Raw genomic sequence first — 112,352 nt, 5'->3', positions numbered from 1 at the left:
TAAACCCCTCCCGCCTTTCTGTGTAATTTGGCAGCTTGTGATGTTACATACTGCCCCAAAACCTAAGGCATTGGTTGTTAACCAAAGTGCCATGGCTCACCTGGGGTGACTTGGGGAACACTCAGGGGAGACACAGGGGCCTTTCATGAATTGCAGCCCATATCTTCTGCATTAGACCTTCTGCCATCAGTTGCATAGAGGTAAAGGGACCCCTGACCATTCGGTCTAGTTGTGACCAACTCTGGGGTTGCGGCGCACATCTCACGTTATTGGCCGAGGGAGCCGGCATACAGCTTCCAGGTCATGTGGCCAGCATGACCAAGCTGCTTCTGGTGAACCAGAGCAGCACACAGAAACGCTATTTATCTTCCCGCCGTAGCGGTACCTATTTATCTACTTGGAGTAGTGTGCTTTCGCACTGCTAGGTTGGCAGGAGCTGGGACTGAGCAACGGGAGCTCACCCCGTCGCGGGGATTCGAACCGCCAACCTTCTGATCATCAACCCCTAGGCTCTGTGGTTTAACCCACAGCACCACCCACATCCTTACATTAGTTGCATAGGCCTAAAATAAATGTTAATTGTTGTTGTTTAGTACAGAATCAGGAAATGTCCAGATTAATTTGCCCAAAATACAAAGGTACTGTATAGCTCATTTTATTTTTGATGTTATCTTTTTGGAATGTTTAATTGCTTCCATTTTTCAAAAGGCCATAAAAGACACCTGAAATAAAACAGCAGAAGGAATGGGGAAACGTGTTCACATGACTGTTTATCTTCTTTGAAATCTTCCCCCCACCCACAAACAAAAATCCTCCCCAGCTTCAGTAACTAATAGTTCCTTAGTTTTGCACAAAGGGCTTGCGAAATGCAAGAAAATAGCAAAGTAGTTTGATCTTAATATTATTTTGCCCTTTCTGCTTCTGATCTTAATCTTGTTTTGCCCTCTCCACCCCCATGTGCACACTAGTTTTGGGAAAGGCAGGCTGGAACTGCCATGTAGAGTGTGTCAGCTTGGCCCTACAGAGCAGGGCATTGCTTGGGTCGGCACATAAGCTACCACTTACATCAGGCATCCCCAAACTACGGCCCTCCAGATGTTTTGGACTACAATTCTCATCATCCCTGACCACTGGTCCTGTTAGCTAGGGATCATGGGAGTTGTAGGCCAAAACATCTGGAGGACCGCAGTTTGGGGATGCCTGACTTACATGCATACTGAAAATGGTGCCGAAAAGGAACAGGGCGGAATGGTGCAGGGCAGAACAGAGGAATCTCCACTTACGGACTGTAACGGAATGGAACCCCAGTGTAAGCGGCTCCCTCAGAGGAGCCACAGAAAGAATGTGGTTGGTCGAGTGAAGCATGGACTTGAAAAGGTTGGAAGCCACTGACCTAAATTATCAAGGTTAAAATATGTCTTTGTCCTGGGTTCTTTGCTGCCTACCTGTAGGAACCCAGTTGCAACTGAATAAACAGGATGCTCAGACCTAACCTGTCCAGCAGCTACCTCCTGCCACACTCCCACCCACTTTTGACCCCTTACCTAGCTGCCAGCTGCTGTGTGCAGCACTGCCAAAAAGTTGATCTGACCCAACTAAATGCTCCCTGCCACTTCCTCTTCTGAAGAAGTGTGCATGCACACGAAAGCTCATACCAAAATAAAAACTTAGTTGGTCTTTAAGGTGCTACTGAAGGAATTTTTTTATTTTGCTTTGACCCAACTAAAGTTTGCTCAGGGTGGAGCAGGAAAAATATCCAGCTTTGCAATGAATACAGAGGGGTGTGGGTGGGTGTGTGGGTGTAGTGAGATGAGGTGAGAATATTTTCCGGAGAATATTCTCCACAAACTGTAAATTCTAATGTAAGAACCAGTTTTACACCCCACATTTAAAAAATCTAGTAAATAATAAGCCAAGCTGTGATATTGCCAGTGTTGGTAATGAATAATGTTTTTGTTTGTTTGTTTTATCCAGTTACATTACTGGGCATTGTGTCATAACCATTGGCAGTTCTGAAATGTGAGCTCCAGAAAACTTTAAGTTTTAAAAATGCTAGTCATTTAATTTGATGAACATTTGAATTTGTATGTATTTCAACTACATGTAATAGCCTTTTTTTCTATTTTGGTATGACCTTATTCTTAGCAATTCTATACCCTTGGGCACACAGTGTGATTTATTCTTTTTACAGAAAGTAGCTTTAATGCTTTATACACTTAAAGTAATGCTTTATACACTTAAAGTACCTAAAGGTAAAGGGACCCCTGACCAGACTCTGAGGTTATCGGCTGAGGGAGTCGGCATACAGCTTCCAGCTCATGTGGCCAGCATGACAAAGCCGCTTCTGGCGAACCAGAGCAGCACACGGAAACGGCGTTTACCTTCCCACCTGAGTGGTACCTATTTATCTACTTGCACTTTGACGTGCTTTCGAACTGCTAGGTTGGCAGGAGCTGGGACTGAGCAACGGGTGCTCACCCTGTTGCAGGGATTCAAACCGCCTACCTTCTGATCAGCAAGCCCTAGGCCAGGCATCGGCAACCTCGTGCCCACAGGCCAGATACGGCCCATGGAGGCCGTTTATCATGGGCCACCCATGAACTGAACCGCCCACTCGGCAAGTCCCTTGCGTGCTGCGGTAAACCGGCGCAGCACGGCGCAGGGACTCGCCAAGCAGCTCTGGAAATTACATCTATGCAGCTGCAGAAGCAATTTCTGGCATAGATATTTTGGAAATGGGCAGCCAGCACCGGAAATCGCTTCTGCGCAGCCACGGACATGCGCAGAAGCCATTTCCGGTGTTTGGTACATGGGCAGCACAGCACCAGAAATCGCTTCTGCATCTATACGGCCCATGTCCAGCCCACGGAAAGAAAATGTTGCCGACGCCTGCCCTAGGCTCTATGGTTTAACCCACGGCGAATTATGTGTAACAGCATGTGAGGTGGCCTTGATTTAAACAGTTGACATTTCTATATTTTTATATAGTACCAGTAACTGGTTTTTGCAGTGCCATTCAATGGTGCAATGCATTATTTGCTTCCACAGTAAAGTACTTCTTTTCCTTGGGAGTTTTGTTTTTTTTAAAAAAAGCATATCCACCTCCCAACCTGCTTTCCCCACCACCCGTCAAAAATCAGGCTCTTTGCACTGCAGATACCTTTAAGCTTAAATTCTTCTAAGCATCTCCTCTATATAAATTGCCTTGATATTGTCTTCTAAACCACGTATGGTACTGTATCTACTTATATTGTCATGTCTTCACTTACTGTGGGCTTGCTGTAGTTCTCTAGGACCGAACACCGATTGTCAATTTGAATATTTCATTCTCCCTCCTTCCTTTGTCTCATTCATGACTTGTTAGGTACTCATTAAACATATCCTTAAGCACTGTTACTGGTCTACCTAGATCACCAGCCTTGTTGCTGTGTCTTTGGGGGCGATGTCGAACTGTGCAGTGCCTGCTGTGGCTGTAGAGACATCCACGCTGTAATGAAAACACATGGCTTGCCTTAATATTGGGAACTGTAGTCTGTTAAGGATGCTGGGAATTGTAGCTCCATGAAAGGGCAAACTACAGTTCTGATGGTTTTTAGGAAAAGCCACGCGCTTTAAATGTATGGAGTGGATGTGACCTTATTTTTTTACTAGCCGGGTTTCTGCAAGGTTTCAGGCAGACAGTGTTTCCCAGCCTCATCGGGAAAAGCTGGGGTTTGAACTTGGGGCCTTCTGAATGCAAAGTAGGTCCTCTGCTGCTTGTGTGGAAATTCCACACAAATTAGATTTTCTAACAGGACATGCCTTGGCTCGTGAGAAAGGGAAGAAATAGCACTCTGATCATTTTTTGATTTTCTGATGTAACTTCATATAGTGCAGGTAGCACTGCCCCCAAGTCTCATCCCTCCCCCCCACCGTCAAAATTTTCTACATGAATGGTGTTACAGTGACGCCTCGCTAGACGAATTTAATTCATTCCGACGGTCAATTCGTCCTACGAGGCACCGTTTCCCATAGGAATGCATTAAAAGTTAACTAATGTGTTCCTATGGGCTCCGGGGGACTGGCGGCAGTGGCGGCGCTTGGCTCGGGGAAGGCAGGCAGACAGGCGGCAACAGCCCTGGAGCTTCCCCAGGCTGTTGCCGCCTGCCTGCCTGCCTTCCCCAAGCAAGTGGCCGCTGCGCTTCGGCTCGGGGCAGGCAGGCAGCAACAGCCCGGGGAAGCTGTTGCCGCCTGTCTGCCTGCCTTCCCCGAGCCAAGCGGCCGCTGCGCTTCGGCTTGGGGAAGGCAGGCAGGCAGGCAGCAACAGCCTGGGGAAGCTGTTGCTGCCTGTCTGCCTGTCTTCCTGAGCAAGCACCCTTCCCCGAGCCAAGCGGCTGCTGCGCTTCGGCTCGGGGGAGGGCGCTTGCTTGGGGAAGGCAGGCAGGCGACAACAGCCCCGGAGCTTCCCTGGGCTGTTGCCGCCTGCCTGCCCTCCCCAAGCCAGGCAGGCGGCGAAAAGTCCCCGCACCGCCATGCTTCGGCTCCGGGGGACGGAGCCGAAGCGCGGCGGTGCGAAAGCGAAAAGCTCATTGCTGTTGGCGGTGGGGGGAGAGGAATGAAGGAAGAGAAAGGGCAGGTTTCTCTTCCTTCGTTCCTCTCCCCTTGCTGCTGAGCGTGCACAGATCACTCGGGTAGTCACATTTGACTTTGTGTCCAAATTTCAACGCTATTGGTCAAGCGGTTTTGTTGAACATTGGAGACGAAGGAACATACCCAGTTTACATTTTTATATACAGTGGTGCCTCGCTAGATGAATGCTCTGCTAGATGAATTTAGAAGCTTGCGCAGCGCTTCTCCGAACCCCGGGATCTGTCCTTGCTGTCGGCAGTGGAACAAAGGAAGAGAAAGGGCAGCTTTCTCTTCCTTCGTTCCTCTCCCCCTGCTGCTGAGCGTGCACAGATCACTCGGGTAGTCACATTTGACTTTGTGTCCAAATTTCAACGCTATTGGTCAAGCGGTTTTGTTGAACATTGGAGACGAAGGAACATACCCAGTTTACATTTTTATATACAGTGGTGCCTCGCTAGATGAATGCTCTGCTAGATGAATTTAGAAGCTTGCGCAGCGCTTCTCCGAACCCCGGGATCTGTCCTTGCTGTCGGCAGTGGAACAAAGGAAGAGAAAGGGCAGCTTTCTCTTCCTTCGTTCCTCTCCCCCTGCTGCTGAGCGTGCACAGATCACTCGGGTAGTCACATTTGACTTTGTGTCCAAATTTCAACGCTATTGGTCAAGCGGTTTTGTTGAACATTGGAGACGAAGGAACATACCCAGTTTACATTTTTATATACAGTGGTGCCTCGCTAGATGAATGCTCTGCTAGATGAATTTAGAAGCTTGCGCAGCGCTTCTCCGAACCCCGGGATCTGTCCTTGCTGTCGGCGGCAGGGGGAGAGGAACGAAGGAAGAGAAAGGGCAGCTTTCTCTTCCTTCGTTCCTCTCCCCCCCCCCGCCCGACAGAGCTGGCATCTGACGGGGGTTCAGAAGCCCTGTTAAATGCCGCTCTGTTGGGCAAGGCGGCTGGGGGAAAGCGGAGGAACAGATCGTTCCTCCGCTTCTCCCCCCCTTCTTCCCGTGCTAGTTCCCCTTTGTGTTCCGCTGGTCTCTGCCGGTTGCCCCTCACTGCTCGCGGCAACCGGCAGAGACCAGCGGAACACAAAGGGGAACCAGCTGCAGCGCGGAAAGAAGGCAAAGGAAGATCAGCTGACAGGCACTCACAGCTCATCTTCCTTTGACTTCTTCCCATGCTACAGCTGGCTCCCCTTTCGCTAGAGGAAAACCCTGTAGGTTTTGTGATCAGAGGTTTTTATAGCAACGCTTCGCAAGACAAAGCGGCGGCCATAGAAAACCTCGTCGTCTTGTGAGGCAACCTCCGATCGCAAAACTCATTCGTCTAGCGAAAAATTCATCCAGCAGGGCATTCACCTAGCGAGGCACCACTGTATCCTCAAAAACATATTTTTGAAATCTGACAATCTTTCAAAAAAAAACCCTGTTACCCTCCCAGAGCTGCAAGAAACTACATCAACGAGATGCAACTACAGCCAAAACACCTTTAATAGGAAAATGCTGGACAGAGGATCAGAATGCTGCACAGTTCGGGCTCATGCCTTCACAGCGTATTTCCGAGGCGGGTACAGGCGTTCTTTTCGCTGCTGCTTTTTTGTCTTCAGACCTTCTTCATGCTTGTTTAGCCTGCGCCGCATGGCACGTGTCTTCTTAGGCCGCAAGTCTAGAGGCTTGTATTTCTTGCCCTGTTTGCAGAACAGAGAAGCTAGGGTCAGAATGGAGGACTTTTAGAAGAGATACAGGAGACCTCATGAACAAAAACAGAGGCAGCTGCAGTTTGAAATTCTGGGTAGACAAGAATGTGGCCACTTTTGTGTCAGTAAGGCTTGGTGAAGGCTACTTGCCTGGCTGCCTGTGGCAAATACAAACACTACAAAAGGATTTTTGTACTACAAAACACTACAAAAGGGGAGCCAGGTGGCGCTGTGGGTTAAACCACAGAGTCTAGGGCTTGCTGATCAGAAGGTTGGCGGTTCGAATCCCTGCAGCGGGGTGAGCTCCCGTTGCTTGGTCCCAGCTCCTGTCCACCTATCAGTTCGAAAGCACATCAAAGTGCAAGTAGATAAATAGGGACCATGCACTGCTCTGGTTCGCCAGAAGCAGCTTTGTCATGCTGGCCACATGACCCGGAAGCTGTCTGCGGACAAATGCCGGCTCCCTTGGCCTATAGAGCGAGATGAGCGCCGCAACCCCAGAGTCAGACACTAGACCTGATGGTCAGGGGAACCTTTACCTTTACAAAAGAATTATATGCTCCCTCCAGGATCAGAGGCACTAAGCCTCTCGATACCAGTTGCTGGAGAACACTGATCCAGGGATGGGGAAGCTTGGGTCCTCCAGATGTTGCTTAACTACAACCCTCATCATACCTGAACACTGGCTGTGCCCGCTGGGAATGATGGGAGTTGTAGTTCAGCAGCACTTGGAGGGCCAAAAGTTCTTCATGTCTGGTCAACTCAAACTGGCACAGAGAGTTGCCTTATACTCAATCAGCTCAATGATACCTCCAGCTCAGCATTGTTTACACTGAGTGGATGTCCAGCGTTTCAAATGATAACATTGCCAGCCATACCTGGAGATGCAGGGGATTGAACCTGGGACCTTATGCAGGTAGAGTAGATGCTCTGCATGCATAATCTGAAGAGCTATGGCCTGAAAGTCTTCAGATACTCATACACAGTAAAATGACGCTTCTTGTCTAGTTTTTTAAAGAATTCTTACAAAAATCATATCTCCGCACCACCCAAAATGTGTTTTGATTAAAGATTTCCAGAAGAGCTACATCACTGGCCATTGGCCCATAGAAATGTTACCCAGAGGCCCAGACCATTGCTCAGAAGTACAACTCCCTCAGAGCATTGTGTACCTACTAGACAACTGCTTAGACCACATGGCCCAGCTAAAGTTATCCAGCAGGAGGCTGCTTTAGCAAGTACAGATTCACACTGCATCCATGGAGTTTCGAGCAGTGCTGGGTGTTAGCCTTGCAATCTCTGGCACTTTGGAAAGACGCACTACCCCCCCGCCCATATTGAGATTATCCAATTTGCCTTAATATTTAATCCACTTAAGGCTCTTCCCAGAGTTAATAGGTTGCATCCAACCAAGGTCTACTCATAACAGAACCACTGGAATTAATGGGCCTACTTAAGACATGTGCACTCATTTCAATGGGTGTACTCTTTTGAGTATGACCAACATTTGATGCAACGCATTATGAACATGCTGCCAACACTTTCACTGGGAGTCCCCCCCACCTTTGATCCACCAAAAGTAACTGCAAGAAAAAGGGTGGACCACAGAAAAATAAACTTTCAAAGGAAACTTCAGACTCACTTTGTAGAACTTCCTGAGGTTTTCCTTCTGGGTCTGGTTAATGACTGTCAGCACTCTGGCAATGGATTTGCGAACCACCCGGCTGCAAGGGGCAGAAAGAGACACTTATGGTTCAGTGCAAAACGCAGCCAAAAGCTGACATTCAGAAATTTTTCCAACACACTGGACACTTAAAATTCATTACTGCTGAAGGATAACACAGTCGGAAGAGTGTGGCTGCTTATTTTTCCTCTTACAGACCTCATCTATTTTTCTTTTGTGTTGTGTCTTTTAGACTGTAAGCCTGGGGCAGGAACTTCTATAAGCCCCTGTGTTAGCCTTGTCAGCTAAAAAGCTAAGTGGGTAAAATGGCTTCAAGTTATTCAAAATAGCTTCAAGTGAACAAAGTAGTGCTGTACTAATGAGCTGTGGTGTCAATTACTTGGGTGGGCAACCCAACCTATTCAGCTTAAGAAATGGGTGAATCAAATGGTCCATTTAGCAATCTCCTATATTCAGCAGTGACCAACCCAACTCCATAGGGAGAAATCAAAAGCAAGATGAGTGTTTGCCCTCAACGTCTGGTAATCAAAGGTGTACTGCTCCTGAATACAGAAGCTAAATTTAGCAGTCGGAGCTACTCACTGAGCAGAGGTTTGCCTCCATGGGTGCAGATACACCCACATATAATGCCACTTTAATGGTCATCACTTCCCTTTCCCCAAATAATCCTGGGAACAGTATTCTGTTATGGATTCTGAGAGTTGTTGGAAGAGCCTTAATAAACTACAGTTCCCATAATTCTTTGGAATGGTGTAAGAGTGCTTTATATGTATTGTGTGGATGTGACCCATCAATTTGTACCAGCCTGAAGCAGACATTCTCCCTGCTGCTCTGAGAGGCTTCCAGTTATGCATAGAAACATTAAAAGCTTGACAGTTAGGGTTTGGGGGGAGGCAGCAAATTTATTCTCTGCGTGAAAATGACAAAGGGAGGGCTACAAGCTTCCAACGCTGAAAGGCTCTGCCTACAAATATAAGGCACCCAGGTCCCAAAATGTTAGCGGTTGCAGCACAGCTGTGGTGGTTGAACTCACATCTTTGAAAGTTTGGAGGCTGCTCCACCGGTCACCTTGGCGACCCGCAGCTGAGAGAGTTCCACCTTGAGGTCATCTAGCTGCTTCAGCAGCTCTTCTTTCTTCTTCCCTCGTAGGTCACGGGCTTTGATTTTGGCCTAGGAACAAGATTAAACATGGAATCAGAGCAAGAGAAAGGAGTTCACTGGGTTGTACCCAGTTCTACTCAGAGCAGGATGTGATTAACTAAGGACCATTCATTTCAATGGTCAACTGTAAGTAGAATGCAGCTGGATAAAACCCAGTCAATTAAGGCTGCGCTCTGTTCTGTCCTTGAAATACCACTGTATGTATAAAATCTTCTTGAGGACCAAAGTTAAACTGCATACCACAATAAAATAAAGTTTTTGAAAAGCCCTTTCAAGTTTAAAAAACCCCTCAAGTTGTTGGGAATTATCTGAGATATGTGGTGCAATTTCCATGGAGTTGTAAGAAAATGCCTATTCCTATCACAGAGCTAAAACTCTCATTGCTCCCCAGGGCAAGAGGGCCTGACTGTTAAACCATTCTGGGAATTGTAGCTCCAAGATGAAACAGGCCTAACAACTCTCAGAACACTTAACATACTACAGCTTCCAGGGGTCTTTGGGGGAAGCAATGAATGTTTAAAGTGACTTTGAAAGTATACTGCAAGGGACCCAGGTGGCGGTGTGGGTTAAACCACAGAGTCTAGGGCTTGCTGATCAGAAGGTCAGCGGTTCGAATCCCTGTAACAGGGTGAGCTCCCGTTGCTCGGTCCTAGCTCCTGCCAACCTAGCAGTTCGAAAGCACGTCAAAATGCAAATAAATAGGAACCGCTAGAGCGGGAAGGTAAACGGTGTTTCCGTGTGCTGCTCTGGTTCGCCAGAAGTGGCTTTGTCATGCTGGCTACATGACCTGGAAGCTATACGCCGGCTCCCTCAGCCAATAATGCAAGATGAGCGCCGCAACCCCAGAGTCGGTCACGATTGGACCTAATGGTCAGGGGTCCCTTTACCTCTACCTTAAAAGTATACTGCATATAGGGCCAAACTACATACTACTTTATTATTACTGATCCCTGCCATCCAAATCAGTGAGGGGCTTTCAAGTCGCTCATTCTGCTGTCTCAGGCATACAGGACATGAGTTCTCTGGTCACCCCTGTACATGGGGTGGGGAAATATATGTGTTTCCAAAGGGAACATCCTGTGCTTCCAGTTACACATTGTGGTGCCCCCCAGATGTTCCACTACCACCAACCCTAGCAAACATGCCCAATGGCCTGGCATTACAGGAGTTGCCCCAGAATATCTTCAGGGCATCACTGTGGCTACATCTGCATTAGAAGGCCTAGTTTTGGATAACTGGCACAGCACACTCTTAGATACACCAGATAAGGTTTGGAACAATATTCTCTTAACATTGTTATAAGGGAAAAAAACTGCTGTATGGGCTCTTGGGTACCCCATAAGGGAAAAAGAGCAGGGTTTTTCTTACTTTCTTATAACATACATTAGTAACACTCAGTGAGGAACAAAGTTTGGATAAGAGATGTGCAAAAAACAGAAAGGCATTAACATTAAGAAAACAACAACTGCAGAACATGGATATACTCTAGGCCAGGCACCCCCAAACTTCGGCCCTCCAGATGTTTTGGACTACAATCTCCATCATCCCTGACCACTGGTCCTGTTAGTTAGGGATAATTGGAGTTGTAGGCCAAAACATCTGGAGGGCCGCAGTTTGGGGATGCCTGATCTAGGCCAGTGTTTCTCAACCAGTGTGCCTCCAGATGTTTTGGGACTACAACTCCCATCATCCCTAGCTAGCAAGACCAGTGGTCAGGAATGATGGGAGTTGTAGTCCCAAAACATCTGGAGGCACACTGGTTGAGAAACACTGCTCTAGGCTACCTATGACACAATACATCCTGCTCTTACATTTCAGCCCACAGGTGTAACAGACAACCTTTGAAAGTGATGGAATCTCTTTTGTTAGGGGTCTATACAGATACCAGGTAGCCACCAGAGACCCGGAAAAGCAGAAAATGTTGGGTAACTGAACCAGAGACCAGCTGCAAGCACCTCTGTTCCACCACTCAGCTTTGGGCCACACACGCTTTGAATTGATGCTGCAGACATCAGAAGTGCAAGGGCGGGTTAAGTTTCTTGGGGAGCCCCCAAGAAGGATGCTTGCCACAGCAAACCCAGATGTGCCACGCTGTAACGTGAGAAAAGGCCTTCACGTACCCAACTAGGAGCCCTCCAGCTTCCAAAAAAATAAAAATCCACTGGCATTTCACCCAGACTGTCAAGGAAACAAGCTGCGCAGTCCGATAGCCCTGTAAACTATTATCTTCCTCCCCACATCGGGGCTCTTTCTTCCCTTAAGCCTGACTCGGCACGGCCTACTCAAACCAGCCCTCCGTATAGCAATATCGACCCCGACGTCGCTCCCCATTTCGTAGAATCATAAATTGTAAAGGGAACCCAAGGGTCATCCAGTCCAACCCCCTGCAATGCAGCAATCCCAACTAAAGCATCCAAGCAAACGGCCATTCAACATCCGCTTAAAAGCCACCAAAAACCGGGCTCTTCGTGCCGCCTAAATCTTCAAGCTTTCCCTCGTCCCATCCCATCCAGCTCCGTTGCCCAAAACCTCATTCTAGAGCCTGATGAAAGCGGATTAAAACCGCCCCCCAGCCCCGCACTCACCATGGCGTCTACTACGATCCCAGGCTACCAAAGCGAAAAGAAAGAACGGAAGCCGGCAAGGGACAGGAAGCCAGTAAGGCGGACTCAACCAATGAACGCATAGCTCGCGGGGGGGGACTGGGAGGAGAGTAGAAGCTCTTATTCTCGTCTCCCCTTCTCGTAATGGTTTATCCCATGTAGCCAGATGAGTAGCTCAGCTGCAGAGTTTGTGAATTCTATGCCCCCACCACTCCCGCCCGCCTCTCCTGGGGCTTATGTTAAGCATTTATATTAAGAGCATTAAAGGGATGATCAATATAGTAATCGAATTATTTAGCAATTAGAAAGCAGCGCAATTCAATCAACTAATTGCAAATGAAATGAAATAAAAACCTCCTGATAACGGAGGCATATTAATAAAAATTGTTGGTTTTGATGGTGGTGGTTGGTTTTGTTACATTTGCTATCTGGTGATGTGGGCTTTTTTACATTTTTCATTATTGTGAATTATTATTTATAAAGAGAGCATACTGCTATCTTTTACCAGATAAGAGTAATCTCCACAATTAATGGATGCAACCAAGGATTTATTGTTTTCTTTACATTATTTATATACCAGCAATTCCACGAAAATGCTCAAGACTACTCACAAAAAAGAGAAACTAGTGCAATCCTGGGCGTATTTACTCAGAAGTAAGTCCCAGTGAGTTGAATGGAGTTTACTCCCAGGCAAGCAGGTACAGTATTTGGACTGCTACCAAATAGTGTTGTGGCACCTTAAAAAACTGGGCTTTGATATCATACTTTTCAGGGAGTAAGGCCCATTGAACTCAATGGGGCTTACATCTGAAAAGATATGTGTAGGGCTGCATTGTAAGGCATTTCTTACTGCATAAGCCAGTTTCCCCCAACCTGGTGCCCTCTGGATGTTTTGGACTACAACTTCAATCACGCTGATGGGAGTTGTAGTCCAACACCTCTGGAGGGCCCCTGTTTGGGGAAAGCTCTTGTAAGCTTCTGTGTACAGTGGTACCTCGGTTTAAGTACACAATTGGTTCCGGAAGTCTGTACTTAACCTGAAGCATACTTAACCTGAAGCAAACTTAACCTGAAGTGAACTTTCCCATTGAAAGTAATGGAAAGTGGATTAATCCGTTACAGACGGGTCTGCGGAGTACTCAACCTGAAGCATACTTAACCCAAAGTATGAGTGTAATTGGTTCTGGAAGTCCGTACTTAACCTGAAGCGTACTTAACCTAAAGCGAACTTTCCCATTGAAAGTAATGGAAAGTGGATTAATCCGTTCCAGACGGGTCCGCGGAGTACTTAAATTGAAAGTACTCAAGCCAAAGCGTACTTAAACCAAGGTATGACTGTATTGCACTCAAACTGTTGCTGTTCATCTTCTCTGCCCCGGGGCAGCAGCAGGGGTGACAAGTGGCAATGCTGCGCACCAGAACACCTTTGTCTCACCCGTGAGAGACGGGCATTCTGGTAGTGGCAGAAGTGGTGGGGCAGGCAGGACTCCACCTCTTGCGCTTCTGCTATCTGAGGCAGGTGCTTCACCTTACCTCATGGGTGGGCAGGTTCTTCATCCTGAGCTCCAAGGTACCAGAAGGCCCTGTTATTTTCACACTGCTACTGCTACTCTTCTGATGGTTTCAAAAATAAAACACAAACAATGATACAATGTAATCATGAACATTATCTTCAGAAATCAAGATTTAGTATTTTTTCAACTAGCAACTGTTGACTTGCATCTCGGGATCATTCTCTCCTTGGGAATTTGTCATGAATCTGTTATGATATACTTAGCAGGAACATCTAAAATGGCAATGCGCAGTCTGATGCTGTGTGTATGTTTTTCATTGGAATTGAGTTCTACTGAGCATTACAGTCATACCTCAGGTTACAGCCACTTTAGGTTGTGTTTTTTTGGATTGCACTCCGCGCTGAATCCAGAAGTACCGGAACAAGTTACTTTCAGGTTTCGGCATGCACGCATGTGCAGAAGCACTAAATCGTGCTTTGCGGATGTGCAGAAGTGCCAAATCGCAACCTGCGCATGTGCAGATGCACAGATGCGGGTTGTGAGCGCTGCAGGGTTGCAAACGTGCCTCCTGCATGGATCACATTCACAACCCGAGTGTCCACTGTACTCTTTACATGGGTATGGGGGGGACCTCAGGCATGGAGTGGGGAAATGTGGCCCTCTGGGCAGGGGCGTAGCCAGGATCAAAACTAGGGGGGGGGCAAGCCATGGTCGTTCAGGGGCGGGGCCAAGGCACAGAAGGGGAGGGGCCACAAAGTGGGCGGGGCTAAAGGGCCAACGGGCCTGATGACATCGTGGCGGTGGCAGCAGCGGCGACCTTGTGCTTCTGGGGCTGGTAGCGTTGGCGGCTACCCTGCTTGGCTGGAGAGGACGGGAGGGTCGGGCAGGTGAGAGGGGGTGGCAGGGCGGGCAAGGGCAAGGCAAGACACGGCCGCAGCCACGACGGCTCCGAGGCGTTGCTGCATATCAGCATAATATTTCAACCATGGTTTAAGCCCCACCTTAGGAAAAAAATCCTGCATTGCAGGGGGTTGGACTAGATGACCCTTGTGGTCCCTTCCGACTACAATTCTATTATTCTATTGATATATTACCATAGCATATGCATCATTCTGCTTTCTTGAATTGTCCTACTCCTAGGCATAGCATCCAACTCCTAGAGGCCTAGGTGCCCCCCCCCCAATTACTGGTAAATACCGTATTTGAAAGAGTCATCCCCCCATGTTGATGGGCTTTCTATGTGGGGCTTATCTGCCCCCCCCGTATTTTATTAAGGATGGAAGAGGGAGGGAAGGAAGGAAGAAATAGAGAGATAACTCATATTTGTGGGTGTCTCTGGATGACGCTGTGATGCTGGAACTCTGCAGCAAGAGGACAGGAGGGTCGGGCAGGCGAGAGGGGGTGGAAGGGCGGGCGAGGGCGGGGCAAGGCATGGCCGCAGCTACGACAGCTCCGAGGCGTTGCTGCATATCAGCATAATATTTCAACCATGGTTCAAGCCCCACCTTAGGAAAAAAATCCTGCATTGCAGCGGGTTGGACTAGATGACCCTTGTGGTCCCTTCCGACTACAATTCTACGATTCTATTGATATATTACCATACCATATGCATCGTTCTGCTTTCTTGAATTGTCCTACTCCTAGGCATAGCAGCCAACTCCTAGAGGCCTAGGTGCCTCTCCCCCCCCCCAATTACTGGTAAATACCGTATTTGAAAGAGTCATCCCCCCATGTTGATGGGCTTTCTATGTGGGGCTTATCTGCCCCCCCCTATTTTATTAAGGATGGAAGAGGGAGGGAAGGAAGGAAGAAATAGAGAGAGGGATAACTCATATTTGTGGGTGCCTCTGGGTGACGCTGTAACTCTGCATGTACAGGAGCCTTGTAAGCAGCTTTCTCTCTGCTTGATTTACAGCAGGCACGTCCAACAGGTAGATTGTGATCTACCAGTAGATCACTGGATGTCTGTGGTAGATCACTGGTAGGTCACTGGCACCCCTAAAAAAAGCTCACCCAAAATTTTCCTCCTCCCTCAAAAAAATTGAACTATGACCTGAAGCCCTAAACAAAAATGGGCCTCCCTCCCCCCTAAAAGAAGCTCAACAAGTTTGACCTAAACCCCCCAAAACAGGGCTTCCCTTCCTTTTAAAAAAAACTCAACAGCTTTGACCTGAACCCCCCAAAAGGGGGTAGATCACCCCCAGTTTTAAACTCTGAGTAGATCAGAGTCTCTTGGGAGGTGGCCACCCCTGATTTACAGTATACAGATGCAGGAGGAGGGGCAGACTGGAACACCAATGCTTTTTATAAACATCACTGTGTCTGTCAAAGCTACAGCCCCCCCTTTCTTATTCACTTCCTTTTAGCCTTGCAGAGCCACCTTAGTCAAATTGAATCCTCTGAGTCTGCACCCTCATTAAATCGCCAATAGAACTCTTAATGCTCCTGAATGCTCATTAACAAGTCCCACTTAAGAACAATAGGGTGAAATGGTCAGCTATCAAATCTTGCCTGGGGATATATGCTCCATTGTCTTAACTGCTTAACTTCTGGTAGCCACTTTGCTTTATTTATTTGATGTGTTTTTGTTACTGCTGTGTCCCCCCCCCCAGCAAGCGGAGACTTAGCTGCTCTTGCTAAAGCAAAGCCTTTTCCACTTCAGTTTTTGGAGGGGAAAAGTGCTGGTTATGGTCTGTAAAATACATTAATTTTTTTGCTTCTAGGGGGGGGCAGCTGCCCCCTCCTGCCCCCCCCTGCCTACGCCCATGCCTCTGGGCCTCTCTCACTGCTTCTCAGGCCTCTCAGACCACATGCCCTATTCAAAGCACAGCTCTCACCAGGCTGTACCTCTCACCAGCCTCATTGACTTATTTTGCCTGGCTGGAATGTGACCTTAATAACATAAAAACAGCCTGCTACCCCGAAATCTGTAACATTATGTATTTGTGTGTTTTTATATTGTAAACTGCCCTGTGATCCTTGGATGGCGGGCGGTCTAGAAATTTAATAATAAATAAATCCCACGCCTCTGCTTGAGCAGATTTGCTTAGCATTGAGGATTCTAACAGGAAGACCACATGAGCTTTTTCACAGCCCAGTCCTTGTGGATAACATCAGAAGTCATTTGTTCATTATTTTATTCGTTAGACAATACTGTGGCATGGATGCACACAAGATTTTTCACTGAGGCTGCATCTCTAGACTGCACACTAATGCAACACTGGTGTGCTCACTGTCAATGGGCAACTTCAAGGTGTTGTAGGAAAATTGGGGGGGGGGTTGGATTTTGCTGCCCAACTCCCCAAGGGACATACATCACAGGAGGCAGCCTGCAACAGAAATTTGAGTGTGGCTTCTCTCCTGGCTGCCAGGATACCTGATAATGTTTTGCTGATTGCATTACCTGGACAGCCTAGCCATTCTTTCGTGATTGTAAATACTTTAGTTCTTGAATCCAAGTCACAAATCCACCCTGATCATACACAAATATGCCTTTAAGACAGGATTTGAAAATAACTACTGGGAAAGGTTTCTCCAAGATATCTCCTTCTACATAGGGAATATTTGGAGTAATTAGAAAAGCAAAGATGGCTTTTGGGATTGTTCTGTGTGCTAAAATAATGTGAACTTTCCCTCAATTAATATTTCCTAAATTTAAAGGTTGAAGGATTGGTTTTCTGTGGTGTGTCTGCTATGTGTGTACCCAGATTTTTTAAAAAACAAAGGCCACCCCTGCTCTCCCTTCTTATGATCCTTTAAACTGGTCTTGCACTGGACAGCCTGGAAAAATAGAGAAATGTTCCTTGCCAGTCTTTCAAACAGAACTACCCTCTGTACAGGGTACTTTACAGAAAGGGCTGCAATTTGAATATACAGCATCAACTTTGCATGCAGAAGATTCCAGGTTAAATTCTGGTGACTGATTTGTTTTCAACAGTTTTAATTATTGTATTTTTCAATTGCTGTAACTTGCTTTGGGACCTTTTGGTGAAGGAAGGGTAAGAAATTGAATGAGTCATCATCATGCCTGGCAACTGCATTTAGGGTTAGGGTTTTATGTACTGTGGCTTGCCACTGTTTTATTGATTATAGTTTAGAAATTATTTATTGTAACTGTTGAGTGGATTTCTGTTTAACTTTTTTATGCTGATATTATTATTTTATACTATCCTCATGATTGTTGAATGTTACTTTTGTGATGTAGGTTGCTTATTTTAAAGTTATGTTTTTGTTGTTTTTATTATGTTAGCTGCTCTAAGCCCAGTCTCGGCTGGGGAGGGCAGGATACAAATAAAAAATGTATTATTGTTATTATTATTATTATTAGGAGCTAAACCTGTCTTAAACCCTGGACATCTGCTGCCAGTCAGGGTGAGTGGCATGTATTGTTTATTTATTTATAGCTCACCTTTCCTTCAAGAAGCTCCAGGTGTATACAAGGCTCTTCCACTCTCTAAGTCTAGGGCTTGCTGATCAGAAGGTCGGCGGTTCAAATCCCTGCAACGGGGTAAGCTCCCGTTGCTCGGTCCCAGCTCCTGCCAACCTAGCAGTTCGAAAGCACATCAAAGTGCAAGTAGATAAATAGGGACTGCTCTGGCGGGAAGGTAAACGGCGCTTCCGTGCGCTGCTCTGGTTCGCCAGAAGCGGCTTTGTCATGCTCGTCACATGACCTGGAAACTGTCTGTGGACAAACGCCGGCTCCCTCGGCCTATAGAGCGAGATGAGCACGCAACCCCAGAGTCGGACACGACTGGACCTGATGGTCAGGGGCCCCTTTACCCTTTACCTTTAACTTAAACATACAGTATCATGTACTTGTAACTTGACTCCTTACTTCTTCCAGTGGTTTCGGGGTCCCAGATACTTCCCCCTGGTTTTCCTCCCCCCACCAACATGAGCATGCCTCAGCATTCTCTGCCACCGAGCATGCTCACACCTCTTCCTGCTGTTTTGGGGTTTCTCTACCCTCCCTCCCAACCCCAGATAATTGTTTTATACTTCTGAAAAAATTGAGCCCCCCCCCCCTGGTCTTGTGCATTGTAGTTACGTTTTGGCTGCAAATGGACTCACACACTTGGGATAACGGAGTTCACTATATTAGCATATCATGATTATAAAGGTATCAGATTATACTGTATATGGAAAGTCCCACACCTATCCCAGGCAGCCATTCCTCCCTACTCCCTTACAGGAATGGTAATCACCACCACCACCACCACCAGCTTGGTCCCAGGGCGGGTTACAACATTTAAAAAAAAAATCAAAAGTTAGATGTCAAAATTGTGTGTGGGGGGGACCCCGTTAAAACAGATTAGCAGAGTATACGTTAAATCTGCCTCTCCTTTCAGAGCAACGCCTCGCTTTGCCCTCAAGGTGGCGCTCTATGACACCCCTCACCACCACCCCCTGTCCTCCCTCCCGCTTTTGCCTTCTGAGGGTGAGCGCCTGGAGACTCAGAGGCGAGAGCGGCGGCGAGCCCAGCCAATCGGACTCTTCCTTCTGGGCCGCGAGGCCAATGAGGGCGCCGGAGTGGCGCGGCGGGGGCGGGCCGAGCCAGGCCGTGCCCAGGTTAGGCTGAGGTGGAGGCATCGCTCCCTTCCAGCCGAGAGCGAGCGAGCGAGTGAGGGAGCGAGCCGCCGCCGCCGCCGCCGCTGCCGCAGCTCCATCCTCGCTCGGGAGCGCGGATGGTGAGAGGGGCGGCTCGCCAGCCCCGCACCGGCCCGGCCTCCAGGTAAGCGACGCGTGGGAGGGGCCGAAGGTGGAGCGTGTGTGGGGTTGGTTGTGCGAAGCGTCCCGTTCAGCGAGGTGGTTTTTTTTTTGGTGTGTAAGATGGGGGCGATGGTGAGGGGCAGTGGTATTTCTGGTGCATTGGGGGCGTCTAGGGCGTGTGGACGTGGTTGGGCTGAGGAGGGGAAAGGGTGGCGCGGGGGTTTGGGGAGGGAAAAGGGCTTCCCGGTGCCTTGAGGGTCTGCTGGGAGCTTCTGGGGCGCAGGGCGTGTGGAAGTTGGGGGGCTGAGAAAGGGAGATGGGCGAGGGGTCCGGGGCATGAGAAGGGTGAGCATGGAAGGGGCTTCCTGATGGACCTGGGAGCCGTCTGGGCAGGGAGGAGAGAGCGGGCATGGGGAGGGGTATTGTGGGTATGGGGAGGGCTTTGGGGGTATGGCAGGCTCATCTGATTTGAGGGGTGTTGCCTAGTGGGAGGGGGTTAGATACGTGAGAGTAAGGAGTGGAACATTATCATGGGCTGTGGACTATGTTAGAGGATTGTATGCTAACATGGGGGGCATGGGGAGGGGTCCAGGGTTACTGAAAGGAAGCTTGGGGGGGTCTATAGAGTGAATGGCAATTGAAGGCTGATATGTGAGGGGGTTGGGGCAAAAGGGGTATAGTGAGGAGTCTTGGGGTATGAGATGCGTGAGGGGTGAAGGGCTATTGGATGGATTGAGGGTTGTCTTGGGATGTGTGAATTAGGGGTTGAGTTGGTTTGTGGGCTGTGCTGAGGGTTTATATGCTGAAGTATGAAGGGGCTTGGCAATGAGAGGGGCCCTAACCTTGAGGGGCTGAGTTGTGGGGTGTCTGGAAAAATGTGGGTTGGGGGAGCATGACTTGGGGTGATGAGGTTCCTTTGAGGGGGGTTGTGTGCGAGTTAGAAGTAGAAGAGTGTGGTAGGTTGATGATTGCATTCCACTTTTTTCCTATCGCCCCAGGCATAACAGGAACGTGGCCCCAAAAAGGTGGCTTATGAGAGAATATAGCCCACACATTTGGGATCTGTCTGCAGAATTAGGAAGGGTTTGGGGTATGGATGGATGTTGGTAGAGAAGTGAAGGGTTGGAGCTTAGGGAGAATTGGGAGTTGAGGAGCCAGGGTACGAAGTGGGAGAAGGCACCAGAAGGGTTACAGTTGTTTCATGGGTTTGGGGTATAAAGGGTGAATAGAGGCTGAGTTGAAAGGAAAGGACATTTTTAAGGGGTTGAGGCTGCCTTGGAGGTTTGTTTGGGTTGTGTAATACTGTATTGGGGATTAGAGAAGCATGAGGGTGCTGGGAATAATAATACAGTAATAATAATAATAATAATAATAATAATAATAATAATAATAATAATAATATGATTTATACCCTGCCCATCTGACTGAGTTTCCCCAGCCACTCTGGGGTAGAAAGGTATGGGGGAGTGGGGCAATGTGGTTAGTTCAGAGATTTGTGGTATGAGAACTCTGGATATGGGGGAGTGGGGTTGGAAGTTGGGGGCAGAGGTTTTTGAGGTGTTGGAATAACTGTACTGTGAGGGATTTGGATTGAGAGTTTAATGTTTGGGGTGTTGTTTGTAGGTGTAAGTGACAGGTGGAATTTATGCAATGATTTATCCTGAATTTGGGGTGGAGAGGGTATAGACAGTTTGCTTTGTAGGATGTTGTGAGAACAGGAGGCTTGGGATGGGACCATTGAAGATAACAGCTTCTTGTGGATGCTGGTGGTGTTGGTAAGGTAATGATCAAGAGAAAGATTTGGGTCATAGGCATGGTTGGTGGGTGGTCGTTGACCTTGAATAGGTGTAGGATGGGTGCCAAGCTGTGGAGGATACTGCTTTAGGTGTCAGTCTCATTGGCCAAGGAACAGTCCATCTTTGGGTCAAAGGTGGGTGACATATATTGAGTGGAGGGAGATTGTTGCATTGGGTGCAAGGTGAAGTGACCTATGAATAGGTATGGACACTGATGGGTAAAGAGCTTGGAATCCTCAAGAGGGGGTGGCATGACTGTTACCCAGTGCCACCTGGAGCAAAGTCACTACAAAATAGGGGCAATGTTCTTGTGGGCTAGGAACGGTGTAAGTGATCCGTTCTTTGCTTCTGTGTGTATAGGGAAGAAAAGACTCCAAATAAGGGTGACACCTATCTCATGTGGGAGCCATAAGATCCCTTAAGGAGAGAAGCCTTTTGCTTTGCACCTATTGATCCTCATTGCTCTCCAGTGCTTAAGATGTCTTTGAGTGTAATGTTCTGTCAAACGCAGGCAAGTATGTAAGCTGTGATTGTGGAGGTGGCTGTTGATGTGTGCTCGTCTTGGGTGGAGTGGGGTTGTCGTCCTTGCTTGTCCCCGCAGCCCTCTGTCACTGCCTTTTCTCTCTCCCTGCCCCCCCCTGCTCCAGAACCACAGGCCTGGCGGAGAAGCCCCATCGCAGATGCAAAAGCAGGTAAGAGGATGGGCATCTCTTTCCTCCAGACCCTTCCCCAATTTAGTGCTGACAGGTTCAGTAGCCTCTATTGATCTTGCTTTCCCTCTTACTGTAGCAGTGCCTTTGTGTGTGTGTCTCCCTGTGTGTGTTTATTTGTTTGTGTGTGTGGTGGTTGGGGGGGGGAGGGGCACAGAAAAGATGTTTAGGATTGGTTTGAAAAATTGAGCTGATAGGTGAACAGGTTCTGTTTGTTTTCCTGTTGCCGTTGCCCTGGAGAAGATAAAGATGAAACTGCACCCCTTGACTGGCTCTTAATTCTAAACGGGGTTGTAACTGCAGAGAGATATTTTACTTAGTGCTAGTTACATGAAGGTAATTAATTGCCTCACCCCTCAAATCTTGAGGAGGAATCTCTAAGAGGGAACAATCCATCTTCTTGGATGTATGCTTCCCCACGGAAAAAAAAACAAACACTCAAGGGAGTGTGTTTCTCATTGCTTATGTACACTCATTTCTGCATCTCTCTTTGACTTAGAAGAGCCTTGTCTCGAAATGTACACTGCAGTCATATTGGCTGCACTTCCTGTTGGCTTCCCATTCTTCAGTCTAGGGTTTTAATTTCTGAACCAAAGCATCACTCCCTGGTGTGTAGCAATGGGCTTATTCCACAGGTTTTATCTGCCTCCCCCCACTTCTTTTAAAATATGTGTTGTAAACAGCCTCTGGCATGTAAGACTCTTGAGTGTTCTGGAGTCTCCCTCCCCCCCTTACTTACTGCTGGAAAAACATACCCTCCACCCCAGTTACCGAAATGACATCAGCTTCTTGCATGCATGCATGCATGTGAATCAACCCTTCCTATGTGAGCTCTCTACTGAGTGCTGGTCTGCTGGATGGCTGCACTCGCAGACTTGCCCTTTTTGTTGGTGTCTGGATTGCTTTGCAAAAGAAGAAGAAGAGGCAGCTATGGCAACGCTGAAAAATATTACCTGAAATTTTTTTTGCTTGTGATGCATGCTGATGTGAACTGGGGTAGGAAAGTCAGTGTATGCTGTGGAAAGGCTTGAGAAGTTTGCAATCCCCCTCCCCCCTAGTCTCTGCTATTTGTCAGGAGACCTTGCCTTGCATTCCTGGAGTGCTCTGCCATAGCTGAAGAGCTTTAGGTAGCTCTTTAGGTAGTTTGTGTTCCCTCCCACCCCACCGCCATTTGAGCAGGATGCTCTCTCTGTGTATCCACAAAGGTGTAGAAAGCAAAGGGAATCCTGAAGGGTTTGCAGGTGAGTTTGTGTGTGTGTGTGTGTGTGTGTGAGAGAGAGAGAGAGAGAGAGAGAGAGAGAGAGAGAGAGAGAGAAAGAAAGAAAGAGAGAAAGAAAGCACACACTGTGACTCCTCTGGAGGAGGAGGAGGAGGAGGAGGAGGAGGAGGAGGAGGAGGCAATGGGGTGGGGGAAAATTCATTAGATGCTTTTTGAAGGTTTTATTTGTTGCAATGGCCTGTAGGCCACGCAAATAAATAAAGTTTTACTTTTGAAGGTTTTATTATTAAGCAGATGTTTTGCATGGATTCCTAGGTGCCACTCTCCTTTTCTTGCTCCTTTGCCCACCTCTGCTTGATGGCATTGTTGATTCTACAAGTGGCTCAGGTTTCTGCATCTTATTTTCTCTCAAGTGTTTGCTGTGTAATGTTACTAGCAGTTTTCCAGCACTGTCAGGTTGAAAATTCTCTTTGGGCAAAATTGTTAAGATTATGACCATTGAGCGCTGTGCTGTGATGGTGCTCCAAGAACTGAGCTGAACCTCCTGTAGTTTTGCAGGTGCAATTTATAGTTTTGAGGTTTGGGCCCTTTTACATGTGGCCCAAGCAGAACTCCAAGAGGCCATCTTGTGAATTCTGTTGCGAAAAAATGGATTGCCCAGTGAATTACAGTGGTACATCTACTTACGAATTTAATGCGTTCCGAACACATATTTGTAAGTCGAAAAAAATTGTAAGTCGAATCCCATAGGAATGCATTGGGAGAAAAAATTTGTAAGTCGAAGCAACCCTATCTAAAAATTCGTAAGTAGAAAAAATCCTATCTAAACCGCATCCAAGATGGCGGACGGAGCTCCATTCGTAAGTAGAAAAATGTGTAAGTAGAGTTATTCGTAAGTAGAGGTACCACTGTACATGGGAATGCAGGCAGGTCTGTGTTCTGGAGTTTTCCTAACACACTGGGCTCTGTTTTTCTGTACCTGGTCAGGTTTCCCATTCTGAAATTTGTATATTGCCTGATGTGCAACTAATTGAGCTTTTGTACAGCCTAAAATCATAATCCTAAACCTCTGGCCATGTAGCTCACCTGCAGTGCATTGTAGGATATTGGTGGTGGGGAAAATTTCAATGGTAGATCAATAGTAATAGAATCATAGAGTTGGAAGTTACACCCAAGGGTCATCTAGTCCAACCCCCTTCAATTCAGGAATCTCAACTAAAGCTCAACTAAATCCCTGACAGATGACCATCCAACCTCTGCTTAAAAACCTCTAAGGAAGAGAGTCCACCATCTCCCGAGGGAGTCCATTCCATTGTCAGACTGTCAGAAAGGTATTCCTGATGTTTACTGTCAGAAAGGTATTCCTGATGTCAGAAAGGTATTCCTGATGTCTTACTGTCAGAAAGGTATTCCTGATGTTTAATCGGAATCTATTTTCTTGTAACTTGAAGCCATTTATTCTTGTCCTATCCTCTGGAGCTGGATAAAACAAGTTTGTTCCCTCTTCTATGTGACAACCCTTAAGATATTTGAAGATGGTTATCATATCTCCCCTCAGTCTCCTTTTATTCAGGCTAAACTTACCAATTCTTTCAACCATTCCTCATAAGGCTTTGTTTCCAGACCCTTGATCATCTGGTTGGGCTGACCAAAGCAGAACAGAGTGGTACTACGACTTGATCTGGACACTATACTTCTGTTGATGCAGCCTAGAATAGCATTAGGATTTTTTGCTGCTGCATTACTGTACACTGTTGACTCATGTTAAGCTTGTGGTCCATTAAGACCCCTAGATCTGATTCACATGTAGTAAGACAGCAGTGTTAGAAACTGAGATAGAAAAGCTAGGAGCCAAATGGCTCCTGGAACCTGGGTTACAGGTGTAAAAGCAGAATGGCTAGTCACCCCCCCTCCACCCATGAAGCAGCACTTTCTATTTATTTTTTTAAACACATGAACCAATACACAATTCACATCAGTGACACATTGTTAATAACCCATTTTAATAGCAGTTCTTAATTGGACACCACAAACATAAATGGGGCTCAGCCTCAGCAATAGTGGCTAACCCTAAGTATTTATAAATACGTGTGTGTGTGTGTGAGAGAGAGAGAGAGAGAGAGAGAGAGAGCACTCAATATGTTATGTTGTATCTTCAGCAAGTACTGCAGTCACAGTTAAATATTGTACCAAACTTCTTAGAAGAACAGGTCGAACAGCACAATCCTACACAATTTCTACACAGAAGTAGATCTTCCTGAAATAGATCCAAGCAAATGGGATTGGGATTGCAACCTAATTCATTATTGTTGAGCAAATAATCTCCATTCACAAGAAAACTTTTTTTTTGCAGGACTGTCTGTACACCTGAGCCTTCAAAATTCTGTTACATGAAAGGTTCTGGGTACCCGGGATGCCACATTTACTGTGGCAAACTAACTGTGTAAACATTAGTGCATTTTGCAGACCTTCCTTTTAATATCCAGAATCTGAGAATCTCTTAAAACATTAAAAGATTAATGTAAGTACCATCCCCCCCTCTCCCTTGATGGGTGCCCATCTTCTCTCAAGAGTGTTTTCTTGTCCCAGCCCATGGGACAACAAGGAAATGTCAGACTTTCCAAGTGGGTTTAAATGTGTTAAGTTTTAAAATGCCATAATATTTCTCCTAAATATTGGGGGAGGAAAGGAGGTCCCAAACCTCTCCAAAGGAGCCTTCCAGCACCTCATTATGTAAACAAGAAAGAAATGCCCACAAACAAACAAAGTAAACTTATTGTCAGATAACAAAGCAAGCCCCCCAACAAAAGCAGAAAGAGACAGAGGGAGCAATGGGGGTCGGTGGGCTGAATGGCAGTTTGCTTTGTCTTCTGCTTAGGATTTAAAATATTAAATCTCCCCTCCTCCTCCCTACCCCTAAGAGAGCTTTGCAGGTTGTTTGTTTACTTATGCAAACAGTGCCACATTGGAGTCTCTTTAGCACATAAAAAGTCTTCAGGAGAGTAGCATGGAAAGGGAATGCCAGAACCTCAATTGCTCTCCTGCAGGGGAAATTTATTTCACTGGCAAACAAGGACTGCAAATCTCAATTTGGTTGCTAGATGGCTCTCTTGAGTCACAAAAAACGACTGGCGACTGGTTAATTTCGAACAGTGTAAGCCGGGTGTCCCCTATTGTATATTTGTGCATCTGGTTCTTCCTGCCTAAGTATAGAACCTTACATTTGTCTCTAATGAAATTTATTTTGTCACTTTGGGCCTAGTTCTCCAATCTGTTAAAACCATTTTGAATCTTGATTCTGTCTTCTGGGGCATTCACTCCCCCCCCCCCAGTTTGTTGTCATATACAAATTTGATGAGCAGCCCCTCAATTCCAAGTCATTTATAAAGATGTTGAACAACAATGGCACCTAAAGGTGTATAATGAAGGTGCCAGGTGAACTTCGCTTGGGAGTGCATTCCACAGACGGGGAGCCACTGCAGAGAAGGCACCTTGTCTACCTCCTCGAGCCTTACCAACTAAAACTCATCCAACGCAACAGGACTAGACTGTGCTCCGGACAAAAGGCCCTGTACAACCTGGAAAAGCTCTGCTGGATGACATAATGAGGACGCAATGGAGGCAGCAATATATGCCTTCTTTGCTGCCTTCACTGCCACTAGGTAGGCTGCGACACCCCACTTGACACTTTTTTCCAGGATGACGAGGAACCATTAGGGAGCACTCATTGGATTTCGTCAGACAACCAGCTACAAATCCACCTAACAGTTACCTCGTCTAACCCTCATTTTACCAGCTTCATCCATTGTGAGAAGGGTAGCCAGCTGGTTAGATCTGGCCCTGTAGAACCAACTTATCTGGCACATGACAACATAGGAAGCTGCCTTTATAATGTGTCAAACCATAAGTCCATCTAGCTCAGTTTTGTCTACACTGACTGTCATTAGGTCTCCAGGGTTTTAGACTGAGTTCTCTCCTAGCCATACCCTGAGATACCAGGGATTGAATCTATGATCTTCTGTGTGCAAAGCATGTGCTCTGCTGCTGCAATTCATTTAAAAATAAATCAAGATTCTACTTCTCATTGTTCTGAATACAGAGGCTGAATTAAACAGGAACACTGGAAGCTGCCTTACACAGTCAGGTCTTTGGTCTATCCAGCTTAGCAGTCTACATTGACTGGAAATGGTTCTCAAAAGATTTAAAACTGGGATCTCTCCAAGCTCTAACTGGATATGTCAGGATTGAACCTATTTCCTTTTGCATGCCAAGCAAATGATCAACCGCTAAGCTGCAAACTCTTCTTTAAACTGGCAGCCTTACAGCATGTAAATCAATCTGTGGTTTAAAACGACAAACAACCATTCCCCGTGCTTTCACAGAGAGAGGGTTAGTGGTGGTGTGTGTTTACAAAACTTTGAGAAATTCCACACTTCAGTGATACATCACTTTTGGGATGTGTGGTATGTAATGCCTTGACTAGCCCTGAGTTCGTGTATTCTGAAACAGTGAAACCTTCCTTGCTATTTGGCACCCCCCCCTTTTTTTTACAGAGCCCAAGTACTCACTCTGGGCAAACATTTGGTGAGTAAAATATACTGTACTGTTGTCCTGGAAAATAAAGTGGCATCCAATAATAGAGCAGCCCACCATCTTTGCCTTGGGGTCAGCAAGGAAAAGAATATTGTTGTTGTGAGGGGACTTGAATACATATACACTTTGAGCTTCCACATTCTCAGGAAAATTGTATGTTTTGACTCCTGGAAGAAACAGCATTTGTTCTTCATTGGAATACTCGTAGCTTTCCATTCTCTAGACTGGGAAAGTTAACCTGCAAAACAGAGAGAGAGAGAGAGAGAGAGAGAGAGAGAGAGAATAAACTCTCATATTCTCATTTATTAGTAGGCAAACAGGGACATTATGGCAAGGGTATTTAGAGATTCTCTAAAGAATGTGCAAAATTGAAACCTGTGCATCTTTTGATTTTTTCTTCACTGTCTTCTTTTTGTACCTTTTGTACCATCTTGTTTCTCCAGCATATTACTATTGAGTGGTCTCCTCTTTTCTGTTTCCCTTTAGAAGAGGGGTGGGGGACCCTGTGTCCACCAGGGGTTCAAATATTGCTTGTAATTTCCTTCCCCAAACCATGCTTGATTGCCCCATACTTTGTGACATCAGGTATGAAGCAGGTGGAGCAACAGATTCCTATGTGCAACTGGGAGCCTTAAAGTGCAAAGTGCTTTGGCAAAAGAAAGCAGGCTTTTGCTGCCCAGTTCCCAGGTGCCTGTCAGCTGGGCTTGGTCCCTAGTGAAGGTCAACCAAATTTCAGTGGCATAGTAGGGAACCACCCAAAGTGCTGCATGAGCGGATCTCAATGGTTGAGGTGGAGCATAAGGCACCAGACTATCCTTAAGCTGCATTTGGGATGAGACAACTCAAGATATTGAAGGGGCCTGCATTTGACCCTGGGCCTTCCAGCTGCTGACTTCCAGTACCTTCTTACTGCTGATTTTAGCAGGCCAAATCCATGAGAGATGTTCTTAGCCATCGTACAGGCAGAAACTGTCACTGCTGGAGACCTTGAGTGCATTTTGTGACCCAATATAAACCTGATTGTGTAATGCTTGGATCTTCACATCTCTGACTGTGGCATGAATGACTGGAAATGCTCTATGTTGCACCTGCCTGCAGGACAGAGTAGTGGCAAGAGAAAACTTTTTTTGGAAGTGAGATAACTCTTCCTCCTTTATCCCCCACTGTCCCTCTGCTTGCCTTGGGTAAGTTGTTGCAAAGTAACTGACATTTGAACTGAAATATCAAGTTATTCTGCCATTTGGTTCCAACTCCTTCTATCAGCTTTGCCAGAATTACAAAGGGTGGGATCTGCTCTTGGCAGCAGCCAAGCAAAAAGGAGCCTTGTTTTGGCAACGAGGAATTGAAGTGTGGTGTGTGTTTGTGTGTTCTTATTCCAATAAACTAAAATCTGGAAGGAGAAGAGGTGGAAGCATCCAGACAAGGAGCTAGTGGGCCAATCCTGTCTGTGAGCACATTTTCTTCCATATGAATTTCCCATTTTAAAAAAGGTATGTGCTGCCTCCATCTCTTTCTGGAGTAAAACCTGCTGCGGCTTTTTCAGCAACAAGAGTGAAGCTTTGGAACTGTCTTATCAGGGTAATAGTGGTAGGGCAGCTGCTTTGCATCCAAAAGGTCCCAGGTTGAATTACCAGCATCTCTTGGTACGACTGGGAAAGAACTCTCTCTGAAATCCTTGAGAGCCACTACTAGTCAGGGCAGACAGTACTGAGCTAGATGGACCAAAGGCTTGACTCAGTGTAAGGCAGCATTCTGCAGAACTAGAGCAGTCTTGTTTTTTGAACCATTCACTGGTGATCAAAAATTACCAGGAATTCCATGTAGGCAAGTGAAATCAGCTGCTGGTGGAGGGACAAATTGCTCCATCCTTCCTTTGCCAGCCCACTTGAATTTCCTTTCTGGGGAGGAGGACAGCCATCTAAAACAATGACAACTAATGGCTCTTTGAAAGATTGAGGAGTTCATCTTGCAAGTCTTGGGGACTCTGGTCTTTGGCAGAGAGCTCTTGGCATCTACCTTTTGAAACTTCAAGTAGTGAAACTCTCCTTACGCCTCTTCACTTTCTGTCTACTAGTGTCCCAGACGGGTTGGATGCAAAAGAATGGTGGGAGGAACCAGCTGGGGAACCCTAAGGGAAGAAGGCTAAGAGCTCAGGGATTGGTGGTGGGACAATGATGAGAGGTCAGAGGGAGAAGAGAGCGAAAACTGCTGCTGGTCTCCCTGGCCTCTAAGGGCAGAGAGGGACTGGTGGCAAAGCTCTGCAGAATGCTTCCCTTCCTCCCAAGTTAACAAGAGGGAAGGTGTTCTTCTGCCACCCAGCTTTGCTGATGGGTGAGAGGAGAGCTGTTCTCTTGCCCAGCAGTGTGGTGCAGCTTTGCAGCAACTTCTCCTGAAGAGAGCAAAGCCCCACTGCTGGGTGTGTGTGTGGATCTGGCAGTGGGAAGTTTTGCCTCAGGTGCTGAAATGCCTTGGGCCACCTTGCTGTTTGGCCCTCTAGACTCTTTCTAAGCAACACCTGCTCCCTTCTCCTGTACATACCCCTCCCCAGTCTTGCTTTGTTACCTACTTTGCATGGCTAGAATGTTTCCCTGAACTCTGATAATGCTGCTTCCTTGCCTGGACAATGTAGAGGGGTGTGTGATATTGTTGGCATCTATATGTTTTGAGAGACAATGGAGAATGCCTCTGGGGGTGAAGTCAAACAACTGGAGAATCACAACGCCAGCTGTGACTGCAGAAACTGGTAACTCATAGCAGTTGCCTCCTGCATTGTTTCTGCAGTGTTACCAGCACCAACATGATCTCGCCGGAGTTCAAGCTTGGGCAGTGTGTATGGAGGTTTTGGGCTGCCCAGAGGACAAGACCCACCTCTTGGCCTCACTGATGTGGTCCACAAGGAAGCAGAGCCATACACTGGGTGCCTGCTGGGTGTGTGTAGAAATAAACCTGCTGTACAAAGGTGAAATCAGTGTTCATTGTTCCACCTACTTTATGCTTCTAGCCTTGCCCACCTCTCAGAGGGGTGCCTTCAAGGGAATGTGGGTTGAAAAGGGTTCCCTGTCTTAGAACTAGGGTCATTTATTGCTGCTTGTCTGGAAACCAGAAAACGACCAGGCCCCTCTGCCTTGCCTTGTTCTAAGGCAGACATCCCCAAACTCTGCCCTCCAGTTGTTTTGGGACAACAATTCCCATCATCCCTGACCACTGGTCCTGTTAGCTATGGATGATGGGAGCTGTAGTCCCAAAACATCTGGAAGACCGAGTTTGGGGGTGCCTGTTTTAAGGATAGGAATGAGGAACCTGTGGCCCTCCTGATGTTGATATAATGCTCGAGCTGGAGACTGGTGGGATTTGGAGTCCAGCAGTACTTGCAAGGTCACAGGCTTTTCCTCTCTACCTTAAAACATTCCATTTCTCCTTAACCTGCATTCTGCCCCCTTTGTGTTGAGCACTGTTCATTTGAGCAGTCAGAGGCGACTATGCGTGGGCAATAACAAGCAAACAAGGTCGAGTGGACGTATTTGTAACTAAAGTATGTGCTGCCAAAATAAATGCTACCTTGCCGTTTATGCCCGGTGAGGGAGTCCATTTGGGCTTCTACTGTAAGAGCAGACCACAGTACAGTTGTACCTTTGCTCCCGAATGCCTTGGGAGTCAAATGTTCTGACTCCCGAATGATCGAAAACCAGAAGTGAGTGTTTCAGTTTTCAAACGTTCTTTTGGAAGCCGTTCTTTTGGAGCTTCCTGCAGCCAATCAGAAGCCACAATTTGGAAGTCGAATGTTTCAGAAGTTGAACGGACTTCCGGAACGGATTCTGTGTGACTTCCGAGGTACGACTGTATTCTGCTTTCCTGAATACAGGAGAGTAGGACAGGGCAACAGGGTGGAACAGCAGGTATTGGATGTGTCTATAATTTATGGTGGGTGGTGGTGGCGGTCACCCCCAAAAGTCCCATGTTGTCCATGTTGTGCTTTCAGGATGGTGACAAAAACAAAAAACAAATAAGCAGTCCTAGTGGATCAGACTAAAGGTTTGCCAATGTTGCAGACTGGGATCAACCATCCAGGTGACTTCACGAAGTTCATGAGCAGGGTGATAAGATGATAGCTTTCCCCTGCTCTTATCTACCATCTGGTAGTCAAGGGAACACTGCCTCTAAGCACTTAGCCATGAAAATGAGAGAAAACAGTTATAATAGATTTGCACAGAAGATATGGAATAGGTTGCAAGGGAATATTTTTTTAGGCCTAACCCATGCTGGTTTAAATGTGCAAGAAAGCAAGTTTGAATTGCGACCTGAAAAACTATAGGTGGGATAATTTTATTTTTTACAAAACAACAACACCACTTTTACATTCATGTACTCCTTTCCTTGATTGTTTTGTGCTTTGGATCTGCTGCATTTGAAGCATTTGGTGAGGAGCATTGGTTTGCCATCATCATGGGAGAAAGAAGTGTTATGTTTCAAATGCATTAGCCACTGTTGCATGTTGTAGTAAGCCATGCAGCCATTGACAGATTAGAGGTGGTGTATTGCTTTGCAGCATGTGTGTGTGGGTGGAGGTGGGGAATGCATGGATTTGCCAAAATGACTACAAACTTCCTTGCATCTAGGTCAGATATTTGATCCTCAATATAGATTCTGAGATGTATAGCCATATGTATACAGCTTTCTTGTGCAAACCATGAAAGCTCATTTAATTTGCATAGTGGGAGGATTAGTTATATCGGTATCAAACCTGTATGTATTTGCATTATATCCTGCCTTTCCTCCATAGAACAGAGTGACTCTTACCTGTATGGAAGAGGTTTGGCAGAGAGGAATATACCCAAAACTATTTGGAGAGCTTTATAGCAGAGTAGATCTTGGAACCTCTGAAATCATATTTGCATGGCCTTATAATGCTCTGGTCTGGTACAGATGAAACCCTGGTTGATCTCTCTCTTAACCATGGTTGGACCAGACTGTCCAGAGCTAGTTTTAATTGTGTGTCTAGCTTGAGTGAGTTTGTTCCTCCCAGAGACTTCTGAAGAAGCAAGAATTAGCCCTGTCACTCCAATGCTCTCCAGGAACTTGGCTGTTCCTAGGGATGCATTTCCTGACTGTTCAGTGCAAGGGGGCAGGACTTGGCTCTGCTCTGAGTGAAACTGGCATATTGCCACCTCATGTGCAGCAAAAGGAGTTGGCTGCCTTCCTCTGTTCTGCAACTTGGAGACAATCTGGCACAGTAAACTGCTGGGGTTTCTACAGCCCTGGTCATTCAGTCTTGAGTACAAGCATAATTATTGGTTTCCATTACTATTTATTTATACAAATATTTATATATTGCCATATCATAAAACATGAAAGCAGTGTGCACTGTTAAAACAATATTTTTTTTAAAAAGTGCTGATAATCATTAAGGCAACTGTTTCCAGATGTTCTAGTGCCTAACGGGGGGTTACTGCTTTCTAGGGCTGGGCAATGACTGGTTTTCAACATTGTGATATATCTCCAGCTAAATATTATGATATACCGATGTATCACGGTGTCTGAAATAAGGATGGAGCTACAGTATGTAGAAGCATCGGCTGGCTTCACAGTTTTTCCTGCATGGTGAGTTTTGCCTGCACCTGCTCTTGTGATTCACTGCCCCCTGCAAGAGGCAGGGGAGAGCTGAGCTGGCTGAGTTAACAGGGGCTGCTGGAATCGAGAGATGCATTGGATGGCTTCACAGTGTTTTCCACAGTGTTTGCATTGCGCGCGCGCACACACACACACACCATGATTTGCAATATATTGCCAGGTCAAAAGTTATGAAACTGGTATCACAATATGGTCTTCAAATCAGTTTTGGACAATGTATGGCCCAGTCGTAACACGCATCATGATTCACAATATATTGCCAGGTCAAAAATTATGAAACTGATATCACAAATGGACTTCAAATCGACAATATATCAATATATGACCCAGCCCTACTGCTTGCTATTTATTTTATTTATTATTACCATTTATATCCCACCTTCCCTTCCATCTTTTGTCACTGGTCCCACTTATATTTCTTATTGAGCCGAAATAGCATTGTTTCTGAAGCTTTCCCCCTCTCCCCCTCCTCCTGCACGTCTTATTCAATATCTGTTTGCTTCCCTTGAAATTTCTCCAGTGCTTCACACAAGTGGCTGCTCTTCCATAGCAAAGTCCAGTGGCTTTACTACTCCCTGGGTCTCCCCCCCTCACACTTTTGCACCCTTCATACGTGCATTTGCACATGTACACACAGAGCTCTACCTCTGGCCTCTGTTTTTTTTACTTGAAATAACCCCTTGGCACAGGACAGGAGAAATGTTCACCTCTCATTTCTTGTTATGGAAAGTTGAATTGACTTCCAGCTGCCTGTCTGGGTAATTGGGAAGCTGATCACTCAGTGACTGAATCAATGGCAACTTCAGTTTAAAAGAAAACAAAAGAAAGAAGAACTGATTAAGTTGGCGTCAAGACTGCCATAGTGATGTTGGTAGCCTTTGGTTCTTGTGTGTGGACTGGACAAGAGGTCGTGATCTCTGGTGAAAGAGGAAGTACTGTGGGTGGTAGTTGGACAAATGCAGGATTAATTGATAGAGGCAGCAGCACCTCAAACATAAGTGGGAGAGGAGGTCCCATTGTCTATCTCCAATTTGTTGCTGTTCTCCTTCAGCTAGTAGGTTGGGAGATGAGTTGTGAGGTGGCCTTAAAAGTGAGCTGCAGCAGTTCTGTTGCCACTACCACTGCTGTCTCCTTTCTTTGGTTTAGGAGTGGAAGAGACTGAGGCTCCACCTGCACAATCATACCACTTTAAGCTGTCATGATTTCCCCCAAAGAAGCCTGGGAAGTGTAGTTTGTAAAGGATGCCAAGAGTTGTTAGGAGGCCCCTCTTCTCTTCACAGAGCTACAATTCCCAAGGTTTCTTTGGAAGAGGAATTGGTCATGTAACCTCTGAGAATTGTAACTGTGAGGGGAAGAGAGGTCTCCTAACAACTCTCCACATCCTTAACAAATTACACTTCCCAGGATTCTTTGGGGGAAACCATGACTGCTTAAAGTGGAATGCTGTGCTTCAGATTAATAGTGCAGAAGGGGCCAAAGAGAGTAACCAGATATCCAAGCAAAGTATGTGCATTACTGTAGAGGTGTGGTTCCTCACTAGAGGTTGTTTTTTTCCACAGTGATTGACCCCTTCCCTTTTACAGTCATTGCAACCACACTGATTACTGCACTGCATCATGAGTCCCAGATGGTTCACAAAAACACTTCTGCATGGACCTGAATGCATGCATTCTTATTCAGGTTGGGCCTCTGAGGAGGGGGACCATCATCTCACGTCGGTCAAGCTACCAATGTGAGTCTGGAGGTGCCCTGAAACTCTGTTTGGATCTAGGAATGGAGTTCCTCTTCTTTTCTCTATGCTAGTCCCGCCCAACTTTGGTTGTTGTGAGAGAGTAGCTAATTTTAAAAATACATTCTCCTGTACACATACAATTTTCCACGTGGGTGATTAGAGGAAAATAATTATTAGGATGTTGGATCTTTGTAATTATAACAACAGAGAGTCTCCATGACACTGTCGTGGTGGTAGCAACATCTTCGCTTCACCAAGGAGTTAAGTAGGAAAAAGAAAAATGCTGTGCCAGTGTGGAGCTGTCTGTTGCTGTTCTATCAATGGACTGAACTTGCTGCAGGATGGTGATGTGTTAAGAAGATGAAATGGGCTGTATGTTTGTTCCTTGAGTGACCAAATTTGAGGCCTCTTACAGTTGCTAAATCAGAAGGGGCAGTTGAAACAGCTACAACAACATCAGTAACCTCTGAAGAGAGTGGACTCCTTTTTTTCTTTTTACATCGCAGAGCATTCAACAGTTGCTCCTGCCACCAGGAACAGGCAAGAGATGCAGACTATCCAGGTGCCCAAGTGAGGAGAGAGTGCATCTTCTCGGGAACAAATACATATGGTGTCATTTGGGCATGGTATCTGAAGTTGTGCACCTGTGGTGTGAGTAGATAAGTATTTGCCACTGAGGATGCCATGGAATCTTCAAAAAAAAGCATTTGAAATAGCTGCAGCAACAGTAACAGTAACATCTATGCTGGTGGTGGGAATTTTAAGTCGAAGGAAATAAATGCAATGCCTCATGCTTTTCTGTATAGCCCTTGGAAGTCTCTCCAGGTTGCACTCGCCCTTCATTGCACCTTGTCTAGATAGAGGATATTGTTTGTTTGTTTGTTTGTTTGTTTGTTTGTTTGTTTTGTTTGTAGAAGCCACCCTACTATACAAAGAAAAAAAAATCTCTGCTCATCTTTGCCTCTGCCCCAACTCATGGCTAGCATGTGGCCCTTAGACGGTTCTCCGGAATCCCTCTTTAGGATTCCTCTTTAACATCTGGCTGAAGCATTCTACACTTGACTTTCTACTTGATTGCCCTCTTTCATCAATTGCTCTGTGGGTTACAGATGCAAACCAAATCCCAGGTAGACATGTCTGCACTTTTCACTGGTTCTGGTATTCTTGGTGCAGTCTTGCTCTGAAGGCAAGCAGCAGTATAACTAAATCTCCCTTGACCTGTTCTCGTTCCCCCTTGCCATTTAGACACTGGGGGTCTTAAGAGCTCTGTCAAGGACCCTTGTTAGGATTAGCCTCTCCTGTATGGTAATGTTGGGTCCAAATCATGTTGCTATACGCTGGAGCAATTTATGGGTGAGGGAGAGAGAAACCAGCTTGAAAGCAGATTGTGTAACATGGATATGGAATAAAAGGAATGGTGCCTGTAATTATATCCTTCCGCCCAACTGTCTTTCTCAGCATGTCAGGTTTGAAATGCTGGCAGTTTCAGTAAATGCAGCGAGACCTTCCCTTTGGCCACTTTGTCGTAGGTGAAATGTAAAATGTATTGAGGTTCAGTTAGGTTTATGGGGGTGAAGCAGTTTCTTTCTTTAAGAAGACCCAATGAAGCTTCATATATTTATTAGCTCACATCTGCACTGCAGTTTAATCCTGGTTGATCTCATTGCTTTGCCTGGTTTGTTTGTTTATTTATTAACACAACTGTATTGGTTTTTATACAAATATAAATATAAATACAGGAACCATTAAGCACCATCTAGCAGTACATCTAATGGTGTTTGTTTTATCCATTAACTAGACATAAGTGTTCGCATTCAGCATTCAAACATATTACTTTTTTATTTTATATTTTAGTCTGGTTCTTCTATCGTTGATCTATCGCTTGTCGTGCTGTGGTCAGTAAGAAGCCTACTACTTCTCTGTGGTGCAGGATGGAGTCGAATTCAATGTCCAAAGATACCGTGTTTTCCTGAAAATAAGACACTGTTCTTATATTTATTTTTCCTCAAGAAGACACACTATGGCTTATTTTCGGGGGGGGGGGTCCCTTATTCCAGTGGGAAGGGCTCCGCGCAGCATGGCTGAGGGCAGCAAGCTGTTGCCAGGAGGTGCCGCATCCATGTCTTATTTTCGGGGTATGGCTTATATTGCGGAAATGCGTAGGAATGCTGCTACGGCTTATTTTATGGGTATGTCTTATTTTCAGGGAAACAGGGTAGTAGGACTAAGGCAGGATTTGGAGAAAGGGGTTGGCTTGTAATTCCAGATATAAGTGACAATAATCTATTCCAAAAGTGGGGCATTCCCACCAACTAAGAAAAAATGACCCAAGATTTCCACAGCCCTTCCAGTATGAAAGGGAGGAATTTATTTTTGCCAGCCCGATTGGTGTCCAGTGCTAATGGAGGATGTCCTTGAGCAAGTCCTCCTGCAAGGAGCAGAGATTTTGGGGGGCGGGTTCCAAATACCTTTCCATTTGTGATCTTCAACTGGATGGCCTAAATCTGATTTTCATGCAGTTAGAAGGCCTCTATCACCCCCTGCTTCATGATCTAATACAGGGGTCGGCAAGGTTTACCTTGCCTGGGCCGGTTCACTCCAGCAGAGATCCCTCTGTGGGCCGGATCATGTGTGTGAGTGAGTGCATGCGCCCATGACTTCCTGCACAGACATAATTTCCTGCGCCTGCATCTGCACAGACATAATTACTGGCACCGGCGCCTGCGCAGACGTGATTTCCGGTGCCACGGAAGCGAGTCCCCACACCGTGCTGCACCAGTTTAGCGCAGCAGGCGGGGGCTCGCCAAGCGGGTGGCTAAGTTTGGGGGCGGCTTGTGGGCCGGTTAAATGACCCCCATGGGCCTTAGGTTGCCGACCCCTGATCTAATAGATTGCTGTATGTTAGGGAAGCAGCACACTTAGGTCATATGGTTGTTTGTGGTGCTTGAGATGGGGAGAGGTGCTGGGGAGGGTCATCTGCTACTTGGAGCTAGAGCTCGTTGAGCACGTTGTCAGCCTGGTGGTTATCACTCACAACCCAGGTTCTGCCTTTGTGCTGGACTATCAACTTAAAAGGGAAGCCTCAGTGATATGCTATGCCCACTTCTTTTAGTGCTGATGTTTAAGGCCAGAGAGCCCCCTACATTCCCTGTGTGGCCGGGCTGATCTCCTGGAATATTTCAGTGGTGGCTTCACTGTATTTTATGTTTTTAACATTCTTCTTGTGCTTTGTAAACTGAGTCTTTGTGCCTATAGTGTTCAAAGCAATTTGCCACATCTCTCGGGGCTTCCCCAGTTCTGCCTCTGCCTCCTGGAACCCAATGAGCTCTTTCTGTGTCATTGGGGGACAGTGGTATGTTTATATTCAGAGAGAGAGAGTATCCAATCAATAATGAATTGAACCATGTCCCCCACTTCCTGGTTCTCCAGTAGGTTTTTTCCTCAAATCTTTGTCCAATTGTCCAGCTTCATAGCTAAATCTTCAGTCATCATTTGTAAGAGCTGGATCTCAGAATGATTGGTTAGGGCAAGATTGTGTGCATCATTTGCTGTTTTAGAAATAGCTGGTTAGATAGCATATCAAATTTCTGCTCAAGCACAGCTAGGGCTGCTCTCCAGTCCAAGGTCAGTACCTACCTTTTTTTAAATGTACTCATCTGAATCTCTGTCCTCCTCTATTGTGGCAGATACGCTACTGTCTTTTGGAGTCCTCATATTGCCTTTGGTCATGTCAGTGTCTGATGCCTCCTCCGAAGCCTCAGACTATTTCTTCCATCTATTTCTTCCTGAAAATCTAACCTTGCAGATTTGTTTTTAGGTCCGTGTATTCATTGGATCATCACCTTGCTGGGGCTGTATAAAAGTTTTTGTTTAGATGTCAATAGGATGCACTCTGCTTCGATTTTGTCCTGGGGGGATTGGAGACACCAAATTATGCCCCCATTTAGCTTTCCAGCTAGCCACGCCCCCTAATTTATTTGTTGTTTTTTTTAAAAAAATAATAGACACTCACCTACCTATTTCTACCAAGGATTTCATTGCTGGGATTGTAGCAGTACCTGAATTGTACGTGTGCCCTATGAAGTATATGCATCTAGAATCCTGCATGAGTTTGGGCAGGTGCAACTGACATGGAGAAATGACTATGGTAGGAGGTGAAAACTTCCGTATGTCTCTTTCCTACCCCAGCTCCTCTCCAAAACTGCAACCTTACACACTCGTGCAACCCCTCGCAACGTGTTGTTTGCAGCTCTGCACACCAGTGCATTGCTCTGAAAGGGTATGTGCCTTATTTGTGGTATAATGCTGCAGAGTGGTTATCCCCGACTTAAAGGAATATAGATAGCTAATTCTGTTGCTGCAGATCTACCCTTTTCAAAATACAGCGGTGCCTCGCTAAACGAATTTAATTCGTTCCACGGGTCTTTTCTTATAATGAAAAATTCATCTAGCGAATCCCATAGGAATGCATTGAATTTTTTTTAAAAAAAAATTTTTTGCCCATAGGAACGCATTAATTGAATTTCAATGCATTCCTATGGGAAACCGCGATTCATCTAGTGAGGCAACCTAGGCTCGAAAAATCCTTTCGTTAAGCGGAAATTTCGTTAAGCATGGCATTCGTTAAGCGAGGCACCACTGTAAGTTGAATTTATTGTGTTTTAGTATTTAGAAATAGAAGTCTTGAAAGGAAGGAACTCACTGTATGAGGGGTTTTGTATATCAAATTGTAATGTCTCTACAGGTGTTTGGGGTACATAGAAGAGAGGGGGGGAGAGAAAGAAAAGAAAGAGATTGTCAAAGCAAATGACAAGTGGAAGGAATAACCTTCTAAGATGAATAGAGTTAATAGCTTCTTATTTCTTGGAATATATGCACAAAGGCTGACTGGGGCTCCGGTGAGGCCTAGTCTTGTTCTTGCTGTCTTAATTGGGCTCTTTTGTTTGCCTCTAACCACCAGCCATCAGCTGCTATTAAATGCTAAAAATAACAAGGCATTTCATTTACACCCCTTTATGGTTCTCTGATTTCTGGTGCCTTGCATGTATCTTCTTTTCACAATCTGGCATTGTGCTGCTCTTTGGTTGATGCTTTAGGATGGCCACACTTCATATTTTATTGATATTTGCTCATAGTGGTGGCATTCAGACTCTCTGGGTGGTATTCAGTGTAGTGTGAAGTAACTAGATCTGCACAAAGAAACATATTTGTGCAATTGAACCTCCCCCCCTCGCTTTCACCTATGTTTCTCTCCCATATCTGTTTTGTGTCTGGACCTAACCCTTTGGAGCAGGTTTAGTAAGGGTGGGGGGCACAGGGGGAGACGTTCTGTTGCACAAGCACAAATCTTTAGAGGACTATTTTCACGTCTGCTGTGGCGATCCTGTATTTTGCAGAGGATCCTGTAGTATCTCTATAGCAGGGGTGGAGCTTCTTTTTTGGCCTGAGGGCGGTACTGCCCAGTTCCTAAGGTGCACTAGGTACACATGCACACATGCTTCTAGCATCTTTGTAGCCGGCATTAACTTTTTCAGTTTTGTGCCTGATGGAGCAGTGGAAACACAAGCCTCTCCCCCAGGCTTATGTCCCTCATCTGGCGGTGTTCACATGCAACCTGAGACTTCTCCTGCATGGAGGTCATCTCAGCACTTCCCTCTTCAAGCCCATTCTGATCCTAGGACACAGCAGGGAACAGGGCAGTGGGGATTTGGCTGGCCTGCCCCTTACCTGAACACCCTATTTCTGCATCCCTACCTCTGTCTCTGACTGCTCAAACCCTTCCCCTTCCCCCCTTGCCGCCCATAAGTCACTGGACCTCTCTCATGGGTCAGCCTCCTGCCCCCTGCCTCCATCACACACTTGCCAAGGCCCTGCCAGTTGCCCTCCCACCATGATGTAAGATCTGTCTAATTTGCATATTCCTGCCTGTTGAGTAACTGGGAGGGACAGTCCATCCTCGGATTCCTCCATCCCCAATGAAGGTCCCATGAATGCCACTCTGGAAGGTTTGGTGGGCTGGATTAGATCGTTAGGCAGGGCAGGGGTTCCCTGCTTCTGGTTTAGGGCATTCTTTCAGTTCCTGTAGGTTGGATACTTGCACTTCTTGGGAATTGCCCTGCATGAATGGAGTGCAATCTAGGGCATGCTTCATGCGCCCCAGCAGGTGAGGAAGATCTGTAGGGGCAGGCAAGCTGTCTTTAGGGAAGTTTGTTTGCCGTTACTGATCCTCTTACTGAGGAGCTGATAAGATTCCCTGGAACACAGTTTGAAAAACGGTTGGCTTATATAAACGTTAAATGTGCATCCCCTGCAGATCTGCATTGCTTCGTGCCACAAAGGAACTTCAGAGCTCGGCAGAAAAATGTGAACCGCCTCATGCAGCAAAGCGACTATAACCAAAAATATAAAGAAGACACACTTTCCTTAAGTCCTCAGCTGACTTGCTGGCACCGAAGGTAGCTCACTGGGAGACAATCTGCCTTGCATGCAGAAGGTCCCAGGTTCAGGAAGAAAACAATATCTGAAATCCTGGAGGGCTACTGCCATTCTGCATAAACATAATGATGCTAAATGGTCTGACTTGATATAAGGCAGCTCCCCACATTGCTATATTGGGCCTAGAGATGGGAAGGCCTGGGGAAAAAACCGGAAAAAAATGAGGGGGGCACAGGGTCCCCGCCCGTTTTTTTGAAGCCGTTGGAAAAAAACCTGGTCTCTCCCCCCCCAAAAAAAATTTACCAGTTTTTTCCAGGCCTTCCTAAAATTTGGGTCTATAGCAGAGAGCCCCCATGAATTCAGAGCTGGATGGAGTGGCAGATATCGCTAGAGTAGCTCCTAGCCAAAGCAAGGGAGGTGGCACTCTTCAAGTGGGTGGCCAGAGACAGATGTATAGCCAGGTGTCCAGTTAAACTCAGTAGTGAAAAGAGGTGTGTCCATGAGGCTAATAGCTGAAACCACAGATAGGAAGGCAGATAGGATCAGGTACTCCCAAGGAATAGCAGATTGCACTCTAGAAAGCCTGGAGACCTGTATGCAAGGTTGAGGCAAAGGTGCTGTTTATGCGCTTAAGAGTTGTCAGCCCTCTCTTTCGCTAAGTCATAGAATCATAGAATTGCGGTTGGAAGGAACCCCAAGGTTCCTCATCTAGTCCAACCCCCTGCAATGCACGTATCTTTTTTTAAAAAAAAATAATGCACGTATCTCAACTAGATCATACATGACAAATGGCCATCCAACCCAGGGTTGGCCCCTGTCAACGGCGCAGGCCCAGTGGGGGTGTGTGTGTCCAAAAATCATCCCTCTCCACTGTGGTTCAGAGTGGCTAGAAGTCTGACCATGCATTCCTTTTGTGCTGCTCTTCCATAGCTGTGGGAAGCTGGGTGAGGCATGCAGGCTCCTCTTGAGTGCCTTGGCGGAGGAATCTGGTCACTGGCATGGGTCGTTGCAACAACCCTGCAGGGCCCCCTCTCCAGTTGACTGGCAGTGCTATTAGAAGCAGGGAGAGTTGCAGGAGGAGGGAAAACGAAGGGAGGGAGGGAGGAGACCGAAGAGAAAGCAGTGAAAGGAGGGAGAGAGGGAGAGGGAGAGGGAGAGGGAGAGAGAGAGAGAGAGAGAGAGAGGCAGGAACAGTCAGATAGACCGATAGAGATGGAGGAGAGCAGACCCAACCTTGATAGCCACAGAGGAAATCACTGGGTAAGTGGGAAAGGTGTGTGTGTGGGGGAGACTTTTTAAAAAAAGGTTCTGGTACATTGTCTCTTCCAACTTCAAAGGTGCCGATACATCTCCTTTCCGAGCAGGCCGTCTTAAGCGGGTTGGGCGCCGTGGTGCATGGATCGCTCCGGCGCCCCCGGCCTGTTTCTTCCCGCGGCTGGTGGGCGGGCGCAGCTTTGCCGTGCAGCGCCCTCCTGCCGACCTGGCGCCCCCGCGCCACCCAGCCTACCCCTAGAGCCGGCTCTGTTTCCGAGGGTACAAGGGAGCCTAGGTACACCTCTGATCCAACCTCTGCTTAAAAACCTCCAAAGATAGAGATTCTACCATCTCTTGTGGGTATCTCCTTAAAATAGATTTTCCTGGGATGGAGGAACAAATTGTCCGGCCGCCCTGTATCCTACTTGGAATCTCTTTTGAGTTGTGGTAGAGGCCTGGTTCTCTTAAGCCTAATGTACCATCCAGGTCCCCCTCTCACCCCCTTCCATTCCTGCAGTTCTGCCTGACTGCCTAGCTAAACTGCTTCAATCTGCAGCATTATCTATCACTAGATTTCTCCCTCCTCCATCTCCAGTGCTAAACAATGTACCTGCAAAAAGCAGATCTGACTGCTAGATCATGTCTATGAGGGAGATGAGTAGCTGGCACCACAGCCATTTGAAAAACAGTGACAGTCCACAGCAGGAAGGAAGTCCATTCATCTGTAGAACCTAGCTCTTTGCTGTTACCTATCCTTTGTCCTACTTAGCAGTGCAGAGAGCTTGGCTATGAGTAGCAACCAGTGTTGCTAACAGGAAGGCACCTGGTACACCCAAAAGGAAGTTTAGAAAGTTGCTTCTGCCATGCCTGGTCCACTGTTCTCCATGGGTATCTGCTTCCAGCGGAATGGGTAATCTACCTTCCACGGGACACAGTGATGGCCACCAACCTGAATGGTTTTAAAAGAGAAATAGCCCGATTAACTGAGGAGGCCCAGTGGCTACTAACCCTGATGGTTCTGCTCTAATTCCACTGTTGAAGGCAGAAGTGATTCTGATTGCCAGTTGCTGGAAACTGCAAGAAAGGAGAGTGCTATTGTGCTAAGGTCCTGCTTGGGGACTTCCCATGGTCATCTGTTTGGCAATTGTGAGAACAGGATGTTGGATTAAGTGGGCCATCAGCTGTATGGAATCATGACCCATCTAGCTCAGTCCTTCCAAAATTGGGATCCTCTACATGTTGTTGGACTACAAGTCCGGTTATCTCTGATCATTAGTCTCACTGGCTGAGGCTGATGGGAGTTCTAGTCCCAAACATCTGACAGGTACTACATTGGGGGAGGCTGATGAGGCCCAGTACTATCTACTCCCAAGTGGCAGTGACTTTCCCAAGCTCTCAGGCAGAGAAAGACTCTTTCCCAGCCCTGCTGGCTGATGCCTTTTCCCAAACTAGATAAGAATGACTATTATTGGAACCTTTTAAGCCAGCATGCACCTGTTCCATATGTTAATACTTTCCAGATGCAAATTTGCTTGCCCTACATATAACATCAGGTGTAGGGCAGTGTTTTGGGGGTGGGGATATATCTTAGGATATGTGCCATGCCCAGAGTTTGGAGGTTGCCTACCACTCCCACCATTATGGTGTATAAAGCAAAAAAACAACCAACATTTTTGTATTCTTTATCATATTCATTGTCCATCAGTATTACCAAACTCTTTGCTGTCCTTTCCTCCTCTGTTCTGTCTTGCAGAGATGCTGGCAGGTTATTAAGGGACAGAGCCGGAAGCAAAAGTAATTGAAACTACTGGAGCCTGAAATAAAATAAAGGAACCCCCCCATCTTTTCCCCCATCTTTCTTCTAATTTTAGCTTAAGGAGCTTCACTGGGTCACATCGATCAGTTCCCTGGGTCATGAGAAGTTTATCGCTGTCCAGAGCTTGGCTGATAACTCGGGGGAAATAATCTGGTGTCTAATTAAACTGGCATTTAAAATGCGCCAAGTCTAGTAAGTGGCATATTGAATACCACTCTCCTCCCTCCCCAAGCTGAGTAGTTCTTTAAAAAAAAAGAAAAAGGGAAGCTGCTTTGACATAACCATTCAGGCTAAAGAGAGAAGCAGCAAGACTTTGGTGGGCCAAAAATACCCAACTGTAGTGTGCTGTTCTCTGACTTTCCTTTTGACAGCTTTTATAGCCTGTAGAGAGATAGGGAGAGAGAGATTTTGCACACATGAATTGTTGAGTTTCTTTTTGCCTTGGGTGTGGGAGAGGTGGGTTTGCCACCTGTCCCTAGAAAAACAGAATCATCCCTTTTTTTTTGAAGGAAAGTGTCCCCTGTCTGGTTTGGACTTCAAGCGGGATGCCATCCCCCCCTTTTTAAGGTCCTCATCACCACCCTCAAAACTCTGTGGGTGGGTCTGACAGCTCTTGCCCTTCTCAAGGTGTCTCCAAGTTGACTGAAAACCCCCCAAACCCTATACTCTACAGCAGGCATGTCAAACCTGCGGCCCTCCAGATGTTTTGGCCTATAACTCCCATGATCCCTAGCTAGCAGGACCAATGGTTGGGGAAGATGGGAATTGTAGTCCAAAACATCTGGAGGGCCACAGGTTTGACATGCCTGCTCTACAGCACCACTTCTCTTCCTCCCACCCTTGCAATGACTTCAACCTTCCAAGCATAATGGATGCCTCCCTCACTCCTTTATAGGTGGGCCATCAGGAGCCCCAAGGGAGGCGAAGAGGGAGAGGGAGAGATTTATGGGGCTAGCCAGCAGCAGTGCTCAGAAGAATGACTTATGGTTTCAGTATTCTCTACAGGAACACACAGGGTATGGGAAACAAGGAAGAAGAACTTGAACTCTTAAAACAGGCTGGCAAATATGACCCCAATAGGCCTAATTACTGAAACCTGGTGGGATGAGACTAGTGGAATGTTGAAATTGAGGGGTACAACCTGCTGATAAGAAATAGATCAAACAGGAAGGGAAAAATATAAGCAACAAGGGAGTCATCTTTATTGGGTCTGGTCCTCACCAATGGGGAGAAACTGATTGACGACGTGAAAGTATAGGGAAACTTGAGGGGAAGTTTTCAGTTGGCAGTGGTGCAGCAATAAAACAGCTAGCACATTCACAAAGCTAAGCAGGATCCAGTATGGTTTCAAATTGAATGGGACATGCATGTTGAGGTTCCTGCATTACAAGGAGTTGGACTAGATGTCCTTAGGGTCCTTTCCAACTCTACAATTCTGTCATTCAATGATTCTATGTCCTCATTGATTTCATTATACACCAAGGGAAAGTTGAATGTAGTCAGACATATACACTGGGCTTTAAGAAGGCTGATTTCAAAAAGCTTAAGTAACTACTGGGTAAAGTCTGATGGTCAGAAATACTCAAAGATAAGGGAATCCAAGATACATGGGAGTTTCTTAAAGGTGAAATACTGAAGGCATAAAGGCAGCCAATTCCAAAAAGAAATAAAAGTGGAAGGCACCTAAGGAACCAGGTGTGGCTAAATAAAGAGCTGACGAATGAGCTGAGATGTAAGAAGGGAATGTATAAAAGTGGAAGATAGGACAAATCACAAAGGAAGAATATACAGAAGTAGCCAACAGCTGCAGGGAGGTCAGGCAGGCCCAAACTCAGAATGAACTCAGTCTTGCAAGACAGATTAAAAATGATGTCCCCATCCCCATATTCAAAACGGGGAGGAAAGAAGTCCCAGGTAGCTACCAGCTAGTCAGCCTGACATTGATACCAGCAGTGCTTTTTTCTGGGAGTACTGTACTCAAGAGTATGCAGTACCGAAACCTTTTGCTTCTTCAAATGTTAAAAGTGTAACACTTACTGTAACAACTTCACAGTGAGTACCAGCACTTTTTTTTCTTTTTTTCTTTTTAAAGCATTGGATACCAGGAAAGGTCCTGGAACAGATCTTTATAAACAACTTGGATGAAGGTATTGAGGGGATGCTCCTCAGATTTTCAGATGACATCAAACTGGGACGGGTAGCTAATGCTGCAGAAGACCTTAACTAGACCCAGATCAGAATTCAATATTACCATAACTGGTCCCAAACTAACACAATGAAATTCAATAGGGACACATGTAAGGTTCTGCTCTTAAGCAGGAAGAACCCACTGCACAAATATAAGATGGGGAGGGGCACATGTGAAAAGGATCTAGGGGCCTTAGTAGACTGCAGGCTTAACATGAATCAACAATGTGATGCATATGCAAAAAAGCTGATGTTATTCTAGATTACATCATTCTGCCTTGGTCAGACCACACCTGGAATACAGTTGTACCTTGGTTCTCAAACAGAATGCATTCTGGGAGTCCGTTCGACTCCCGGAACTGTTCGAAAACCAAGGTGTGGCTTCCAATTGGCTGCAGGAGTGTCCTGCAGCCAAGTGGAAGCCGTGGAAGCCTTGCTGGATATTTGGCTTCCGAAAACCGGACCACTGACTTCCGGGTTTTAATCGTTTGGGAGTTGATTTGTTTGGGAGCCAAGGCATTTGAGATCTGGACAGCACAGTTTAAGAAGGAAATCAACAAGCTGGAAAATATGCAGAGGAGGGCAACCAAGATGATAAAGGGTCAAAAAACCAAGCCTTATGAGCAATGGTTGAAGGAACTGGGTATGTTTAACCTGATAAAAAGGAGACTGAGAGGAGATAGGACAGCCCTCTTGAGATATCTAAAGGGCTGTCACATGAAGGAAGGAGCAAACTTGTTTTCTCCTGCTCCGGAGGCTAGGACCCAAACCAAGGGATTCAAGTTAGAAGGAGATTCCGACTAAACATCAGGAAATGCTTTATGACAGTAAGAGCTGTGGAGAAGAACAGTGGAAAACTCTCCCTCAGGAGGTTGTGGACTCCTTTATTGGACGTTTTAAATCAGAGATTGGATGGTCATCTGCCATGAATACTGCATCTGAGATTCCTGCATTTCAGGGGGTTGAACTAGGTAACCATTGAGATATAGTCCCACTCTATGATTCTATGAGAGAGGTCTCCCTGCAAATCTAGTTCTTTCATTGTGCACTTCCCAGAGGCTTCATGAAATTAGGATGGGGGCTGCATTTGGCTGGAGTACTTGGACACTTTTAATTTTAAATGTTCTATACCTCACCCATGTATTGGATTACTGCAGTGTGATCTGTGTGGGGCTTCCCTTGCACTTGATCTGCAAACTGCAGTTAACAGAAAATGCTGCAGCATAATTGCAGCATGTAACACCTCTGCTTAGAGACCTGCACTAGTTGTTGATTTGCTACAGAGACAGATTTGAGATCACCTTACCCTATATATGTCGATTCGATCACCACAATCTGAGGAACTGGCATTATTACAGGTACAACATAATGCCTGTTTTGCATCTGTAATAAATGGATCTTTTAGTATGGCACTAAAAGATTTAGAACTACTTGCCTATTTGCATCAGCCAGGCACCTTCACTATTACTGTTTTCAGCACCTTCTGAAAACATTTTTGTCTAGGGAACCTATCTGGATATAAAGAATATTGATGTACATTAACCTGTTTTTAGTTTATCTTTGATTTTAATAACTCCTTGAATGTTGAAATAGCTGGTTTTAATCATTTTTTTAAATTTATTTTTTATTCTCCTTGTTAACTGCTTTGCACTTTTTTTGTCAAGCAGTATGTAAATTTCATGTAATAAATAATTTGATGAAAATGTATTGGCACAATGAGCAGTATATTTTCCAAGAGCTCAGTTGGTATATATTCACACCCATCACATAACCTGCCCAGCCTTCATCCCCCAGATTCCTCATCTGCAGTTTCATGATTTGCTTTTCTCCTGGATACTTTTTGATGCTTTTGTTTGTGTGAGAGAAATGTGGTGTTTTATGCCCACTACCCTTTAAATGGCTAGCACCTCCTTTGCCAGTGCTTGTTCTGAACTAAATTTGGTGGCTTGATGTGTTTTTCCTTGTAATTCTGCTCAGTAATCTTGGTGGGCTGTGTAAAGGGAAACTTTGCCCTTGCAGTCAGATCATACTACATTTTTTGAATGGCACAGCCAAGCAAATTGCTGGCAAGGAGGCTAGAGGTAGGCAGGAAGTGGAAAGAATATTATGGCTTTGCTCTCTCTCTCTCTCTCTCTCTCTCTCTCTCTCTCTCTCTCTCTCTCTCTCTCTCTCTCTCTCTCTCTCTCTCTCCCCCATTTCCTTGCATCACCAGGGTTTCTTTTGATACTATCACAGCCTGTGCCTGCCAAACTCTTTGGGCTGAACATTAATGGTTCCACGCCATTTGCCATGTGCTTTCAGCATGGACTGTTCCTCAATAGTAAACTACATGGATCTGTTAGCCACACCCAGCTTTTCAAATGGGTCAAAGCCTTTGTAAACCCGCCTGTCTCTTGAGGTAATATTGAGTGTCCTGCTCAGTCTTCCTATAACACATGAAGCTGTTTACCTGTCCCTCCTAAGGAGGAGACCTTTCAATAGTGGCCCCCTGAGATTGTGGAACAACTTTACCTCACTGTGTGATTTTTGTGCACCTCCCTTGAGATGGGTTTTGAGGATGAGAGAGATGCAGCTCTTGGTGGTAGTCTTAGACTATTAGAAGGAACATTAAAGAAAAGAACTGGAAAGGCAGGATACACATTTGAGAAAGAAATCATATGAAACTTAAGAGAAGAGGAGACTTTAGGGTTGGTTGGTAGGTAAGAACCAAGGTCACAGGTAGAGAATGAGGCGGGTTACAACAATTAAACACAATATTTAACCACAATTTAAAACATTTTAAAACAACTTACTGTCAAATAAAGAAGGCAGGTCCTAAAAATATGCCCAAGCAGGCACACACACAATTTTGTAGCTAGCCCTTGATGATTTTGGGCTGTTGGGGGGAGAGGCAACCAGATGCTAGAAACGTGGGTTTGGGGACAGTTGGGTTCAAGTCCCTTTTTAGCTTTAAGAATTCAGAGTATTATGTCTAGTAGAGTGAGTTAAGATAGGCACCTGAATCCCCTTTTTGAATAAACTCTAGTCTAAAAAATGCATTGCAAGTTCCATAGCACCACGTTTGATAAACAGTGGTGACCGCTGCAGCCCTTAGCTTGCCTTGGTGCGACACACCTTTCCCACTGCTCTCAGTGTGGTGTTGTCTGTTGCCAGGAGCAGTGGCCAGGCTGGAAGGAGCCGCTGGTGGAGAGTGGAAAGCCTGAACAGGATTCTGGTCCCAGAGCAAGGTGTGCATACCACCCACCACCATGGAGCAGGTGAAGGCACTGCAGGTGACTTAGGATGTGTGCAATGACAAACCCTAAAGTGGCTAGGATTGGGGGACAGGGTTTATCTAGCCCCTTTCCATATTTTATTCAGGTTGCTGCCCATGAGCTGAATTATTGTTCTCTTCAAGCAGCATCTGGCAGTTGGTCTGGACTCTGTTGTGAGGACATTCTAGTGCTAGATTTCCTGCATGAAGCCCAAAGCTGGGTGGGCCTAAAAGGCCTTCTCTGACTCTGATTATTTGTTCTGTTCATTTCCCAAATTGTTAGTGGAGATTTTGAGCACTTCATCAGCCTCAGAAGCATTACCCCTCTGAGGTAAAGGGAAACCAAGTGTGGCTGCAAAAGTGCTTATTTAGCTGTGATTAGGCAGGCAGGTAGCTGGGAAGGCAGCTGCTAATCTGTGAATAACCCGAGATCCCCGGAAGGAACGTGTTGCAGGTGGTAGAGAAATGAGGCATTGTATTAGGGTCTGTGGGGGAAACCAGGAAGGGAATATCTTTGCCAAACTAATAGGGAGGTTTGTGAAAAGGATGCTGATCCCCCTTCCAATTGCTTTGTGCCTATGAGATGGCCAGTATTTGTAAATATGGCCTTTCCTTGTCCCTTATTACCCTATTGCACCGTGTTATTCCCTGGTCCTTAGCATGTCACCGGATGACAGCAGAATCTGCAGTTGTTAAGTTGGTGTCTTCAACATAATGGCTTGGGAAAAGGTTGTTGGTTTTGGCCCAGTTTTCCAATTTGCTAAGCAAACACCAGCAGTTTTTGCTTCTGTGTTTGCTAAAGTTATCCAGCATCCCTAGTGCTAGCCCCCTCCTCTAGCCACCACTCTCTACAGCAGGCTTCACCCTACCTGGTGGCCTCCACAAACCTTACTCAGCATAGTCATACTGGATGAGGTTGATGGGAGCTGAGATCCGAAACACCCAGAAGGCACCAGGTTGGAGGACATTTCCCTACAAATGCTCTCTTGAGTTGGCATGCGGAACGCATTTGGCTCTCTGATCTCTTTCTCCTGCCACAAGCCTTCTATACAGTAGTGTCCTTGTTTTTGCTCAAGTTTGGAGGACTAATCTTCCTGAAACTTGCTAGATTTGAAGATGTCTGTCTCCACTTTCTTGCCCTTCCTTATCAGGAAAATGAAAACTTTTCATACTAAGTGGGTCGCAAGAGTACTTCGACACAGAACCCATAGGCTGCACACTGCCTTGTTGTGCGGGGGTGGTGGAGCAAAGCCAAAATTTGACGCCCCCCCCCCGCCCTCGCACTGCCTTTCCAAAGTTGGTTTGGTGAGGCTCCAGGCTTTGGGGATGAGGCACAAGGCTCTGGCTAACTACAGTTTGTGAAAGACATAGGAAAAATCTAGGGACCTGTCAGAGCACTTACACCTCCTTCCCAAACCCCAGCACCTTGCTTACCTAATGTAAGGGCTGGGGGGTAGCGGATGATTCCGAGGGCCACCCAAAAAGCACATTGGACTACCCTGATCCAGAGCAAGCTTGCCTGAAGTGTTGTTAGACAGAATGATAGTACAGTCATACCTCGGTTTAAGTACGCCTCGGTTTGAGTATTTTCAGTTTAAGTACTCCGTTTACCTGGCTGGAACGAATTAATCCACTTTCCATTACTTTCAATGGGAAAGTTCGCTTCAGGTTAAGTACACTTCAGGTTAAGTATGGACTTCCGGAACCAATTACACTCATATCTCGGGTTAAGTATGCTTCAGGTTGAGTACTCTGCAGACCCGTCTGGAACAGATTAATCCACTTTCCATTACTTTCAATGTGAAAGTTCGCTTCAGGTTAAGTACACTTCAGGTTAAGTACTGTACAGACTTCCAGAACCAATTGTGTTTGTAAACCGAGGTACCACTGTAATGAAAGTGTGTGTGTGTTGTACTGAACCGATTGCAGAATTCAATTTTATACAAAATTTGTGCTAAGCATGTTTTTAAGAGTCACACATATATGCAACCCTGGGCATGTCACTTGTTAAAACGCATTGAGAAACAACCTCTTTGCAGAATAGTTCCTCTGTTCCTTTTGGGGTTTCATCCTCTTCCGTTCCCCCTCCGCTGCCTTTTCTTTCCAGTTGCCCCATTTTCCTTCTGCGTCTGGATATTTTTAGCCTGCTTTGTATATCTGTTTCTCTGTCCTTCTCTCTCTCTCTCTCCCCCTTCCCTCTCTCCCCCCCCTTCCCAGTTTGCTTTTCTGTCAGAGGCAGGGAAACTGGCATTTTCTCAGTTTTCTCATTCCCACCCCCCTCTCTGTTGGGTCTGCCTTGCCATTTCTCCATCTGTTTCTGCTTCCATTGGCTTGTTCACACCATCTTGTTTACTTGCTTATTTAAGTAAATTCAATCTTGGTGTTTTCCACCTAGTCTTCTACTCTCTCTCTCTTTTGTACACATCATGTAAAGGTTCTGAGGATAGAACTACAGCAACATGTTCTGCTCTTTTTAATGTGAATACTGTACAGTGGTATTAACATTTTCCAGAGATAATTTCAAGGAAGGAAGGCATGAACTTCTCTCCTCTCCTCTCCTCTCCCCCCCTTCCCACCTCTACCCCAACCCCGCCTAATGGGATGATTTTCAGTCTCAAAAGTGAGGAGTGTGTTTCTGGTGAGGACTGAGCAGGTGAGCATCAGAAGAGCCCCGCTGGATCAATCTAGTGGCCCATCTAGGGCAGCATCCTGTTCTCACAGTGGGAAGCCAGATGCCCCAATAGGAAGCCTGAAAGCAGGACTTGACTGCAGTAACACTCTTCCCTCCTTCCATTTCCAAGCACTGATATACAGAAACATACTGCCCTCCAGCAGCATTCTAGTCTTCATTGTTATGAACGTGGAAAGCTGCCTCATACAGAGTTGGGCTGCTGGTTCATCTAGCTCAGTGTTGTCTACTCTGGCTGGTAGCAGCTCTCGGGTTTCAGGCAGGAGATCTCTCCCAACCCAGCAAAGATGTGCCATTGGGGATTGAACCTGGCACCTTCTGGATGCAAAGCAGATGTTCTACCACTGTGATGTGACCTGATGACTTTTAGGCAATTTGCACTGCTGCTTTGAATAATACAGCAGCTGCTGGGTTAAACATAGATGATGTGATGTTGTATTCTAATGTTATCTCAAGTGAGAAGATGAGTAGCAGGTGTACAGTATTTCATATGTTTGAGAACTGTGTTCTCATATGTTTGAGAAATACTGTTCCCATTACACAAGAGAAATTAAACCCGCCTCCCGATTAACACTTCTGCACTTACCTAGAAAAATGTCCAACTCCACACACTTTGGAGGGGGAGGGAGGCAAAACATGGTGTATAAATAAACCATAACACATTTTCTGCCCCTATTCTTGTTTATTTGCTATGCAAATGCCTGCCTCACTCCTGCCACCACAAGAGTGCCCCCTGCCCCCCCCCAAATAACATGGAGTTATTTCCCATCAGCACTTGGTAGGCTGCATGGCCTGAAGAAGCCCATCACCACACATTACGGTAGAATATATCCAGTGTGACAGGGTAGGGTTTTTTTGTGGGGGTGGTTGAGCAGCGCCATGTTTGTGAGTAAAGTGGGCATGGAACTCCAGATAGTAGTGTGAATTTGGATATTTTTCAAGAGGAAAAATAATAAGGGCGGGAGATGAGTTGGAAAATATAAATGATTTGGTTTGGGATTTTTAAATGAAAAAATCAGTCTTCTGTTCATAACCCTGGTGTGTGTGTGTGTGTGTGTGTGTGTGTGTGTGTGTGTGTGTTAAGCACAGCTTTTGGCACGAAATCAGCAATCATTTTTACGCTGAAACCAGAGCTTTTCAACACCTCATTAGCAAACCTCATTATTTCAGACAGTAATTATTTGGGGGCTCCTGGAGCATAATTAAACAAAAACCTGTAAGAGATGACTGGCCAGCACCCTTTCACGTCTGAAGCAAATCTTTGCAGCAGTTGCATTGATGACCCTTTAAGTCGCCTGCTTTCCATGTTACCTGTTGGTGACTTGTCCTTCTGGTTATTGGCACATGTTGGAAGGTATGGCTGGATCCAGACAGGGGATACTCAGTGTGGTAAGGCTGGCAGAGGAGGTCTGCTGATGAGGAAAAACCTGTCAATCAAAGGCAGGGGTGGGGAACCTGTATGTAACCTTCCAGGCACAGTTAGACTGCAACTCTCATCATTCTGGACCATTGGCTTTGTGCCTTGGGCTGCTGGGAGTTTGAGTCCAACAACATCTGCAGGGCTGCAAGTTTAACAGCCCTAATTGAAGGTGTCTTGTGGTCTTGACTTTACTTTTCTTAATTTCCCCTTTTAGTATTCATTAGCACTGTGTAACATACTGCAGGATGGGGCTGTTGTGAAGAACAGTGATGCTAGCAATTGATTGTACAACTGAGAGGTAGAAGGTGATGTGTGCATGTTCTTGGGTGCCTTTTAATCTTTTTTTGCCTCCGCTATCAAGTGTTTGGGAAGCCACTTGCAGTATGGCAAGCTGGTGTTTAGAAGCTGCATCAAGCAAATTATATTTTTCCTCTCTCCTCCCCATTCTCCCCCTTGCTCATGTAACTTACCAGTTGCTGGATGGTGAAATGGAAATGCCCTCCATTCAAGTGTTTGGAGAAGAAGGGGAGGAGTAATAAATGGAGTGATGGAAAATTAACTGGATATGGCACTGATGGAGCTGAGAGGGTGAAAAGGCTTTGGGAAAACTTCAGTTCTGGCCTCTCTTCAGTTCTAGCAAAGTACTCTGCATTCGATTTGGAGTGAAATCAGAGAATGATACTATTAAATTCACAGTACTCTCTCTGGAAAAAGACTGGGGAAAACGAAAATGGAAGGTCCTAGAGGAGCAGATTGGGATTCTATCATAAATACAACAGAAAACAACAGGAAATAGAATTTGAACATAAGGAAATGGGCTTGAATTAAAGTACTGTACATAGAATGGGGAAATATGGAATACTATTCCAATATGTAATCACATATTGGAGGGATCACATAGTGGAGGGATTTTAACATGGACATATAACCAGCAGACAAAAAATCAGAAGCCCTTTTAATCTATCTCTATTATTTGTCTTTTGACTTTTTTCTCCCTCTTTCTTTCCTTTTTTTCTTCTGTTTCCTTTTTCCTTTTGGAGTCCTATGTTTGGGGCCTTTGTTAAGTTTTGGGGGTTGTGTACTCATGGGGGTGGTAGATTGTTGATGGAGGGCCCTGGGTGGGAGACAGGGTAATGTTGGTCTCCCAGTGAGAGAAGCTGGGAAGAGAAAGGAAGGATCCCAGGTGAGATCTGGGAGGGACTGCTACCCTCTGTAGGTGGTGGGGGCTGAGAATTGCCTCTAGGAGAGGACTCCATATTCTACCTCTTCTTTTTGTAGTTTTCATAGCCATTATCTTATTGTACCGTGATTTTTTTTATATGTGGGTAGGTGGGTATACACCTACACATCTACACTTATAAGTTGCTGGAAACTGCAGGAGGGGAGAGTACTGCTGTGCTCAGGTCTTGCTTGTAGATTTCTTACAGGCATCAGGTTGGCCACTGCAAGAACAGGATGCTGGACTAGATGGGTCATCGACCTGATCTAGCAGGGCTATTCTTAAATTCTTGCTGTGGGGTAAACCTACAGCTCTACCAGCGGACAAAGCTAGAGAGATTTAACAGCACTGGCACAGGGATCTGTTTACATGTGTGTGTGTTTTCCCCTTTTCATTCTTATGACACTGTATCTGCCAGACTCCCAGATGCAGCATTTTCATTCTGACCTTCCTGCCACCCATGGCTAATCTAGATTTTTGCCTGTGTCCCCTTTCTAGGACTGAGTTTGCCCTGAAAGAAGCCATGTCGACAGGCGGCATGGAGGATGACATCCCTCAGGGAGAGAGGAAAACTGTCACGGACTTCTGTTATCTGCTGGATAAATCTAAACAGCTCTTCAACGGCTTAAGGTCAGTCAGTTTCAGGTGTTTTGTATAGGTAGGGCTTGAGCTGGGGGAGAAATCAACAACTCAAAAATTCTGGAATCTGGCAATCTAGATTCTTTACTGGGAAAAGTTTAAATCTACGAACTACAGTGGAACCTCGGTTTACGAACACAATTGGTTCCAGAAGTCTGTTCATAAACCGAAGTGTTCGTAAACCGAAGTGAACTTTCCCATTGAAAGTAATGGGAAGTTGATTAATCCGTTCTAGACGAGGAAAAACACCCCCTAGAACGGATTAACCGCTTTGCTCCGATGCCTTCGCGGAGGCTGGGGAGCGTTTCCGCGACTGGGCTGCAGCCGCGAAAGCAGTCCCCGGCCTCCGCAAAGATATCGGAGCAAAGCCCCAGCCTCCGGAAGGCATCGGAGCTGGGACTTCGCTCCGATGCCTTTGCGGAGGCGGTCCCCGGCCTCCGCAAAGGCATCTGAGCGAAGTCCCGGCTCCGATGCCTTCCGGAGGCCGGGGAGAGTTTCCGCGACTGGGCTGTGCAGCCGCGAAAGCAGTCCCTGGCTACCGGAAGCCGGGGACCGCTTTCGCGGCTGCACAGCCCAGTCGCGGAAACGCTCCCCGGCCTCTGGAAGGCATCGGAGCGTAGTCCCGGCTCCGATGCCTTCCGGAGGCTGGGGAGTGTCGCGAAAGTGCTCCCCGGCCTCCGCAAAGACATCGGAGCGAAGTCGCTCCGATGCCTTTGCGGACGCCGGGGAGCACTTTCGCGACTGGGCTGTGCAGCTGCGAAAGCGGTCCCTGGCTTCCGGTTGCCGGGGACCGCTTTCACGGCTGCACAGCCCAGTCGCGGAAACGCTCCCCGGCCTCCGGAAGGCATCAGAGCCGGGACTTCGCTCCAATGCCTTTGCGGAGGCCGGGGAGAGTCGCGAAAGTGCTCCCCGGCCTCCGCAAAGGCATCGTAGCGAAGCCGCTCCGATGCCTTCCGGAGGCTGGGGAGCGTTTCCGCGACTGGGCTGTGCAGCCGCGAAAGCAGTCCCCGGCTTCCGGTAGCCGGGGACTGCTTTCGCGGCTGCACAGCCCAGTCGCGGAAACGCTCCCTGGCCTCCGGAAGGCATCGGAGCCGGGACTTCGCTCCGATGCCTTTGCGGAGGCTTGGGAGCCGCGAAAGCGGTCCCCGGCCTCTGCAAAGGCATCGGAGCGAAGTCCCGGCTCGGAGGCTGGGGCTTTGCTCTGATGCCTTTGCGGAGGCCGGGGACCGCTTTCGCGGCTCCCCAGCCTCCGCAAAGGCATCGGAGCGAAGCCCAGCCTCCCCGAAGGTATCCGACGCTCCGATGCCTTTGGGGAGGTTTGGCCTTCGCTCCGATGCCTTCGGGGAGGCCGGGCCTTCGCTGCGGGCCTCCAGGAGGCATCGGAGCGAAGGCCCGGCCTCCCCGAAGGCATCGGACACTCAGTAGACCTCCGGCACCTCGGTTTACTAACTTCCGGGTTAGGATAGTTCGTAAACCGAAAGTTCGTAAACCGAGGTGTTCGTAAACCGAGGTACCACTGTATATTAATTATGCAGATTTTGCATTCCTTGTGTTTTGCACAATTCCAGTGTTGCTAATAATACAGATCTCTGCAGTATGCTGATTGCTGAATCTCCACTCCAACTCCAAAAACCTTCCTGGATCCACTCCTCTGGCTTCTGAAGCTTTATCTAGAAGTTCTCAAGTGCTTGGCAGCTACCACAAGGATATAATACAATATGTGATTCAAAATAAGAGATCACCCAAACACCCTCAGTTTCCTGAAGTGTGTACAACTTACAGGATTCTTGGTGTGGAGCATTGGGTTGCCTGTATGCAGAATATAATGTTTTTCCTTGGGAAAAGAGTACCTAGCTGACATAAATGAGCAGAAGGATTTGGGGAGATGAAACAGGAGACTGGGCAGTGACTGTGTCCATTGCAGGAAAAAGAGCAGGGATTACCACATGAGGCCAGATGGGTTTGTGTGTGAAAAAACCCAACTTTAAAATGTGGAAGAAAACAATTGGTCTCCAGGCTTTTTCTTTTTTCTTTAAAGAGCTAGAAGTTACTTCTTTGGAACATCATTTTAGTCAGAGGCTGTGTGTTTGTGGCTTTAGAAACAGCGACCACCCAAACTCTAGGATTCTACCAGAGCTGCCAAATTGTCCTTTAGATATCATGTCTACAAAAAATTGCAAAATCTTGGTGCCTCTGTGCTCTGCCTCCTTAGAGGGACACTTCTCTTTTATTCACATTTTTATCCTTCCCTTAAGGATCTCAGAGTACTATTCATGATTGTTTCTTCCAACCCCATTTTATCCAACCAACCAACTTTCTTTCCCTCTTAGCCTAACCTGTTTCAGAGACAGATATAGAGAATAGCCCAGTTGGCATGTAGGAAGGCATTGTTTTCCATTCTGCCCTGTAGCCATTGCATGCTGCACTGTTTCTGTTCTACTGCAGTTCGTTTTCTACCAAAAATTTAGTTATTCATCTTGCTGTCTGCTGTGGCAAAATTATGTAACTTGCTTAAATAGTTATGTAAATTATATTATCATTATGTTATTCCACCCCATTCATTTTAATGCAAAGGAAACACAATGCAAATGGTGGTGGAGGCAGGAATGCAATCAGTTACATATCATTTGAAGACTGAAAGCAGCAACAACGGCAAATGCTAATCATATTTTCTGGATTTATATCCATTCCTGACATGGGATGAATAAGTGAACATTAACAATTTCTGCTGCTGTTTCTGTTTTCATCAGAATTCTCTGATCTCTATTACCCAGTGAGCTTTAGCCAATGATCTGAATCCAGGTCTTCCTACTGTGAGTCTCCCAACACATCTGGAGGGCCACAGGTTTCCCACCCCGTGTTGTTTTGAGGAAGGACCACAGCTCAATGGTAGAGCATCTGTCTTGCATGCAGAAGGTCCCAGATTCAGTCCCTGGCATCTCTAGAAACAACAAGGACTAGGGCAGACCCCCCATCCAAAATCCTGGATTGCCTATGGTCCTATGTGTTAAAGACTGATCCTTGGTTATAATTAGATGCAAGTGGGATCTGTAAGGTGCTAAACATACCTCAAACTTTGGTGCATGAGCATGTGGTATGCTCAAAATGGGCACAAACAGCAAGAATTTGTCTCCCATAAACTGCCTCTGCAGCCTTGACCAGTTGCTTGCTCCAGGATGATGATCCTGTACCTTCCTGCTTTAGAGCTAATATTCACAAAGAGCTGTGCAGGTAATGGGCACAAACAGCAAGAATTTGTCTCCCATAAACTGCCTCTGCAGCCTTGACCAGTTGCTTGCTCCAGGATGATGATCCTGTACCTTCCTGCTTTAGAGCTAATATTCACAAAGAGCTGTGCAGGTAAGGAAGGGGCAGTGCTTCAAACCCCACTACCTGTTGCTATAACTTCAATGGCAAGCTGCAAAAACCAAATTAATGAAAAGCAAGATAGTGATCGGCCCTGTTGCTGCTTCATTTGCAGGCATCTAAGAGGTGTACATCCAAGGACCCCCTCATTTAAACTCTTTTATGTCGTACTGAATCTGCTTTTTCCCTTCCTTCTTTTAGCCAAGGTGACTCTGACAAAGGTTTTATTTTTTGTGTGGCTCAAATGCTAAATCCCTCGCTTTGTGCCAGAGGCATCCCTTCTGTGAAGCAGCCTCCTATAGGCAGTGGTTGTTGTTTTCGACACTGTCAAGGTCCACCGAGTAGAAGGTAAAAAAAAGGGCCTGTTCTGGGAGAAAGGAGCCAAGGCCCTCTTGGAAGCTGCATGAGACCTTGGTAGAGTGAAATGGTGGAGGTGGTGAACTGCATCTTTTCAGTTTGCAAGCAAGTGGATAGTTTTGAATACCTCTCCGTTGCAGGGGAGGTAGAGAGAGACTCTCTTTACACCAGTTTCTGTCTGCATCAGAGACACAGTTAAGCTTATACCCTACTTTTCCACATGCAGTTCCCTTCTGTCTGAAGTGGTATGACCCAAAACTACCTTCTCATCCTGCGTAACCTGAGTGAACACATGGCAGCAGAATGAGGTGGTGGAATCTTGAGCTGTTAAGTATTTATGTAAAGACCAGTTATGACTGATGTCCATTGGGACTGATAGAGTGAAAGACTGGGAGCTCAACAGTAGATGGAGCCAGAGCCAATAATAGATGGAGCTAGGGGCCAACCAATTGTAGTTTTGCTCTCAGCCTCCTGCCTGCTGAGTTCCACAAGGGCATTCCTGAGGCCAAGGAGGATAAATATGGCAGGGAGGGTTGCCTGGTTGTGAGCCAGAAGGTGGGGGCTAGCTGAGGGTAGACTAAGGTTAGTGGGGCAGTGCCCCCTATTAGCCCAAATGAATCAGGCTCCACTGGTAAGCATGTATTTAATACCTTTTACCACTTTTCAGAGAAGACTCTCAGTATGGTTTATAATCACACTCACAGAAATGAAACATTGAAAACACATAAAATACGGTAACCAGTCACATCCCGAAATATATAAGGCAAGATACCCCATTTCAAATTGCAATCAAACTAACCCCCAAAGGCCACAGCAAAGAAAAACATCTTTAAGACCCATTTGAAAGAGACTAGAGATGGGCTTTGCCTTGATACCACTTGGAACTGAGTTCCATAACTGGGTCTTAGCTCCTTATGTCAGGCTTCAGAAGCATGTTATTGAATGTTCCACTACATGGTTTTCTTTGTAAATACATGTTATTGAAGTCCCATATCAGGGACAAAGGTTCTTGCCTTGCTTGCTTCAAGCTGTGCTACTTCTCTACTTGAAGAAGTGGGGTTGTTTTGTTTTGTTTTGCATTGTTGTAATGTGATCTCCCTTCCTCCCCTCACAGTGGTACAGTCCATGCTGCGGCCTCATTGCCACTTCATTCAGCTGTGCACACAAAACTGCTTCTTGCAGAAGAGCTCTTGAGTGCAGGCATTTATAGTCTTTGCTGTGTGTGTGTGTCCTCTAATCATGCATGCACACTGTCTGGTACATCAACCTGCTTGCGAGTGAGAGGTGGGAAGGGGAGGGTGCGCTGCTGCAGAATTCCGGCTGCATCTTTTGGCTCAGAAAAACACGAGCCAATACATTTCTCCAGAAATGAAAACTGGAGCAAATGGTACTGTGTTTGACTGGCTGTACAGAGAGCCTGGGCTTGGTGCCTGCAGGCCTGTGGGGATCACTTGGTGTTTGCTGCTCTTGGCTCAGGTTCACTCACTGGTGCCTATGGGTAAGCAGCAGTTACCTGAGTTACCATCTCCCAGGATAATAGTCAGTGTAAGAGCAGGAAGGGGAGGTACAGAGCACCAACCGACCACAACAGCAGTATCTGTTTACAGTGGCGAGTGGGGACGAGTGGGGGGGGGGGATTGGATGGTGAATGTCAGTCAATATGCAGCCTGCTCTGGACTGGCTGTTTGCTTTTAGTGTTAGACCAAAAATCTGGGGCGAAATAAATCTCGCCCGTTTCTTTTTTCTTTTTTAAACAATTTTTATTAAAAGATTTTCCACGTTTACAAAAGCACATGCGCTGTCTCTTTTTCAGGTTGTGTTTTCTACCAGTTGCATTTGTTGTGAGACGTTGATGTTATATGCAGTAGGGTTGGGAAGAAAAGAGGGGCAGGCGGGAGAGAGGGGGGTGGTGGTGAAGCTTTTGTTCTTTTACTTAGTGTATATGTAGGGGTTTTGTGTCAGCGTCACTTGGGTAGGTTCTCTTTCTATTCTTGTTATGTTTCGTTGGTGGTGAGATTCCCCGTCTAGGATTTTATTATAATAATAATAATAATAATAATAATAATAATAATAATAATAATAATTGTCATTTTATTTATGTTAAATTTTAAGGAATGAGATTTTTAACTTATTTTTATTTATTATCCCCTGCTTATTTGGTTATTATTATCTTTCTCCTTGTTCTGACCATCCCCCTGAGGCTGTATTCACAATCTTTCAATTTGGCTGGGCTCTACACTTAACCGGCCCGGAACCGTCTACCAGAGAGAAGGTTGCCGCCCATGGGACAGAGGGACATTGATGAATGATAACCCAGCTTTTACCTTGGGTTTTAATAGGTTTAATAGGTTTTATTGGTAACCATATATGTAATGTATTTTTGTTAGTGTCTGTCCATTTGATGCTATGGCCTGTCGGCTACGCAAATAAAGTTTGATTTGATTTGATTTGGTGGTGAGAGAGGTTGGGGTGGCCTAGGGTGTGGTTGATTGTCTTTGGTTGGTTGGCTGCAGTGGGATTTGTTTGTGCTTGTGTGAAGGGGCAGGGTGGGGGTGTTGTTGGATTAAGTTAGTCATATTGAATTGTATGCTGTTGGTGGGTTATAGGGCTGTGCATGTGATAAAGGGGAGCCATACCAATCCAGCCCGAAATAAGTGACTGAAATAAAACGATTCAATCATTCATTCTGACACTGCTTAAATAACTAGGTTGTAGAACTGAAGTAGATGGTCCTGGAGAAACTGCTGGTAAACCCCCAGGGGTCTGGCTGACTTGAGTAATACTTTAATGCTGAAGAATTAAGTTCACCCATTCAGCTTTGAAATCAAGTTTTGGTATATGAGCAAGGGCCCACACATTTTAGGGTGGGGTGGGGGAGCTGGGTGTCCTGGAAAGCAAAAGAAGAAGAAAAGATGTATAGTTTCTGTTGACCCAGCCCTGATGGGAGGATCTGATGTTTGGTGCTGCATTGAGCTTTGGAGGCACTCAGGTTACCTTTGAAGCCCAGATGAGATCATGGATTAACCCCAAGACTGCTATGCTCAGAAGGAGGGGAAGCTCTCTGGGTTGCACTTGGGGTATTTGTATTGTATGGAGTGTTTTAGCAGTGGTGTTCACTGTAGTCATTTACCTATGTTCCTATGCAAAAGGTCACCGCTTCAGTCCTAGGCATCTCTAGTTATCTCTTAATCTTTTGTAAGGAAAGTGGCTAATGCATATACCGGTAGATGCTGATTTTTTAAAGGGTCAGGTAATACCGTAGGTAATGGGAAAGGCCTCTGTCCATGATCCTAAATTGCTGCTTATAGTGAAAGGAGACGGTACTATGCTAGCAGGGTAGACAGATGGGAAGCTGCCTATGTTATGCTTTCCAGGACAATGATTTTTTGAATCCTTGGCCAAGAAATCTTAGGTTTACGTGCACAGGGTGAATTAGAAGCATTTTCAAACCAGTCAAGGGTGATCTGATATCTGGTGCAGAATGTGTAGGGTTGTAGCAAAAGTAAGCCCTACTCAGAGAAGACACATGGCAAACTTAGGCCCATGAATTTCAGTGTGGGTCTTCTCTGAGTAGGACTTAGTTGGCAGTAACCCATAATAATTAATGGTGGGTTCTTCCTTGTTGCTCTGCCTTCACAACTTGTATTGCAAGCGTAATGTTATTTCCACAAGTTGAATTCTGTTAGTATTACCCTTGGAAATAAGCCCACAAATGTACTAGTCTGCAATTTCATTTTTCCTTTAACAGACTAGCCTGAAAGGAACTGACTGGCAAAAGAGGGGCAGGTTGCTGAGTGGCCTTTGGCCAGTAGCATTTTCTGGGCAAAGGGAAGGAAAGGGGGCCTTCCCGCCTTGATTTCTGCGCTGGGCCCAGAAAAGGGGTAGATTACTCTCGCCCTACAGCCTTCTTACTTGCCAGCATGCTGTTTCTTCTGTCCAGAGGCTACAAGGCAAGGGCTGAAATACAAGTCTGGTGTTACCCCTCGGCTGGTAGGTCATGTTGACTGTCCACTTTTTCTTCTTAAAGTGGCAAGTGTTAATAATATCTCCATCTTATGTAAATCACTTAGAGAGTTTCCACAATTGCTAAACAAATCCTGTTAAATAAAAAAATGTCCATATTGCACATTGTTTTCTCTCCTATCCTTCCCCAGGCAAAGTCACAAGCTTAATAATTGTCACTGTTGTTAATATTATTAAAATTTATTACCTGCCCTTCACCCTAAGGTCCCGAGTAGGTTACAACATTAAAATACAATATTAAAACCGTTTAAAACCAACTTACAATACAGAAATGAGGTGGATTCTAAAACTATATACCTCAGATGTCAAAAGCTGCAGTAAGGAAGTGTTTCTTCAGCACTCTGACCAGAATCATTATAATGAAGGTGCCAGATGGCCCTCTATGGGGAGGGAATTCTACAACTTAGGGGTTGCCACATAAAATACCCTCTCCTGTGTCATTGCAAAAAAAAAAATACACCCCAAGCTCCCGAGAGCAGAGGAACCACTAAGAAGGCCAGCTCTGCCAATCTTAGCGCCAAAGAGGATCTCTAGTGAAATAGTTGCAGAGCTGCTCATGAGTTTTGTGTTATCATGGATACTAGCCAGTAGGCACCTTCCGCAGCCAGCTTTCCCTGGTTCACTCTGAAAGTTGCAGGAAACAGTGTTGTGTTTGAGCTTATATTGGGGAAGAAAGATCATTTTGTGCTGAATATGGCATGGATTCTTGCAGATTGTCCCAACTGCTTATTAATGACCCTGTTGGCGAGCTGCATGTCTGAGACCCTAGTGTTGGTGTTAAAGCAAGAGAGCAGTTCTGCGGGAAAGTGCAAGAGTATGGGAAGGTTATGAAAAGCAACCACTTTGTGATCCCATTCCCTATATGGACCCGGTTCCCTGCAGGGCCAAAACAAGCATTTGGGCCCATATATTGTTTTCTCTGAAGAATAGCCAAGCCTAAGACACACTGCGGATTCCTTCACCACCCGCCCCATAATTGCCTTCATTCTGCAAAGGGTTTTTGTTGCGGCTGCACGCTGGGCTAATAGCTTCTTCCTATTATAAATCTTGAGGAAGCAGAAATTGTGTGTGTGAAAATCAGTGTGCTGAGGAAGAGGGTGTCCCCCTCCTGCAGCTGAATGATGTGGTGCATCCTCAGTAGACTTTGTGCTGTCAGTGCTAGACATATGACTCCCTTTGTGGGTACCAATGTTCTTCGAGGAATTTAGGTAGTGTTGGAGAAAGAAGGAGAAGGAGAGTTTGGATTTGATATCCCGCTTTATTACTACCCGAAGGAGTCTCAAAGCGGCTAACAATCTCCTTTCCCCTCCTCCCCCACAACAGACACCCTGTGAGGTGGGTGGGGCTGAGAGACTTCAGAGAAGTGTGACTAGCCCAAGGTCACCCAGCAGCTGCATGTGGAGGAGTGGAGACGCGAACCCGCTTCCCCAGATTACAAGTCTACCGCTCTTAACCACTACACCACACTGGCTCCATACTAAGGCATTGGCATCAGTATGTTGTGACGTGGGGTTTGTGATTTCAGCTCTCTTGACAAAACATGCTGGAGACAGTTCTCTAGTAACAGCTCTTTATTAAAGTGAACAAGACTGAAGACTGAGGAGAGGAAAGCTACATTTATAGGGACAGGGGACTAGCTAGGAAGGGATACATTTTGGAGGGAACAATATCAAGCAATCACAGTGCTGCCTTTTGGAGGAAACCAATAAGACAGAGGATCCAAATACAGCAGCTTAAATGAACCAATAGTAGCTGTACCCTCTGGAACCAAAAGGCAGTTACTTTATCCTAATGCAAATACAGACAATAATAATACAGATATAAAATCCTTTGACTCAATACACAACACCCCTCCCCCCCTAGTGAGCACAGCAGACGTAATCCCTCAGGTACTGTGGGGTCCTACAACTTCTACCTGATCTCCTGACAACAGGTGTTGCAGGTTCTGGATTGGGTGTTACCTGTGGTGGAGGGGCTGCTATAGGGGTTTCATCAGGAACAGATGGAGTCCCAGACATCTCAGGGTCCCCGACCTGTACCTCGTCATCATGAGGACTAGCAGACCCTGGTTCATTTGCTGAAGCCCCTGGTGACTGTACCTCTGGACCATTTTCACTCTGGTCTTGCAGCTGTGCGTCATTAGCCAGGGATGAATTATCTGACTCCTCCCTGCTGAGCGCCCGGCGCCTCAGCTGATCTATATGTCTCTTCCAAACTTGCCCATTTTCCAAGGTCACATAATAGGACACAGGTCCACTAGCCCGGGTGATCACACCGGCCACCCACCGCGGACCTCGTGAATAGTTCCTCACCCAGACCAGATCTTCAGGGGCGAGATACCTTGTTGTGTCAGTCTCAGCCTGGGGGGTTGCTCTTGAATTACGGTTTGGCATTTTATCTGGGTGGACATAATCCAGCACCGTTACCAGTCTTCTACCTAAGAGCAGCTCGGCTGGCGACTTGCCCGTCGCAGTACACGGCGTCGCATGCTGCAAAAATAACATTCGCGCAATGCGAGCCGACCAGTTACCCTCCATTAAGCGCGCAATGGATTCTTTGGCTGTTCTTACCATGCGCTCAGCCTGCCCATTGGAGGATGGGTGAAAGGGCGCGGATGTGACCCCTCTTATAAAGTTATCAGCCAAGAATGCCCTGAATTCTTGGGATACAAAAGCTGCCCCATTATCTGATACAATGGTCTCAGGTAACCCGTGGGTAGCAAACAGCTGCCTCAACACCTTGATTACGGCAGCTGATGCCATGCTAGGGACCATCGCCACTTCTAACCATTTGGAATATGCATCAACGATAACCAAAAAGACCTTCCCTTGGAATGGCCCAGCAAAATCTATGTGCAGCCGGCTCCAGGGAGTCCTGGACTGCTCCCACCAGTGGACTGGTGCTCTGGCCACTTCTGGCCGCACCTCTTGGCATGCCTTGCATGTTCGTACCCATTGTTCTATGTTCTGGTCCATTCCAGGCCACCACACATAACATCGGGCTAGCGACTTCATCCTGACCATTCCCGGGTGTCCCATGTGAAGCGTCTCAAGAACCCTGTTTCTCAGTGGTGCTGGGATTATCACCCTATCTCCCCATAGGAGACAACCCTTATGCATGGACAATTCGTGCTGCCTTGTCGCATAAGGCCTGAATTTTTCTTCATGCGGACCACCTGGCCACCCCCTCCCCACCCAAGTGAGCACACGGGAGAGAACAGCATCTTTCCTAGTTTTCTCAGCTATATCCGTAGCTGTTACAGGAGCCCCCGGAAGTGTTTCTAGCATCATAATGTGCTCCGCCGGAGCAGGATCCTCATTGCTCCCGCCAGGAAGGGGCAATCGACTCAGCGCATCAGCATGGCACAACTGTTTCCCCGGCACATGGGTCAAGGTGTACTGGAACCCATTCAGGAATATTGACCAACGCAACATTCTGGGGGAGAGAATTTGTGGCGTTTGTTTGTTTGGGTTGAACAACCCTAACAGTGGTTTGTGGTCCGTTTCAATGGAGAAATGGCGACCGTACAAATAATCATAGAACCTTTTGATTCCGGACACAATAGCCAGTGCCTCTTTATCAATTTGAGCATAGTTGCGCTCTGTGGGCGACAACGTACGGGAATAGAAAGAGATGGGCTTTTCCGACCCATCCGGTTCCCTATGACTCAGCACAGCCCCCAGACCGTATTGAGAGGCATCACATGCCAGGACCAGCGGCTTTGACTCATCATAATGAGCAAGGACGCTCCTGCTACTCAGCATTCCTCGCAAGGAGTCAAAAGCCTTCTGCTGCTCCCGCCCCCATCGCCACACATACTTTTTCTGCAATAGTCTATGTAATGGTTCAGCTACCGAAGCTTTCTGGGGTAAGAACGAATGATAAAAGTTAATAAGTCCCAGGAATGACTGCAACTCCGTCTTGTTCTGTGGTCGTGGTGCCTCGATGATGGCCTTAATCTTAGCATCTGTGGGGTGGATGCCTGATGCATCAATTTTAAACCCCAAGAAATCCACAGTTGGCACCCCAAAACTGCATTTTTCTTTTTTCAGTTGCAACCCCACCTCCTTGAACTTGAGCAACACTGCACGGACACGCGCAACCAGTTCCTGTGGGTCTTTTCCAGCAATCAAAACATCATCAAAAAATGGCAAGACCCCCGGCAGACCTCTTAACAGGCGTTCCATGAGCCCTTGAAAAATCCCTGGGGCCACACAAACTCCAAACTGTAATCTGTTAACTCTGAACGCCCCTTTATGTGTGACAATAGTCTGTGCTTCCGCTGATTGTGGGGTTACTGGCAGCTGTTGGTAAGCTTGTGCCAGGTCAATTTTGGCGAACACCTTGCCCCCAGCCAGTTTAGCCAACAGATGTGATACGACTGGAATGGGGTATGAGTTTCCCCTGAGTGCCTTATTGATAGTACATTTGTAATCTGCACATATCCTGACTTCCCCATTTGCTTTAAGGGGTGTGACGATTGGAGTCTCCCACTTAGCAGAGTCCACGGGTGAGAGAACTCCCTGCTTGACCAATTTATCCAGCTCTGCCTCGATCTTGGGTTGCAGTGCAAATGGCACTCGCCTTGGTTTGAGTCGGATTGGAGCCACCCCGGGATCCAACTCGAAGTCAACTGGGGGCCCTTTATAACAACCCAGTTTTCCATTAAAGAGACCAGCAAATTCCTTGCATAATACCTCACTCATCTCAGGGCAGGTTTGGATTGAATTAAGCCCTGAGATACTCAGTCCCAGGGCAGGGAACCAGTCAGTGCCCAGGAGACTGGGGCGACTGCCCTTCGCAATCACCAGTTTGAGTACAGCCTGTTTGTCCCGGAACTGTACTCTCACGGCACACATTCCCATAACATGGATGCGGCCTGCTGAGTACGACTGCAAGGTTGCCGGAAAGGGCTCCAGAGGGGGCAACTTACCCCTGGGGAAGAATGTCTTCGCGGTCTGGTCCGACACGATGGTGAATGCGGATCCGGAGTCCACCTCCATGTCGCACTGCTGACCCTCAATCTTCACCTTGACGTGTGCCTTGCCTTGCGCTGGAAACTGCACGGCCCTCCCGTTGATCTCCGTTACGTAGTGGCAGTCCTTTAGAAAACGAGTTGCTGTGGGCGGTCTGCGATGCTCCAGTCTAGGTGCTCCTGTCGCTCCCGACGCCGCCGATCTACAGACCCTGGCGATGTGACCCGTCTTTCCGCACGTCCGGCAGATAGCATCCCTGAAACGACAACTCTTCCTTTCATGGTTTCCGCCACAACCTGGGCAACTGCCTCGGCGATCTTTGTGCACTGTGCAGGCCTGACGCACCGACTCGATCCCACGGACTGGGCTCTGGCTCGGAGTAGCCTCTAGCTCATCCATGGCATGCGCAACTTCTATCTGTGGCTTAGTGGCCTTGCGACTGGCATCAAGCTCCTCTCTTTCATAATTCTCCGTGGCGGTGGCCTCTTTCAAGGCTGAAGCAAGGGTAACCTCTTCTTTAGCCACGATGCGTCTTCTGGCTTTCTTGCTGCTCAGACCACCAATAAACCGATCCAGGAGAGTCTCTTCCAGATTTTGGAAGCCGCAGTGCTGAGCGAGCTTCCGGAGTTCAGCCAGAAATGTGGATACAGACTCCCCAGCATGCTGCTGCCTCTTATGGAACTCCATCCGCCGGGCCATCTTGGTCTCAGTAGGCGCCAAGTGGCTTGTTAGGCAGGCAAGAATATCTTTGAGAGATGTCTCACTCAGCTTCGCTGGAGCAAGTAATGCCTTGGCCAGCTTGAAGGTCTCGGGCCCACAGTAGCTCAGGAATGTGGCCCTTCTTTTGCTGGCATCGGTGATCCCTTGAGCCACTGCAAAGAACTCGAAGCGTTCGACGTAGTCTTCCCAGGTGTGGGGCTCTGATGGCTGGAAGGGCTCCAATACCCTTGGACTCTCCATTGTCCTAGCGGGCAGGGTCGTCTTCTCAGCTGGCCAGTGAGTCTTGTTCTCAGCTGCAATCCGGACTCTGAGGCAGGGTTGTGTTTAACTGCTCCTCAGCATTCCGGATCCCACCTTCGTCGCCAGTTATTGTGACGTGGGGTTTGTGATTTCAGCTCTCTTGACAAAACATGCTGGAGACAGTTCTCTAGTAACAGCTCTTTATTAAAGTGAACAAGACTGAAGACTGAGGAGAGGAAAGCTACATTTATAGGGACAGGGGACTAGCTAGGAAGGGATACATTTTGGAGGGAACAATATCAAGCAATCACAGTGCTGCCTTTTGGAGGAAACCAATAAGACAGAGGATCCAAATACAGCAGCTTAAATGAACCAATAGTAGCTGTACCCTCTGGAACCAAAAGGCAGTTACTTTATCCTAATGCAAATACAGACAATAATAATACAGATATAAAATCCTTTGACTCAATACACAACAAGTAGGCTGCATAGATGCTGTGGGGCCACAGGAAAGGTCCAGAATGTGTTGGTGCATGTAGAATTCAGCTCTGAATGTTTAAAGGAAGTTTTTTGTAACCCTTCTGGCTCTGAAAGATGTGTGTGGATGATGCTCAGAAGCTAGAGAGCTTTCTAGGCCTGTGTGTTAAAAGTGCAGGTGACTCCCTATTCGTGTGGGGGGCTATGTTATGCACCCCATGCACAAAAGTGAAATGTGCCTAAGCGGGGAGCACCCTGGAGAGTCCTCATGGGTCATGAGGAGACCCTCCCCAGAGCCCGAAGATGACTGTAATCTGTCTCCATAGCTTAGCCAGTAATTGCTTCTAGATACCAGTTGCTGGAAACCATAGGGAGGGGAGAGGGCTGCTCTCGTGCCCAGGTCCTGCTTTCAGGTTTCCTACAGGCATCTAGCTGGCCACTGTGAGGACACAATGCTGGATAAGATAGGCCATTGGCCTGATCCAGCAGGCTTTTCTTATGTTCTTAAATTACATAGCAGTTAAGTGGATAGAGCATTTCATTCCCTTCCAGGAGGAGAGGTGATTGTTTCCTAAGCTTGAGTGGTGCTGGTTTTAAGAATGGGAGGGGGCTTACTGTGTCTTGTGAATAGGCTTAGAAGTACTCAAGGCCGTGCCTGTGAGTTTTGTCAGGGAGATTAGCATGCCAGAAATTTGAACCAGGGACCTGTTGTTGAACATGGTTACTCACATATTAAAGTGTGTTACTGATAAGCCTATGGGAAGGTATATCTTGATTACCTAGGAAACCAAAGCTGCTGCTGTTATAAGTTTTTGGGTCAGTTCTTTTTGGTGAAAGTAGTGGGACAAATGCCATTTTATTCATTGATAAATAAAACCTGCTATTTATGGGGTATGAAGTATAGTATGTGACATCTTCTTTAGAAGAATACAATACTAGCAAGATCTTAATCTGCCCCCCACCCCAAAATCTATGTTTTTAGTAACAAAAATGACCCACAACCCCAATCTTGGATGGATATGTATATAGGAACATAGCAACTGCATACCCTATGTTGCTCAGGAATTCTTAGAAACAACAATAAAAAACAATCCATGCCATGCTGAAATCAGTGGTTAAAATCAGTGCAGTTTTGAAAGGCTCCACCTATCATCTTGATTCAAAATGTTGCCCAGTCTATTCAAGCATAAACCTGCTGCTTGATCTCAGGTGCCAAATTTAATTGTGATACCTTAAGACGGTTCAGCAAGGTTTATCTTGCCTGGGCTGGATCAGTCCTGTGGAGATACCTCCGTGGGTCGCATGTCGCTCGTTCGTGAATGAGTGCGGCCACAATTTTCTGCGTCTGTGCGTGCACAGACGCAATTTTTGGTGTCTGCGCAGATGTGATTTTCGACGTCTGTGCGTGCGCAGACGCAATTTTCAGCACTGCGGAAGCAAGTCCCTGCGCTGCGTTGCACCGGTTTAGCACAGCGCACGAGCAGGCAGCTCAGTTTGGGGGGCAGCTCATGGGCTGGTCAGACGACCTCTGCAGGCCACTTCCAGCCCATGGGCCTTAGGTTGCTGACCCCTGCCTTAAGAGGTGTCCAAATGCAAAACAAATGGACAATTTTCCATAATGTAAAGTAGATACATGAATGTTAGCATTAGGATTATGAGGCAGGTATGATGAGATAAGTAGCACCATTTTGTCTCTGGACTGTCTCTTCTCACAGTGAATGCCCTTCCTCCTTTCTTCCCTGCTTGGTAACATGGACTCTTCCTATTGGCTCTCTTGCAGAGACTTGCCTCAGTATGGGCAGAAGCAGTGGCAATCGTATTTTGGGCGGACCTTTGATGTTTACACCAAGCTCTGGAAGTTCCAGCAGCAGCACCGGTAAGAGCCAACTCTGCATCGAGATGGCTACCTACCTCTTTCAGGAACATGTGGGCCAGAGTGGTGTGTGTGATGGTGCCAGTTGGCTAGGTTGCCCAGGCCACCCTCCTTTCCTGGGCAAGAGAGCCTTAACCAACCCTCAGAAAAGTGGAGTATTACTCAATGGTGAAAATACAATTTATAGTGCAAGTTAACTGTTTTGCAGTCATGGGATCATAGAATTGTAGAGTTGGTCATCTAGTCCAACTCCCTGCAATGCAGGAATCTCAACTAAAGTATCTGTGACAGATGGCCATCTAGCCTCTGCTTTATAACCTCCAAGGAAGGAGAGTCCATCCCCTCCTGAGGGAGTCTGTTCCACTGTAAAACAGCTCTTACTGTCAGAAAGTTCTTGCTGATATTTAACCAGAATCTCCTTTATTGTAATTTGAATCCATTGGTTTAGGTCCTACAGTCCAGAGCAGGAAAAAGCTTGCTCCATCTTCCATGTGACAGCCATTTTTAGCTATTGAAGATGTCTATCCTATCTCCTCTCAGTCTCCTCTTAGGCAGGCTAAATATACCCAGCTCCCTCAACTGTTCCTTATAAGGCTTTGTTTCCAGACCTTACCTTTGATCATCTTGGTTGCCCTCCTCTGAACGTGTTCCAGCTTGTCAATGACCTTCTTAAATTGCAGTTCCCAGAATTGGACACAGTACTCCAGGTGTGGCTTGACCAAGGTAGAATAGAGCAGAAGTATGACTTCCCTTGTCGTTCATCTTCTCTCACAGAGTAGGTAGTTACTTGCTGGAGGCTAGGAATCTGTATGAAACACTTTCAGCACCTCTGCCAAACTACAATTCCCAGAAATGTCTGTGGGGAGGAGGGGATACTATGCCAGTTAAATTGGTGGAAGCATGTAGTATAAAATGCCCCTTGAGGTGGTGTGTGTGTGTGTGTGTGTGTGTGTGTGTATGAGAGGGGGGCAGGGAGAAATGTGGTTATCAGCAAATGAGCTTAATACTGCCTTCTGAGAGTTTGAGGATCTCTCATGGAATTAATGCAACATTTCTTGACTGGTTCCAGAATTATTATTGACAATCTTGGGGGGAAATGAGTACACTATTCATGAGAGAATGGATAAATAAAATCGGGGGCATAGTATGTATGGTAAAGCTCGCACTTATAATCAGAACCAGAGAGGGAAGACAGCAAGATAATGGAGAAAGGAGTCTCATTATAATGTACTGGAGCAATAATTGTGTTGCTTGGAACCTTGTAATATTGATCTGCTGTACTTGATTTTGGTACATAAGTATATCCTACTATGTTCAGTTCTAGATATTTCTTTTATTTTGGGCACTCGGTATTATATTTTGTTATTTTTAATTAGTATATATGTATGTGTATAAACATATATAACGTGACACTATCCCTTTCTTCTCCGCAAAAATAAAGGCAAGTTCTGGACAATCGGTACGGATTAAAGCGCTGGCAAATTGGCGAAATCGCTTCCAAGATTGGGCAGCTTTACTACCACTACTAGTAAGTGACAGCCCTTCCTGGATGCAGTGTGTGTGTGTGTGTCTGTGTGTGTGTGTCTGTGTGTCTGTGTGTGTGTGTCTGTATCTGTGTCTGTCTCTCTGTAGTGAAAGTCTTGCTGGCCTTAGCAATTAAGAGTGGCAAAAAGTTCAGTGGAATGTCAGAAGTGCCAGGAGGACTGCCGTGAGATGGGCAGCCCTCTCAGCCAAGGGCAGGAGGGGTACATGTTCATCTAGCAGAGCACTGAGCCCTTTGTGTTTCTTCCCACACAGCCTTCGCACGTCTGAAACCAGCTACCTGAATGAAGCCTTTTCCTTCTACTCTGCTATCCGCCAGAGGTCTTACTACTCCCAAGTCAACAAAGAAGACAGGTCAGGCCATGCCTCAGTCTTGTGAGTTTTTTGCAATTTAAAAGCGAGAAGTGTTGGATTTTCAAACTTGTGTGACTTGGCAGCTGGTGGGCAGCCACTTTCAGTTCAGTTGGCATCCCTTGGCTACCTGTGTGTCTCCTTTTTTTTTAAACATAATTTTTATTGATTTTACAAATTACAAAGAATGGTACATACATGAACACCTTTTCCACCTTCTTCCCATCCCCCTCCATGGGTCCTCCCCTGCCACAGAAGTATCCCACGCAGGTGAACAGTCAGAAGTGGTCCATTTTATGATTGGATTTCTGTCCTCCTCCCCCTCCCCTGCCCCCGAAGCCCCCCCCTGCCACCAGGGAGCTCCAGTGAACCAGGGCAGTACGCAGGAGTTCATCCATCCAACCATCTATTGTCATACCAAAAAAAAGAAAATACAAAAAGAGAAAAAGAGAAAAAAGAGAAGGAAAAAAAAGACAAAAAGGAAAAAAGACAAAAACAGAAAAAAAAAATCATCATAATTGTTAAATTCATAATTGTTAAACCATATTTTGTGGGCTTCCCCACCCTCCCCCCTTCCCCGGTTTTCCTCCCTTATTTATCATCTTCAACAGTTTCATAGTTCATATTTTATAACATACACCTTTATATCTTATACCACTTTTAAACTAACTATTATCATTTTCGCCTAATGTCCAATCACTGAAAAATCAAACTCCCATTTTTTCTTCCCGTGCCTAATTTTTACCCCCTCTATAGGCCTCCATATTTTCACCTTTTTCCAGAATCAATTCACTCTTTAAACCTATAACTATTGCCAAACTAACCTTACATCCCCCGAGTACCGGCTCCACCCCACCAATCCAGCAAGTTCCATAGTCAGCAGTCCAGTTATAATCCTATTAATCCATCCTTACAATCACAACTTCACTTTCCCTTCACCCCACCCCCTGTACCTGTGTGTCTCCTGCCTTGGGGGTGTGGGTGTTGGCAGGAGCAGGGATGGGGGAACCTGTGGCCCTACGGATGTCATTAGAATGTAATGCCCATCAAGCCCCAGGTGGGGTCTGGGGTGAAGGAGTTGCAGTTCAGCAGAATTTGAAGGACTACAAGTTCCCTATCCCTGATGAGTCATAGGCAGCTGTTGAATGAGGGCCCAGGAGTAAGAGCCAAGTGAGTCAATCAGGGAAGAAGCCAAGACTTTACGTGAGCCAGATCCAGGAGAAAGCTATTATCCAAAACTGTACCACATGGGTACCTGTGGCTCTCCAGTTGTTCTTAGACTCCAGATTATTATTTTTATTTCAAAGTTTGTATCCTGCTTTTCAACCATCTAGGTCTCAAAGCGGCTTACAACAATAAGCTATACCATTTACATAATTTAAGAACTAAATTAAACCACCGAAAGTTAAAACCTAAAGATTCTAAAAAGAAAAAGGAATGTAATGCAAAACATTCGAGAAGCATTCAGGGTGCAGTGGCCTTCTGAAACATAATGGTCTTTACCAGGTGTCTGAAACTTAGTAGGGACAGTGCCTGTCTAACTTCTTATTGGGAGTTCCATAGAGTTGGGCCCACAACATTAAGGGTGCAGATCCTTTTTGGCATTGAATTGTGGTTCTGGTTTCTCATCACTGCTCATTCAGGAATCTTTTATAAGCCCTTCCTGTTGAAGAGAGCAAGTTACCACCCTGGTTGGTGGAGCCACTTGGGTATTTAGGAGCCCATCACTGCCCAAGGTACTGCTTCCATCTGTAACACATTCCCCTTTCCAGCAGATGTAATATTCCAGCCTGTGAATGAACAGGGTTTCCAAGGTGTTCTTCAGAAATGTGATTTATCTCTGCTCAATGTTCCAAAGCAATGGCTCCTCTAACACTTTGGCCAGCAAGTAGATAAAGAGAAAGAAAAGACACAAATACATGGAATAATGAGTAAGGCAACTCTGTACTTGGGAAAAGAACTTAGGTGAAAGCAAGAACCCAAAGCCAAGTGCCACAGCAGATATCTGTTGGATGATATGAGTGTCAAGCTGGGTTTACAAGCCCATTTTTCCAGAGTCGTTAACTAACTACAGTATAGATAGGGTGAACCTACAGAATCAGCAACTTGCTGCAATCAGCCCTTTGGAACTGTTTTCCCCATTATGGCTGCTTACTTTTAAGGAAAGAGCTGGTGCTGTGATGTTCTTTTTATTTTGTTGATCTCTCTCTCTCTCTCTCTCTCTCTCTCTCTGTGTGTGTGTGTGTGTGTGTTCCAAAATAATATATATATATTCTACTAATGCTTACTTGTTTTTTGATGATTGCTTTTTAATATGTTCTTAGCTGTTTCTAACAACAACAACAACAACAACAACAACACCCCTGGTGGGCTTTACTGCAGGGGAAGCAGAATACAAAAATGTAGGTTCCTGACAGGTGCCCCAGTGGCTACTGCAGAGAGGGTGAAGGGCTTGGGATCTTTGACCTGGACCCCCTTCCCAGCCAAACATGCCTTAATGTGAGCTGCTTTAGAGAATAGTGTTTTGGAAACACATGTCTGATATCTTCAGCAGAGGTGTGAAACCAGTCCTGGGGTGCTCTTTGCTAGGGATCGTCTACATGAGACTCCTGGGTGCCAGGATGCCTGCCACTACCTTCTATGCCACCCTCTAAAGGTCTTAGGGAATATCCGTTCAAAAATCAACAATGCATGATGATAAACTGCGAGAAATGTCACAACAACACTGGGTACAAACTTGGGACTTCAAACATCTTGCAAGGTGCTGCCAAACAGAGCCCCAATTTTAGCAGGGGGTTCCCATGCAAACCCTTTCCTGGTTCAGGAAGGGGTTTTCATGGAATCCTGCTAAGCTTGAGCAGGATTTAACTTCTCGTCAGCTGAAGAGTAGGAGTTTGTTTGTTTGTTTGTTTGTTTGTTTTGTATACTGCCCTTCACCTGAGGATTGCTGAGTGGTTTATAGTATAAAAACACTGGTGGGAACAGGCATGCCACAGGCATTGCAGGATTTAACTCTACCTCCCATCATATGTTGTCACTAGTGATGCCAGCTGATGGGGTAGCTGGGCAGGCATGGTTTGGGGAATACAGCCTTGGGGGCCAAGATTGCCCCACAGACTGAAGCTTACCCAATCCTTTTCTTAAGGGATACAAGCTTTCTTCTTACCTGCTCTAAATCCAGCCATTTTGTTCCTTTCTGTCAGAAGTTAGATTTAGGAACAGATGAACCTGTGTTATTCCAAGCCAAACTATTTGTCAATCTCACTGGCCCATCTGCAGCCACCTGAGTCATTTGGCTGGAGGTGCCAGACATTGAATGTGGGACCTTCTGCATGCAAATCCTGTTCTCTAGAGCTATGATCCCTCCCATTGGCCAGATAGCTGTGCTGGCAGGTAGTAGAGAGGCACGTAGACCTCCAGAGTAAATTATCTCTTTTCCTCCAAGCACTCATCCTCTCAAGCTCCAATAATTCTACATGCGCTGAAAGTGAAATATTTTCTCCCTATACTACAGCTGTGATTAAAATCTAACATGGGCATCACTTGATATTCCTTCACAGGAGCCATGTCCCTCTTCATTTCTCTTCCATCTGCTAAATAATTTTCCCTTCTCCAATTTTCTTTCCTCTTTTTTTCTTCCGTTCCAGGCCTGAACTGGTAGTTAAGAAGCTGCGTTATTATGCACGATTCATTGTGGTTTGCCTTTTACTGAACAAAATGGATGTCGTCAAGGATCTTGTAAAGGTAAAACCAATAGTACCATTGTGATGTGTGTAGTTAAGACTTTTCACATGCTCCAAGGAGCTCGGAGCCTTGTATTAGCTTTGCAATGACCATGTGAGTGCATGTTAAGTTGAGGATGGCCAGAAAGCATTTGTGCCTGGCTTTTCCCCCACTGAAGCTCAGTGCTCTAATCACTATGCCACCTTGACTGTCCAATAGCAATTCCCAAATTCTGTGCAGTGAGAAATTAATGGAAGGGTCCTGGAATCTCAGGGTATCCATCCATGGAGGAGACTGTTTGTTGTGTTGCTGTATGAATCATTGCCCTATTCTTGCCTCCTTCCAGTCAGCCCCTGCCTTGGTGCAGATTGTACTTTGGGTATAAAGTGCAGTTGGATTGTTCAACCCATTCACGTACAGAGTAGCCTCAGAACTGCCCACTCTTGGGATTAGGTGGCTTTTCTGTGGTTTCTTCTTTTTCCAGTCAGGTTTTTGGCTGTTCTCTCCCTCTCAGTTTTTCCTCTTTCACAGGGTTGTTATGAAAGTTATGTGAATACAATAATGCATGTAGAAACATTGGAGAGTGGGGTAATGATTTTGGTATACTGTAAAGGCGTAAACCTCTCCAAGTGTACGAGTGAAACAGCAGTGCTTCCATTATTAATTTGAAGTGGTGGTGAAGTTTGTCCTGCTTGTATAAAAATAATAATATTGGGCACAGTGTTCTATGATGGGGTCTGGTCTGCAAGCTTCATTCAGGTGGCCCACAGCATGTCTGCAGGAGCAGCAGTTATGAATGGAGAGTGCAACTTACTGCTCTGTTGTTCTCAGAACTCAGCAGTTCACCTGGAAGCCAGGTGGTATGAACCTGAAGTGATGGAGGGGAGGAGGCACTTGAAAGGAGTGGAAAGCTGTGGATTTGATAGAAGGCTGGATTTAAGGAGTTCATTCTTGATTAAATTAAAAATCATCTAGCATAGTGCATTATTATTATGGTTATTGTTACATTTATATCCCACAGCTCCTCCAAGGAGTTCAAAGGGGTGTACATAGTTCTTGCTCTCTCAATTTTATCATCACAACTGCCCTGTAGGTTAGACTAAGAGACTATGACTAGTCCAAGGTCACCCAGTGAGCTTTGTGGTCAAGTGGGGCCTAGCACTCTGGTCTCCCAGGTCTTAGTCTAGTACTCTAACTGCTACACCACACTGGCTCTGCATTACAATAGCTACACAGTACTGTAATTAAGTGATCTGCCAACACCCATAGCACTTTCCAAGTAGTTGCAGGTGGGGGGAGTGGGAGTTTGGGAACCACTACTCTGAGAGAACAGTTGCACATTTGAGAATATGATAGCTCAGAGCCAAGATGCATAAAATGGTGGACGAAGATGGATCAGAGAAGATCAGACCAAAGAATACACAGAGCCTTTGGAAACAATACTGATCAAGATCTTCCTGAATATGAGAGTAGAATGGTAAAGTGAGAGGCAGCAGATAATGAAATGGAGAGGACCTTCACACAGGTGACTGGAGGAGTGGAACAGACAAATGATTAAGTAGTGATCCTGGAGGAGGGGGATGAAAGCAATGACAGACATTAAGAAGCATCTTGAGATGGCAGAGATAGAGCTGTGTACAAGTTGTAGTGAATTCAGAGGAAAAAGCTACCAAGCCTGTGCAAATTCTCTTGGTGAGGAAATGGAAGGAACCTTTTTCCAAATTAGGATGGGAAATCATGGCCAACAGGAAATGGGATTGGAAGATATGCAACTGGGTACAAATTAATGAATATACAACAAGTAGATAACTATGGATTATTATCCTTATAATAGATGTTGGGTTTTTATTTTTGTTTTTGAGATAAGGTCAACATACCGGATTGGAGGAAGACTATTCTAGGCATGTAGTGATGGTAACAACTGGGGAGCCCCTTTTGGACTTTTTTGTGGAAATGAGAATGAACTTGGGGTGTAGGGTTGCCAGACTCAATAGTGGACAGGACTTTTGTGCCTTTAATTGCCCTGCTCTCTTTTGAGTCTGGAAACCTTAAAGAGAAACCAGCAGACCCTTTGTTTAATTTCCAAGCAAAGAGTCTGCTGGTTTCTCTTTAAGGTTTCCAGACTCAAAAGAGAGCAGGGCAATTAAAGGCACAGATGTCATGTCCACTATTGAGTCTGGCAACCCTATTGGGGTGTCTGGGGTTGAAGATTGGGAAAAGATCATCTAGCTGAATGAGAAACAGCTGGATATTATCATGGAATACAGATAGATACTATCCTTTAGTGAACACTTTGAATATTCTGAATAATCTTTATTTAGTGAAGGGGCGCAGGTGGCGCTGTGGGTTAAACCACAGAGCCTAGGGCTTGCCGATCAGGTCGGCGGTTCGAATCCCCATGACGGGGTGAGCTCCCATTGCTTGGTCCCAGCTCCTGCCAACCTAGCAGTTTGAAAGCATGTCAAAGTGCAAGTAGATAAATAGGTACCGCTACAGCGGGAAGGTAAACGGCGTTTCCGTGTGCTGCTCTGGTTCGCCAGAAGCGGCTTTGTCATGCTTGCCACATGACCTGGAAGCTGTACGCCTGCTCCCTCAGCCAATAACGAGATGAGCGCTGCAACCCCAGAGTCAGTCACAACTGGACCTAATGGTCAGGGGTCCCTTTACCTTTACTATCCTTCAGTAAACACTTTGAATATTCTGAATAATCTTTATTTACATAATTGAGAGACAGAGAATCAGAAGTTCTCACCACTCTTTTTAGGTTTTATTATATTTTTCTTCATGTAGTTTTCCTTTTAGCCACTATGCTTTTGCTTTTTTTCCATTTTGTTCATTATGTCCTCTACTCTGGCTTAATGAGGTTGGAAGGTGATGGTTGGCAGGTGAAAGACCGTGCATGAGAGGCAGGGAAGGGAAGATCTCCCAGGTGAGATAGGAAGGTCAACGCCTTTCTAGGGGTGACAAGGGTTAAGGATCTACTTTTGGGAGAGGACTTTTTCCGTCATCCACCCGCCCCACTTTATCTTTTTCTTTTCTTTCTCTTTTGTTTTTGTTTTTACTTTTATTTAGATTAGTTTGATTACTTTGTTTTTTATTATACTGTATTGCATGTTGAAAAATTTCGATGATGATGATGTAGCACAGCTTACTAGGAAGTGGAAATGTGCCATCCAGCATGGATGTGGCCATGCACCATGGATCCTCGCTTCCTCACCTCTAGTTTACTGCTGTTACTGCTTCCCTGAACACTCTAAACAAATTCTTTTGAGCATTGCCACATGTTTGCTTACTTACTGCACATGCCGCCTACTCACAAAATCTAATCAAGTTAGCCCCCCTGCCCAAAGCAGCACTAAATCATCTCATTTGTTGCTCTCTGTACTTTCTAGGAATTGTCTGATGAGATTGAAGACTACACCCACCGCTTCAACACGGAAGACCAAGTGGAGTGGAATCTGGTTCTCCAAGAGGTGGCTGCATTTGTTGAGGTGAGGACTTAAAAGTGAATCTCTGCATTTTTCTTTCTTTCTGAAAGAGCTCAGTGTCTTCCCAGATCTTGACTCCTACCCTACATCTTCAGTGACAATCCTCAGGCAAAAAGGGCATTTAGCTCAGTATTCTATCTTCTACAGTAGCAAGGCAAATGCCCTAAGAAATTGGCAAGCAAAGGATGATAGAGTGTTCCCATTTGTTCCCAACATCTGGTAGTTAAAGGCTGCTGCGGATTATGTAAGCCCTTAATTCTTACAACCAATACCTCTTGTCTTCTCTGTTAATGGGTATTTTTAGCAAGCCACCTGAGATAGTTACCATTATTGTAGTTTGCTATTCTAGGAAGCAGAGTTTTTGTTAAAAAAGGCAAACCACACACCCATGCTTCTAGTTCTCATTGTTTTAGTGAGAAGCTTTTAAACGCTGAAAGAAATGGGAGGGCATCGTATTTCCTCTGTGCCTTCAAGTCATCTTCTACTACTCATTCCCCTTCCTAGTAACTCACCTTCTGCTTCTGTATTGTCTTTTGCCTTTCCCAGATAGGAACAATTGCTTTCATATGCTTTCATAGTGTTAGAAAAAGTAAATTGAGCAACATTATACAAGGGAAGCAACATCACTCAGTGGTAGAACATCTGCTTTGCATGCAATACACCCCAGATTCAATCCCCAATATGGCATTTCCAGGGATGTCCCCTGTCTGAGACCATAAGGAGTCATGACCAAAGAGTGTTGGCAATACTGAGCTTGATGAGCCAATGGTCTGACTTGGTATAAGGTGGCTTTCAGTGTTCCTAAGATAATATAAATTTTGCCAGCATATATGCATGTATGAGTCCAGATTATTCATGTCAGGGACCCTCATTCTCATGCCTGTCTCCCTTTCTTTCCAGGCAGACCCTGTGATGGTGTTGAATGATGACAACACCCTTGTGATCCTCTCCAACCGCCTCTCTGAAATGGGAGCCCCTCTGCTGGAGCAGGGGATGATCGTAGGGCAGCTGGCTCTCGCAGATGCGCTTATTATTGGCAACTGTAACAATCAGGTGGGATCCTGTACACATGCCTTTCGTCCCATGTCACAAGTGGGGTCATTTTATATCAAGTGATCCAACTCTTTTACCTCACGTCATCCAAATTCCTTCAGTAGCACCTTAAAGACCAACTAAGTTTTTATTTTGGTATGAGCTTTCGTGTGCATAAGAAGTGTGCATGCACACGAAAGCTCATACCAAAATAAAAACTTAGTTGGTCTTTAAGGTGCTACTGAATGAATTTTTTTATTTTACTTCGATCCAGACCAACACGGCTACCTACCTGTAACCAACTCACGTCATCCAGTTTTCTTAATACTTTGTGCACTTGTTCATAGAATCATAGAGTTGGAAGAGACCACAAGGGTCATCCAGTCCAACTCCCTGCCAAGCAGGAAGCACCATCAAAGCATTCCTGACATATGCCTGTCAAGCCTCTGCTTAAAGACCTCCAAAGAATGAGACTCCACCACACTCCTTGTGAGCAAATTCCACTGCCGAACAGCTCTTACTGTCAGGAAGTTCTTCCTAATGTTTAGGTGGAATCTTCTTTCTTGTAGCTTGAATCCATTGCTCCGTGTCCGCTTCTCTGGAGCAGCAGAAAACAACCTTTCTTGTTGAATGATCAAAACTAAGTTTTAAATCTAAAATTTTAGCTTTTTCTCTCATCCCGTTTTTGAGCTATGAGGGTTGGAAATTAAAAGAATATATGACAATTTTGGCTTTGTCTGACTACACAAAAACCTTAAAAGCTCAGTCCAGCATTGAGAAACTGAAAACACCAATCTCTTCAGAACTTCATGGGCTTTAATATGATAGGTCACAAGATGGACTTATTTTACATTTAAGTTACAGAATTTTAAATTTTAAGAAGTGATTAAAAAAATTAATGTGCATCACAACTGGCACACATTCACCAGATCTTGTGGAGAACATGCACATAAACTGTCTGTGCACAACTCCCTCTTCACAGACAGCTTATGTGCATGTTCTTCACAAGATCTGGTGAATGTGTGCCAGTACATGCGCGTGCATGCACACACACACACATGCACACTATAGGAGAATTATCAAACTGGAAAAGTTTGGCAACTCAGAATGCTTCTACTCTTGCCAGCTTGAACATCATGCTGAATCGTAGTTCAGTTTCCATAATCATGGCTCAGTGTTATGTCTGAACTGAACCAATCTTTGTCACCAGGAATAAACATGGTCTTCCAGGCTACACAGAGTGTAGAGCACAGGTGCATAAAGCAGCCCTTGACACCTCCTACCACCCACATTTCTTTTAAACAAACTGGGAGGAAAATCTATGCTCAAGACCCTGGAGAGAGCTGTTGCAGGTCAGAAACAGATTGTGCCGGGCTGAAAGAACCATTGATCAGGCTCTACATAGAGATGCTGATTAATTTATAACAGTCCCACATGTCAAAATCACAAACTGAGCTTTAAAAAGCCTGTTGCCATGTTGCAAGATGAACCATATGAACAGGCTTTAAAAAATAATGAGACAAAGGGTATAGCTATTTGACAAACATATTGGCTTTCTAATATAGCAGAGGTAACCAACAAGGCACTCTCCATATGTTGCTGGACCCCAACTCCCTCATCCCCAACCAGCACAGCCAGTGGTAAGGGTTGTAGTCCAATGACATCCAGAGGGGACCATGTTGGCTACCCCTGTGCTATAGCATAAAGTATCTATGGCTCCTCCAAAGAATTCTGGGAATAGAAGTTTAATGAGGGTGCTATGAAGTATACTGAAGATCCCTCACACACACACACACACACACACACACACACACACACACACCTATAATTTTTAGCATTATCCGTGAAGAGAGAGTGATTAATTAGCTGGTAATGATATAGGCCCCCAACAGTAATTTTAAGCATAATTTTTGAAAAGAGCTCTGGGCTTCCCCCTGCATTGCCTTTATGTCTGTGTTCTGCCAGTTTTCTAGACTTTTTAGAGGGTGAATGTTTTGCTCCTTTATATAGCTCTATGATTTGGCTTTTAAATATGTATATTCTGGTACTATTTTTAGTATTTCGCACTGCATTGTGCTTCTATTGTAATAATTGTAAAGTGGTATGCAGGGTTTCATTAAAAAAAAAAGCTGATACAGACACACACTTACTTGGTAGCTCAAAAGACTTTAATTTCCAGCACCAGTGGATGAAATTACACATAATGTGAGCTTTCAACAAGGGCTAGAAGTTCCAGACTTTTCATATATATATAATTTGACATTTCTTGATTACATCTTGATTACATATACAGCCAAGCCATTATTTTCAAGGCAGCCATTGTCACAAGCCTGAGCAATGTCAAATAATGCTTAATATTTTTTCTTTATGTGAGGACATATTTTATTCTTACTCCCCACCCCAATGACCTGGACCTCATTACTTTAAAAACTATATGTAACTGTGCTGATTCTATGTGCCTATTTTATGGTTTGGCTTTTTATGTTTTAATTTCCATCTGTTATGTAATTATTCTTGCCTATTTATATACATTTAAAAAAAAAATCTTTACCCACCAGAAATGGCTTTCATTATTCTAAAAACCTTTAATTTACAACTGTGTCTCTGGCAGGTGAAGTTCAGCGAGCTGACAATCGACATGTTCCGGATGCTGCAAGCTCTGGAGAGGGAACCTATGAACTTGGCATCACAAATGAGCAAGCCCGGGCTGCAGGCAAGTCCCCTCGTCTTTCCTCCCTGCACTCACCAGGCAAGGCAGTGGAAATTTATTTTAACTTCGGTTTGAGATCAGTCGGGATTCCATGTTGGGTTAATTGTATAGATCTGAGGGGCAGCTCATAACAGTGACGTGCTGTTTGTTTGTTTCTATCTTTCTTTCTTTTTTATACAGGAGACAACCGAAAAGCCAGCAAGAAGGGAAAACCCTCACAAGTACTTGCTGTACAAGCCAACCTTCAGTCAGCTGTACACCTTCTTGGCTGCATCGTTTAAGGTATGTGCCAAAGGAGGAGGTGCCTCTTTCTGGTGATAGAATATTCCAAATAGTGAAGGCTCGTCCAGTAGGATAAATGAGACACTGCCCCACCAACCTCAGTCTGCCATGAGTCAGCAGGCACTTTCCTGCCTTCTTACTTGCAACCACTCTTGGGGTGGGGAGCTGCCTGTCAGCTCCTTCATCAGTCTCAGTGTGGTCCCTTGTATAACTCAGCAGGGATGAGAATAGGAGCAAAACTAGAATTGGGAGGTTCTATCTATTTTTGTCTGGCACTATCTACTGTTGGCCTCCATGCCTTCTGCCCCACCAGCCACCACTGCTCCTAAAATACCATTTTGCCAAGTTAAAATGCAAGTGAGCAGGTGTATCTCCTGAGAAAAAAAGGTGTTTGTTGAGCACAATTCAAATCAATAACCTTTATTAGGCATGACAAATTCAGACGCTTCAGAACAAAATTATGAGTAAAACATTCACATTATAAACTTCATGAAATAAAATACATATTAATTGATTTAGTATTTTAGAGGTTGAGCACAATTGAAATGAATAGTGACAAATTTTAAAAATACTATCATTGCTATGAATTGAATTTTATTCATCTAGTTAAACTGTTTTATACACTTTTCCTTTGGAGAGCTCAAGGCAATAAGCAACAGCAATTTAATTTTCAGATTACCCTGCAGTGAATGCATAAGCAGCAGTGGAAGACAATTGAATACAGCAGCAATAAAAAATCATTCACAAAACCAAATACAGTTTCAAATGGGGGGGGGGGGGACCACCACTATCCCAATTAGCTAATGTAGCAGTTTCCAGCCCAAATGTATTTCTAAAGAGAGTGTTGTTGTTGTTTTTTTACCAGCCTATTGAAGGCTACTGCAAGAGGAGATGAGGCAGGTTTCCCTCAGTTGGACACAAATTTAGAATTAGAAAGAGAAGAGAGAAGGAGAGGCTGTTTTGCCTCTTCCAGAGATGGCTGGGTTGAAAGAGGAATCATTGTTCTTGTTTTAAATACAGTCATCCTGACTTGAACAGGTTGTTGTAATAATTTTTAAAAGACTGCCAAACCTATTTGAACAGAAGCAACAGCAAGACAAAAGAGGTTTCTTTGTGTGTTGCCTGGAGGTTGGCAATGATCTTTTAAATAAAAAAGTTGAAAGTGGCATTTGAGTGAGATGCGTCACTTCCGTGTTGCTCTGCCTCCTCCCAAGCATTCATTCATTCATTCATTTAGCAGTATATGCTGCTTGGTTGTAACAAAACCTCTGTTTACAGGAACCATTAAAAAGATCAATAGGAAACCCAACTGTTTTGTGTTGATCATTTTAACGGAAAAACATCAAGACTTACTGTCCCTGGGGTTTGCCAACACCACTCCAGAGCCCTTCCTGGACAGCACGGATGGGGTGCTGCTGTGCAATGGGGTGGACAATAAACCATAGCATCCCCTGTCTGTTTCTCTGGCCCAGCACCAGGTGCAGATCTCCTAAGCCCATTCCAAGATCAATAGGTTTTAATAAATAAATAAATAAATAAATAAATAAATAAATAAATAAATAATTTATTATTTATACCCCACCCACCTGGCTGGGTTTCCCCAGCCACTCTGGGCGGCTTCCAACAGACATTAAAATACAATAATCTATTAAACATTAAAAGCTTCCCTAAACAACACCTAAATAGTAACACCTCCCCTTTCTCCTCCTCCTCCCAAGTCTAGCCTAGCTCTGTACCAAGTAACCAGATGGACACAGCTGAGTTAGGTCAGGCCCACCCAACTCGCCCATCCAAGTCTTGGTAATGCGTACCACATCTGCCCTTTTATCCACCACCAGTTTGTGGGTTAGCATGGTCTCATTGTGGACTGACCTGCCATTTAATAACAGCACCATTGGACCAGAGGGCTAAGAAGTAAGCCACCAGCAACTTCCAGATGAGTGAAACAGCGGACAAGAGCCTCTGCTGCAGTTGTGTGGAAACAGGAGAGGGGTCTCAATGGAGCTAGCAGTGAGAAGGACACTAGAACTTACAGATATCCAATGAAGCTGAATGTTGGAAGATTCAGGACAAATAAAAGGAAGTGTTTCTACACTATGTAGTTAATCTATGAAACTCACTCCTACTCCTTTTTTGGAGGTCTTTAAGAAATGCTTTGATGGTGTTTCCTGCTTGGCAGGGGGTTGGACTGGATGGCCCTTGTGGTCTCTTCCAACTCTATGATTCTAGGAGGCAACAATGGCCACCAACTTGAATGGCTTTGAAAGAGTATTAGAGTAGTTCATGGAGGATAAGACCATTGATGTCCACTAGCCACGAAGACTATGCTGTTTCTCAATGGTCAGAGGCAGTAAATGCTTCTGAATAAATGGTAAAGGACCCCTAGACAGTTAAGTCCAGTCAAAGGCGACTATGGGGTTGCAGCGCGCGACTATGGGGTTGCAGCGCTCATCTCGCTTTCAGGTCAAAGGAGCTGGCATTTGTCCACAGACAGCTTTCCGGGTCATGTGATGAGCATGACTAAATCACTTCTGGTGCAACGGAACACTGTGACGGAAACCAGAGCGCATGTAAACGCCGTTTGCCTTCCCGCCACAGCGGTACCTATTTATCTACTCGCACTGGTGTGCTTTCGAACTGCTAGGTTGGCAGGAGCGGGGACAGAGCAACAGGAGCTCACCTCATCACGGGGATTCAAACTGCCAACCTTCTGATCAGCAACCTTCTCAATACCAGTTGCTGGAAGCCACATGAGGGGCGAGTGCTTCTAGCAGCGCTCTTATTATCTTATTATGGATGGAATTCCTTCAATCCAGTGCAAGTCCTACTGCTACGTTTATTAAAAATTTTTTTTAACATATTAATATTGGGTTATCCTTGATACAGACAGCTTAAAATAAATGATATGTTTCTGTATTGTGCATTAATAAACAAAGGCCTACCTCCCCCTCTCCAATTTTCCCTCACCAACTCCCCTTCCCCCCCATCCCTTTCTCCTGTCAAAATTTCAGGAGCTGCCTGCAAATAGTGTCCTGCTCATCTACCTGTCAGCCACTGGCGTGTTTCCTTCAGGTCGTTCGGATAGTGAAGGTACAAATAAAGGAATGCTCCCTGTCATGAGCAGGGCCTGAATTCTCTTTATGATCCACAATCTGATGGGGGAAGCCTCCAAATGCTTTTTCTCTTGGAAAATAAGCTGTGGGCTGGCATTGCCTTTGCTGGGTATGGCTGCCCAACAGGAAGTGGCGTTTGGATTTTCTTCTCATGTCTACCTTTTGCCACACCTTAAGATTTTTGAGGTGTTGGAAGCGTTAGCACCCGATTCAGGTGCTTTACTGGGCTGGAAGATCTTCTTTGTGTGGTGAAGAAGTGGGGTGTATGAACCTCTATGCCATGCACACTGTGTGATGCCCAGCAGATGTGTATCCCATACGTCTCCATTAGTTTCTCTCTCACCTTTTTTCTCCAAGGAGCTTAATGTGGTTTACATGGTTCTCCCTCTCATCATTTTATCCTCACAATAACCCTATGAGGTAGGTTAAGCTTAGAGGCAGCAACAGGCCCAAGTTCACCCAATAAGCTTCATGGCCAAGTGGGGATTTGAGCCCTGGCCTCCCACGTCCTAGTCTGACAAACACTCTAGTCACTACACCACACTGGTTCTCCTTTCACGCCCCAGGGAGGAAAGAGTGGACAACAAAGCCTTTTTTCCAGCCTGAGGGCCACATTCCCTTCTTTGAAGGCTCCAAGGGGCCACATGCCACTGGTGGGTGGAACAATGTGAATGTTTACCTTTGTGCAGTGGGCTAGTTTCTATGCACAAACAATACACACAAACACCCAGCCTCCATCCACGCAAGCAAGAGGCATTATCAGAGTTTAAGGGCACATTCCAGCCAGCCAAAACCATTCACAGTGTGAAGCAGATCCAGTGAGGGTTATGGCCTGGAGAGAGGGAGAAAATCTTAAGGGCCAGATAAAGAACACTGGAGGGTTGCTTTTGGCCCCACGGCCTGAGGTTCCCCACCTCTGCTCTCCAACCTGGTCTTAAAGTGTTACAAGGCTCCATATGGAGCATATCACAGTACTGGGGAGTGCCTGATCTTCACTACATGAAGATGATAACCAGCCTTGTAAGTGTTTGGTAAATGGTGCCTACTGAATGCTTCTGGGACTCATTGTCCCTTTTATTTAAAAAACAAAACAAAGCAGTATGAACACAAAGCCGTGTTGATAGTATTCAAGTGCAGCCAAAGGATGACTGCTTGGGGGGGGGCATGCTGTAGAGATGGTGGATATTTCCTCACAATTCAAGCCCTTGTCATGACTTTGGTAATTTCCCTCCACCCCACCTCCACCCCACCTATCCGACCTGGAAGAATATTGGGATGCAGCTGCCATCTGTGCTTTGTTTGTTGTTTTGTTTTTTAAGACAACTCCCTCCCCCCCTCAAAAATACAATCATGAAGATGATCCATTCCAAAAATTGGCTGAAGTTGAATGAATGGATCATACAAAGTGAAAGAATTTGATTCTCATGGTACCATGTTTGCATTCAACAACAACAAAAATTCCTCCTAGTAGATGTCGTATTAAATCTGCTCCATTCACTTAAAAGACTTGCATTCCTTTATAAAATGCATGCTTGTTTCATCTTTCCTTGCATGATTCATAAACCTTTCCAGATACTTATATTTTTTTAAAAAAAACCCCACAAAAACACCTGTAACAAAAAGTTTACAGGGTTTTTTTTGCTGTGTACTTTGGTGCCAAATCTTTGTCCTCTCGCTTGAATGTGGTTTTTGTGGGTGGGTGGGTCTTGTGCCTGCTGCATGAGCTTTTGTTGTTCCCAAAATAAAGGTAAAGGAACCCCTGACCATTAGGTCCAGTCATGACTGACTCTGGGGTTGCGGCACTCATCTCGCGTTACTGTCCGAGGGAGCCGGCGTACAGCTTCCAGGTCATGTGGCCAGCATGACAAAGTCGCTTCTGGCAAACTAGAGCAGCACACGGAAATGCCGTTTACCTTCCCGCTGTAGTGGTACCTATTTATCTACTTGCACTTTGACGTGCTTTCGAACTGCTAGGTTGGCAGGAGCTGGGACCGAGCAACGGGAGCTCACCCCGTCATGGGGATTCGAACCGCTGACCTTCTGATCAGCAAGCCCTAGGCTCTGTGATTTAACCCACAGCGCCACCCGCATCCCTACATACAGTAGGACAAATGTCCCAACATACAGTAGGACAAATGTCCATCTCCACCCTTTGTACAACTTTCTAGATTTTCTGTTAATGCTTCTGGCTCAAAGTGGGAGGTGAGCCTTGGGGACCATCTGTGCAAAATGTCAACCTCCTCCATTCAGCCACAGAGATGACATTAATGCAGCTGGGACTCTAGGAGGGAAAGAGAGCTGGCTGACTAAGTCATTGACATGATGGGTAAGCAGAAGAGGTAAAAATTAATTAGGGGTAATTTTAGGAAGGGATAAATTGATAGTTAGTAAGAATTGGTTTGTCTTCTGTAACTGAACAGAGTTTGAGGAATGGGCCCTGCCTTTTGAGGCACAACAAAGCAGATAATCTTAGAGTACTTGAACCATGGAAGGATGGAGTATCAGACAAAGAGAAAGGGAGGATAGGCCTAAGAAAAAGAGAAGGAGGATAGGCTCTGCCTCACCCATGAAACTGCCCCATAATCTTCTGAGCTCAGTAAGGCAAAGTTGCAATGGCAACATTCCTGATATTTGCTTTTCCGCAACAACAAATTATTATTTTTTAATCAATGTTTCCTTTCGTTAGCTGCTTTGGCCTTTCCTCGGGAAGGTAAAACTGGTTATTAATCAGCAAGTGAAATTTGGGTAGTAAATGAAGAACCAGGATTGTTGTCTCAGCCCTTCCAATTATACCCATGTACAAAAGTCAGCCGAAGATTATCCCTGTCAATCCATGTGGCCAACATAGACCAATGTGGTATTGCTGAATTCAGCCTTGTAATGATAATTTTAAAAATATTGGACTTGCACATAGCTACCTGCAGTCCACATGATTGGCTTTCCAAGCTGAACGTACTGGGAAGAGCAAACAGTATCTCTTGTTCCCTAGAATGTTACAGCTTCATGAGCATGGAAAGCAGCATTTGAGGGAGGGGCCATCTGCAATGTATGTTTAAAGCAGTACCATGCCACTTTAAACACTCATGTCTTCCCCCCAAGCATCCTGGGAGCTGCAATTTATTAAAGGTGGTGAGACTTGTTAGGAGACCCCCACTATTCTTTGCACAGAGCTGCCATTCCCAAAGTACCCCATGTAGAGGGAACTGTTAAACCACTCTGGGAATGGTAGCTTTGTGAGGGCAATAGGGGGTCTCCTAACAAGTCTCACCACCTTAACAAACGGAAGTTCCCAGAATCCTTTGGGGGAGCCCTGAGTGTTTAAATGTATAGTGCAGATGGAGCCTGATTCTAAAGACTACATTTAACACTTGTCAATGTTGCTATGTGCAATAAGTAACTGGGTCTCCAGGAGGAGGAGTAAAATCTTAGGGTCAAACTAGGCAAATTATACTGTCTCCATTGGGAAGAGATGGTTAAGCGCAAAGACAATTTGGAAAATCCCATTGTCTTCTTGTGGAAAATGCTTGAATTCCCACTAGGCAGTTGTGAAGCTGGTAGTGAAGCATCTTGTGTAAGTGGCTGTTGCCCATAGTTGGGTCAAAAAACCAGATTTTCCCTTTTTAAAGCTTCCCACGGCATCCTCCCATCAGCATTCTCTCTCTCTCTCTCTCTCTCTCTGCTTGCTGGTGGCTGGTATCCACAGCAAATCTGGAAAGGTTCTTTCTGACCTGCTAACGTGGAAGGGTGGATTTCTAGTTCTTGGTTGTATTGATTTTGATTGTGGTGTGTGGGTTTAAACATGGCGTATATTGGTCCTTCCTGTGTATATGTGAAATAAACACGGTTTTAGTTAGAGAGGTCTCTAATGATATCGGCACAATCCTTTTGGCCCTACACAATCTAAAACAGGGATAGTAAGCTGGCAGCCCTCAATTCCAGCTCATGGAAGAAATCCCCCCCCCACAACCTATGGCAGCTGTACCAAATTCTAATCAAGTTCATAGTAAGTTATATTGGGATGAAGTGAATCTGTGTTGTGTTTTGAATTCATAGGCTAAAATGAATCAAAAGCTAAAGGACATCTTGTATTGTCAAGATGGGGGGCAGACATTGGCCAAGTGAACTTCCAAACCCATAATCCATTAGTTATCTGCAATCTCTCCCAGATTCTCTTTTTTTTCTCCCAAATGGGGGCTGCTGTTCATCTCCCGTGTTTGTTTCATTGCCAACACCTAGCTGTGTAGCTGCTGTTCATTCTGGCCTCCTGTTTGCATTTTCTGCAGGTCCCTATGATTTTGGGGGTGTCCTGACAAACAGCAACCGGGACATCATAAATGGGGATGGCATCCACAAGCGGAACCAGTCGTACAAAGAGATGCACTGGTGAGTACCATGTACCTGGAAGAGTAGGTGGCAGGAGCCCTCAGCCCTTGGAATTCAGTTATGGGACTTTTGCTGCCCCGTGGTTTCAGCATTTATACTGGCTTCTTCCAACTGGGATTTTGAGGCTGATGCTTCTCCCGCAGCTCATACACATTTCGTATAAAGCCTTAACCTCAAGGGCAGTGTTGGGGGGTATTTTTCAACCTGCATGCTACATTCGTTCAATAGCAACATTTTTGGGTGGCTGCATGTCGGTGGTGAGTGGGCCCAAAGACAGTAGGGGAAGCAGTGGAGGTGACATCTCCATGCCCTAGGCCTAGGCACACACCTACATCTCTCCATCCAGGCAAGCAAGAAGCATTATCCAGCAAGCTCTTATTATGTTCTTGTGACCATGACCTCAGGCCTCTCTGTTTAAACTGGTGGGTGGAGGGTCCTGTTTAGGTTTGCTTAGTTTCCTTTAAGCGCTTTTATAAATAAGTAAATGGAAGGTTGTGATGGAGGGTGGGGAGACCCCTGGAATGATGTTATGTTACTAAGGAAGCAACCATCTCTTCCCAGGTTCCAGGCATACTTTTGAACCGTTTCTGTTCTCTCTTTCAGTCTACACCCTGGTGATCTCTATCCTTTCACGAGGAAGCCTCTGTTTATCATAGTGGACTCCTCTAACAGCGTTGCCTACAAGGTAACACCTTTTCTCCATTATTATTTATTTATATGCCTCCTTTCCGTAGTTAAGGTGTGCTCTAGATGCCTTACAACCCCAGAAAATTCACATAATTTGCTCTGTTATATACAAAAATGCAACCAAATTTAAAACCTTATGTGATAAAAAATGAAAATGAAAACCTCTCAGTAAGTATACAGTAAAATTTAACAATTGTTACGTAGATCATAAGACCCGAGAATAAAAAGAAAGCAATATAATCCCAATAACAGCTAAAATAATGTATGTCAGAATTAAATATTGTCTCCAGCAATAACTCCTAAGCGACACCCCCCCCATGCCAATAGTTTCTAGACATACTGGACAGTAAGAATTACAGGCCTCACAGGTCAGATAGTCTCTGGCCTCTCCAGCACCAGCTACTTTTGCAGCTGGAATCAGGGTGCTGCCCCCCAAACCCAGCAAAGCAGGGATGAGGGTCTTGCAGGGCTCACAGATAAGATGGTTTTTAAAATGTTGGTGTTTTTACGTGTGCCATTTGTTGTACATAGAACATTCTTATAATGTGTATACACAACATTTACTGTATTCAAGGGAACAAATAAAAAAACTGAACAATTTTTTAAAAAACTTAATGCCTTGGTAGTTGTGAGTAACTGACTTTTATAAAACACTAAAATGTCCTTTATGAAAAAGTGAAATACCCAACACATTTGGGATTTGGTACTGAGCTTACTTCTGAGATTTAAAGCACAATTGCAACTGTGCATGTTCCTGGCCTTTTTAGAGTTCTCTAAGGTGGTGTGATGTGTTAACCCATGGATAAACTGCAGCCCCTTTGGACAGACATAGCAATGTTAATGTGCCAGCAGCTGTGCTGTGACTTGCTTCCTTCCTTGTTTTGACCATTTCAGTTTATTTTGCTGTTGCTAATTCTAGTTACCTTATTGCACATTATATATATATATATATATATATATATATATATATATATATATATATATATATATATATGAGAGTGTCTATATCACATGCCCTGGGTAGAGTAGCACAGAGCTCTGTGCTTAATCATCACTTTGACACTGGGAGGGAGAGAGGGGGGGTGACTATTACTCTGATTAGACCCAGCTGCTCTTTAATATGTTAACAAGCTTAGTAGGAATTAGTGTAATGAATTTTAGTGGAATTGACAGATTTGGAAGAGCACTTGCTGTCTTAACAGGTTGAGTCCCGGATAAAAACTAGAAGGATGCTTCCCTTCCTTTCCCCTGCCTAAATTTCTAATTTCCCCCAGCATCTCTTTTCCACCACGTGTTAGAAAACACTCATTTGACTGGAAAAACTGAGCAGTCATCCACCTCAAAAAAACATTTGCTTTGTCTCATTAGCTGTTGCATACAGAAAGTTAAATTTCATGTTGGGTTGTCCACATGACATCCCCTGGTGCACTGCATAGACTTCTGTTCCGTATTTAGGACATTTGTAATCCACTCTTCTGCCAAAAAGGCTCCCACCATGGCTTATCTACAAAAACACAAGGGGAAAGTGACAGTGAAGTGAAAGAGGTGGGTGGGAAATAAAACTCAGGCACCAATTCTTAATGTTGACATCCTTCTGTCTCTTGAGACAATGTAGGAGTTCACCTTTGAGGGTGAAGTCAAGCTGTTGGAAGGTTACAGTACCTGTTGTGGCTGTAGAGACTGGGACGGGAGAGACATGTTTTGTTGCATCTGGAGAAGATAAAGGCGTCCAGTTGTGCTGCTGGCTGCTGCAGATGTGCCATGGCTTTTTTAACAACCTCTGTGCTTCTCCCAGTGGTCATTCCTCCTCTGGTCACTGCTAAGGATACACAACTTGACTTTCTGCAGGCACTGCAGTCATCTGCAACTGATTCCCACTCCAAGGGGTTGATGTTGCCAGCCTTCATGTCTCATTTGCAGACATCTTTGAAATACAGATTTGGTCTGCCAATTGGCCTAGTGCCTGAAACCAGGTCCTCATAGAGCACATTCTTGGAGATCCTGCCATCTTCCATGCTGTGGACATAGCCAAACCAGCATAGATGTTGATGAGACAGGAGTGTGAACATGCTGGGAATGTGGATTTGGGAGAACATGTCTTTGTCTGAAACTTTGTCCTCCCATGTGATAACCAAAATCTATTCAATAGATGCATTCTACTTGGATGAATTTCACAAGCTAGTTTTCTGCTGCATCTAGTTTTAAACTTTTAACCATGTTTCTGATGACAAGGAATGCTGCAAAAATACCCTAGTCCAGGGGTGGCCACCTCCCAAGAGACTCTGATCTACAAACAGAGTTAAAAACTGGGAGTGATCTACCCCCTTTTGGGGGGTTCAGGTCAAAGCTGTTGAGTTATTTTAAGGAAGGGAAGCCCTGTTTTGGGGGGTTTAGGTCAAACTTGTTGAGCTTCTTTTAGGAGGGAGGGAGGCCCATTTTTGTTTAGGGCTTCATGTCATAGTTCAGCTTTTTTTTAGGGAGGAGGAAAATTTTGGGTGAGCTTTTTTTAGGGGTGCCAGTGATCTAGCAGTGATCTACCACAGACACCCAGTGATCTACTGGTAGATCACAATCTACCTGTTGGACGTGCCTGCTCTAGTCCAACAAAGAGTTATGATCACAAAATAATCTTTATCCATTCTACTGCGTTTCTGAATTACCAACTGATTTTTAAAAAAACAACCACAAGGTAGATATAGATGCTAATGGTGGCCAACCTAGTATGTTTTCTTGTAGTAAACTGTTGTTCATGCAACACTTGTGCTCAAAGGGGATGGCACAGTATTTCCTACAATGAGCCACCTTATTTACATATTTGCAATGTCACTTTTAATTTAGTGTGCAGAACCTCAAAACTGAGGTATTATTCCAATTATAAAAACCACTTGCATTTTGTATGCAATTTAAGAATACAAAGTTCTCTCTAAAGTGGCTCAAAATGGATTGTTCATGGCTGCCTACATCTAAAGATAAAAAGCCTAGAACAATTGGACAAATTAGGTGGTATTATTAACGGTGTTCAAACCATGACTTGATTTGTACATCTATTCACATCTTTTTGACTAGAGATGGTTCTTGCTTGCCGCCAGGGAGTAATCCAGGTTGCAAGCAGCACTGTGGTAGTTCTGAGTGACACAAACACAATTTAGTGCTGGTCGCCTGGTGACAGTCAAGCCTCTCTGGTGCCAGTGGCCTGACCCTGGATGTCTCCAGAACACCCCATGTTTAGCCTTGGCAGAGAAGAACATGTTTGTGATGCAGAGGCGTAGACAAATTGCTAGGGAATTTTACTTTTATACTGAACATACCACTCTTCCATTTGAAAAAAGGGGTTTGTATGGGGCTCCCAGTTCCCTCCTCTTCAAACAACTGATCAGGTTTAACTTTCCCTTAGCTTTCTATTGCTGTATGTGTTCTCAAGCCAAACTGCTGCTGATGATGATGATGATGATTATTATTATTATTATTATTATTATTATTATTTATACCCAGCCACTCTGGGCGGCTTCCAATAGACATTAAAATACAATAATCTATTAAACATTAAAAGCTTCCCTAAACAGGGCTGCCTTCAGATGTCTCCTAAAAATCTGGTAGTTGTTTATCTCTTTGACATCTGGTGAGAGGGCATTCCACAGGGTGGGTGCAACTACCGAGAAGGCCCTCTGCCTGGTTCCCTGTAGCTTGGCTTCTTGTAGTGAGGGAACTGCCAGAAGGCCGTCAGCACTGGACCTCAGTGTCTGGGCAGAACGATGGGGGTGGAGACGCTCCTTCAGGTATGCTGAGATCTCTCTCTTTCTCTTGCTCCTCTTCCAGAATTTCACAAACTTATTTGGACAACCACTGGTGTGCCTACTTTCACCAACAGCATATCCAAAAGCGTTGCAAGGTATGAAGGTGTTTTTCCTCTGTAACAGGAGTTGAGGTGTGGCATTCTGTTCCTGTATTTTACAACAACAACAAAAGTCAGTGGAAAGGGGGTATTAGCCATCTCCCGACCCCCATTTGATCCCCTGAACCACAGTGAGCATTTGTTTTTTGCAAGAACGGGGCATTTGTCGTCTGGAAGTTTACAATAAATATTTCACTAACATACTTGTTGAGCCTTGAAATTGGCTGCTTGTAAGCAAATGTGTCCTGGATGCTTGGTGGAACTCTGGTGCTTAGTCCTGTTGTTGCTGTTGCGTTGTTCATTCCACTGCTGGGTAAACGAAAAGCTGGCGCCTACGGTAGGGATTGATAAGAATGGCACCAGGCGTGAGTCTGGGGAGAGCATTCCGCAGATGGTACTACTGAAAAGTGTTGCCAGCTTTCTCACTTCTCTCAGGTGAGGCACATAGAAAAGGACCTCAAATGAAGACTGAAGGGACTGGGCTGGTTTGTATGAGGAGAGGCAGTCCCTGAATTATTGTGCTCCTGAGCCTTTTAGGGCTTTAAAGGTCAAGGTGCAATCGGGCTCTTTCTTTTGGGGGGGGATAGGACTATAGGCCAGAGGGTTGAGCACTTTCTTTGCATGCACAAAGTTCCAGATTCAATCCCTGGCATCTCTAGGTATGGCTGGGAGAGCTGCTGTCAGTCGATGTCTGCAGTACCAATCTAGATGGACCAGGGGTCTGTGTAAGGACCCCTCCGTGCTATACATTTACAGCAGTAGTATACCACTTCAAACAATCACCGTTTCCCCCAGAGAATCCTGGGAACTCTAGTTTGTTACAGGTGCTGACAGTTGCTAGGAGATTCCTATTCACGTCACAAATCTACAATTCCTAGAGTTATTGTTGTTATTTATTATATTTATTCATCACTTTTCTCAAAATAAATAAATAAAGTGAGTTCCCTAGGATGTCTTTTCGCTGCGCATGCGCAGAATGGGCGCTTCAACAACCGAAGACTTTGATTTACGAAGACGGCCGCGGAACGGATCGTCTTCATAAGTCGAGGTACCTCTGTATCTCTGTGAGGGGAATAAATCCAACAACTTTCAACACCCTAAGAAACTACAGTTCCCAGGATGCTTCGGGGGAAGCCATGATTGTTTGTAGTGGTATGATACTGATTTAAATTTATAGTGCAAACAGAGCACACAACAGCTCCTTTTCTACTTAGTCCGCTGTCCTTTTGGTTCAGGCAAATAAAATGTGGGGCAGGGGTGGTGGTGGTATTATCTCCTCTTCCTTTGCAGCGGTAACTGTGGTGGGCACTCTCTCTTAGGGTTTCTTCCTTGCCTGGACTAACATTAACGGAAGTCTTTTTGGAGTGCCTTGTAATCTAATTAGGGAGCGAAATATTTGATCGATTCGAAAGCTCTCTATTAACTTTCCAACCCATTTTTCCAGTCCCCATAACTGTAAGTGGTTCTCTGGTGTGTCGCTCTCTGAGAGAGCAGCCCCTTTACTGCTACTGGTTCCCAGCATGAAGTCCAGTCTGGTGACATAATTTGTGACACAGGAAGGTGGTGGTCAGCAGTGAATGCATGAAAGGAGCTGGAGACTTCACCCTTTGGCCTTATTGAGGTAAGTTCTATTATGTGCCAAGAGGTTTTGAGTAAAAATAAATATTGTTCCTGTGAAAATAACACTAAATGAGGCTGCGTACACATCATACGTTTTAAATAAAAAAAGAGAAACATTAAATCCCCCCCCAATAGAAACCTGGGAACTGTAGTTTGTTGTGGGTGCTTGAAATTGTAGCTCCTGGATTCTTTTTCCTTTTTTCCCCCCAGAGAAGGTTGTGCTCTAAATGTATAATATGTACATAGCCTCAGTCAAAGGAATGATGAAAATAATAGAACTTACCCTTTTTGAAGCAGAAAACACCGACCAACTGGTGAATGTCTCCAGCGGGAGAGGGGAGGAAGATTTGCATCTTGTTTAGTGTAATGTTCCTGCTGATCAGAACCTTAAATCTCTCCTTTTTCTCATTTTACTTAGTTGTACAAATTTGAAACAGAGCTAAGAGCTAGTCAAGTTTGAAGGATCAGCTTTCATTCTGGTGAATAATTGGGTTGGTGATTGCTGGCAAACAATTCTTCATATGTGTGTTTTGGGGATTGGGTTGGGGATAGTTTTTTTCAAGGTGTTGAAACCTTGGAAAATCCCATTGGGGCAATAGTGCCTCTTTGTATTGGATGATGCTTTGGAGAAACGTTTTGCATTGGGTAACAGATAATGAAATAATAATATAGCTATCAGTGGGTACATCATAATTAGGAAACACTCCTTGATTGTCACAGCCAGGGTGTCTGCAGTGCTCAGTAGGATAGAATAGAAATGGGGAACCTTTTTGCAGCCCAAGGCCCACATTCCCTTCTGAGAAATCTTCTAGGGGCCATATGCCAGTGGTGGGCAGGGCAACGAATGTAAACTTTACCTTTGTACAGCAGAACAGTTTCCTCACATGCTCACACAAGCCCCTTCTTTTTCCTCCATCCATACAAGCAAAAGGTGGTCTCAGAAATCAAGGGCATATTCCAGCAAGGCATGTTGAGGTGCGAAGCAGGGTCACTGAGGGGTGTGACCTAGGGAGATTTCCCTAAGCCAGATATATTTGGCTCCTGGGCCTAAGGTTCCACATCTTTGGATAGACAGATTTGTGCTGGTACCTTACAGGATGATAGTTCACATCATAGAATGGCTTTTGGTCCATCCCCCCCTCCATTTGTCAACGGTTCAAAGCCTGAACACCTTTCAGCAGTGTAAAATCTACCTTGTTTGGACTGGTCTTTTGGAGCTTAAGGTTAGTTCCCAATGCCATCCGTAAGGATGAAGCAGACTGTATGTCTAAATAATAATAAAAGGAAAATGTAAGTTTGTACGCAAACTGAAATAAATCTGAGGGTTGTAGCCAATCCTACTCAGATTAGGTAAATTGAAATTCATGAGCATTGTTGATTTAGGCATGTTCATTTCAGTGGGTCTGCTATGAGTACAACTTCTTTTGATACAACCTTGGGTTTACAGGGAACCTGTTAGACCCTGGACATAAATTTGCTGCTGCTCAGTGCTAAGCAAAGTTTATGAGACTTGGATAGGAGGGCATCTTTGATGCATTTATAATAGTGCCTCCCTATTTATGTGTCATGGTAAAGGGTTGTATGACTATTGACAGTGGGCAACCACCTCTCCTGCTTCGTATGCTAAGTGCATTTTGTGTTCGTTTCCTTCCAGATCAGTCTCAGCGAGGCAGCCTCTTCACCTTCTTCCTGAACAATCCTTTAATGGCATTCCTATTTGTCTCTGGATTATCAAGCATGCGCAAAGGATTGTGGGACAAGTGTCATGATTACCTTCGCAAAATCAACCGGGATATTGCACAATTGCTGACCCATTCTCGTTCCATAGGTATGTACTGTAGGTATGCTTAGACCAAGGGAACCATGCAGCTGAAAATGAACAAAGATGATGTGTTTGTTATTTTTACTATAAAGGTTGTATCACATCTTAGTCCTATTCAGAGTAGACAGATTGATGTTAATGAGCCTGACTAGCATTACATGCAACTGAGAGTCTCATTTCCACTCCAGAAATTTAAAAAAATAACTTTCTGAATTCAGCTTTTCTTTAAGAGCTGCCTTCTTACTTTCTGCAGATCAGGCCTTTCTCCAGTTTTTTGGAGATGAATTCCTTCGCTTACTTCTAACAAGATTCATCTTTTGCTCAGCTACCATGAGGATGCACAAAATCTTCCGGGTATTTATCTATTATTTATTTTATAAAAAATAATAATACTGCTTGAAAATCTCAAAGAAACAGTGAACTCTTCCCTTCTTGTTGTCGAAACAGCTCTTTGATAGATGCTGACTGTGGATTGTATCCAACCAAGCTCTACTTGGAGCAGACCCAGTGAAATCAAAGCAGCTGTCAAGTTTTTAGCAACATTAGGCCCAGTCCTGTAGGAATGCTCTCCCTAAGGAGACTCAGCAGGCACCTTCTATTTTAACCTTTCAAAATTTGCCATAAACCTTTCTATGCCACCAAGCATAGAGAATTAAGAAAACATCTATGATTGTTATGCTGATTATTATATTAAATTTTTACACAGCTTTTTTATATGTGTGTGTGTGTTTAAAAAAAAAAAGGTACAATTTAAAATCACATCATCAGCATAAATATATCTTGTTTGTCCCTCTTTTCCTCCCAAAGCAGCTCAGGGGTAGCAAACAACAAACAATAAAAACACCTTTAAAACAATTCCAGATACAAACTGGAAAATAATATCTACTTAAAAGGCTTCTTGGAAGAGTAAGGTATTCAGTAGAACTTGAAAAGAGGACCACTTAGATATTTTTCATGAAATTGCAATGATTACTTTGCTGGAAAATTGAAATTCTATTTTTTTCTCTCTCCTCCTCTTCCCCCCTTCCTATAGCAGGAAACTAGAAATTATCCAGAATCCTACCCCCAGTTGCCAAGGGACGAAACTGTGGAGAATCCACACCTTCAAAAGCATATTTTGGAGTTGGCTTCAATGCTGGATGTTCGAAATGTGTTCCTGGAAACCACGCTTGATGATTATTAAAATGGAAATACACATTCTGGCTTTCTTACTGCAATGGGGTGTTTCCCAGCCACAGATTTTTGAAATGGTGCAGTTTTCTAATGTGAAGATCCACAAAAGGAATTTACTTGATTTTTATTTTTAAACTTAATGATTATTTTTTTAAACAAATGGAATGGCTGTGGGCATGGCTGTTCCATTCTGTATGGGGTCAATTTTATAAACTAATCCCTTCTGCATCTTTTTAAAAAAATTAAAGACTTAAAGGAATCCCTTGGGTTTAAAATTTTGGTTTTTGGTGGTTGAAAACCAGCGACACATCATAAATGAGCCTAAGTATTTAGAAAAAAAATGCTATTGGTCACTTTTCGCCCTTGTATGTGGAAATTCTTTATTTTTGTACGATTTTTAAAAATTTGGAAGCAAAAACAAAACACAAACAAACCAAGAAGAAGACCTCTTCTGTCCCCAAAGATTCTGGATTTGAAATGTGAAATGTGGGATCACTCATTGCAAAGCAGCAATAGCAATAATAAAAAGTCTTTCAAAACAAGATATGTATGGCCAACTCAAGAAGGAGCATCACTTTTGAAGGGATCGCAGAAAATGTAGTGTTCCCTACTCCCATAAATCCCCTTATCCAGATGTTAAAAGCTATGTTGCATGTTGATAAGAATGCAGGACTTTTATCCCATCTGTGAAGGAATCGTCTCCTGACATATGAATCACATCAAGAGACTGGCCCCATCTCTTTATTGGACCACCCTCCGTGCCTCTTGCAGAGCCATGACGATCCTCCTGCCCTGGGAGGAAGGTCAGAACCAGTCAGTTTTTGGGTTCTGAAACCTCAGAAGGAGACAATCTGCCTTCCTCCCCCACACAATGAAGTATCATTCCTCAGCTTCTGCCCAGAGAGTTGTATCTAGGGATGGAAAATGCCAGCCTCTCTCTGCACATGAACACATGGCAAGGAACTGCTTCAAACTACCACTGCCACACTTGGACTGTGAATAAACCCTTAATCTGTTTGTGGTGTTCCCCAGATCCAAGAGAGCCACTTTTCTTATCCCCCACTCCTACCCAGTCTTTTGTGATTTGACAACACACGTTGATGCTGTGTAGTGGGGGAAAGATCACTGCCTTGCCTCTGTGGCTGAGCTGCTCAAAATAAAACCTTGTTTATAGTTGTGGGAAAGGCATGTCCCTCCCCTCACTGCCTGTGTAAAACATGAATCTTCCATGCCAGAGCTGTGTTTAGATGAGAAGGTGTGGAGGAACATACTGACTGTTCATTTGAGCCCTTAAGTATTTATTCTGTCTACAGCAGGTGGAGGGAACTTTTAGCCCACCAGGTGTTGCTGGATACAACTCCCATCAGCCTTGGCACGCATATGGCCTGTGGCCAAGGATGGTGGGGGTTGTAGTCCAGCAGCAAACTGGAGGGCCAATCTATAGAAATCTGAAGGCTCTTGCCAGAGGGTTTTTGCTGGGGTATCGGGGGGGGGGGGCGACCAATGCAAGGGAAGCTAAACTGCCTGAAGGTAGCTTGTCTGTTTTCAGCATAGGTTAGGAAGATATTAGCATATAATTATAATGGAACAGGAATGCTGCAGCAGAAGGAAAGGGTTGCTGGGGAAGGGTGCTGCTCTCAAATTGTCCTCAGCACCCAGCTTTTTAAGGCAAGTTGTGGCTCAAGAGGTCTACCCCCACTCCTATACAACCATCTTGCAAAAGACCTCACTTGGGTTTTTTGCCCACCAAGGAATATGTTCATCTTTGAGTGCAGCAACAGGCTTTGAAAGACTTCGAATGTAAAGAACACATTCCGTTTCATTTGAAAATGGATGAGAAGTCCTGGCAAAATTACACAGCGTAGGTTTGTGTGTTAAGTGTTTTCCAGATGGTCCTGGAATGGCTGCTGATAAAGACTCCTTTGGTGGTCATCTTGCAAATGGGGGAGTGTTGTGGGGAGCTGTTGGCCAGTACATTCAGGATTAACCCACCAAACACAGTGAGCACACATTTCAAGCTTTATTTTTTTAAGCGTATTGGGCGTTTTCTGTAATTCTGCAGTTGTGGGGTATCTTTGAGATGTCAAATAGGAAAAACAAGAGTTTTGTTGTTGCAGCTTGTGTTTCATGGAGGCCAAGGAGAAAACTATGGAGTAAGTGTTTCTTCTTTTTCTTCCTGAATCTGTTTTGTCCGCATAAAATATTGCTTGCTTCATATCTGTTCCAGCAGACTGCCATGTTTGCAGCTGCCCAAAGTATGATGCAATGGCCAATAAGATGGGCACAGTAGCAGAACTGAGATGCATTCCAGACTCTGAGAAGGCAATGCTTGGGAGGTGTAGCGAGAGGTGCCTTAGGTCGGGCAAAAAAGTGCAATGGGGCATAGGCAAGTAGATACAGAGTTTTTGCGGAGATGTTATTCTCTTCCCTGCTGCCCAGTGAGCTTGCTCTAAAATGCCTTCACTTTTGACAGGCAATTGGAAAGAACACTTTAAATGCCAAGTTGTTTCCATCAAGTTAGGTTTGGTAACTGGCACTGCTGCATTTTTTTTTAATCTGGAGTGCTCCCATTTTCCTGATCTTTTAAAAAGTAAAATAACAATAGTGTAGGTAAAAGGTGTTTGTTATATGTATTATATGCACAGTCTGCTGGCTTGTGGAGGGGTGCTTCTTGTAAATTTTCTCTCTCTCTGTGTGTGTATGATAGCTTGAGAACCATGTGAATACAGTTTGTTTGTTTTTTTAAAAAAAGTAAACATAGGTGCTGAGCAGAATTTGTTCTATTGCAATAGAGCATAATTAAGAGTGCCGTTGCTCAAGACGGTGGTTTCATGGGTCCATAATTCAGAAGCATAGTTTCAGCAATGTGAATTTCTTATTGGAGGGCTTCACTGTCCAAAAACAGATTAGGGAAGGGACTTGTGTAGGCCTTAAACTCGGGACAAGTATTTCGTCTAATTCTTACTGAGCTGTGACCTTGTAATGTTTGCAAACCAAATTCTAGGTTTGTGGTGATGGACACACACTGACGTCCCTGAAACATTCTGGTGCCAATACGTCTCCCTGTACCGCCGATGTACCTCTGAGTAGGCTTTAAATGGCAAATGGTTCTTAGGGGAAATTTACTAAGAATATGGAACACTTGTGTTCATTTTGGAAGCCATGGTTTCCATCAAGATTTTACCTTTTCAAGGTCCAAAGGTTTCTCTGGTCACCTGTGGTGATCATACGTCAGTTTCCACAGTTGGCTCTGACTTACCTTTGCTGCATGTTGCCTCATTTTAGCTGAAAAAGCTTGTGTCCACAAGCTTGGAAATGAGATTTCTGTTTTGGAGTTTGCATTTTGTATTCTGTTCAAATTTTGCTTTAACTATAGATCTAGGTTTAAACTGGATCCCAGCCATACATAGTCCAGCATAACAGATATGCAAAGTTCAAATAATTAAAGGACTATATTTTTAAAAGCAAATAAGGACAGATATTACAATTTTGTTTTAAGAATATCCAATCTACCACATTGATGTAATCTTATCTTGATATTTTCTGATGCAGTTTCTTTTCTGTAACAAGCCTGATGGTTTGCCTGCAAAGATCTGCAGGCTTGATATACTGTAGAATCAAACCAAAATAAGAGTTGAGGAAAGTATTTTCTGGCCCTGTTACATATAGGACAATCAAATGAATAGTAAGGGACAGCCTCCACTGTACCAGCTACACAAATACAGGATATTCCTATCATTATGGCCACAAGGATATGGCAGGGAATGTTTGCTGAAATTGAAGGCAGGCAACCATTCTCCTTTTCCATACCACATATTGCTCAAGATTTCCTCATGTGATACTATTTGGGCTGATCTCCACATCAAGCAAAGGGAACAATTCTGCTGAAGACATTATCCATTTTTTAAATTATGCTACTAGCTTTAAATTTAGAAAAATATGATTGAGAGATACTGAAAGACCTTACCAGATGAATTGGTCTTTGTATCCAGATCCTCCCCTTTCATATATTCTACAAAAGTACTATATTCTATTTGAACGGCTTCTTTTTTAAAAACAACCAACAACTTAGATTTAAGTGGATAAGTAAGTCTGGCATTGTAGTTTATGTTTCTAGCTGAAATTGGGTAAAGAAAAGTTGGCTTCTCAAATGCCTACATAAGGCACAGGTTGTAAACAGGAACATTTTGTCTTGAGTTTTGCTTGTACAATCGACTCTCAACTTATGTAGAGGTTATGTTGCGGGTATAGCACACAAAGCCAAAATCATGTATAGTCAAAAACAAACAAACACAACCACACACAATCCATTCCTCCTATACCTCCAAATGCCATCCCAAGGCCTCCTATTCTCTCCTAAGGCCTCTGAACACAGTCCCTGCCCCTCTGACCACTCTCAAGGTGAGTGCAATGGCAGGTGGGATTGCCAACATATTTTCCCCCAGACACCTGCCCCCTTTTATAATTTTTTTGTTTTTTCAGCCAAGTGCTTAAAACTCTGTGTGTGTAAGTTGTGAGTCAACTGTTTATTATGTTGGTGCAGTCAACTTTAAAATCCTGAAAGACAAATTGAGGCAGTGAAAATGCTTTGTTGGAGATGGGGAAGGTGTGGGAATCCAGTTGTTGTTGGGCTCCAACTTCCATCAGCCCCAGCCAACATGGCCAGTGATCATCTGAAGGGCCAGATGATCACAATCAATAGTTTCTGCTGATTTTCAATATGGGCCAATACACTACCGGTAGCTGTTTTTGAGCCAGCATTGTTGGGTTTAAGTTTCCAGCAACACCTTGTCTAGGAGTATGTTCTCAGTACATGGTACAGCTCTTTATGAATATAAAGTATAGAATCAGTATTACATGAACCACCAATATTTCCCCCTATGGTGTGTTTGTACATATCACAGAAACACACCACAGAGCAAAAAATGTAGGTAGTTCATATAATACTAAAGAAGCCCTGATACTGGAGAGGCGAAACAGTACTGTTGGCCAAAGCAGAGGTGTAAGCATGAAGAGTTTAGTAATAAGTCTTCCTTATCCTGCAGCCTAAGTCTTGGCACTTGATGATATCTCTCTGCCTCTCCTTGATGTCCTTGATGACATTGCTCTGCATCTGCAGAGCCCACCCTGCATAGCCGTAGCCAAAGGGGAGCAGTGAGGGGCAGCTGCCCCCCAATCAATACAAAAATACATAGCTGCCCCCCCTACAAAAATCCTGCTACACCCATGCCACCCTACTTTCAAATATGCAAACCTGACTAGCACCTGTTACATAGATTTTTTGCCTCCAGGGTGGTAGTAGCCTTTGGTCAAGTGAGCTTTTCCTTCAACATAGATAGATATTGTTGTAATACTTCACAGATTTGAACCCAGGAAAAGGGGAAGCTCTCCTGCCTTCTTGCTTTAGCGGTTCTGGTGGAAAGTGAGCAGTAGGTTTTAGAGTTTGTTAGGGCTTCAAGCACTTAACTGTATTGTTCTGAATATATTACAGCACTGCTATATGCTGGCATGGCAATAATAAATTAGCTCTGGTTGAGACCCTTAAAGCCATAACTTGCTTTTTGCAGTGTATTTTAGTAATGGTTCCCAAATAGAAAAACAGCTCTTTTGTGAGTGTGGAGAGAAATGATATTTTGATCTGAAATGGCTGCTTGGACACGTCTTGGACACCATAAAGGCAAAAGGAAAAGCTGAGAGTACAGTAGTTCTTGAATTTAGGTGGATCTCCAAAAATACAAATTGATGTTCATGTCCCCCTGTGAACTTGCTTTGAATCCAGGTTCTTGTCTTATGCTTAGTGGAAGGGAGAAAAATTAGGGATTGGAAAAGACTTCCTGCTCTGTTAGGGTTTGATTCCCTTTTTCATTTAATGAGTTTCACATATTATTATTATTTTAAAAAATGTAGGCACTTCCAAAGCATACTCTCTTCTCCATGTTGTTTCAAAGCCTGCTTTTTCCTCTTAGGTCTTTTCATCATATAATACTCAGTGGTCTAGCCACTGGAGGAATTTATTGGGACTGGTAAAAGAGTTACTGTCTCTTTAAGAACTCAGTTGCAGAAGGAATTCTAGGAAAGGGGTTTGCTTGTTTTGTTGCTTCTGCCGATTGTGACAGAAATGAAATCCCTTAAAGGGCCCCTAAAGAGCTGCCCAAACCATCTCTTGATGGTGTTATATAAGTCATTCTGGTCTGGAGAAAAACTTCTCCAGGGCCTGTTGGGCTCCTCACATAGTATAACAGAGGAAAAGAATCAGGCAAGTAAATGCTGGATATGCAAGCCCAGTACTTGCCAGTACATCCCCACTCCTCAGGACTTAAGGCAAAGTGGCCCTTTCTCCCCACAGACTTCCTCGTGACCCCGCTAGTCCAAAAACACAGTTCCCCTCCCACATGACTTCCCAGAAATAGCTGCCTTCGTGGTTGAATCTCTCTGGATTTGGGGCAGGGCTTGAGGATTGTCTCCTCATACTTTTCTCGGACAGGAGGAGCCTGGGGTGGGCTGTGTCTGGATCCACAGTGACATTTGCTGTCTGAAGATTTCTGAATTAACATCGTCTTCCTGAAGATTTTACATTCACTTCCTGCTTTAGCATCTTCTCTCTCCCCCCTTCTTCTCTAACCCCAGTTTATTACATTTGTACTAATAAAAGTATTGTTACTTTATTATTATTGCCAGTGTCCATCTAACCAAAAGTTTGCATTACTGGTGGGGGTGGGGGTGTAGGTGGGATGCTGAGGCCCACTGGCAGTCCCTTGACCGTTTGCAAAGCTACCGGTATTGCTGGTAGCAAAATCTCTACAACAAAGGATGAGGCTAAGTGCTCTGGACACCCAAACTGGACCAGTGACTTGTGACCACATCATGCAATCAACTTAGTTATTGCTGTTGGTGTTGCTGAATACTCTGGTGGTTCAGGAAACTTCAAGGTACAGCTCATTTAACTCTAATCAATTTTAAATCTACCACCTCAGACAGTTACCTTTCAGCCTTGCCTTGTGATCCTCTGGAATACAAATCTCTACACTTCCTGTGTTAAAGAGAATCCTGAACGAATGCTTTGAGAATAAGGCTGACTTTCATTCACTCTTTCTGCTCTGCTGTGCTAGCACCCAATGATATGTAAATGTAATGCACTAAGGTATCCGTTTAATCTTATTTGTTAGAATAGTTCTCGCATCTAAAGTGGGTCTTCGTTTTCTTACAAGGGTAACCTAGCCAACACTTCACTCTGAAGTTTCAGAAACAAAGTTTGTTCTGGGATCTCTGTGGTTTCTCATTTAGAATCTATTTTGTATTTAGCCAAGTCTAAAGTTGCTGTCTATGCTTCCTTGGAAGCAAATTCCAATGAAACAGTAGAGCATATGCAAGAAGTAAATAGTTACAGGTAGGTATCTGAAGAAGTGTGCATGCACACGAAAGCTCATACCAATGACAAACTGAGTTGGTCTCTAAGGTGCTACTGGAAGGATTTTTTTTATTTTGTTTCAAGAAGTAAATGTGAGATATACACCAAGTAGAAAATATGCATCTGCTGTCAAGTGAAAAGCTCCCAGCATTCAATGTGCAGGCTTCTTTAGCCCTTTTATCATTGTTGTTAAAGCCATGCTTAAGCTGGGCAGCAGAAGCAAAACATGGACTAACCTTCCTTAGATAGAATTGCTCATATCTAGGCCAGGATCAGCTAAGCTGTGATCCTTCACATATTGCCGGACTTCCATCTTCCATCACTGCTGACCATTGGCTATGCTGCCTGTGACTGATGGGAGTTTGAGTCCAACAAGATCTGGAGGGCCACAAGAAGTTAGCCCCCCCCCCCCAACTATGCCATAGCCTAAAGCACAACAACCAACTCTCCTTCCTTCACCTTCTTGTCCTGTTGCGCAGCCAAATGAGGATGAGTAAGGAGATAATTAAAAACAATAAACATTCTACTGCTTCCTCTAAGAATAGAGCACATTTTTGCATTTCTCTGGAAAACTGAAAGATTACTTAGGAGGAAGTGTGCCTTTTGAGTAAACGCATCTGTAATCAGCAGGCTGGTTTTAAGCTAGGAACTGCTTACTATTTCAGTTTTTTCTGGCTGAGCTGACAGTGATGAGCAAGCAACAGTTGGACATCTTGTAATGATGCTACAAGCAACGATTCCTTGAACATTGCATTGAAATTAGATGTCAGATTCTATCTTTATTTTTTTTAAACTGGTGGCTTTTGAATTTTAAATACCACTAAGGCCTGATTACTGATTCTATTGTGGATCTTTAAGCCTCCGATTTCTGTGTCATTTTTGCATGTTGATACATCTTTCGTTTGCTTATGTGTGCCTTGTAAGCTTCTAGATCTGCAGATGCTCGGTTTGACTATAGAAAAATGCTACCTGTAGTATGTTCTCTGCTATGGTGATTCTGCTCATCTTTTGCTCATGCAGGCATGTTTTGGATAATGCAGCAGGAAGCATATGTACAATAGATTAAGAATAGCACTGAACCCTACTGCACAATTGAAGGAAAGGATTAAACTAATATGCATCAGCAAGCTTTTTAAAAAATATAATAAAATATTGGACAACACCGACAGCTTTTAAATTGGGAAGGGCTATGAATACACAGAAATCAAGTTTCAGACTCCAGTGCTATTCTCAGTGAGATGGGATCCCTGCTGAAATTCTAGCAAACATTAAATTGAAGTCAAGCGATGTGGTGTAACATTTTACCTAGAATGGCACATTCCCCACATTGCTAACAAACTTGCAATTAATAACATGCCTACTTTTTTCTTGTGTTTTATTTTTAAAAAACACTTCATTTGGAAACTAATAACATGCCTTCTTAGTGGTAAAAACAAGATAAATTTTTAATCTGTGGCAAATGCTTGTCTGTGGTTGAAATGTTTATTGAACTGTGATGCCAGTTGTAGGGAATATACAGCTGTATCTCTTAGAATCTCTCTCTCAAAGGGATTGAAGCACAAGCGTTTTACATGTACCTAACCTGTTCTCAGTGCTGCTAGTCCATAGTGCATGTGATGATGCTGTAGGGGAACCCCTGTAACGGTTCACAAAGCCACTGTTACATTTATTACATAACCACGTCTTTGGTGCCAGTCTATCTATGTTACGACTTGAGATTTTTACAACATTCCTGATCTGACCAGTGTGATGTGATGCTTTTGTTTTCTGATGCTGAGAAGATCAGGGGTCATTCTTGTTTACAAGGTTCTAAATGGCTCTCCCCCCCCCCTTTGCCAAGAGTTAACACACTGTTACACACCATCAGTGTGGAAACCCAATCTTTCTTTCCCTCTCCCTTTTCTTGTACAAAGCTTGTGTGTCTAATGCATCTGAATTACCAAGCCATAAACTCAACCATGGATGTTTTCCTTTCTCATCCCATCTGACATTTCTTTGTTGCCTGATATTTATAATCTGCGCTGTGGTTTGTACAGATGTGTTTTCCCAAGGGTTCAATGAAAGCTATCTCAGCAAGATAGTAACAGCTGGGCATGTGGCAACCTTTTGTAAATTTGGCGCATCTGCCACTCCCTTCTGTTTACTGCTTTTGGGAAGACAATTCCACTAAATAAAATTTTCAATCTAACACTGTGACTCTACAGACCTAACATAGCATCAAGGGAACAAAATACTGTAAAAAATGCTTTTTATGTTGTGTTTAAGTAACAAGGATATGACATTTCTGGGGTTTTGCTGTCAGTGTATTTAAGGCTTTCACGTTGGTTAATGTTTGCTTGAAATGTGAGTACACTCATCGGTTGTGAATTATTGTACATGAATTTTGTATCTGAGACCCACTCAAATTATATGTACTACCAATATACAATAAACATATTTGCTTAAAAGTGTGCCTTTCAGCCTTCAGGAATAGGTGGGCTACACATTTAAATGAATGAAACTCAAGCATTACTGTTTATCATTATAATTCTCAACCACATTGATGAATAATGTTATTTTCAATCATCTTTCAGAGCAGGAAGGCCCTTTTACACAGCCACTCTTTCCTGTTTTCAGTTTTCATGAAAATCTCATATTTTCTTTCTTTAAAGTTAGAATGTAATAAGAGCCCTGCTGAATCAAACTCAAAGCCCACATATAGTCTACAGCAGTGATTCTCAACCAGTGTGCCTCCAGATGTTTTGGGACTACAACTCCCATCATCCCTAGCTAGCAAGACCAGTGGTCAGGAATGATGGGAGTTGTAGTCCCAAAACATCTGGAGGCACACTGGTTGAGAAACACTGGTCTACAGTACTAGCATTCTCAGTGGCTAACAAGATTCCTATGGAACATCCATAAACAGGACATATGAACTGAAACTCTTTCCTCCTGTTCCCCAGAAACTGGTTTTGGGGGGCTACTACCAATATTTAGTAATTCTGGCTATTGGAAAATCAAGGCAGTTAATTTTTGTGAAAATTGTTTTTTTAAAGCCTTGGATTAGAGACCGAAGAACCCACCTGCATTAGCAGGTACTGTACACTGTGCCGTTTTTTCCTTCCTGTGTTGTAATACACTGGTCAACGACAGCAGATACAGTATCTTAAATTTGGTTCTAGAAATGAAAATAGCTTGGAAATTTCTACCGAGAAGTGGGCTAAACATGAAACTATATCAGGGAAGCAATCAAAAAGGTTTTTGGGGGGTGGGGTGGGGAATCAACAACTCCCCACCCACGACCAGCAGAAATGTTTTTTTCTTCTTGCGTGGCCGTCTTGGGACCAGAATCAGTCCGTTCTCTCTCCAGGCACAGTTTTGGGATGGGTTCACATCACAGCCTTGACTATCGGCCCTGCCGGCTGGGGCTGATGGGCGTTGGAACTGAGCAACATTTGGAGGGCCCAATGTTTCTGCCACCCCGGGGTAGACAACAGTCGGCAACTCACGTGCCCCAGTTTCCCAGGACATCGCGAATTCACAGATCCGGAAATG

General features: G+C 45.0%; 2 protein-coding genes across 8 annotated transcripts; one reads left to right on the top strand and one right to left on the bottom strand.

The window, feature by feature from the left end:
• Positions 1-6,075: 6,075 nt before the first annotated feature.
• RPL35 (ribosomal protein L35) lies at positions 6,076-11,809 on the bottom strand. Its single transcript, XM_035114086.1, has 4 exons — positions 11,730-11,809; positions 9,017-9,153; positions 7,942-8,023; positions 6,076-6,290 (listed from the first exon to the last, which is right to left on the bottom strand). Exons 1-4 carry the CDS (start codon positions 11,730-11,732, stop codon positions 6,141-6,143), a joined length of 372 nt encoding a protein of 123 aa, XP_034969977.1. The 5' UTR covers positions 11,733-11,809; the 3' UTR covers positions 6,076-6,140.
• Positions 11,810-18,809: 7,000 nt separating this feature from the next.
• Positions 18,810-109,603, top strand: SCAI (suppressor of cancer cell invasion). 7 transcript variants are annotated; one of them, XM_035112856.2, is made up of 18 exons: positions 18,810-18,992; positions 21,414-21,458; positions 55,420-55,551; positions 71,500-71,595; positions 73,034-73,120; positions 73,390-73,488; positions 77,133-77,229; positions 80,601-80,699; positions 81,597-81,749; positions 84,340-84,441; positions 84,619-84,720; positions 87,732-87,810; positions 92,117-92,216; positions 92,820-92,901; positions 96,720-96,792; positions 100,070-100,243; positions 100,491-100,591; positions 101,271-109,603. In XM_035112856.2, the coding sequence occupies exons 1-18, from the start codon at positions 18,946-18,948 to the stop codon at positions 101,418-101,420; spliced, it is 1,818 nt and encodes a 605-aa protein (XP_034968747.1). In that variant the 5' UTR covers positions 18,810-18,945; the 3' UTR covers positions 101,421-109,603. The 7 variants fall into 7 exon arrangements, 6 of the variants coding, with proteins under 6 accessions (XP_034968747.1, XP_034968746.1, XP_034968748.1 ...); XM_035112855.2 differs by having other exon boundaries at positions 73,390-73,509; XR_009557033.1 differs by lacking the exons at positions 100,491-100,591; positions 101,271-109,603 and adding an exon at positions 98,240-98,416 and having other exon boundaries at positions 73,390-73,509; positions 100,070-100,188.
• The last annotated feature ends 2,749 nt before the right edge of the window (positions 109,604-112,352 follow it).

The sequence above is a fragment of the Zootoca vivipara genome, chromosome Z (assembly GCF_963506605.1).
Source record: "Zootoca vivipara chromosome Z, rZooViv1.1, whole genome shotgun sequence".
Lineage (NCBI taxonomy): Eukaryota > Metazoa > Chordata > Lepidosauria > Squamata > Lacertidae > Zootoca > Zootoca vivipara.
Note: the sequence above shows the minus strand (reverse complement) of the source record. Positions and strands in the feature narration are given on the sequence as shown.

Excerpts from the sequence above, each read along its gene's own strand:
- RPL35 (XM_035114086.1), bottom strand. Across the intron at positions 8,024-9,016 it reads GCCTCCAAACTTTCAAAGAT|CCGGGTGGTTCGCAAATCCA; the intron begins GTGAGTTCAACC and ends TGCCCCTTGCAG. Across the intron at positions 6,291-7,941 it reads ACCTCAGGAAGTTCTACAAA|GGCAAGAAATACAAGCCTCT; the intron begins GTGAGTCTGAAG and ends TTCTGCAAACAG.
- SCAI (XM_035112855.2), top strand. The coding sequence starts at position 18,946 with ATGGTGAGAGGGGCGGCTCGCCAGCCCCGCACCGGCCCGGCCTCCAG. Across the intron at positions 77,230-80,600 it reads TCGTCAAGGATCTTGTAAAG|GAATTGTCTGATGAGATTGA; the intron begins GTAAAACCAATA and ends TGTACTTTCTAG. Across the intron at positions 87,811-92,116 it reads AGGTCGTTCGGATAGTGAAG|GTCCCTATGATTTTGGGGGT; the intron begins GTACAAATAAAG and ends CATTTTCTGCAG.